General features: G+C 41.2%; 1 protein-coding gene across 1 annotated transcript; it reads right to left on the minus strand.

The window, feature by feature from the left end:
- Window positions 1–3674: 3674 nt before the first annotated feature.
- LOC121879858 (cell adhesion molecule 1-like) lies at window positions 3675–98233 on the minus strand. The gene is made up of 6 exons (XM_042386644.1): window positions 98017–98233; window positions 27823–27958; window positions 14669–14802; window positions 11981–12105; window positions 8223–8329; window positions 3675–6179 (listed from the first exon to the last, which is right to left on the minus strand). Exons 1-6 carry the CDS (start codon window positions 98164–98166, stop codon window positions 6091–6093), a joined length of 741 nt encoding a protein of 246 aa, XP_042242578.1. The 5' UTR covers window positions 98167–98233; the 3' UTR covers window positions 3675–6090.
- Between the last annotated feature and the right edge of the window lie 45946 nt (window positions 98234–144179).

Below are 144179 nucleotides of genomic sequence, written 5' to 3' on the forward strand. Positions count from 1 at the left end.
ACAGGTATATGGACTTCAACCCGTGTTATAACCTGTAAGTATTTACCCTTTTCCGAATTTCCGGGTAGGATGACTCCAAATATCAATCTAGGTCACTCCAAATATATTTCAAACTACTTTTAAATTACAGTATATGAAAACGCTTCGGCAGGATCACTGAGACGCGGAGCTGCTCAGGCCAACATTGTAATGGTATCCAACTTGTCACTTATGGGTGGGCGGGTTGCCACTCTGTGAGGGTGACATGTTCCTTGTTTCATTCATTCATTTCACAAATCTTTATGTATTTGGTGTCTATTTGTACAATCATCATCGTTTTTGTTTAATCTCTGTTTTTACTGATACATTTACTTTGGGGCGTGACTGAGGGCGCCCTGGAAGGTTATTGTTATTATAATAAGGATGCACTTGTTGATAACTGCCACGCGTCAGGAGAGACACCGGTAAGTTTTCATTATCACTCAACAGTGTCTGGAACTTACAGTAAACCTCGCAAAGACACTCAACTGGAAACTACACCGAGCACCAGTGTTGTTATCCAGCACACAACCTCACCTCTTCTGACACGTTTTCTTTGATCAAAACTCCAGAATGTTGACAAATATGCATGGGAAACTGCGCCACCATCCCTATGGTACTACAGAATGAGGTCGGATGTATTCGCTCACGCTGTTGGCCACCACTCGCTTGAAATTTTTTGGAATCTCTGTTCTTTATGAAAATGAATTGGGGTGACTTCTAAGGATGCACTTGGAATCGGAAGTTTTCATTATCACTGTGTCTCTTACATACTCAATGGAAACTAGTGTTGTTATACACAATCACCTCTTCTGACACGTTTTCTTTGATCAAAACTCCAGAATGTTGACAAATATGCATGGGAAACTGCGCCACCATCCCTATGGTACTACAGAATGAGGTCGGATGTATTCGCTCACGCTGTTGGCCACCACTCGCTTGAAATGAAAATGAATTGCGATATTTTTCAACTGTGATGGAATAAGAATTTCTTCTGTGTTCCATAAATTAATAAAATTTTCCCTTCATATATAATAATCTGCTGGCAAAAACTCGAGGAATCGGAAGTGTGAGAAATCATATCAAGTAGGTTTCTGCTCGTAAATTGAATGAAAATATCATCTTAAATTGAATTCCAGTCATCACAGAAGTGAATCTGGTTTTCGTCGGAACAAAATCAGAGAGAGAAGGTCACGCACGGTTCAGGACGTCATCAGCAAGAGGGAATATGATTGGTTCAGCTTCTGAAGGTCGCTCTCCAAGATTTGGCTTATCTCACTGACCAAGTAAAAGTAAACATTCAAGTGTGGTGATATAATTAATACTCTGCACTTAGGAACTATCGTGACGTCCTTTGAAATCAAGTCATGGTTGACTCTGAAGATGATACTCAAATGCAACATAAAATAACACAACTAAAAAGGCCGTGAACCATCAGGCGTTTTCTCTACCTTTGTAAACATATACCCACAGTCTGGTTCTTGTTGGAGTCACTTGTAGATTGTGTTTTAGCCACAATGTAACCCTCTCTTCCGTTCCTTCTTCTCTGCTTTCCTCTTCACATTCGCTTTTGATTAATTTAAGGGTAAAAAATCCCTCCGACTGTTCGTATTTCATACTTGTGACGCTTTTCCCTCACCCCGTCCATCACCTCCCCGACCACTCTTATTGTGAGTTATCTTTAAAATGACAAAAAGCAACAACGCACCTAATATTCTCCCTCATCCACCTCCCTCACACCACCACGTCTTCTCCCACACCCACCTCCCTCACACCACCACGTCTTCTCCCACACCCACCTCCCTCACACCACCACGTCTTCTCCCACACTCACCTCCCTCACACCACCACGTCTTCTCCCACACCCACCTCCCTCACACCACCACGTCTTCTCCCACACTCACCTCCCTCACACCACCACGTCTTCTCCCACACTCACCTCCCTCACACCACCACGTCTTCTCCCCACACACACACCACTTCTCCCACACTCACCTCCCCTCACACCACCACTCCCTCCCACCCACCTCCCTCACACCACCACGTCTTCTCCCACACTCACCTCCCTCACACCACCACGTCTTCTCCCACACTCACCTCCCTCACACCACCACGTCTTCTCCCACACTCACCTCCCTCACACCACCACGTCTTCTCACCACACACCCACCTCCCTCGTCTTCTCCCACACCACCACGTCTCTCTCCCACACCCACCTCCCTCACTCCACCACCACCGTCTTCTCCCACACTCACCTCCCTCACACCACCACGTCTTCTCCCACACTCACCTCCCTCACACCACCACGTCTTCTCCCACACCCACCTCCCTCACATCACCACGTCTTCTCCCACACTCACCTCCCTCACACCACCACGTCTTCTCCCACACTCACCTCCCTCACACCACCACGTCTTCTCCCACACTCACCGCCCTCCATTCTCTCAACACTTACTTATACGGTTGTTGTTGTCGTAAACTTTCTCCATTTTGCAAACACTTGAAAGACTTTGCTGTTGTTTTTTTTCTTACGAGTTCAGCGGCGCTTCTATCGTGTACATATGTGAGAGTTTGATGACAAAGTCTTTCAGTGAATTTTTCTTCTCTAAACGTTGTTGAGGCTCACCGAATTATCTACAGTATATCAATGTTTTATTATTATTTACCATTTAAGAGTATGTAAGAAATGTTAATGTCAAACATTTTAAGAATTGTTTCTCTTGATTGTTCTCTACAGAAAACTTTCGTGACAATTATTAAAAAAGTTATATTACTGTTTTCTAAAAAAAATTAAGAGCAGAAAAAAAAACGATAGATAATATTGCACATCAGAAGTTCAGCAGAAGGGAGGAAATAAAATGAACCAGTGACGCATTTTGAATCGCTTTTCACATAAAATACTCAGACAAATGTTCTACTTTCGAGATGTGGACCAACTTGGCACATTAGGACCACACAAATGGGACATAACAACGGCGAGTTGGCAATACAACTTGAACTAGCAGTGCTGATGCTGGGAAGGGAAGGTAGCAGCAGCGGCCAATACACTTGTGTGGCACGACACACTCACACCTACATTACCATCTGCTTGATATCTCCTTCAGAGAGGGCAAACAGAGGATCAGAGCGACACCAGAATATGAGTGCTTCTGCTGGTACGTGGGGGCCGTGAGTGTCTCAATGGATTCAAGTGTTTGTCCTGGACGAGAAGCTCTTACTAGAGTATATCAGAGGAGATTTAGTACGAGAACAAAAATCTTGCCTCCCTCTCGTACTCGTTATCGTCAGTCACTCGTGTTGACTCTGATGAGGCACAATAAGCCCTGGTAGCTCATTAGTGGATTAATATTATATAGTTTGTGTGTCTCATAGTTCAACGCCATGACCTTGTCTGCCGCCCTGGTTGTTTCCACCATACAGGGAATGACCACTAAAGGAAGCCTTAAGTGTGTTATCTTTGTGAGGTGCAAGAGCCATCAAAGTGCAAAAGTGCCAAAATACACTCTAGAGAAAAAGAGTTAATTGTACATGAGAGAGCGTAACGAGGAACGGAATAATGAAAAGCGAAGGGTAAAGAAAATCAGACAAATAAGGATGAATATCTAAATGGGGTTATGAAGAAGGGTTAAAATAAAAGGTGTCAATACAACAAAAACTGAAATATTACTGAAATATATTTCAAGTGAAGGACTCCAGGCATATACTGGCGTGAGGACAGTGCAGTGTGCCACCTAAGCGACAATTATGAACTAAATTACAAAAATACAAAGTACAACAGCCTTTTTTTTTAGTTCACGTCAGCATTCACAAAGCAAGCCATATGTACCAATAAGAAGTGAATTATTATCCCTTTCCTAGATGCACAAAGTAGGGAGAAACCCGGCAAATATGGCTCCGGAAAAATATCCATGACACAAATCATGTTACTACTTAACACCTATATGTCAACTGCCTCAGCATCTCTGGCACACACCTCCGCCACCACCACAAGTTCTGATATGTTTTTGTTTTGTTTTTGTTTTCTAAGCTGCGTCGTCGTGAGAGGAACCTTGGCGATATGCGCGACAGTCATAATAAGAATAATTGCATGGCCTGGAACATTGGATAGCCATCACCAAGTCACCGCCTTTGTTGACAACTTAACCTTTGATGATTGGATGTGTGGCTGTGACGTTTACTACTCCTCAGCCAATAATCATCGGTACTGTGATCACGTGAATGCTTCTAGGTGTAGCGGAGGCATGGACTGAAACACCACGCCTCAATAACTCAGACAATCTGTCTCTCAGCTACGATGTGTCATATACAATATTTATAACGACAATATTTATAAAAGCAAATTATGGTAAAAAAAAAGTAAAAAAAAAAGACTGCTGAGAGTTAGTGAGGATTGGCTGAGCGTCTTATGGCCAACAGGAAATAAATGACTGAAGTGAGTATATAAACTTCTACATAATCTGTAATCATTGGCATTATAACAACACATATCATGATAATTCATTTATAATATATTTATAGATTTATGTACATGCTTACATGACTTACTGATACACCATCATCATTGTAACAAGTCGACAATGATAAACAACTGGAAGATTGTATTGTTTCTCTGCACTAGCAATAAACTATAGCGGCCACTCAGAGCCGCGCCGCGCACCTGTGTAAAACAAACTTCCCCCCCAAAAAAATTTGACTTCAGGACTTTTCTAAGCTAATACAAAAGTTCATTTGTCACTTTTTTTGTATTTTTTTAATCCAAGTTTCTCATGAAACAGGAATAAGTGATACATGTTATCACAATGTTACCTTTAATAAAGTGGTCGATACTCACCACATCGACGACGGCTGAAATAAACACTCAAAATGGCACAGGCGAAAAAACTTTCAACCGTAGAAAGATTATTTTTGTTTTCACAATATAAAGGCGCATTTATTTATTAATGGCGAACGCGTTGAGTTGTAATGCACACATGGGAGACTCATCTCTGAGTTGTGTTCCTCGTGGCCATCATCACAATAAAAAGGAACTGTGAACAAGATTTTATAAATATAGTTAGTAACTTTAAAATTTTGTTCTCTCGCCTTACAAGGAAATATACAGTATATTAATTTCCACATATTCTTGACTGGCTTGTTCATAGTTAAGGAACTCCCATTTGTGTTACAAAATAAGTTGATGTGGGGAGGCAAATAGAGAAACGAATATACAAGTCAATAGTTGGAAACAGAGAGAGAGAGAGAGAGAGAGAGAGAGAGAGAGAGAGAGAGAGAGAGAGAGAGAGAGACATCCGTAGAAACTACAACAAAAAGCACATATACATGTATAAATGTTACATTTTCTCAAAATATAATTATGCAATTTGTATCCACACAACATGCGTACTCAAACATCAAGATCTGTTATAAACATTTTCCGAGCACTTCCACCACTCCTAAAGGGCGTGAGAGGGAGGGAGGGAGAGGGAGAGACAAGGGGAAGGTAAGGAAGTGTAAAGGGAGAGTGTCTGGAGAAGGGAAGGGGGAGGGTTACACTTGGCTGGGAGATAACTAGAGCCAAAGCGCCGACGTTCCGTAATATATAAAACTTAATGCTATAACCGATAAAATCTCTCCAATCTCGTTATATATCAAATGGCTAACTCGTATAGCGGTACCTCGCTAACATCAAGAGCCGAGCCAACCATCTTTTAAAATTGTAGGACAAGTTCCAGGCCACACCACCACCACCACTACTACTAATACACACACACACGCATAAACACAGCTGGCGTCCTGAGTGTCGGTCCACGCGTGAGTTGAGCAGGTTCTGATGAGACTTAGTAGTTCAACAGGACTCCAGGCGTGTCCGCACTGTCTTCCCTTCTCTTCATGTTTCTAATTTTGCCCGACCAGGCTGTGTGTACAACCTGACTAGTGACCTCTTGTTTTTCTTCTTTCTTTTTATTTTGTTTTATTATTTTTTGTTTTAGTTTGGCCTGACCTTGTGAGCGCTGCCCTCTTTTGGTGACCCGAGACTAGGCTTAGCGAGGTCACACTGCTACTAGCGGGTACTTTCCAAGGTGAGGAGGTGGTTTACAAGTTAATGAGCAGGTGAAAGGCCGTGGCCAGGAACGCGAAGAGGCAGGAGGCCCAGGAGTAGGGGATGCTGCACTCACTCCCACCTGCAGGTATAAAAAAGTGAGACTTAGATGAGTGATGCAGAAGAAGTAGCTGTAAAAAGAATTCATTCATAAGCATCACCCCTTCGCCACCGCCCCCCCCCCCACACACACCCACCCTCCCTCCTCATACACACACAGACACCCACCCTCCCCATACACACACCATTAATCATTAAGAATACGAAAAGTACTTGACCATCAAAGAAGATACAGAAATAGCCTCTGAAATGTTCTACTTAATGAACAGACAACTACAGTATGAAATAGAAAGAAAATAAGTGACAACGATGGTGAACTGAAGTATAATCTTTCTCGGCCGTAATAGCATAAAAAAAACAAAAAACAATGAGCAACATAGGAGTAATAAGAGATTTATGTGGGTGTAATGGGAAGAATGAACTCTAAAGCTAGTCATTATTCTGGAAATTTTTAAGTCAGTGGCATAAATGGGATTATACAGGCTGATAAATTTTAACTGACGAGTGAAGGGGTGTAATGCCAAGAAAAACAAAATACATTCTATCTCAAATGGTCAAACAGAATCTACAGAGGTTCGCTGAGGAAAAGTGTCAGGAAATTTTCTACTTAGTAAAATACAAGACATTTGATATCACCAAGACAATAAAATTAAACGAACATAATCCCTCACAGTAAGTCTAAATACCGTAAATAACATTCACATAGAAAGACAAGTGTACAGAATGTTAATATTTCAAGGAAGACTAAATAAATGAGAGAGAGAGAGAGAGAGAGAGAGAGAGAGAGAGAGAGAGTAGGTAGGTATGGCCTCAAAAACTAAACAAATACATATTAAGACCAGCCGCCAGAAGAATATCCTGCAAATGAAAATAAACACAATAATATTTTTGCGATACTAACAACATAAGGATAATATTTGACATGTAATAGAGGTGGAAGATCTACTGTAGTGGAAGAGAGATGTTCAACTTTACTTCTATGGGATAATTACCAAGAGTAAGGTCGTCTTGATGGGCACATAATGAGCTTTAGTAAATATTAATTGAATATCTTACTAGTTATAAATGTTTATAATGATGGCCACAAATAAAGGTTCAGTTCCTCGATAAAGAGTATTATGAACTGAACCATTTAATTATTCGTTGATTTAGTCCTGTTATTTCAAATTCAACAGCAATAAATTAGAAATGTATTAAAATTGTTACAATAATTATTCTTCATATATGTAGTACATTAATTTCAGATTCTATACAGGTATAAGGTTTATAATAATAATAGTGTACAGTATAAAGCCACACACTCCTTTTACTACTGCTTCCTATGTCTTACCGTGTCCACCTGCATCTGACGTTACAATAATGGCAAAATTTAGCTTAATGTCACTAATGGTGGTCGGAAATGTGTGTAAGTTTATGTGATAACAAGCACAAAGTCTCAGAGTTTTGATGATGATATCGACAATCGGTAGAAAAATGTTGGAGCTTCTATTCACAGTTGGGGAATTTATGTGCATCCTTCCTTAAGTGAAGTCCTGAGGTGAATACAAGGCATTATAAATTCTCACTCTGGGATTACTGCAGCTGACACACACACACACACACACACACACACACACACACACACACACACACACACACACACACACACTTCACGAGAGAAACATGCATTGAAATGTATCTCGAATATGACTGACGATAAGCTTGGTGCTTCGAGTCGTTTGCTTAATAATCTGAATGGTTTCGGTGAAGATAACAGTGGACCACGCATGAACCAGTGGACCACGAGTGGACCTAAAATAACTTCCAAGGAGGACTTTGATTGCCTCCTGAAGCGAGAACGATAACTGTCAAGAGTGACCCAGAAGATTACTCAGCAGGTAAAGTGAGGCAAGGCGAGGTAAAGTAAGACAAGGCGAGGTAAAGAGAGGCAAGGCGAGGCAAGGCGGTACAAAGAGAAGTAAAGTAAGGCAAGGTGAAGTAAGGCGAGATAACTGGACAAGAAAATTATTGGGAGTGACAATAAGCAACACAGCAGACACTATACACAGAAGGCTGCTGGACTCACCCGTGTAGACACCTTTACTCTCCAGGGCGGGGCCGGTCTGCTGTTCCTGGCCCTCCACCGACTCCTCCGAGCTCTGCCAGTACACGGCGGCGATGGTGGCGGTGCACCTGTCAGTAAAACACGGGATTAGTGGCTCTATAGTGTCTGTGAGGAACACCTGGTCAAATGTAATGCAACTTGGATGATTAGTTTACAGGTAAATCTGCTCGAGATTAAGTGATCATACAGAGGTCAGTGTACATGGTTCTGTGACCTTAGCCACTGAGCCTGAACCCATGAACCCATGATTCATGACCCTAAACCACATATCCTTAACCCATGACACACCCATGACATTGACCCGAACCATAGTCTTTCACCCATGACACTGAACCATAAATCCTTGACCCATGAACCTGAACCATAGTTTTTGGCCCATGACTTCTCTTAAGAATCTCAGCAGGTTGGTCAGCCATACAGGTACTCTTGTCTTATGTCAGCAACAGACTATTGGCTTAGACAGATATATCAATATAACCCCACCTGGACATTAATAGTGCTCTCTGAACCACCTGGGCACTGACACGGTATACAAAATTCGTCAGCTTTTGAAAGAGAGACTTTTCATCTGGTCAGTTTTCCCTCCCTCCCTCAGTCCCTCTCCCCCCCCCCCTCCCCAGGCCAATACTGTACCTAGACGCACCCAACAACACCCTATTTTCTCTATCTCCTCACCCTGGAAAAGCAAACAAAGGTAAACTAACAAAATCTCCAAACAATTCTGCAGAAGTAGTTGGTGTACTCTGAGAACAACAGTTGAAAGTAAAGCTGAAACGGACGCACTCACGTAGGAACAGTCCACAGGAAAAAAAAAATCGGGTAACGACAGCCAATAAAAAATGTAGTAGAAGTGTACAAAGTTAGTTTACAAATGTTGTGGTTGTTGTATTCACATAATAGTCAACAATACTATACCAGGTGTACCCAGATAAGTCAACAAACACCATAATTACTGTACTCACATAACAATTAACAAACATTGTAATTACTGTACTCACATAACAATTAACAAACATTGTAATTACTGTACTCACATAACAATTAACAAACATTGTAATTACTGTACTCAAATAACAATTAACAAACACTGTAGTAGTCAGACTCGGGTAACAACAAGGCAGAGTGTGTGAGTGGAGGGGCTGGGGGTGTAAACTTGGGTCCCGTGAACTATGGTGTTATGGAGCCATTCTGGGCGCCGTAAACCCCAGGGGCACAGCGCCACGGTAAAAATCTTGACAATTTACAGCGAGTTGAGAGTTTAATGCGGGCGGTGCGGGGTGAGCGGCGGCGCGCGCTACCCATCACGCCGCTCGACCGAGAAATTGCCACTATAAAAATGACACTAACGCAATATTGGCAGGTAAACCCCGCCTGACGCAGCGCTGCCTGTACCCGCCCACTTGTGCCACCCACTGTACGGTGTTCCATCCATTGTACTGTGTGCCATCCACACTATGTTGTACTTCGTTACCCACTGTATACTGTGTATCACCCACTGTACACTGTGTACCACCCACTATGTACTGTGTTTCACCCTCTGTGCACTGTGTGCCACCGTATGTGCACTGTGTGTCACAATGTGCACTGTAAGCCACCCACTGTGTATTGTGTCATCACTGTACCGAGTGCCATCCATTGTATACTGTGTGCTACCCACTGTGTAACCCCCTGTACTGTGTGCCACCCATGATATTATTTTCTTCACCCATGGAATGTTTCAAAGGAACCTGATAGAGTCAAATAGATAGACAGATCTATATCACTCTTAATAAAACAGACTGATAACGACCCCCACGATGGTGTGGTATAAGTAATGGTGTAAAAGGACGAACCTGTAGACATTATCAATCAATCATAAACCTCACTCTAGGATGAGATCAATTCACTGCTGAAAGATACATTAGTGTCTCAGTATGTTTATCACACTTACTCCATACAGTAATTCTAATGTTAATGTTATCTCTTCATGTCACTTCGTATAAATAAAGCTGTGTGTATAGCAGACTTGATGAACTACATTTACAGTAATGCCTGCATCGTTTTTCACGCCTAAAATGAATAAACTCATAACATGACATGACTGCCTCTTTTAATTCAGTCCAGAAGGGTTCAAAGCCGGATTCAGTTGCTTTCCAGCCCCAGAGTTCTAGACTGGAAATGGATTTAGCACGAAAGCTTGTGACCAAAATGGACTGCCTGAAACCCTGTTTCCTGAATCCTAATTGAGGAAACTGGACACTGAGTCACATCCACTCAAGGACTTTGACTTCATATCTCCAAGTGTCGTAGCAAGAGAATGAGCTGGAGTATATTTGAAGTATGAGCCACGCCCATAACTTATCCAATGTTCGGCAGAGTGGCCTACAGCTAATACAACATCTGTATCTACTGAGCGGATGCTGGCCTTTATCAGTCAATACTCTGCACAGAGATTAAGATGAAGAAATGTGCGGGTGTCAGCCTCTTCATGTGTGCATGGCTGGTTATTTAACTCACTTTTACCTGAGATAAATATAGTATCCTCTTTGGTACTGATGAGGGTGTTTTTCGGGATCGACATCGGAAACACATTCTGCTAAATACTGAAAAAATAAAAAACTCGTCCTTGTTCTGATCACACCTTTACATCTACACTTGGTGCATTTTGTGATGGAGGACATAATACATCTGTAAGATTGTTAACTATGTCTGACTGAGCCTCGGTAGAGCTGACCCATGTCAGATAGTGAAGGATGGCAAGCAATGTACAAGCGTGAAAATGAATTGCAGTTTGTTTTTAAAGATGCCAACAGTTGTTTGTTTGCTATTTTTGTTGTTCTATGTTCAATAAGACAATATTGTTCTTTGTATCACTGACAGCCCTATTTTGTTCACTTGTCAGCCTTTCTGCAACATAGGCTAAAAAGAGTTTTACTCCCACCTGCTCAGCTGGGTATACCTTACTTACTGTTTGCTTGTCCGTAAGTATTTGGTAACAAGTGAATAGAAGTCATCTCTATCATCAAGAAATGGGTTACATCTCTTCCATGGTTTCTACCGAGGCGGTGACATCTTTAACAAAAGCCTTTTGGATGTTTGGGGACTGTTCATGATGTCTGGTAGACTTGTTTGCACTGTCTGCAATATAGCCGTCTTCATATTCAGACATCAGGCGTGATATCTCAGGTCTAGCAACCATCCATCTTTCAAGGGCCTCAGGATTTTCCGTTAATCCCACTGCCCCACCATCACCCTTGATGAGGTCATTCACCTGCTCATGGCACTGTACGTAGATTGACTATGTCTATTATATGCACTGGTAACCATCTAGCATAACTTGTGGTCAAGGCTAATAAGTCTCATGGCTAACTGTAGAGGACACTGGCCATACATCAGCAAGTTTCTTTCCTTTATAAATCGAATAAACTGTAAAAGTATTAGTTTGTCTTTAACAACACAACATATATATCTTTTCTCACTCTTGGTCTTCTTTATTTTTTTCTATTCTTTTATTCTCCTATGATATCAGTTGACAATAATATCGAAATTCTTAATCCTTAATGCCCATGGGTAAGATAATTCTCTTATTCTCTGGGTCATACCCCATTGATACCCATTTGACCATAAAATACTTACACTTTACACTTACACCCCTGTGCCACTACCACCTTCTAAGTGAATTACACCCACAGGAGGACAACACCCAAACCCACAAATACGGTGATCTGTGTTGGACTTACTTCAGACGAATCTCTCCTGAGTTGAAATGTCGGGCGCCCACAACGAATTTCAGCCCCAGGCGCGAAGTTTCAAGTCCGTCTGTATCGTTGACAGGTGTGTATTCCACCAGATTCCCTGTCTCGGCCTGTAAGAGGGAGAGTTAGGTAACTAGTGGGAAAGTACACGTAAACAATAATATTGTATCACAATTCATCCTATTTCATTACATTATGTGTGTGTGTGTGTGTGTGTGTGTGTGTGTGTGTGTGTGTGTGTGTGCGTGTGTGGACGACAGGCAGTGGAGGAAGGAGTGAAATGTCTGGATTACTTCAGATGAGAAATGATGATCAGAATTTTATAACGAAACCTTCCATCATCATCACAACAACTGGAGAAAAAAAAATAATGTATACTGAAAGACAAATATATAAAGCGGAAATAGTGGAAGTTCATGCAGGTGTTAGGCCTCACATTCCCTAACATTTGTGAAGTTGTCCATGAGAAAACGAGGAGGACTTTTGTAAGGGGTGAGCATTTGGGAGGAGGAGGAGCAGAGGCAGGGACGAGTAAAAAAAAAATACTTTATGTTCTGAGAAAAGTTGATTCTAGCCACACCTTCATACACTCATCTACACATCAGGTGGGTGTACTCTAACTACACTTTCCCACTCCTCCTCAATCCTCCATTCCATACCCACACATCAGCTTGGGGTGTACTGTATCTCTACATCTCCTGCGGTTCCCCAATATAGTGTGGTGTGAGGTGAGTCTGTGTGGGTGATGTTGATCGCATTTTACGGTCGACAACCTTCGTCTGAGGACCGAGATGCCGCTCAAAAATTGTGGTTATATTTCTGGAAGCAGCGGGTAATGATCCGATCAGTCATGTGGCCAAGTGCTGTCTTACTCCAAGATGATGCTTCTTCTTTTATGGTGTTAAAGGACGGTAAGTCTTCCTACTTGGCCAAAGCTGCCATATATCTTCACATGGAAATTACCGAAATTACCTTTGTTTTGTCTGTAAGTTTAGTTGGTCGTTTGATCTTTAGGTAAACAGTCTCTCAAGTGTTTCAAGTTCACGTTTTAAAACATCTTTATTAAAGGATAGAGGATAATCCCCGATCAGACATTTAGAGCATTGTTAAGGAAATGTCAAGAGAGGAAAGCTAAATTGAACTCTCCTTAAAAAGAAAAATCATCATTGTACGTGTCGTTAAAAGGGAAATCACAGTTAGAATTAGCTGCCAAAAAACAAAATGGATTTTCATTGTTCTCACCCTCTTCCTGACTCTGCTCTGTGCTTGACCAATTGTGTCATCAAGTTCGATTGGTCAAAGGTCAAGATTTAGGTCATCTATACCGTTACAAAAACTAACCATACCGAAAATTAAGCATCGTACTGACATGTGTTTTGTGTTGAAATGTTCAGTAGGTGGGGCTTCATGACCTACCCTCCGCGTCTTAACATCCATCTTCGTCATCACTTCCTCACCGAAATCACAATACCTCTGAGAAGGATCAACGCTCAAGGTACCAAGTCCTCAGATTCCTGCAAGTCTCCTGGATTAGGTGGAGGTCGGTCAAAGGTCAGAGTCATAAGGCCACTCGGAAGGCTTTAGGATATTGCCTTCAAACTTTTAGATTAAAAATGAAGCCTTTTAACTGAAGCCTCCCAGAGGAATATTGGCAGCTTCCATCATCGAGTCTAGCTGCTCTGAAGACTTTCCTACACTCCCGGGCTGCTATCCTTACCTTACCTTCAGTGTTTATCTTCTGTGTTGTATTGAGTGTACGAGAGGTGAGGGCAGGGCAGGGCAGGGCAGGGCAAATGATGTTGTTTGTTAGTATCCTCCCTCCTTCTCTCCCTCGGTCTCTATATCCTCCCTCCTCCTCTCTCACTCCCAGTTCCTCGTATCTTCACCTCTCACCCTCTCTCCTCCCCACCACTCCTACTCCCCATTTTCTTTCATGTCTCTTACCTCCCACCTCATTCTCCCTCCTCTCTCTCTTGCATTTTCTTCCTTCTCCTTTTCCTCCCACATTTACCCGTCACCCCCTCCCGCTTTTCTTACTTTCCTATCCTCTGCCATCTCTATCCTTCCCTTTTCCACCTCCTGCTCCCCCCCACCCTCCCACTCTAACACACACACACACACAGTTTGCTGAAGACAAGGGGAAAGGTGTGTGTGTGTGTGTGTGTGTGTGTGTGTGTGTGTGTGTGTGTACAAGACAGGAAGTCGTCATCTAAACATATCCCAAGACTATGTTCAGCTGTTTGCAAGGATTACGTAACATCCAAGATTGTTTACATCCATGAGGTCGCGTCCATTATTTGCTATGAGAGATGTCGTCACGTCTATTTACATGACGTATCAGTGACATGTATTAGTGTCACTTTCTTTTATCTCATGTCAGTGCCGCCACACGCAGGGGTGTTTGTAGAGATGACGTCACGATCATTTTCAGTTCATGATAGATGACGTCACTGTGCTATAAAGTGCTATCATGTTGGGTTCATCCGTAATTCATCCAATGGACTATCGTAAACCCTCCCTACCCCAGTGACCTGTTGTTGACACTGACCCCCTGGTGACCTGTGATGATAAATGAGGTACCTTGAGGTGACCTGTAGTGAAGATGACGTACCTAGAGGTGACCTGTAGTGAAAATGAGGTACCTTGAGGTGACCTGTAGTGAAGATAACGTACCTGTTTGTCGTTGATGTACCACATGAGGGAGGCAGCTGGGCGTGAGCGGGCTGAGGTACAGTTGACATGTACTTCGTCTCCCACATGGTACTTGGACTGACCCCCGGTAATGGTGGGCACCTCGTCGGGCAGATCTGTGGGAAGAGATGAGGCAGGGAGGTGGTTAGTATGAGTGGTGCTGGTGATTAGGGTGAGTGGTGGTGGTGCTGGTAGTGATTGTGGTTAATGTGAGTATGGTGGTGGTGCTGGTAGTGATTGTGGTTAGTGTGAGTATGGTGGTGGTGCTGGTAGTGACTGGTTAATGTGAGTGGTGGTGCTGATAGTGATATTGGTTTAGTTAATATAGGTTAGGTTAGGTTAGGTTACATACACACACACACACACACAGTTACCCTTAATTATCCTTCCCTATAACTCACATAATAACCTCTTAATTCCATCATGGTCATACCTAACTCCCTACTTGTGGTGACGACCCTCTGTTATGTGAGAGTAATTCCTGTATTTTCCCTGTATGACCTGTAATTACTGTAACTATCCCCTGAAATAAATATGTTTTAGTGTTGCTATATTTAGTATATAATTAATTACTCCCAATCGTTTTAAGTTTAGTTTCTAAATCGTAGGTCAAAACTGCTTTCAATATCTTAATAAATTTTGCATACAAAGCGGTTATTTCTGATACTTTTAATACCAAACCTCTGAAAACCGGACTTCTAAATACCGGATACTCTGAATTATGGACTTCTTTATCCTGTATTTCAGTAGTTGTTTTAGCGGACCGATGTTGACCAGGGAAAGAGAGAGAGAGAGAGAATCAAAGTGTCCTCAACGAAATCTCTGAGGTCACTTTACCCGAGTAAGATGTTCAGTGGATTACCCTGTAAGCCATTAAGACTGGCTTAATTCTTTAACAAGGTAGACCGAGAATACAATATAAATCATCACTAGTTTTCTGACGGGTCTATGTAATACAGGAAAGTAAAATTGAAAAAAAGAAAAAAAGATTAACGAATAAAAATAAGCAGGGTGTGGACCCGGCGCGCGGGGGCACTACATTAAGGCAGGAGCAGCACTGCACCGAGCCTTGAGTCCCCAGCCTTAAAGAGCTTCAGGGAGCGTTTGAACACCAATAGACACAGTTAGGTGTAGCGAGTGAATACACCCAGCCCAATACACCCGGGCCGTTCATGCATTCATTGAGAATGGGCTCTTGATGGCGGATCCTCGTCTGCATATTTGATGAGGCTGTATTGATTGTATTGTGCTGGAAATCGTTTTCATTCACGCTGCACCTCTTGTAAACTGTAGCTATGCGTTTATCCGTCTACAGCGAGACCAATGCACACAGTAGAGCAGTTTACGGCGCAGGGGATAAATTTATGCAGAATCACTGGGAGGGAGAACGAAGGAGTATAGATCCTTGGGTTGTTTTAACAAAGAGCGAGAATTTCCTGTTGACAGTTAGACAACTTCGGAATGGCCATTCAAATTGCCTAGATTTACAGGTTGGTGTTGGGTGGTGGTGTGTGAGGTCGTATTGCCTCCGTGAGAGAGTTTTCACTTCATGTGCATCTCGAATGTTCTCCACTGTTTACTTTACCGAGTTAACGTAACGTAACGTAACGTAACATAACGTAATGCAACGTAGCCTACCCTCAGGTTAGGAATAGGGTGTCTAAACTTCAGTTAAACCTTAACAAGTTCCTTAACAGTGGTTACTAAGACTTTAATAAGGTAAATTTTAGTTAATATTCAAATCCGTATATAGTGATAGAGGACCATGCCTTGGCTAATACTGATACCCCGTAGTGTAGGTTCAGAGCTGGCCAGTCGGGTGTTCCTGGGTTATATCTGTCAATACTCCATATAAATCTGTAATTGTTTTTGTTTTCTTTAATTTCACGTCTTTTTTTCCCCATATTTTCAGTACTAAATCGGACACACATCCTTAAAATACCAACAAAATATCCATAATTCTTCACAATCTTGGTAAAACCGGAAGGTGGAGGTTTGTCTTAACGTTTAAAGTCCCTTGTTCAGTAATTGTTCAGCATCACAAAACCTCCCAAATAGTTTAACTCCTCAAGGCTACGCGGGAAGAATTATTACCTTGATTGTATTATTATTTCTTTTCTATATCAGAATAATATAGTTTAATTATTTATTTATATATTTATTTATTCATATTTTATTTTGTTTGGTATGGTTTTTTTTATTGTTAAGTGGTGTATTTGTGTCCATTTAACCCATCTACTTATAAGTGGTGTATGTATCCGCTTTCTATTGTATCGTGGGAGAACTTGATGGGGAGTCTTCAGTATGTACTCCACACTATTGTCAGAGATCAAAAAAATCGAGAGAGTCTTTATTACGCGAAACATAATATTTATTACTATATCTAAGAAATTAAATAAAATGAAAAAATTAAAGAAAGAGGAGGCAAAAACCACAAGATGTGATAAACAAAAGGAACTAGACTACAAGAAATAGAAAATTAAAATAAATCCATATAATATAAATACAATATAAATAAAATACGAATTTAGTTTTTTATCCCTTTCTATGTGAATTAGAAGCATTGAGTGGCAGAAAAGCTTGTTAGGATAACTTGTTTCACAATATAAATCCTGACGGGTAGAAGCAAAAGCACACGTGAGTATTAGCTTCGACCATTACGGGGACTCTACCACTTCAATCAAGTCGCATGTGGTGAGAGTCAATTATCCCTGATTTGAAAGCCGGATCTCAGACCAAAGGACACACCAACTCCCGGTGTTGTTGTCATCGTCATCATTTAACTCCTATCAGTAAAACATGAAAAAAAAAGTTACCCTTTCAACAAGTCACTCCAGTTTTCTCTGTTATGAATTATGAGTTTGTTGCTAGATACTCACATACGTCAAAGGGACTCACAACTCCTAAAATAGAATATAACAAAACCAATTATAAGGTCATATGCCTTTTCATTGACCATCAAACAGCGTTATGTGATCACAAGAGGAACAAAATGAAGAGCCGCTGCTTGAGAGATGTTGATGTGAGGACCATTGATAGACTCGTTTCGTAAAGGAGTGTTTATGTAAGCAGGAGACTGGTGAATGCTAGCCTGGAGTAATGTATTAATGTGTGTATCATTCTATGCAACCCATGAACATATTGGACACACAAGCTAACGTTCTACATCTCGTTCAACCAATGGAAGTATTTGATGAGACAACTGAACATGAGCTAAGAAGAACCAAACATAAATCCTCAAAGAAAATCCAGCTGACATTAATTAAAATGCAATAGGAGTATTTTAACCTTTGCCATAGAGCGCGATCTTTCCATCCAATACTGACAAGGGACTCATTCGGCAGTAAATTGGCATAGCTGGACAAGTGTGTGTGTGTGTGTGTGTGTGTGTGTGTGTGTCCGAGTTATTGCAAGATTAGTGTCCGCAGCTACTATCGGGGGTGTCATCAGCATCACCAGCAGCCTACAGAATGACGACAGGGGCGGCAGCATCGATAAAGTCTGCAGGAGAGGGAGGCGGTGGCATTGACACCTTCGGCAGCAGCTGTAGCAATCTCGACAATGGGCACCTTAGATTACCTCCTGAAGCATTAAAAGAATATGAAGACCAACAACAATATCACTAAAAGGCGCTCCAGGGGTACAACAAATGATAACACTAGTGACAATAACATAAATAACAACAACGGTAATGGTGACAGCTTCTGCACGCGCACACGCGCACACACACACACACACACACACACACACACACTAAGAGATATGACGTCACTGGGGATTTACTGGACGCTATGATAAATGTCATCATGAGAGGTCCTGAGGATGACCCCTTACGGCCATTGTCAGTAGCAGCGACTAGCCATTATAAATACGAATATTGTTTACAAACCTAACTATCATTGTGGTACATATCCAGAAATACAACAATAACAAACTTGATTTAAATGTCACATGTGCTGCTGCGTTTTAACAATAGGGTCTTTCAGTGAGTATTGTAGATTTTTAATTAAAGGTTAAAAGATACATCTCTCTGGTTCTCAGAAAAGCAAGTTAATATACACGAAGAGAACGTGAATAGTTGCAGCGGCAGAAATGAGAAGGAAATGCGAAAAACAGCTGCTGTAAGCCGAATAACAGTATATTTATAGGTAATTCATTAAACTACTACTTATTACTTTGCTGTCACTCGGAATCGAGTAAGACGATCATCCAGCTATAAGACAATGATATGAGTTATTTAGGATGTTAGCTGTGAGGTAACTAGAGAGGCCAATACGAGACAGGCAGGGTCGTCCACAGATGTTGCACATGTGGAGGGCTACATCCAGTGCGGGAGGGGCGGCGGCAGTGTCTTGCCGGCGCTGGCGCCTGTCTGCCTCGGTATGCAGTCGGGCTAACTCGAAATTATCGACACTTTTTTGTGTGCTGGTCCTCCAAGCGTTACGGTGTGGAGTGATCGTCTCCCAGGTGAGGGGGTCGATTTGGCACTTTTTCAGGTTTGTCTTGAGACTATCCTTATACCTTTTGTGTTGCCCGCAACATTGCCATTTGGTGACATCGGTTACCACAGTGGGTCTAGGAACACATTTCCGCAACTGAACAAATGATATACGGACGTAATAACATCTACCAACATTGGGTATATCAAGTAAAACTAATGGATGAATAAGGTGCGTGATCATCATCTGTTCTAACACTACTGACAGCGTATCCAAATTTTCTCTTTTTCCAAGCACCGATTTACTCTATGGTGATAGTGTTTACTTGGCGAGAAACGTTCGGGAGGGAAAACATCATTACAGTTCTTGCCAACAGTGTGTAACAGAGACGTGACCGACCGCCCAAGCTGTTAACGAGCCGATCAGTAGCGTAGAGGATACAAGTAAAGTAAACGTGCCGAAACAGTCAACACTTATAACTACCAAATTTGGTCCGGCCTGGAGGAGGGGAGGAAGTGTGGCCCTGCGGGTGGGCTCTGGATGGCCCGAGGGGTAAGGTTGGGTGTTTTCAGGTTCATATGTCCATCTTTACTTTGTCTATATTTTATCACTCAATAAATGTCTACTATTTCCTCTATAGTTCTCAGTATGTAATAAATGATAATAAAGACACACACACACACACACACACACACACATATATATATATATATATATATATATATATATATATATATATATATATATATATATATATATATATATATATATATATATATATATATATATAGTATATATAACAGTAATCCTATACTAACTGACTCACTAATAACCAAGGATAAAAATAATAGGATACCAGAGCGCTTGTGCAAACACCTTAAGTTACTCTTGATGTTTTTTATTTTCTAATTGTACACCTTCGAATTTATAGAAAATGTTTCATTGTCGTCCGTGTCTCCAATAGAGTCAATATAAATAAATAAATAAATAAATATATATATATATATATATATATATATATATATATATATATATATATATATATATATATATATATATATATATATATATATATATATATATATATATATATTAGTTTTATTATTATTATTACTGTTCGTAATATTTCACACCCATATTGTTACTTTTAGGTAATATAGTAACTAAAACATTACACTGTTAAGTATTAATGATAATAAAACTACAAAAAATAACCGGTCATCTGTCCTCATTTTCCGGGAGTGAATTTGCAGTTCAGATTTGTTTGTGTTGAATAATATAATTGACAGTTAATATTTATCTGAATTTGATTATATTTTTAGGGTTTATTCGTTTTGTGTTCTGAATTGGATTATCTATATGGCGTTGTTAATAACATAATATATGAATAATTTTTGTATATGTAATTCTCATCATTTTATGTTTTGTTTGCAAGAGTTAATATTTTACTAGGATTTTTTTTTAGTTTTTAAGTCGAATTCGCGCTGAAAAAAATAATTGCCATTATTTTATACCACTGTAATTTACTGAATAATAAATAGACGCCCTGATCATTAAGAATAATATAATTCTACAACACAATTTATTCATATACGTTATACTGAGTTACATTTGGAGAAAAAGATCCATCACGCGCAAGACCATCAACCAGTCAGACCAGGGAGTCAGCAACGGGCTGCTGATTCATCGTAGCCAAAACATTCATTTACTGCCAACACACCTTAAAGGTTCTCCAAGATTAAAATATTTCCTTAAACCTCGGAGTTCAGTTCACCCGAGCAGCTGCTGTAAATCATGTGCAGTCCTCTACACCTCCCTGCCTCACACAGATCACCTCAATCCTGTGCTATTTTACCTTGACTGAATTTCGTCTTAAAACAGAGTTCTGTCTCTCATAATTTTTAGGTTCTTAGAATAATGCTCGCGCGTAAAGACCTTTGTTGTGGGATATGCCTCAAGTGGTCATTATCTGCACGCATCTTGTACGTCGTTTGTTTTACTGGGTTACCATATCGCTCTTGACGACTTAATTCCTTTTTGGTTGTGGGTTTTGTTTTACACGTTTCAGTTCACTGTTAATACAGGTCATTGGAGAACAGGTGAACGTCACTGGAATGATAAATTGTACCAAACATTTATGATTACAATGCATTAAAATCATTAAGCGAGAGTAAATATTTTAACTTCATTAAAATGATGAACATATTGTGAAAAATATGAAAAAAAAGATTCAACTTAAATGCCACATTGTGAAAGCTCAAAATCGACTTTTAAAAAGCTGTGATGTTTAGCGTAAGTGTAAGTTAACGAGCACTGTGTTATGGTGGTGGCAGGAAACACGCATGTGGGTGTGGCCCTGTAGCGAGTGCTTGAGTACCTGGTCTCGTACCCTACTGTACCTGGTCCCGCACCCTACTGTACCTGGTCCCGTACCCTACTGTACCTGGTCCCGTACCCTACTGTACCTGGTCCCGTACCCTACTGTACCTGGCACCACACCAACTGTACTTGGTCCCGCACTACTGTACTTGGCCTAGTACTTGCTCCTCCCGCTTTGTAATTGCCGTTACTGTCTGTAAAATCGTGTACACACAGACAAACACACACATATATGCACGAATATAAGAGCACGAACATGTATGTACGTATTGCATTGGTATAAATATATGATTTCAGATGTTTGTTTACACCAGTTGTCTTAAAACGAAAGAGGAGGTTTTGATTCCATTACCTCAGACAATGGCTGCCACTTCCCCCTTCTCTGGGAACAGTCGACTCGAGACACAACCAAACAGGAACTTGTCCATAAAACTGAGCAATATTTTCTCTGTTTCCTCGTTCTAGACTTTGAGACCCTCGGACAAAGGCGGCCACGTATTTTTGACCCAAAGTTTCGTCTCTGATCTTGAGGTAAAAGATAAAGTTCCACAAACTGCTATTGATAAGTTCTTGTCGTTTTATAAGTTCTGTTTTCTTTTGTTTTTGTTAGCATAAGAGGAAGTGGGAGAGGGTGATGATGTATGAATGGACATGTATTTTACACACTTCACACACACACACACACACACACACACACATTCAAATATTCGCCATGAAAAATTAAGTTCTGTGTATAAAAAGTTTATTTCTGGATTAATGGGAGAAAACAATCTCTTCGACAGTTAGGAATGTACTTAAACTAACGTAACGTAACGTAACGTAACGTAACCTAACCTAACCTAACCCTCCCAAATACGACCACATGAAGATTAAGCTCCCCCCTGTTTATATTACCTGACAATTAACCACCCTAATATTATTTTGAAGTGTTCGGTTAGATTAGATTTGGTTTAGTTTGTTTTATTGTGATTATGGTTAGGTTAGGTTTGGTTGAAACTGAATTAAGTTGTATTTTAAACGAGGCTATTAATGTTATATCATGTTTGAGACAGATACTAACATCATTGTTATCATCAGCTGATTATATTATTATCATCGTTGTTAGTAGTAGACATCATTACTCTTATTGCCTTTATTATACTATTAATAGATATAAGTAAAAGTAAACTGTTTCATTATTTTTTATTTTTTATACTTAATCATTACTTCTGTTTAAGTATATTTAATCATTATATGTGTTTTACCATACTAATCAGCACATCTGTTTAGTATACTTAATCTTTATTTTTGTTTAGTATAGTATTTCATCAGTAATCATTATTTTAGTATACATAATTATTAAATTTGTTTTAATTACCATACACTATACATTTGACTGATTAACTAATTCAATACGTTTTTAAAATTAAGATATTTTTCCCAAGAATCAATGACAGGTAAATTATCCAGGTTCCAGCTTATTGACCACAGAGATGCACCTGTAACGAGATGTTGAAGAAAATCTAGATTGTTGAGATTTGCGTCCGAAAAACAGTATATTTCTTGGAATTGGAAATAAATGTGTTTAGTTATTTTAATACATTTATTGTAACGAAAAAAATAAATACAAATACAGGAGGCAAGTAATTAATGTTGGAAGATTAATGTTTTTTTTTTCAGGACTCAAGAGAACAAGAAATTATTCAAATTTCTTACTTTTTGCTCCCAGGACTTTAATCAAGCTGATGAAGAGTACAAGAACAAAATTTATACGTTATGGCTGATATCAAAACACTTTCTTCATGGGATTAGAAATTAATGTGTTAGTACACTATGGTATTAAATGTGTTTTATCGAACAATTTTATCTTTTAATTTACGACCAAAAGAAGATAAGATTTCATTCACGTATTTTATATTTTTTTCCCACCAAACAATAGCTGTTACACTAATGGGCTATCATTTCATCCAAGTATTTCAGGGGTAATATGAGCACTTAATTTGGGAAAAGGGAATCTACGCTCCCGATATATAAAAAAAATAACATACACCCAAAAAAGTTATATAGGTTTATGAAGCTGTTATTTTTGCCTGTTATTTAAGCGGTAATTATCTGGTTCAAACTTTTTATTTTATTTTTACGCCTCAAAATCCAAACAATTAATAGTGAAAGAATTACATGGGTGAGGTGAGGCGAGGCGGGTGAGAGTCATGCACTTGGGTATGTTGACTGTTATTAGTCATGGTGCTTCTCAATTGTGTTTTGTTTTTTCATTTTACTTAAGGAGGAAAAAATTTCAAGTTGATGAGGAAACTCCACAAAAGAAGGATCAGTGGTCAGGATCAGAGTTAAGTTCTCTTACAGTCACGGACAATGATCTGAGACCAACTGTGTTAAGTCTTACGTTGAACTGTTATCCGTCCAGATAGCTGCAGGTTCTGTTGCCCTCACTGATGGCCAGCCTCGCAGCATGACACTCCTGTAGCGTTTATTTACTGAACAGCAATCATTGGACACAGTGAGAATGGGTCCCATAGGCCTGACAACCCATTAAGGACAGTGTGCAGCAACTGAATATTAGTTTTTATTTCGGTACACAAGGAGGTACTACTGACAGTTGGGTGGATAGGGGCAGCCGCTATCACGAACAAGAAACGAATAACTATATCCACTCGGCCACCGCATCCGTCTGTACATGGTGAACAGTAATTGTAGGCCATCACTCGGAGAAAAAACTCCTTTGTTGACTTTAATCTTTAATACTTGGCTCTGCTCCGTACAGTACCTGAAGACATCCCACAGTTCAGAAGCATTGAACACTTTAGAAAGATTACAGACTATGAATGCATATTTCAAAGTGGATTTCTCATATATAGAAACTCTCAAAGACCAACATCTACGACATTAAGGTTGTTTTAAGTGTAATAGTAGTAATAAGTTAAATTTGAAGGTTCCGTGGGTGGGCGGTACGAGCAACAGCCCTCAGTGTGGTGCTCAGTTGTAATAAAGGGAGAGTAAAGGCACATCTTTATCAGACTAGTGAATGTAATTATCGCTGCTAAAAGCAAGTGAGGTGATGATCTATGATTCAATTACCTGCATTTTAATATTATGAAGTAACTCACTTTGCAAGGAAAGGCTGCAAGTGGAGGAAAACATATAGTACTTATTTGGAAATTGGTTATCAGACACTGGTTATATTAACACACACACGCTCCATTTCCTCGCCGAAAATTACATCATAAAGCTATAACATTTAATGAAACTAAAACCTTTTAGTAACATACAATTACACATCATATATTAAGGAATATAAAAATTATATACTGTAAGTTTACATTTGGGGAGGCGACCGGGTGGATGCAACACACACAGTCTGTTCTAACAGTAGTTGTTCAGCCTCCAGTCCACCCAGCTGTAAATGGGTACCTAACTTTACAACTGAGGAAGTGAAGGAGGTCGAGTGCAGTGCCGGCCATGCTGCCTCCTTGTGTATTGAAGGTTTAAGATACAGTATATTTTCTCTCACTCGTCAGAATTTCACGAAGGACCCACTAGGAAAGGGGAAGACTACAGACGTTTTACAGTGACACGTTTTACAGTGACACGTCTTTCTCATATGAATAACCATTAACTTTCAATACAATTCATGACGATAAAATTTCATGAAGAGTGCGCAAAGATTACTGTCCATTATTAATTTCCCCAAGTGCACGGTGTTAATTATTCTCCAAGGTTAATCCATCACAGGCTACATTAGAGACCTCGTTTCTAAATATTAATCCCAAGTCTTGACCGATTCTGTATTATTTCTACAATAAGCAATATTGTACATTACTCACACAATATCATGTTAATTCATTTACGATTCTTTATAAATACGACGATTGTCCTAAACACCTCTTAACTTTGTTTCTAAACCCATATAGTCCTGTATAAACACCTCTTACACTCATATCCAGGCGAAAATTATACTTTATGTTATTTTAATGTATATTTATGTAAATTCAAATGATTTTTTTTATATAAATAATTCAAGAAATTTTTTATAAGACGCGTAGGTTAGGTTAGGTTCTGAATGTATCTATTTCAGAGTCCTCATGATTTAATAAGTACATTAAAATAATCACAGTCCACACATTTGGCAATGACTCTTCCCTCACTTCACTGTCGCCCTTGTGTTCCTTAACTTCGTTCACCTCACACAAAGAAACTCAAGAGAAATTAGAATCTTGATTTTTTCCTAAGTACAAGTTGATGGAGTGAATGGTGACGTGGGGAGAGGTGACTCAATAATCGTGTCAGGATATGATGATATATTATGTAAGGTATTGATAAATAAGATGACCTAATTATGTTTGTGATTTAAGAATTTTCACACACACACACACACACACACACACACACACACACACACACACACACACACACACACACACACACACACACTAGTAAAAAACGTATGAACAAAGAAACACATACACAAATAAACAAACACAGACAAAAACACACATACACATACACAGGCTTCACTAATTACAGTCTAGTGAGAATTTTCGACTAAACTTGCCTTGAGTGGTTAAGCAAGTAATTACGTCAGTTCCTCGGTCCTATCAACAAGGTCATTATGCAGTTAACTTTTTACGCAACTCTTAGTCCCTTTGACCCGTCCCTGCTAAGTTTTTAATGCAATTTCTTTTAGTTTTGAAAAGTCGTTTTAAACGTAAGATGATTAAGATATTTCACCCACACAAGACGACCAATGGCAGGTGTCTTGTAGGAAGCCTTGACGCATAATAATGATACTAATAATAATAATAATACTAATAATAATAATAATAATAATACTAATAATACTAATACTAATAATAATAATAACAACAACAACAACACCTCACACAACAGGGCCACTACACATATGACGCACCAACACATATTATACACAAGTCCCTAATACTTCACCTCGCGAGGCTCCTATAAGACGCTTAAAACCCAAAATATAATAACTAAAATATGCTAATTCATAAGTGTGAAGTATATGGTTTGTTAGCTGATATTACCAGACGTTCGAATAAATTATATATTTTCAGTGAAAGTATTCCAATTAATCAATTTTAGAATGAAATGAAGAGACTTTAAAATACGCATTTCTGCGTATGTGTGTCTGAACCCACGACTTACCACCTGCAGCGTCATCACGGCTCAGGTAGAAACGTCATAAGTGATAGGAGCAAATTGTAGGACCATTACGACACACACACACACACACACACACACACACACACACACACACACACACACACACACACACACACACACACCAAGATTATGTAAATGGACGGCCAGATTGTTCTGTCACCAGCGCTGCTTAGGCCTAAAGCAGATAAGAGGTGACAAGGACCGGACACTATAACCAATCAATTTGGGTTTATGAGCTTAGTAAGGCGTACCCGCTAAGACCACCGCCTCCCTCCACACATTCAAATACACTTATGATAATTTTCTCCCAGTGACGGTAGAATCGACACTGTAGTTTTGATAAAATTGCCCTCGTTAAGCAAGCCAGTTGTGGGATAGTGGTGGTGGTGAGGCTGCATCTGCTGTCTGGCGGAATATGAGTGTTTTTCCTAAGTGTTACTTGTCAGTTGTTGAAGGGAAACTTAACATTCACTAAGTTTTTTTTGCATTCTGTTCTTGCAAAATAGTTCACCACAAGTCTGGTTTAAGGGGGGGGGGGAGGATGTCTGAGTCTGTCTGTCTTTATGTAATTGTAATATTTTCTCTCCGTATTAGTTGATCATGATAGGAACTCTGACTGACCACCCACAGGCCAGTCTTACTCACCTGTCACAATTAACCAAAAGACCTTGTTGTAATTTTTAAACTATATGTATAACATTAAATATGTTAAAGTCCTTTTCATTATTCAATCAGTAGAACTATGGTTTTCCTGAAGATTTTTCTCTTTTATATACACGTGTGTAATGTTGTGGTCTTTGTTTCTTCAATAAATTCATCATTATGCGTTTCTTTTTTGTGTGTTTATGTTCCGCAGTGAGTGTATCCACGAGCGCCCACACTGACAATACCACTACAGTGTCACCTAATACTAACCAACCAAACGCTACAATAGGTTTCAATAATCCTCTTTATCTACTGCCTGCATACATATAGTGTTGGCACACACACACACACACACACACACACACACACACACACACACACACACACACACACACACACACACACACACACACACACACACACACACACACACACACACACACACACACACACACACACACACACACACACACACACTGATACAGTAAGACTTACCAACAACGAGCATCTCTCCGGTGAGGTACTCGGTGTGGAAGGACGGGGAGTCGGCCGACACCTCACACTTGTACTTGCCGGAGGAGCGGAGGCTGACCGTCCTGAGGGTGACCTTACGCGCATCGCTCAGTGCCGTCTGTAAGAGACACAACCATGGTTAATATTATATTGATAAATGTGGTAAAATAATTATATTACTGCTAGCATAATATTAATATCCATCATAATAGTAAACAATGAAATAATAGCAGAAAAAAAAGAAATAATAATAATAATAATAATAATAATAATAATAATAATAAAAATAAAAATAAAATTGACAATATTAAACAGCTAACATGTTCATTATATATTATCAAGACAAGCATGACAACGTAGACATTAGAAGACCCCATAGGTGTAGTAATACGTGTTGAAGGTGACCAACACGGTAAGGTACAACACAGTAGGTCAATACAACCAACATTATAGAGAATACAACACAGTATGGTCTGCCGCGAGATCTTGAATCCTTAAAAGTGATCACCGTAGACTGTAATGACGTACACCCTCCCACCTTTCACCTGCTATAGTCATCGTTGACAATCCTCGTCTCCAAGAGTTGAGAAGTTAGGAAGTACAATGTTTGCTCAGTATCGTCAAGGTTGCATCTTCGACGCTACGGTCCTCTTCGTCTTGGTAGTACATGACATCCGTGAACATAACCAGGCCATTCCACAGCAGCTTTCATACATGAGTCATAAATTGACAAAAATAAAGAGACCTTCCCTGAATCATAGTCAAAGTCTTGTTTGAACATTCATATCTTGTAGGTGTACGGAATGATTGCTATCCATCTTGTTTTATGGAGTGTTTCTTGCTTCCGAAAGACGATCCTTTTGGATGGCTTCACTCCAAGGACGATCAAAGCTAACTTACCACACTCCCAAGTTGTTCAGTCTTGGCATCAATACCTTGGTGTGAGGAGACAGCAAATTCAGAAGGAAGGCTTTGACCTCTTCACTTTCTTCCGTCAGCAATGTACTGGAAAGTGAGGGGTGTGGAATGGTGCCTTTTTCGTCTTGGACCAATTCACTTTGATGCTTCAGAACATCGTCCACTCGGGGGACGTGTCCTTGCCAAACAGTTTCCCTCGCACGCTATTGACGACCAACTCAGTAAGTGGCCGCAACATGCCAAGTACAGCAAATCCTTTTTGAGTTGCTGCTCAAGCCGTATCAATGCTTCCTGGATCCTACTTGTGTTGGAGGACGATGTGTGTGTCTGCCTGGATTATACACGACTTCGGTAATAAAGAATTACTCATTAAGAAGTATAGGTTGTGATATGTTTTTGTCCCCGTTATGGTGAAAGTATTGTATTACATTTAGCAAGTAGCTTTGGCACAGATTTATCGCGCACAGGAATAAGAGATGACCACTAGACTAAATTATGTCTGCCTGCTACTCGACTTAACGCACTTGGTTGAATAATGGTTTTGGAGCAATATGTTCAAAGAGTTACTCTGGAGAGTTGATTTGTGTAATACAAGACTTTTCATTAGAGCGTTATACTGACCCAATAAGGCTCCACACCCGACCTGACGTTGTAGTGGTCAACCATCACTTTGGTGTAATTCTTGTCAACAATAAAGAGGGTTCTATTTTTTTTAGTCAGGGATTAATTATTAGTAACATGAAGGGTAACCATTAGTGGTGGGCGGGCGTTAAAGAAGAATATGGTCACCTTTGTGTTTTAGTTGGCAATGTAGAGTACGTGGTGATGAAGCCCTGTGTGTTCACGTAGTAATAAACACTGTACGTGGTGATGAAGCCCTGTGTGTTCACGTAGTAATAAACACTGTACGTGGTGATGAAGCCCTGTGTGTTCACGTAGTAATAAACACTGTACGTGGAGATGAAGTCCTGTGTGTTCACGTAGTAATAAACACTGTACGTGGAGATGAAGTCCTGTGTGTTCACGTAGTAATAAACACAGTACGTGGAGGTGAAGCCCTGTGTGTTCACGTAGTAATAAACACAGTACGTGGTGATGAAGCCCTGTGTGTTCACGTAGTAATAAACACAGTACACACGAGTAATAAACACAGTACGTGGAGGTGAAGCCCTGTGTGTTCACGTAGTAATAAACACTGTACGTGGAGATGAAGTCCTGTGTGTTCACGTAGTAATAAACACTGTACGTGGAGATGAAGCCCTGTGTGTTCACGTAGTAATAAACACTGTACGTGGAGATGAAGTCCTGTGTGTTCACGTAGTAATAAACACTGTACGTGGTGATGAAGCCCTGTGTGTTCACGTAGTAATAAACACTGTACGTGGTGATGAAGCCCTGTGTGTTCACGTAGTAATAAACACTGTACGTGGAGGTGAAGCCCTGTGTGTTCACGTAGTAATAAACACAGTACGTGGAGATGAAGCCCTGTGTGTTCACGTAGTAATAAACACTGTACGCCCTGTGTGTTCACGTAGTAATAAACACTGTACGTGGTGATGAAGCCCTGTGTGTTCACGTAGTAATAAACACTGTACGTGGTGATGAAGCCCTGTGTGTTCACGTAGTAATAAACAGTACGTGGTGATGAACACAGTACGTGGTGATGAAGCCCTGTGTGTTCACGTAGTAATAAACACAGTACGTGGTGATGAAGCCCTGTGTGTTCACGTAGTAATAAACAGTACGTGGAGATGAAGCCTTGTGTGTTCACGTAGTAATAAACACAGTACGTGGTGATGAAGCCCTGTGTGTTCGTAGTAATAAAGTACCCTGTGTGTTCACGTAGTAATAAACACAGTACGTGGTGATGAAGCCCTGTGTGTTCACGTAGTAATAAACACAGCCCTGTGTGTTCACGTAGTAATAAACACTGTACGTGGTGATGAAGCCTGTGTGTTCACGTAATTAAACACAGTACGTGGTGATGAAGCCCTGTGTGTTCACGTAGTAATAAACACAGTACGTGGAGGTGAAGCCCTGTGTGTTCACGTAGTAATAAACACAGTACGTGGTGATGAAGCCCTGTGTGTTCACGTAGTAATAAACACTGTACGTGGTGATGAAGCCCTGTGTGTTCACGTAGTAATAAACACAGTACGTGGAGGTGAAGCCCTGTGTGTTCACGTAGTAATAAACACAGTACGTGGAGATGAAGCCCTGTGTGTCCAGGCAAAAGTGAACACTCTCCCTCTCACATTATTTCTGGCTTTGTGCACAAGATAACACTGGTCAGGAACTTTCTTTCCCTGCTCGGTGGGGGACACAAGTTCGCCTTCCTCTCAGCATATGTAATTGTACCGAGACTCTCAATTATGGTTTATTATTGTAAAAAAAAAAAAGAGACAAAAGAAAAATACAGAATCGACCATTACTAACTTGAACTAATGACTCAGTGGACTTTACAGTTTTGTAGTTTGCTGAATTTATATTATGGTAAATGATGTAAATTTATGAGAAATTTCATTTTTTTTACGAGCCAAACACTAGACATTGTGTTTGTGTTTTTTTATTCAATAAGTTTTAGGAGATATTTATGATTTTTTTATCTCTTTTAATTTTTGTCCATTTTATAGACACTAAAACAATAAAGAATAAAAATATGACGTTTACCTTCAATTAGGGAATAAGTAAACAACGTAAATGTCAATCTTTAGTCAACACGATTTCTTTTCGGGGCTTTAAAAGTAGAGCGAGTTGGGAGAAAAAATATCAGAGTTTATTGTTATCTTTATGGGACTTTTTGTCGAGAGAGAGAGAGAGAGAGAGAGAGAGAGAGAGAGAGAGAGAGAGAGAGAGAGAGAGAGAGAGAGATTGTTCTGTTTACCATTATTAAATAAAAAACAACAACGAAATAATTCACAAGATCTCTATAGGTTTTTTGTTCTGCACGGGGACAGATTCGACAGGGAGACTTAACCAGACAGATCTGCTTTAATCAACGAAACACAGTATCAAGAGTGAGATTACGATATTGTATTCCAGTTATTCATTTGTTTGGTATCCGGTTAAGTGTTGTTATAAAGTCTTCTATCTACTTCACAAATTTAATCCTAGAGAAAAAAAAAAATGATGTACCAGTCCTATTCCACCTTGCGTGTGATAGGTGGCAACAGGTTCAAGTGTCTGATGTCGTAATGTTGTGAGCCGAGTTGTATATGTTTGTTAGACCAGAATAAACATTTACCGTACGATTGACGAACTCCCCATAGCCTTGATTTTTCCTTTTTTTTCGTATTTTCTTTTTCACATCGGCACAATCGTCTAGCCTTCCCCAATCGAATATTTAGGTATCTTTTTTTTTAGCGAGTTTGCACGCCGGGCGCCTATTATGTATCGGCCGTGATGTATTAAGAACCTGTAATACACAATAAGTTAATGCTGATGCTGCAGGTTGTCGTCGTAGTCGCTGTCAGAATATCAATATTTATGTTCCGCCTTCCTCGATATTTGCCGTAAAGAAAACAAAAATTAGCGTTGAAATGAAAACTACTCTTATAAATCCACAATACTTAGCCCGGTATATCCCTCAGGCTCAAGTATGGGAAGAAAACTTGTCTGACTCATCTTAACATTCGTACATGTCCCAGTCCTATTTTTTCCTCTGTCAAGTCTCAGATACCAACCATCATTGACATATGTTTTTCCACATACTCTCCTGAAAGAAGTTATTCATGTGTGTATTTTTTCCTCATTCTACCCTGACGAAGGTAATCACGCGTGCCTGATCTCGTCGTCCCGTGCAGAAGGCGGCATCCTGCTGCGACACAGTAACCCACGAGAAGCTCCCCTCCTTGTCTCTCTAGCAAGCGGGGATCAACTATGTCTTATAACAAGATATAGACATTCAAGGTCATTTAAAATTCCTAGGTTACAGGTTCATCAACATCGCTTACAGTTACCTGTATGTGACAACAGGTAACAATACTTTGCTAAAGTAACATTTTACCGAGGGCAATTACCCTAGGGAGTTGAGGTAAACATTAGCGAGAAAGACGTATGTTTATTTACGATTTCATTGAAAGCTTAACAAAATTACATCTACTTTTATTGTAATCAAAGTCGTATCCAATAACAGTATTGTTATATTGGTAATCATAACAGTAGTTGCAAAATTAGTATAAGAGATGCGGTGGTTGAATGCTCGCCTCCTATCGTAAGGGTCACTGGCTTTATCCCAGGACACCCACAGTTCTCCAAGCTGTAAATATTTACCTAAATTTATAGTTGGGGAAGTGAAGGCGGTAGAGTGCAGTGCCGGCGTTTAATGTGCCGTATCTTCACTGCTCCTGTCGGCTCGTCAGGTTTATGTAACCTCTTTTCACTTTCAAAATATCATGTTTTCATTGTCTTGGAGGAAATGAAAGAACAGCATGGAAGGAAATATTAATTTAAAGAAAAAACTCCGAAATGTTATCTATCGACGAATATTTCACTGAGGATTCCTTCTGTTAGGTGTTGAGAGTGGCCATCCCTCGCGTGTACTGGTACAATAACTGAACACAATGAAACTAGAAACAGAAGGGAGTAGCGAGGTAATAGCGGACGTAGATAATGTGCCACAAAGAGAACACGAGGAGCACTACAGAGGCTGAGGTGACTAGTGGCGGCCATCTCTCTCTCTCTCTCTCTCTCTCTCTCTCTCTCTCTCTCTCTCTCAATCACCAGGGTCTGGAAATCCTCCTGTGTAATTACCAACAGTTTTTGCAATTAGTTATTTTTCTATAGTTTAGCTGCGAGGTGATCAGCAATAATCATCAGTACTTCAAAATAGAATTGTTGATAAATAATTTGTTTGCTTCATAGCAGGGAGTGAGTTTATTAAGTGTGCACTTTTGACATAGGAAAAATATGTACGTGACTGTTGTTTACCTGTACAAGATGACCGGATTTAACAGCTTTTAGTAGTTAATTATGAACCCTTCGCACCTGTACTGTGTCTGTATTTTGTCTTTGAACTAAAAATATGAAGTAAAGAAGGAAATAGATTTTATTTTTCCTTATTTCTTTCTCAAAAGTTCTTCAGCTCCTCAATAATGACATGATCCAATAACATTCATTAATCCAGAGAAACTTTGTATTTCTTAATAATTCTCAAACCATTGTGCCTATATATGGATTTCGTCTTGGAACTGATAAGATGAAACAAAAGAATAATGGGAGAGTAAATACATATATTATACTCCTATTTCACTTTTTTCTAAAGTTCTTTTCACACTATAATATTACCGGTATGTAATATAACCGACAGATGCTTACTCGAGTCTTTCTCAACGACTCTAAGACAAAAACAAAAGTCTAAAAAAAGTACGTGATACTTTTCCTTTATCAGATGAACTTAATGTATCACGTAGACTAACAATGTCGTACTGTAATAACTGAGTCTTTGATCTAGGGTCAAGATGGTGTCGAGGTTACACTTAAACTCAGCGTTAATAATGGAGGAACCTACAGCTGGCCAATTGGCCCATACTGGGCAGTCCCGTTTACAACCAACCCCTATCGCTCTTATCCAGCTATCCAGAGTATTCGATGATGTTCGGTAACTTGTTCCATTCATCCACTACTCTATTTCCAAACTAATGTTCACCTATCTTCCCGCCCAAATCTAAATTTGTCTAATTTAAAACCATTGCTACGAGTTCGCTCCTGGTTGGATAGATTGAGTACTTTTGTTATATCACCTTTGTTCAGCCCTGACTTCCATTTATACACCTCGATCATATCGCCCCTCACTCTACGTCTCTCGAGGAAATGCAAATTAAGATAATTTAACGTGTCTCTGTACTCAAGGTTCCTAATGCCCGGGATTAGTCTTGTCATTCTCCTCTGAATTCTTTCTAGGGATTCTATATCCATTCTGCAGTACGGTGACCAGAACTGAACTGTGTAATCTAAGTGAGGTCTCACAAGCGCAAGATATAGTTTTAGGATAACCTCGCTGGTCTTACGACAGAAAATAAACTTGACTTACGAACTTTTGAGAATTCGGAACCAACACGTCCAGATTCACATAAATTAAATGAACAAAATGAAAAATAAAAGAGTCATTTTAGAAGAGATTCACCCAGGAAAGGTATTGTTTGTAGAGGCAAGAGAATGCCATCCAAGGCTGACCCATTAAAACCCCAGAGTGTGGCCGCTATTAATTAAGGGGATGAGGACCCTTTAATGAGAGGTGAAGGGGGGAGAGGGGGGTGAGGGAGGAAGTAATTATGGAAGAGTTCACCTCACACCTTTTGTTAGGCCTTAGAGACAGAAAATGCTTCGCTCTCTTTTTGTTGGTGTATCCGACACCCCCTCCCCTCTCTTTCTCTCTCTCCCTTTCTGTTTGTCTTTCCACTTGTCCCTCATTTACCTTTTCTCTGGCTCTTTATCTTTCTCTTTCTATCTCTCGCTCTCTATGTCTGTCTCTCAACTTGTCGCCCTTTCTTGTTTATCTCTACGTCTGTCTCTTATTCTCTGTCTTAACTGTTTCCTTTGCTTCTCTCTCTTTTCCTTTTCTATGATATGTGCAAATTCAAGGGTTCATCCAACGAAAGAGATAAATAAGGAAATAAGAACTTACTCAGAGATAGAAAGAGAGAGAGAGAGAGAGAGAGAGTAGATGGAGGTAATTCTTCGCTAATTTGCATTGAGTCCGAAGCCCATGTAATGAGGCGGTCATCCATCATCCAGGAAACCGTTTACACAGAGCATTTTGTTCACCTGTGTGTTCATGAGTCCTCTGGAATTACCCTGTTGTTCACCTGTGTTCACCTGCTTGGGAACGGACCCCGATGTTCACCTGTATGCTTACTGAACGTCCAGGAGAACGTTACTGTGAGAGGAGATTGCAGGTATAATTACATGGCACACTAACAACATCTGGTTATCAAAACTGCGGCGATTACCTACATAATTTCACAAGTACTGCAGTTACGTGTAGTTTATTACCCTGCCTGCAACTGCGAGTAGGATATTGTTCTCGGTTTTGTCTGTCTGTCTGTCTCAAAAATAACTAACAAGTTTACAAATTTACATCACATTCGGTATATTTAAGCAACACGTAACAAGGTCCACTAAGATTTTAATATCCAGTGAAAATAGCGGTAATGATTCGGGGGTTAAGGAAAACGATGACACGAGACAGTTTCCAGGGATGACTACATTAATTTACGGTACCTATTTCACCAGTTCGATTTTCATGCTGCCATGGTAACGATACGCTGACTGAGTTTATTTCTCCTTCAATGATGAGGTGAGGGGCTGGAGACGGTGCACAACTAGTCCCAGGCAACCCACAACTCCCTACCAAATTTCAGCCCCCGGTCTTCAAAACCATGGAAATGCACAGGAACACAGAATGTATTTTTTTATAATAATAATAATAACATTTACATTATTATTATTATTAGTAGTAGTATTATTATTATTGATGTTGTTTTTGTTGGTGGTGGTGATTTAAGGATAATGAAGCCCACAATCCATGTGAAATAGTGTTAACGTAAGACACACACAAGAGGAGGCCAGTGGGAAGGCAGGAGGTAGCCTGAGGGAGGGTAGCCACACCAGAGAGAGGTGCATCTTGGTGCCAACCACGTAATTATGGAGACTTGTCTGTATCTGAGTTTCTAAAAGAAGAAGAAGAAGAAGAACAAGGAGAAGAAGAAGAGAAAAAAAAACTCACTTAAAGGGTCGCTCACAAGGTAAATGATCTTGGTCGAGCTCCATTACCTATGACGCTTATTGCTTGTTGAGTATTAATAGTTAGTGAGAATGGTTAGGTTGCTGCTTCTTCCCTATAGGAGAGTCACTTTTATTACCAAACAATAACAGTCTCCTTCCTCATGTTGGTGTATTTAGTGAACCTTACTTATACATTTGACGTTCTAAAAAAAAAAAAATCATTAATTAAAATTTTATCTTATGCCTCTGTCCTTGTATGATATTAAGTGGATGCTTTTATTACTATGTGTTCTATAAGAGAGAATTATTATATTATAGTGCATCTTAAACAGCCACCATACACCATGACTTATCTACCATACACCATAACTTATCTACCAAACACCATAACTTATCTACCATACACCATAACTTATCTACCATACACCATAACTTATCAACCATACACCATAACTTATCTACCATACACCATAACTTACCTACCATACACCAAAACTTATCTACCATACACCATAACTTATCTACCGTACACCATGACTTATCAACCATACACCATAACTTATCTACCATACACCATAACTTACCTACCATACACCATAACTTATCAACCATACACCATAACTTATCAACCATACACCATGACTTATCTACCATACACCATGACTTACCTACCATACACCATAACTTATCAACCATACACCATGACTTATCTACCATACCATTATTACCTACCATCACTCTCCCTCACTACCAAATATAAACAACTTAATCTATATACCACACCTTTATTTTCCTAGTGCTTATAAAGGTTAAAGTGAGATAGTGTTATAATGTATGTATGTATGTATGTATGTATGAATGTATGTATGTATGGATGGATGTATGTATGTATGTATAAACACGTGTATGTGTGTGTGTGTGTGTGTGTGTGTAGATGGAGGTCACAGGATGATGATCGTCTACAATACCGTAATCATTAGTTCATTTACCAAAAACACATTAACTGGGTCCTGGATTTAAAGGCTAATAGCCCCATCTAATTTAAGAACGTTTCTAATTGGTTTAACTAATTCACCATATATAAACATATCATGATCGAAATTACATTAAACCTCTCAAATAAGCAACATAACGGAGGATTGCAATAAAGGAGGAGGAGGAGGAGGAGGAGGAAGGGGAAGAAGGAGGAGGGGAGAGGAACGCTGTGTAAACAAAGGATATACTGTGTAAACCAGGGAGACACTATATAAAACAGGTTTACACAGTGCCTACATGGTTTACAATATATCTTGCTGTAGAAATAAGCTGTTATAGTTCTCCTCCTCCACGCTGGTTGTCGTGTTTACAGGAACCATATATGACTGTTGTAAAAACCCCATCTCTTTTTGGGTGATATATGGCCATCTCCTCTGAATTATTGATGGTGGTGGTGGTAGTGGTGATGGTGGTCGTAGTAGTGTTGGTAATGGTAGTAGTGGTCGTGATATGGTTGGTGGTGATGAGTGATGGGTGGCGGGAGGTAGTGGTGATGATGGTAGTGGTGAAAGGATGGTGGTGGTGGTGAAAGGATGGTGGTAGTGATAGGTGGTGGTGGTGGTGGTAGGTGTAAGGAAGACTGGTGTGGAGAGAGAGAGAGAGAGAGAGAGAGAGAGAGAGAGAGAGAGAGATATTACCCCATAAAACGAGTCCTAGAGATGAACTATAGCTCACTGAAGAAATAAAAAAAATCCTACCGGGAAAAAAATATAGGAAATAAATCTTCCGTCATCGTCATCCATATATCAGTTTCTTCTTCACTAATTTATTTTTTCTCCTGACCTTAGTTGACTTCTCATCGTTATGTAAAGAGGTCAATCAATTGTCTGTATCGCCAGGCCTATATAAGATACTGCTGGTTAAAACTTCATGAACAATTTTTGACGACAAAGATGTTTTAAATTTACTGAAAAAAATACAAAAAAAACGAGACAGAAAAATGATAACAAAATTAAAGATGAACTAGATAATCTTAAAAGGAATTCTATAAGATTAAAATAAACTCTATAAGCTTAATAGAACTCGATAAGCTTAGAAGGAACTCGGTAATCGTAAAACGTTACTGGAGGTTTCAACGTTCTAAGTATTATAGCTTACATTTTCTTATGTTATCTTGGCTGTCAACACAACCTGATCCCTTCCTGGAGAAACAAATCCACGTGTGTGTGTGTGTGTGTATGAGTGTGAGTGTGTGTGTGTGTGTGTGTGTGTGTGTGTGTGTGTGTGTGTATGCGTGTGTGTGTGTGTATGCGTGTGAGTGCGTGTGAGTGTGTGTGTGTGTGTGTGTGAAAAAACAAAGTCTTCTCAGCTTGGATTACAACTATTTATCCAGACAATGTAAACAGTCAACGTTGTAAGGTAAACGACGTGAGTATTATGGTAATGTATAGAGTAGTGGAAAGGTTGACGAGGGACCATTGTTTATGAGGTGTGAGAGAGTGAAAAACAACATATCGCCCTGAATACCTGAGGCGGGCTGGGTAGAGGTGAAGAGATGGCCGCGGTAAAAGGAAGGCATCGTGTGTGGTAGTTTTTTCCTCCTTCTCCTCCTCCTCCTCCTCCTCCTTCTCCTCGTCATGAATAAAGGAGGGGGAAGGAGGAAGCACTCATCACCGTACTCGCCTCGTGAATAAAATATGACCAAGAGACATAAGGACGAACATTAGGCGGCAAATAAGGAGCAATAGGCCCCTTCTTCCTCAAATGGCCAGGGTGGGAGGTAGGTAGGTAGGTAGGTAGGTCTAGCAGGGAAGTAGAGCACCTTCAACTTTATAAACACCTGACAGCCGCTTTATAGAGCCTGCCAGCTGGTATATCCACAGCGACACCCAACAGATGGAGACAGATGGCAAGGGAGGGGACAGTCTTGTATTCATTTGTCAAGGAAGCTATTGCGACCTACACCGCAGATACTTTGTTTGGTGTGACTGAGGACCGTTTTTATTTGACCGCCGGTAATGTTGGGTCTCTCTTCCTTAGTACAGCATCTATTTAATAATTTACTTATCTCTATCTTCATCTATTATTTCGTATTTTAATTATTATTGAATTCTTTTATTAACTGGTGTGGTTAATACTTTGGTTACGTACTTTTAAGAATAATATAATGTAATACTGTAACTTCCTTCACTTGTGATTGTTAAGGAGTATAACATATTACGTATGATAAGAGGATTATCTGATGTATTACTATTATTTATTATCAACATACTGTATAGAAAAGCTCATCAAATGTTACTAAAAATGTCGTTGCATATCTAATAAAATACTTCAGGTGTCATAACATAACACAATGGGGTGACGTGTTTTATTTATCTGAAAGGTACACCAACGCGTGAAAAGTTGTCAACGTGTGTGTGTGTGTGAGAGAAAATCTTAAATCTTCGGCTGGCGAAATATTTGCAGGAAATTCTGCATGATTCTCCCCACTCTGAATGCAAAGAAAGGCAACGCAAAACAAAGCGAGATATATATATATATATATATATATATATATATATATATATATATATATATATATATATATATAAACTCTCTTGGGAAGAGCTCCTTCTTCTTTACTATTAATATTCATCAGTGCATCAGAGGGAAGGTTATCTATCATGGCGACCATCAGCGGCGGAGACTTACCCATTGTGTCAGAATTGGCTCATAAAGTTCCACAAAGACAAAACTCCTCTCGTTTCCTTGCCAGGCGACAGGAAATTGAAAATGCAAACTCCATCTCAAACGGGGAAATATATGATTCCATAAAACAAGAGCCGTAAAAGAGCCCGCTGGGGTTTCATGGGTTGAGAGAAATTGGATTTACTCAACGGCGATACCCGAGACCTCTTGACCTGGTGTGCTAGTGTACGATGATCATCCTCGGCACAAGACACCGACAGAAAAACGTGATAGTAATCTCCTTCCTCTCTATTATAAACCTAATATATCTTATATTACATATAAATCACAATATCCTAAGTTATATCTAAATAATAATTATAGAGAGTTACGTGATTTAGACCAAAAATATTTTCAATACTTTCAGTTTGTGTGTTGGGGAGGGAGAGGGGGAGGAGGTTGTGATGACAGCAGAGGTATTTGATGACAACAGTATATTGGAAGTGGTCTAATCCCCCCGCTGGCTGGACACGACCACCAAGACAACTTATAGAGACGATTGGGAAAGTCTTACTGATGGGGTTTATCTGATCCCACACAACTGTTTACGTCCAGTCTTTTGTGATATAGTAACGTTTTATTATTTTTTCTTGTCCACACTAGTAAATGGCTACCGATAATTAATATGGAGTACTTACGGACATGAACATCCCAGGCACACTATTATTGGCAACAAATTAGAATACCTAATATACTCGATTTCCTTCTCTATTAATTAGACGTCTCGACTCAACCAGTTAAATATAGGAAGATAATTTGCTTGACGATGTTAAGGTTATTTATTTAGTGGTTAGTTGGCAGAGTGGCCACCAGGCGGCTGATGGGACGACATTGAAAGCTGACAACGACACTTTCTTTCTTTCTATTCCTTGTTCTGAGAGAGAGAGAGAGAGAGAGAGAGAGAGAGATGATGAACAGATTGATTTACTGATAGAATGTAAGAGAAACAGAGTGACTGACAGAAAAAAGAAACCGACCAAAACAGATACAGATTGAGTGACAAATTGAGACACAGGCAGACAAAATTTCCATCCACCCAACACAAAATAACATATCTAAACAAAAGAAAATAACCAAGAACAAAATAAAAAAAAGGTAATATTCCCAGATAATGTCCCTCCCTCCCTCCTCCCCCCCCTCCCTAACCCGGGTAGTTGGTCCCTGTGTGACAGCCGTGAATTAATCTCCTAACGTCAACACAATAATATTAAACAAAACACATTAATCTCCTCAATTAGTGTAGTAATCATGGAAACGCACACAGAGATCAAAGAATACTGAAAAAAATGATCTCAATGGCAACAGTGTCCCTCTGGTGAAACATTACACATTATTTCTCTCTGGTACCAATGTTTGTCTGTCTGTGTCTGTCTACACTGTTTGTCTGTCTACGCTGTCTGTCTGTCTGTCTGACCGTCTGGCTACACTCTGTCTGTCTGTCTGTCTGTCTGTTTGTGGCTACAATGTCTTCTTCCCATGCTACATTGACTCTCTCTCTCTCTCTCTGATTACACTGTCTCTTTGGCTACAGTATACGGATTATCTGTACAGGGGGTATTTCTAATATTACTATCACTCCAAAAACAGTCGCCCAGTTACACTTTCTCTCTAGTCTAGTCTGGCAACACTGTCCAGTTTACAGTCGCTGGCAACACTGTCTCTCAGGTTTACAGTCGCTGGCAACACTCTCTCCGGTTTACAAACTCTGGCAACACTGTCTCTCAGGTATACAGTCGCTGGCAACACTGTCTCTCAGGTTTACAGTCGCTGGCAACACTGTCTCAGGTTTACAGTCGCTAGCAACACTGTCTCAGGTTTACAGTCGCTGGCTGTCTCAGGTTTACAGTCGCTGCACTGTCTCAGGTTTGTCGCCGGCAGCACTGTCTCAGGTTTACAGTCGCTGGCAACACTGTCTCAGGTTTTCGCTGGCAACATTGTCTCAGGTTTACTGGCAACACTGTCTCAGGTTTACAGTCGCTGGCACACTGTCTCAGGTTTACAGTCGCTGGCAACACTGTCTCAGCACTGTCTCTTTACAGTCGCTGGCAACACTGTCTCAGGTTTACAGTCGCTGGCAACACTGTCTCAGGTTTACAGTCGCTGGCAACACTGTCTCAGGTTTACAGTCGCTGGCAACACTGTCCAGTTTACAGTCGCTGGCAACACTGTCTCTCAGGTTTACAGTCGCTGGCAACACTCTCTCCGGTTTACAAACTCTGGCAACACTGTCTCTCAGGTATACAGTCGCTGGCAACACTGTCTCTCAGGTTTACAGTCGCTGGCAACACTGTCTCAGGTTTACAGTCGCTAGCAACACTGTCTCAGGTTTACAGTCGCTGGCAACACTGTCTCAGGTTTACAGTCGCTGGCAACACTGTCTCAGGTTTACAGTCGCTGGCAACACTGTCTCAGGTTTACAGTCGCTGGCAACACTGGTGTCGTCCAGGACATACAGTAGCCAGGTCGCTGTTTTTGTTTGTGTTAAGAAGTTCAACTTGGTACACGGAGTCTACAACTGGCTCTAACTTGTGATTACCTCTTATATTTCCCAAGAAAGAAAGAACAAAGAAGAGGAGGAAAAGTCGGTGGTACAGTACATCTTGGTGACAGGGACTGAGAACCTACATATTATACACTTGCTCTATGTTGGGGGCTGCCGATCCTTCATACAGATATGCAAACATATTTCCGAAGCTCACGTCTGTCCTGTCACTATGACGCCGAAGGAGGAGGCGGAAGGAACCACATTACCCTGATCATGGCCGACATTGAGGAGGATTTCCAAAGCACAATGTGTGTGTGTTTAAGCCTTCAGAAGCTGGGACTTGGCACCGAGAGGAGTGATGTGTAGATTACAAGTATACACCGAGGTTCTCTGAGAGAAGTCTGCTGAAACTGACAACTTTCGACTTCCTGAATACTTGAGAGAAATCTTAATCCATCCCATCATAGGAATGGGTTATTATTTAAAGTGTGTTGGCAGGTCCGATTGTCTGGTGTTATAATATACTTGGGCAGAGCAGCGTGACGATAATCCTATGGCAAACTTACACCAAGTCCAGGAATTAACGTCCCCAGTTAGCAGTGCAACGGACGAGAACCAATCGCGGCGTTTCCCCCGACTCATAACGACCAATTACTTACTGGAGGAGGATCTCCGGGACAGGCGGAGAGGCTCACATGACAACCTCCAGCAAGACGCACCTCCATTCGATCAATACGCTCAGTATAGACTCGAGTGCAACCGTAGTGAGTCACACTTATCATCCTGGGAATGGCCACTAATTGTACAAAGCAGCGTCAACACTACTCCTGAAAATGATCTTATCTGAGCTCGTTACTTCTATTACTCAGGTAGAATAAAGATTAGAATCTCTGATGTAAACAAATCCAGACTGCTTCCTTAGACAATGTTTTCCTTCTTTTTCTAACCTGGTTTTCAGTCTCGGGGTCACTGAAGAGCTAGAGACTCTCCTCTACCCGGGCAATGCCGCCAAAAAACACCCTCATGATTCCGAGGGAGAGAGAGAGTTGATGAAAAAGGTTGACAGTGGTGCTGATGAAACACGGCGCCCCCCTGAGTTCACCAGCCCATCAGCGTGCCTGCCAGAATCGACTCAGAGGAGAGGCGACGAGGATTCTGATTGGCTTCCAATTGTTCCTAACGCGAGTGGTGGAATGGAGAAACCTGCAGTAATGGAGAATTTCCTGTTGCTGAGAGTCGAACACAGATGCTGACAAAGTAAACATATGATGGTCGACCTCGCTCCCAGCCCTCCGGGGTGTTACACGTTCTTTATTCTCTGCTATTATTTTTTCTTTTCGGTGGTTATATATATTCCGTCTTTTTTCTTTGTCCAATTTCCACACCGATACAATTTTTATATATATATATTTTTTTTATCGCCGCTTCAATTTTTTTCGGCCTCATTTCTCTATATTTTCTTTGGATGTTTGTCCACCTCTTTCTCCTGTCTCTGCCTCTCTTCCCTTATCTATCTTCTCTTCACATTCTCTTCTCCTCTGGGAAAATTACAATTGAAAGTTTCGTTTGCCAAACCTTTTACGTCACTCAAAACAGCTTTTAAAGCATTCCTAGTTAATACGGATATAGAATTAAAATTTTTGCACACATAGACACACACACACACAGACACACACACATACACACACAAACACACAAAAGTCTTGCTCACGGCAAAAGACCTGACGGGACCCAACATCGACGCCCACCACAACTTGCACACGTGGAGGTGAGGAAGGGCCACTTACCAGAGGTGGGAGGTGCACCAGGTGGAGGCCGTCTACCACAAGTACCCAAATTTTGCAGCCTTTATTTTAGGTTTGGCTTATTTGGATTGGGACCTACTAGGATTGGGACTCATTAAGATTAGGGCCCATTAGGGATGAAGCCCAATAAAATTTGGAGTTATTTGAACTTGGGGCTATTTGAACTTGGGGCCATTTGAATTTGGGGCCATTTGAATTTGGGGCCATTTGAATTTGGGTCCATTAGGAATGAGGCCCGGTGCGATTGGACCCTATTAAGATTAGTGCCCATCGTAATTGGTTTCCATTATGATTGGTTCTCATTACTAGTGGAACCCATTAAGAATATGGGGTCCACTTGGATCAACACAAGGGTACACATGAGCATTGGTCTACAGACGCCCTGGACAGCATCAACAAACATAAACAGTCTCTCGTGTGCCATGCATTAACAGGAGATGAGGAGTACGCTCGCCACCGTGTTGACATTAGGGAGTGAGTGAGCTACACACACCTGGTAGAGAGTTCCTCCCTCCCTCTCTCAGTCTTTTCCTCCCTCCGTCCGTTCTTCCCTCCCTCCGTCCTTCCCTCCCTCCGTCCTTCCCTCCCTCCGTCCTTCCTTCCCTCCCTCCCTCCCTCCCTTTTTTGACAGTTTTTCGGGGTTATTAATACAAATTAACAAATAACTCCTGTTAATATACAGCATATAGTCCTATTAGTACTGAGCCATTAGTAGCGAGGCATTATTACCACTGAGGTTTATTAGAACTAGAGGTAGCTAAAACCGAGAGAGCACCTCCTTAACCAACGAAGTAATGACCACATATTTACTCAAACAAGCTAACATCACAACACTACACTACATCATATTCTGAAGTTGACAGAGGATATAATAACTCGCGTCACACTGCTAGGAGAAACAATAACAGGTCAGTTATTGTCAGATTTTTTTGTTGGCTAAATTCACAGAAGCAAGGAACAGTATACGCCAGTTAGTCAGAATTGATGGAGAAATTCATAAAAACAAGATAAATTAAAGTCAGAGTTGATCGATACAACCATAAAATCAGAGAAATAAGGTACTATCAATTATTCGTTTATTTTTAGAGAAACATAGAAAGACTTAGGAGAACTTTGAATTTTGCAATGACCAGGCAATACCGTCGGGGTTAGATTAAGTTAGTTTTAAGATAGGTTACATTGGTTAGGCAAAGTTATATTGTTAGGCTAAGTTATGTCATGCACTAAGGTTAATTTAGGTTAGATATAAGTTCGAGTTGAGTTAGGGATGATTTTTAGGTTAGGTTAGATTAGGTTAAGTTAGGCTAGGTTACGATACATGAGGTTGGAGAAGGTCAGCAATAAGGTTACATTAGAATATTACCTTTAAGTTAGGTTAAATATAAGGTTAGACGAAGCTAAAGTGGGTTAGGTTAGGTTTGGCGGAATGTCCTCCTACAACCAGCTTGAACACATTAAGAGTCAGGGCGAGAAATGTGGCGCTATAACATCCGAATGAATTGTCTTAATACTAGAACCACATCCCACAACAGCGTCAATCAGGGGTTATTCTACACATCACGATTATCCAACACTGACTTCATGCACGCGATACGACCGGTAGCTGTTACCCGAAGCTGTGTTGGCATTATGCTCACATCTGGGTTTCATTAGACATATTTTGGACGTCTTGTACTGTACGTGTTGCTCGCTATGGGGCCCAATTATTCTCTACTGTATTCTACCTATATAATCATCTCTGTGAGGCCTTTTAGTTGTTTTAGATTCTATAAATATTAAGTTTATTAAGAGGTCCTCCTGATTTTGGACGAAATAAATAAAAGTAATGCTTATTGCAGGGCCCTCCTTGTTTTGTTCGCCGTATACATAATGCTTATTGCGGGGCCCTTCTTGTTTTGTTCGCCGTATACATAATGCTTATTGCAGGGCCCTCCTTGTTTTGCTCACCGGATACATAATGCTTATTGCAGGGCCCTCCTTGTTTTGCTCGCCGGATACATGATGCTTATTGCAGGGCCCTCCTTGTTTTGCTCGCCGGATACATGATGCTTATTGCAGGGCCCTCTCTGGATGTAGTGGTCGTGGCCCGGTGTTAAGTGACCGTCGGCCTCCAGGTGAGGTTTAATTAATTCTACTGGAGTAAATTATTCAGCGCAAGCTGTTCAATTACGGAAGGGGGCAATTTGTTCACTGTAATATTGGATCCGGTAATTAACCTGAGCTACAGGTATTGCGTGATGCTTACGGATATGCAGAATGTTACGGCGGACTTGAAAATGTAATCTTGATTTATTGGGTGGTGGGACCAGCGTTATTACTTGTTTTCACCAGCGGTAATGAGCTGAAGGGCCGTCAGCAACGAGCCACGGTGTAATAACACTCATGTCTTCTGTTGTTTTTGACACACACACACACACACACACACACACACACTAAAGTATATATACTGTATGTGTGTGTGTTAATAAAAACATACAGTAGATCGTAACTTGACAGCACATAAGGAAACTCAACAATACTCGAAGGAATAATATCTATACAAGAACTCCCTGTCTTGTGAACACCTCTTCCCTTCACTCAATAAGACCCACAGGTCGCCAGTCTTGCTTGAATCTGATGAAATACTTTAACCAACAAAATTTGATAATAAATGAATAAAATAACATTCAAATTATGCCACTGTGATATTGTACTGTAAAAGAACAACAGTGAAAACCTTAATAAGTGACTGGGAACAGCACAAGAGGTCGTAAGTGCGATGATTGGTTAAATGAGCCCCAGTCCTGAAGGCCACACACATAACCTAATATCAATCACGAAGACTTCAGGTTGATTACTGGACATACTGTATATAGCATGCAACCCAAGTCCTAATAGTTTCTCCAGTTGTATTGGCACCAATCCTAATGGCTAGTGGGTCTTAATCCTATTCATTTAGGTAAAGATAGGACAGACGTGGACCTAATAGGATCCTGGGGAGGGATTAGGGGGGAAGGCAGACATAAGACATGCAAAGGTAAATAAAAAAAACTTCTCTCCACTGACCAAATGAATAACTACACACCACAAATTCTCTTCTTTCGTTCCCTGGGGTTCTCTCCACGTAAAAGAAGAGACTTGATTTCATTAACATCACATGAAAAGCCCCCGATTCAGGTTTGCCGAGCCTTTGTTCCCTGAGGAATCTATTAATCTTGTCTTTGTCGGCGAGGATAGTCGAGAGTGTCAGCGTCACGTCTTCTGAGGTACTGAATGGTTATATTCTTTCCCTGTTAGAGTTTGTGCTTTGTCATTATGCTGCATTACTCTGTGTGTGTGTGTGTGTGTGTGTGTGTGTGTGTGTGTGTACCTTTACTTCTGCTTCATCATTTATCTATCTTCATGTATCTTTTTTTTACCAGCGTCTCTCTCTCTCTCCATTTCACCCAAATAGTAGTATCTAGAGTTCAATTATCACACATGAATGATTGAAACGTGTCCCAAAATACTATACTTAAGCCCAGCCCACAACAGCCGCCGTCACTAGGATGAGGCTTTCGACAACGTGCCCAAACACTCCCCCCTCTGGAGCCCTCAGAAAAATATTTACACTAATTAGCTCCAGCTTAAAAATACATACCGAGGCTAATTTGGCCGAGCTTTGGGAAATAAAAGTCCAATTGCATCAGGCAGCTGCCACACTAGGCCGGACCAATTAGGCTATTGTGTTGCCGTAAGCCTCGTTTTCTACGGTAATCCCGGCAACCTCGTGCTCTATGGTGTTAGTGAAAGTCTCGTTTGTATGGTGTTACTGGAACCCTTGCATGTTCCATGATGTTTTAATCATTCATAGATCACAATGCTTCATTCATGCATCACATTGCTTCATTCATACATCATAATGCTTCATTTATACATAACAATTCGTCATTCATAGACTATAATTCTTTGTTCATACATGCTAACGCTTCACTCATACATTTCTATCACTTTTCACGCATTTATGTAACTTTATTCACACAACTATGTTATTTCATTCATACATCTATGCTTCTTCATTCATTGTACTATTTGTATCATTCATACACCTCTGTACCTGTATTATCTACAAAATTTCTTTACTCACATAACTACTTTGCTTGAGTGGCGTAGCTAGAAGGGGGCCTGGTGATTATCGCCCCTCACCAAGCCTCAGAAATGATAGTAGCGGAAAATTTAACTCCGCGTCGGAAAATTTTATGTGTGAACTAAAGGTTTATCAACCCTGTGAAGGCGGGTGGTGTCAAAATTGCTGGATCGTCGCCCTTACCGCATTCAGTGGTTAAATGTGTCCGTCTGTCTGTCTGTCTGTCTGTCTGTCTGTCTGTCTGTCGTCTGCTTAAACATAAAGTCCAATTACAATGAAAGTATTAATTTAAGTGTGAAAAAGCCCTTGCAACATTCATCTTGCAGATCAACCTCAACTTTACGACCAATTAAGGTCACATGTCAAGGTCAAAACCATTGTTAGGTATTGTACAAATAATAGCATTGAGATTATAGTAATGGTGTCATTGAAATTATTATCATAAGCATTAGAGATAATGGCTATAATGATATTAACGAAACACTACTTCAACTACTAAATACTACTACTACTAAATTTCCACTAGCCATTTGCCATCTTGAGAAGGGACGGGGTATTGTAAACTGAATGTGTACTTACGTGTGAATCAGTGAGTTAGCCAGTTCCTCAGTCTACCCAGAGAAAGTTTTGGACATACTAACCACGATGCCCACCCCCTTAAGGCCATAACTCCTGTAATAGTGATCCAGTGACTCCAGGCTAGTTGAAGTAAGAGTAGGTCGAAGGATTTTATTTACACTGTTTTTGTAGGCTCTCTCTACCAATCTCTCACATCACCTCTTCTTCTCCCTCCTCCCTCCATCTTCCAGCCCTTATCAAGAGCCTGACCCTATCCATCCATTTCACTTGCCCTCCTGTTCCCGCTAACCTTACTCTCCTCCTGCCCCCTTCCTCCTCCTTCATAGCCGTCATCCCTCTGCCTTCCACCTCCCTCGACTATAACCCCTGCCCTCTCCCTGTCACTCCCTGTTCCTCCCTTGCCCTCTCCCTACTCCTCCTCCCCCTGCCCCACGTCCAGAGGCTACATGAAGCAGGGTTGGTCAGCGTTAATTAAAAACCCTCGCTGAGTTATATCCTTAATCGTGGCACTAGAGGCGCTGGCAACACCACGGCCATGCTGAATATAAAACAACATCCGGGTCACAGTACAGCTCTGGTAAATATTACGTCCAGGTCCTCTTGTGGCCACTGGTGATATAACGTCCAGGTCACGTTATGGCTCCCTAGTGTAACGTCCAGGTCACATTATGGATCCCTGGTGTAACGTCCAGGTCACATTATGGCTCCCTGGTGTAACGTCCAGGTCACAATACTGTTCTGTTAATATAACATCCGGGTTACATTATTACTGTTGTAATATTAAGCCCAGTTCACATTACGGTTCGGGGTAACATTACGCCCGGGTTACAATACGGCTCAGGTAAAGAGTTGTTCTTCATTTCAAGTCACACGAACCTGAAGTATTAAGTAAACACGCGATATTTTTTTAACTCAGTGGAGGTCCCGGGGGAGTAATCCACGCTTATGGCCACTATTCTAAGAGCTGCCTTACATAGGGCCATTAACTAAGGGCCACTCATCTAGGGGCATTAACTAAGGGCCACTCATCAGGGGTTATTAACTCAAGGTTACTTATCAGGGGCGATTATTTTTTGAGTAATTTACCAAGAGACAGTAAATCACGGTTTGTTACCAGTGTAGTGGTGAAGTGGATACATCGCTCGCTTCCTGTTCTAGGGGTTGCTGGTTCTCGCCCCCATTCGACCCAGCTGTGAGCTTTACTATACAGTTTGGGAAGTTGTGGCGGTTGAGTGCAGTGTTGAGTTAGCATGTTAGTTTGTTGTATTCGCACTGGCCTATGAGAATCACCTTTATTTGTGAAGTGCCACAAAATCAGGGTTAGGTTAGGTTAGGTCAGGGTTAATAACAGATGGCGACTGAATCAGGGTAACTAGACTTAACGATACTTACTAAAGGCCACTTATTAACTGAGACAAGACCTAGAACTTATGACCTGGCTTATTACACGTGATATACCATGTGACCTGTACCATAAACTGAAACAATTACCAGCTTGACCTGGGACCTGTAGTTTGACCTCTAATATGACCATAGGATCAAATGACATGGGACTTGTAGCATGACCCGGAACAAGAAGCTACTTAAAATGACTTGGGACCTGCAATATGACCCAGAACATCAAGTAACTTGCCTTAGTATCTACAATATAAACCGAAAAAAAACGGCTCGACACAGGAACATCAAATAAAATAGTAAAACAAAAACGATGACAAACGTGACGAACACCTGAGTGAGTTAAAAGTAAATAGTCCCTGATAATCTTACTCCTGACATCAATGACACAAGTTTGTACAATCAAACTCCATTACTCAAAGGGGCAATGATGCTAACTACTCATTAAGGTCTATACTCTAAAGGCCATGCCGGGTTCACCTTGAGACAGGTAATAAAGGGTGACTAAATAAGGGGGGGGGGTGACGGACACTCGAGGAAGCAGCCAAGGGTTACATGGGAACTCATTAAGCCAAGTGAGAGGAGGGTGCTTGTGTGGCACACCTGGGGCGATAAATAGGTGAGTGGTCGAGGGTTTTAAACTAAGGAGTGATAAACTTTCCACTGAGACCAGAGAGTAAAATGAAAATACCGTGTATATGTAAAGCAGTATTGTCTATTAACGTTATACTGAAATCTTACTGTAGAAGAATATAAAGCACAGAAAAAGCTATACCACTATATATAGAACTCTCGTTTTACTCCTACAGTGAGACTTCAGTGTTATGATTTATGTGGTGTTCCGTAACCTCTTCAGCTATTCAGTGATACATAACCACTGAGGGGATGATGTTCTCGAATATGTGTATGTACATTTTTTTCCAAGGAAGACCACGAGTGAAGTAGTCCCCTGTAGATACTCTGTGGTAGTACTACACGACCTTTGACGCTTATGTTAGACAGAGAGCACGACTATGTAAACACTAAACTCTCCATATATGTCTTTCTTGTAGTTTAAATGATGAAAAAGTAGAGAATAAGATAAAGAGATATATTTTACTCATCCATTTTCCGGAGTCTATTTACAACAGAAGATTTCTTTATAGTAGAGAGTCATTCACGAGTCAAACTTCATACAATAACATTCACATATAAATTCTAAGAAAATGATTTTACAATATTGTGTCGGGTTCATAAAAGACTTTCAAAAGAGGCGGTAAAACTATCAAACTAGTATTTTGTTGTGAATTAATAAACTAATATCATGGTAAAAAAAATAAGATACGGTTGTGTTGTTAAAAAAAGACATCCTGAATAATGAAGTAGACGACCCTGTAATTCACTTGAAACATGCAAAGGAAAATGAGATTAATTAAAAAAAAAAACATCAATGACAGTCTTTCACAATAAATGTTTTAACCAAAATTATAATAAACAAAAATAATGTGTTAACCTTATCTATGGGACGTATTGTTGACATGACGTATAACTAATAACAGATTTAAAATATTCCAAAATTTCTGCAATTAACTCCAGTACAATATGACAGCTTTACATTAGGTTATAACTAAAAGAATAAATAAACGAAACATATCGGCTGGAATATTAACACTACTGTCTGTTACCACTCAGTTAACACAGGAGTTATTCTTATTGCACTTATAATTATTTCCACCTTGAGTTACGATTTGTTTACTTATTTATACTTCACTTAAAACTGGTAACGATGAGGGTAACTTCTGAAGATTTTAGTGAAAGTATCTGATGTGTAACATAATGTACAGCATTAATTAAAGTACCTGCTTTATCCATAGAGGAAATACCTGCTATTAAGAAAGTGCCTGCTATCATCCATTAAGAAAGTACCTTCTGTCATCCATAAATTACGGAAACTCATACTGCACAAGTCTACCACACTTAGCTTACCACATTGACACATCGAGCAAGACAAATCGCCGAATATATCACTGACGTTAAAAAATCAATTCTCAATTCAGACTTAAAAAAAAAAGGGGCCGCCAGCCTAGCGACAGGGTAGTAATGAAACGTGAAGAGTCGTCACCGTAGAGTTTTTAAGACTCTGACACACAAAAGGTTGATACTGTTTATTCTGGTCATTTTTGCCTTTTTAGGAGCAGATGCTATGCTTGCTTAGCCCCCATCACGTCTAAAGCCTGGAACATAAATACACATAAGCTGGCAGAATTTTAAGGCATGCGCTATCGGGGGGTTTTAACCTCTGTGTTGGCCAGGAGTAAAGCTCCTTCTCCCGCGCTAACCATCTCTGATAAGCGTTGCATGAAATCCCTCTTTTAAGGTCGTAAAATATATACGAGGCACAAATTGTTGTAATGGCTCCACTATGCTGCAAGTTAAGGAAAAGTTTAGTATTTTGATGCCGGATCTCTCTGCTGTACCTTAAGATAATATATATATATATATATATATATATATATATATATATATATATATATATATATATATATATATATATATATATATATATATATATATATATATATATATATATATATATATATATATGTGTGTGTGTGTGTGTGTGTGTGAAAAGGGTAGAATTCTTCACCAGGTTATATAAGTCTCCCAGTGATTTACAGAGGAAGTTATGTTAGATGATGAGATACTAGATTTGTTGGTGTTGTACTTCACGGGTGAAAATCACTTACAATTAGACTGCCATTGATATAATCTGATAATTGTTATTTACTATTATTATTTTTACCATTATTACTGTCCTTCTTTCTATATAATTATACAAGTCTTGGTACAGCATGTTACAGAATACAATACACACTCTCTCTCTCTCTCTCTCTCTCTCTCTCTCTCTCTCTCTCTGCAGATTGACAAATCGGTTCAGCCAGTCATCAGCGTTGCTCCTCCTTCCCTAACGATCAGTCAATCCCTCCTATACACCCCCATTAGCTGCGTGGGATCTGATCAAGTGATTGGTAGTCGAACCATTATAGATGCAAAGAAGTGAATCTCATTTCTCTTCTTCTGTCTTGAACACTCGTGAGAGACGGAGATTACATGGCTGGGGAGGAGGCCTTTATTATACCACACACACACACACACACACACACACACACACACACACACACACACACACACGTTAGTGTATACGTGGGTGCGTGCAAGCGGCGTTTTGTATTTATTTATATATTTGCCTTATGTCTAGCTCCCCACTTTGTTCATTTTTCCGGTCTGTCTGTTGGAATTCATGGCTCTCTCTCTCTCTCTCTCTCTCTCTCTCTCTCTCTCTCTCTCTCTCTCTCTCTCTCCTGCTTATATCCCGTCTTTCTACCTCTCTATCCCTGCTGTACGTCATTCTGTCAGAACACAACCTTAAGGGGTAATCGCTTTCAATCTCTTATCTCAGCTTCATGGTGGTCAAGATAGGTCAGAGGTCAAGGTCACGGGTTCGTAGATCACCTGGTCGGCTTTAATCTATTAGGCTTCAGCGGTCACCTGAAACTAAGGTCCTTAATTGAAAAAAAAATCTTCATCAAGTACAGCATTACCTGGCCATTAGCGCACTAGGAATACATTTATTATTATTATTATTATTATTATTATTATTATTATTATTATTATTATTATTAATATTATTAGGGAGAAATGCCCGTAAAAGGTGTTGATGATGATTTTCTTTATATCATAAAACAGAAGAGAGAATTATAATGACGATAAAAGGGAATAATCGAAAGAATAATCTGCAAAACCAAGATATTTCTGTGTCACAAAGTGTATTCTGAGCCTTTGTGATCTGTGGTCAAAGCCACTAAAGCGGGACTCTGACATTGACCTTCTGCTCTGACCTTCACTCAATTTCATTAACATTTCCGTCAGTGTTACTTCTTCCTTATATATACATCCTCGTGTGATGAGGATGGCCGGCCCAAGGGCCACCTCGGCGTGAATTTGTTTAAGGTGTAGAAGCTGTCGCCAACACAACAACCTCACCCTAAGTTAACGAGTTGCACGACCCAGTGTCAAGGAATAGTCCGAGAAAGACCAGACAACTCGCCAGCTGCACTGGCTAACCAATACCCCGGAACACGATCCGCAAAACGATTAACATCCAGGTCCCCAATTACTGCTGGGTAGACAGAGGCAAATGGCGTAAAGAAACTTGCCCATAGTTTCACCCTGCCCGGGGATCGAACCCGGGTCCGCTTCGCTTGCGAGAGGAGCATGCTGACCAATACATACATACATACATACATACATACATACATACACCGCATCGTCACTAATACTCATCCCAACATTACTGTAACTCTCGTCGTCCTCAGGGAAATTCCCAACCCACGTTATCGCTCCCCAAGTCTCTCTCTCTCACACATCCTCATCTTATGCTTTATTTTTCCTCCTCTCATTCCCTTTCTCTCACTCCTCCAGAGACCAAAAAACCTACAAGAAAACATTTATAAATTTTAAGGAACCATTAATCCAACAGGAATCCTACTACAACTACTATATCTCTGTCTATTACCTGGACGGACGGGGAAAACCACTGGACGGGAATCAGACGGAACATGAAATGCCGTTTACATATCTGAGTTGCTATTACCCAAGAGATGTTACCAATAACGTAAGGCTCGCCCACCACAGTACCTGACACGTGTTCTGTCAAGGTTAGGGTAGACATATGTAATGGATACGGTTGAATTTGGTGGATTCTAATGGTAGCAGATTAATGGTTGGTTGTTTTTGTTACTATGTGTTTAAATTGGATGATTTCATATTACGTGTTTGTACAGGAAGATTGTTTGAAACGATGGTGTCTGCTGTTGTTGTTTCTAATGTATTTTAGGTGTTTCTATGTTATTATATGAATAGTATGGTGAATATATACTTTACAGAGGAATGTGTTTGTTTTCTGAAATTACAATAAAATATATATTACTCTAAAAGTTTATCATGCCATGACATAAATGGACATCCACAAAAAAAAATAAAGAGTGAAATGATGAACAAAGTTACAGTAATCAAGAACAAATTGATCAAAACGCGAATAACTATGAAAAAGTCAACAGAACGTAAAACATATACATCAGGTAGGACGTATGGGGAAAGATTTATCTCATATAAGTCCATCATAAGCCTCAGCCGGAACGTTCTTAGCTGTAATCAGACGTAATACATTCCTTATCCGTAATGACCGCCAGAGAATATTGCCTCTCACGTGATCATAAGACGAAAACGAGCAGTGTAACCTACACCATGTACAAAGGTAACTTCTCGTAACACTCAGTTGGTGTGAGCTGAAGCGTGTATAAAGTCACCCGTATTGTCAGGTAAACTTGTTGTTAGTAAATATGTTATATCTTTTATACTGTGTTTGACTAGTTGAGGTGGACATGTGACAGTGAGTCTTCTGAAGGTCATTCTTACTGAGAAAGTGAGTCATTGTATTCAAGGAAAGTTTGCCTCATACACAATGTATAAGAGACAAAATAATATGTGTATTTGTATGATATGAGGTGGGGATATATCCTTCAATTTAAGAACTGTAGGTTGATGGTAACATATGATATGGCCGAGAGTTGCATATTTAAGAAGTACAAGGTAGTGAAGGAGGTTAATAATGAGGAGCTTCAACACCGAAAGAAGAAGAAAGTCTGGCGAGGAGAGACTGATGCCACAACTTCATCGAAATCTTTGCAACTATCAAGACCAAAAGTCGAGGTACTGAGGCAGGAATAGCAAACAGTTCTATTAGAAAAAAAAAGTTGAACGAGCCTAGAATTGGAATTGTCGCAAAGAGAATCCTCATTCTTGTGATGTTTAATTTTGTTGATTGAAGAGAGAACGGATCGTTTTTGAGGTTTGGATCACCCAGGAAGGTTGTTAAAGCACAGCTGATTTCCAAGACGAAGGAGCAACTGGAGAGAGACAGCGGTGAATAGGGAAGTTTTGGTTTTCTAAGGGTGGGAGGTTGGATACCGTCTGGTCCATAGGCTTTATTAAGATCTAAGATGTAGATGGTGGCATTAGATGGGGGTGAATTCTGGGCTGTGGTGGCAGGTGTGTGATCAGGTAGAATGAGAGGAGTTATAGTGTAAGAGGATTATGCTTTGGACTGGAGGAAATATAATCGTAGTCTATATTTAACATAGCTCCTAGTTATGGTGCATGTGTCGTAGCGTTGTTGATGATGATTCTAGTGTCTGTAGGAAGCATCTTTGAGCTGAGTTACCCTTGGATAAGAAGCTTGAAGCAGGGAGAGGACCCGGGTATATTTTGTAAGTGTGAAATAGTGTCAACAAAAGCGGATAGATCCATATTAATGTTCCGGGGGCACTGGGACTAAAATTCACTTAAAACAATCCAATCAGAACTACCGTAGTGTAAGATAGCGTGTCTTGGAAGGGGATGACTTGAGAGGGGACAAAGAAAACATCAGAAACTAAATCTATTGGAGAGGACACAGAGATGAGGGTTTCAGTGGGTTATGAGAAAAATGTGTAGTGTTGGGTCAATGTCTATCTATGTGAGGCCCTTCATGATGGAGAATGTGTCTGCATCGATTCCGTCTGTGTCTATTAGGGAAAAGTGGATGAGCCAAGAAAAACCATGGAAAAAGACATACCAATGATGACAATTTCAGTTGGGTGGATCAGTGAGTGTTATGTGTTTGATATACTGAGTATCTGGGGTTTATATGAGTCTGAGGGAGTACAGTTGACCTGATATACTAGAAGGCTTCGCTAGTGTACTGGAGGAAAACATGTCGTGACTGTAGGGACACACAGGTGTAACGTTGGAGCTTGAGTGTTCTAGCAGAACCCCCGCAGTTACTGGCACTCGCTAGCGATCATGACCCAAGATTGGATGATGTCAGCCAGGGGAATGGCCTCTGATCCTACCACGGTATCACCTTCGGCCCCTTACCTTGTACACACTCACATCGCCGACACTCGACCAGTAAAGTTAGCTTCCTATCTCTATCAATGGCCCTGAAGGGTAGGGCAGCATGCAGTGGCTCATGGCATTACCCATTAGGTATCTGAAGATGAAAGCTGTAGGTCGAAACAGACTCTAGGAAGCAGGTAATACTGGTGCATGACAGTGGGTGTCAGACTGGAGCTTTCCTGGAAGCAGGCGATGGATGGTGATGACAAGAGCGAGCCTCCAAGGCCTCGACCTCCTCGTGCTGATGCTTCCATGTTATTTGTCCCGTACACGAGTATACTGTATACTGTGCACCAACACGGGAGAAAACTTGGTTAATATAAAAGACCACACAAGAAATAAAGTACACAAATTAACTCTCATAGGTGTCTTCATTTTTTCATCTCTTTTTTTTCTCTCTCTCTCTCTCTCTCTCTCTCTCTCTCTCTCTCTCTCTCTCTCTCTCTCTCTCTCTCTCCTCTCTCTTTCTCTCTCTCTCTCCTCTCTATATCTCCTTGCTGTTTCTATTGACGTGACAATAGGCACTCCTTCCTTATATGACCGTCACCTGGGTTGGTATTATCAGTCAGAAGAATTTGTTTCACCGTTTTGTTAAACTCAGCCTGACTTAAAACTCCGGCAATTGGTTGTGTATTTGGGATGGAATCTGAAAAAGAATGTGACCAATTCAAGTTGGGGCTCATGGATTACATACATACATACATATACCTACATACCTACATAAACACATGCATTCATACATAAATATAAATGCACACACACCCACACATGCCTAGTCACAAGTCCATAAGAACACTTTGAGCAAACACACATGCATTATATGTGGCTGCGTGGTTTTGTGCATATATATATAAACACAAAATGGTCTCTCACTATATATTTAGAGGTTAACAGAGAAAAATAAAGTCCTATCTCATTTTTGCCTATATAATTTCATAGAGCAATTTATTCGTTTGCTCTATTATTATTATTATTATTATTATTATTATTATTATTAATATTATTATTATTATTATTTTATTGAGATAGTTTATCATTATACAAGTTTACTTATTTATAGTATCAAATATTTACGCTGCTTGCCTATTTACTTGCGTGTCTCATCCATCCATCCATCCATCCATCCATCCACCCATCCACCCACCCATCCATCCATCCATCCATCTATCCATCCATCTATCCATCAAACTAAATATATGTCTTATCTATCTGACTATCTATCTGTCCCAGCTTTTCTGTTCCATTCAGTATCCTTCTGTCACACGCGGCTGCCATTAACACGTGTCTCTATATTCATCTCATGCATCTTTCTCTGAAGCTGCCCACCTACCTGTTCCTGCAGCTGCCCACCAACCTATTTCTACAGCTGCTCATCCACCTCCCCCTACAGCTGTCCACCCACCTCCCCCTACAGCTGTCCACCCACCTCCCCCTACAGCTGTCTCATTAGTCATCTGTGACCGGAGACAATAGGGAGAGATTTTCGTCCGTCTTGTCATAGATAGATATAGATAGATAGATAGATATAGATAGATATAGATAGATATAGATAGATATAGATAGATAGATAGATATAGATAGATATAGATAGATATAGATAGATATAGATATATAGATAGATATAGATAGCTATAGATAGATAGATAGATATATATAGATAGATCTGACTTGATTTCAATATAAACTGCGTCATTGTTCCCTCGGTCGAGTGTGGCTGACTAAACCTGATTGTTTATAGGGGGAAGGTATTTGTTTAGAGATTAATTAAAGAAGCGAGGAAAAAGGGGAGGAATCAAGGAGAGAAAAGAGGAGAGAGGAAGAGAAGAGGGGAGTAAAGAAATAAGAAGATGAGAAGAACAAAACAGAGAGGGAAAACAGAGTGGGGAAAATTGGGAATGGATGGAAGAGGGGAAGAGATAAGAGCCGACAGGTATGAAAGACGAGGAGGGGAATTGAGAGGGGAAGAGGAAGAGAGGAAGGTAATGGTTATAGGGAGGGAATGGGAAGAGGAGAGAGGAATGAGATAGAGAGGGCGAGAGATATTAAAGAAAATAAATGGGAGAACATGTGAGGGTAATTGGGGTAAAGGGGGAGAAGGAAAAGAGGAGGGGAAGTGATAAGAAGGAGAGAAGAGAGAAGAATATTGAGAGACAGCAAATGGGCAATAAGGAAAGGTGTGGAAGCAGAGTAAAAGGAGCGAGGCAGAAAAAAATCGGAATGAACAGATGGGAAGAGAAGAAGGATGAGAAAAAATGGGGAGGAAGAGAGAACAGAGAAGAAAAATGAACAAGAGGAAAAATAATGAGAAAGGACCTAAGGTGGCGTGGAAGAGGTGTGTGTGTGTGTGTATGTGTGTGTGTGTGTGTGTGTGTGTGTGTGTGTTATATAAACCTACCCTAAGCCGTGATAGCCCATATGTGGTCCAGGGCAGCTCAGGGATTGTCAATACGGTGCTGGTGGTGATGGTGCTACCCGTCGGGGGCTACCTGCTCCTGCTAGTAGTACCTGCCGCTGCTAGTAGTACCTGCTCCTTATAGTACCTGCCCCTGTTAGTAGTACCTCCTCCTCATAGTACCTGCCCCTGCTAGTACCTGCCCATGTTAGTAGCACCTAATCCTGCTAGTAGTACCTGCCCCTGCTAATACCTGCCCTTGCTAGTAATACCTGCTTCTGCTAGCAGCACCTTCTCCTCCGATAGTACCTGCCCCTGCTAGTACCTATTCTTGTTAGTAGTACCTGCTCCTGCTAGTAGTACCTACTCCTCTTATAGTACCTGCTCCTGCTAGTAATTGCGCCTGCTAGTAGTACATCTCCCATGTCCCTGTTAGTATTGTACCTCCCCCTGCTTCTACTTGCTTTTGATAGTACCTGCTCCTACTAGCACCTGCTCCTAATAGACCCTTCTCCTGCTAGTATGTGGCCCTGCTACTACCTACATTTGCTAGCACCTGTTCCTGCTCGTACCTGCTTCTGCTTGTTCCTGCCGTGTTTTCCTTCCTACTCCTGCTGGTATGTTTCCCTGCTACTGTTTCCTTCTTCTTGCTGATCAATCTATTTTTCCTCTCACCACATGCTACTGCCTGCTTTTCCTGCTGTTCAGATCCCTCTTTAACTCTTATGTGTATATAGCTTCCTAACTAGTCATCACCATATCAACAACTATCGATTAACCAACAATTTCTTGCTGTCAATCGGATTTCATTTGCTGCTGACTTTTCACCTGTCACCTGTCTAATAGATGGCTTTTGCACGCGCTTTATCTTGAACTGTCTGTCACTTGGCCTTTATCCAGACAACGCTTAAACTTCTCTGTCAGTTTTTTTCTCTATCAAACTTTAACCTGTCCATCAGCTGACGTTTATTTGTAAGATATTTCCACTCTATTTAGTATTATCCATACGTAACTTCAGGCCCATTCATCAAGAGACCTCTACTGTTATATCTGGAAGAGTCTATTTGAACCCCCGTCAATAGACACAACTGTTGTGAATGGTTATTTTTTATGGAGAAATTTAATAGAGTTGTGTTGCTCAGTAGCCCATTATTATAGTAAAAATAAATCAATATAGCCAAGGAGAAATAAACCCAATGGCAAGATGTCAAGTAATCAATATCCCGGGGCAGAACTCGGTCCCCACATACATACAAGATCAAAACAGCGGCACTTAATGTAATGTCACCGAGTCAAAGGCCATGTTTGTTATCTGCCCTTCTGTGTCTCGCCTGACATTATGCGACTTTTTTCTATGTTTACCTATTATCAAGGTAAAATATTAGTAAAAATGGAAGTACTTTGAAAATTCGTGACGACTGAATGATTTACATAATTTCTTGGTGTTAAGATTAAGTTTTAACTATTTATCAGACTTTAGCTTTTATTGTTCTCTGATTATAAAGATATTCCTTCTTTTTTAACAATAAATAAAAAATAAATAAATAAAAAATCAATATTGTGAAAAAATTACTTAGAATTGATAAAAAAAAATCTTATAACCTGGCGACCTATTAATAAAATACAGTTCCTTCTCAATCCCTCTCCCCCTAAAAAAAAAATAATAAAAAACAAGAAAAAATACCGATTCAATTCCAATTAATTTCGAGAGAGTGACTGAATCTTCATTAACAGTCAGTGCGTACTTACAGTTTATTTTCTTTCAGCAAAAAAGTATAGAGTGAGAACTTTCATTAAATTGTATAGTGCGTCAGATTTTCTCTTAAGAAGACATTTATTGAACATGTTTTTTGTTTTTATTGTTCTCGTGCACCGGAGATGGGATGAAAGGCATTGTAATCGGTGGGTGTGTCTGGAAGCGGTGGGAGCGAGAGTATTGTAATCGGTGAAGTACGTTAAGGCAATGTGCGTGTGTGTGTGTGTGTGTGTGTGTGTGTGTGTGTGTGTGCGAGCCAGGGCTGGTTTGATGAAAATGACCCGGAAATAAATGTACTCGTCGATGATACACGTGCTGCTTTAACAAACTAGCAGAACAACCCTCAGTCTCGGACCTCCCTCAAGAAGAAAGCGCCGGCCCAGCATGAACTTCGCAATTTAAAGAACGAATGGTTTAAAAATAAAGCATTTGAAACGCAAAAGAACTTGCAGATCAACACACGACGCGTGAATTTTTCAATTCCACCAAAACATTTTATGGGCCAATCACTTATGGTGCAGCCCAACTCTGCTCATCCGACTGTAACTCCCTAATTAAAGAAGAAAAAGGCATCCTTCAGCGTTGGAAAGAGCACTACCATTCTCTGCTCAATCGAAACACCGATGTGGATGTCCTGACTACCCAGCAGGTCCCTCAGCATCCAGAGCTAACCCACCTCAGCTATCCTCCATCCCTGGATGAGGTAGCTATTGACATCAAACAAATGAAGAATAACAAAGTCTCAGGGCCTGATGGAATTCCAGCCGAGGTGTAAAAAGCAGGAGTAAATCTGCCCAAGGCCTTCGACTCGGTCAACAGGGAAACCCTCTGGTGGACCCTCGGCAGGAACAAAGGTGTTGGCCGCTTCCATCACTGAAGTTCAGTATTCAGACGACTTCACCCTTGTCGCTCACACTGAACGTGACCTACAGGAGATCCTGAACACCTATGCAGATGCGAATGCACACTTCGGCCTTGAGGTGAATGTACGTAAGAATCAGATTCTCTTTCAGTCTGCCCCTGGTTCAACCACACCTCCACCATCCATCCAACTTAACGGTACTACCCTCTCTAATGTTATCTACTTTCAGTATCTCGGCTCCCACCTGCCCACCACCATCGATGAAGAGATTCAACATCGGATCAGATGTGCATCTCAAGCCTTTGACAGACTCCGTACCCGTGTCTTCAGCTGTATGGAGCTGAAATTATCTACTAAGTTGCACGTATATCGAGCAGTGGACCTCCCCACCCTGCTATATGGCAGCGAAACATGGGTCACATACAGGAGGCACCTCAAGGCACTTGAAAACTTTCACCAACGTAGTCTACGTTCCATCCTCCGAGTTCGCTGGGAAGACAAGAGAACAAATGCCCGTATTCTCGTTGACACCAACTGTAGGGGCATCGAGGCTACCCTTATCTATGAGCGACTACGTTGAACTGGTCATGTTACCAGCAAGGACGAAAGTAGATTGCCAAAGCAGCTACTTTACAGTCATTTAACGAATAGTAAACGTAACGCTGGCGAGCTACCGAAAAGGTATAAGGAGAGTCTTAAGACAAACCTGAAAAAGTGCCAAATCGACCCCCTCACCTGGGAGACGATTACTCCACACCGGAACGCTTAGAGGAGCAACACACGAGAAGGTGTCAATACTTTCGAGTTTGACCGACTGCATACCGAGGCAGATAAGCGCCAGCGCAGGAAAGATGCTGCCACCTCCCCTCCCGTACGAGATGTAGCCCTCCACACGTGCAACATTTGTGGACGGCTCTGCCGGTCCCGCATTAGCATTTCGAGTCACCTCAGAACAAAGTAGATGTAGAGCGAGTGAGTGAGTGAGTGGGTGGGTGAGTGAGTGACGAGGCTTCAGCACTGTTCTTATATTCTTATAGTCTATTCTGATATCTCATTACTCTGTTGGTTCACACAATGTAATTATTTAAAAAAAAAAAAACGATAACCCAATCAGATCCATCCTCGACATAAATTATCTGAACATCATGCTGTCATACATCACGGCATCACATCATGTCAAGTTCCATATCATCTCACCATCACAACACCACAGCATCTGAAAGTATCGTCAAATCCCATTATCACCTCATCACAACATCAAATTATCCCAAATATCTAAATACAAAAACGAAGAAAAAGGTAAAGACCCAAACCCTATTCAGAAACGAAAAACAGGTAAATGAAAAAAAAAGACTGCTTAAATCGTCAATAGCAAACCGGCGAGAAAATTGTCAACAAAATTCTATATCCTCCGTTTGTTGATGCAATTGAATACTAAATCAAAGAGCAGCGGGGATAATTGCACAGCCTGGCGACAGCATTGTGAATAATCCAGGTCTGCAGGGTCGGGGGGAGGGGGGGGGGGAGCCGGAAGTTGACGAGGTTAGCTGTCTGTTCACTGCTTTAGTACGTGATGGTAAAGGAAATACAAAAACAAAGAAGAGACGGAGAGAATAAGAAATATATGAGAGAGAGAGAGTGTGTCTTTATCGTCCATTTACCCCAAGGCTCTCCACCACAAGTTCACCTGAGGACTTGCTGAAACCAGACTTTCTCAAAAGGCGTCTGTCTCTCTCTGTCTCTTTTTATCAGATCTCGCCTTCTTCTCACCTTCTCTCTTGACCTCTCCGTCTTCTCTTGTCACTACGACTATTCAGACAAAACATCCCGGTCGTACCCCTCCCACCCTCCACACACACACACGTGCGCAAATCGTCTTATTTAGTCACATGAAAGGTGGGTTCACATTATCACGAAATATCTCAATAATTCTGTGTTGTTGTGCTTCTGGTTACATGAGTAAACCACCGCAGGACAGTGAACACATTTCATGACTTACTGACTGATTTACCGGGCCAGGGATTGAGAGACTTCTTATAAGGGCTGTCAGGTACACGAATAATGCCGCACTAATGCAGATATTCTCAGTTCTGGTTACAAGGTCAAACAACTATCATATATTATTAATGAATTACACAATAGTAATGCTTATTATTCCAGCTATTATTAAAACTATATACGAAACGTTATTCTATTATCCGGTATATATTTTTTTTTCTTTGTTGTCATCTGTCGTCTCGTGCCTGCCGCCATGCTCTGCTGTAGTGTTACCCAGGCAATAAACTAGGGGCAAAACACACTAACACAACCAATGACCAGTGCTTGCTCACCCTTGCTGTACAATAGTTCCCAGAAACCTGAGAATATTTCGTTCCATGCCTAAAGGGACACAAGTTCTGGCATCAAATATCTTAATTATATTGTCCATATTTTTAGCAGTATTTTTTTTTCTTCATAGTTCCCAGGAGGCTGACGAATTTCGTTCAAGCTTTTAATCTCACTCCAATTTCGCCATCAATCTTGCCACCCTTCAGAGTCGAGTTCACAGGTGCACAAAATCGTTTGCTTTAACCTACTGGTATAAACATGTATATATTCGAAAGCTGTCTTTTGAGTTATGTGAATTTTCAAATTTATATAAGGATGGAGAGAAAGAGGGAAAATGAGTGAAGTAGGGAGAATACAGGCAGTAATGGCGTGCTTTTAACCCAGTTTGCAATTGGAAACCAAGAGGGTGTGTTAGGTGAGGGGGTTGGAAGCCAAAGTTTCCCCCCCCCCCCCTACCTCACTTCTCTAATATCAATTCTCGGGTTTTCACGACCTACACATTTCTGTTATTGATGCTTATTTTGGCTGTGCTGTCTATTTTAGGTTCACGTTTTTTCTTCAATATTTCAATGTTATTTTTTAATTATTTATTACCTCTTCTGTTATTGTTAGTAATAGTTTATTATTATTATTATTATTATTATTATTATTATTATTATTATTATTATTATTATTATTATTATTATTAATAATATTATTATTATTATACAGGTATACTGTGTGGCAGACAACAGGGATTTTCTGATATCAAAGTTGCGAAATAGTAAAAGGATATAGTGCTTGCTCCTTCTCCTGTACCAGACTCCTGCAGGAGGTGAAGGAGAAAGAGGAGTCGTCACCTGCTCCTTCACCTGTGCTAGACCCGGGAGGAGGTGAGCGACGATCATTCCAGCAGGTACCCGAGTCAGGTAACGTAAGCTCTCCCGTCTTGACATGCAAGGCCTCGGAGTGATGTAACACAGCACGGTATGCTACAGCAGTTAATCCCTTCCTCCTTAAATGTGTGGAAAAATACTTAGAGAAGAGGAGATCGAATGTCATTTGTTTACTGGAAGGAAGAGTTAGAAAGCAGGAAGTTAGTTAACTTCAGTATGAAAACGTTCTGAATTCACATTTCTTAAGAAGTAATTATACATAAATAAACTCCAAATGAAGCACAAATGTGTACATACTCAAGGTCCACAAAGAATTATGTATAATGACATATATACAGTACAGTACAGTACAGTACGGTACCTAACTAAACCTGACCAATCCTGACCAAACTTATACCGTATAACATAACCAAAGAATAAAGCCATGTTTTATCTTCACCTTATCCAGACGTAGTTTTAAGCACAACCTAGCACAACAACGTTTTATCTGCCGCAGAGAGAGCCATGTATTGTACTGTATAGTGTCAGCGAGGGAGAGGGTGCTGGTGTCACATCTCAGGCTTGTGTTAGGAGGATCTGTTAACTCACTACCTGCTCTATCATTCTTTCGCCTGGAGACAAAAGTGTATCTCTGGTGTCGTTTAGGGAGAAGACAACTAGATATGATGTTTTGAAAGGAGTGGCGTTTGGGGGTCATGTACAGTCACTCCCAAAGGTATCTTTACAGAAGGGTCCGATAAATTTCAGAATGAACACTGCGACTCCTGTTGTTTCGGTAGGGTTATCAAAATCCTTCGTCGGTTGTGTCATATTGTCTCACATACAATCATAGAGATACCTTTTGGAGTTACTGTACATTTAGTTGATATATTTTGATGACTTGTGATCACTACAACAAAAGCACTGGGAGTAGATGCCAACCCTCGTCTGTTTAACTATGACAACAACGGCGACGAAGCCAACAGGTGACACCAGATTTTTGTTTCCTCTTCACAAATAGACCCACTGAAATAACTGAAATTCAGCCATGCGGTTTATTCATCCTCTAAGCATTATACAGCCAAGTGTTTGAACCACGCGTCGCAAACACTGAAGAATTTATCTCAATTAAATTCTATACAATAATATCTTAACAACCTGAGTGTACTCTAGTTTACTTCTGCCCAAGTTATATAATAAAGATGGAAGCCAACACGAGAGTTCACGACGGCTTTAGTAAGAGTTGGCTAAGAGAGTTTCTGGCTTACTTCGTGAACAGAAATGCATCTAAACCCTGAGAAGATTACAGATTAGAGGAAACAAAAACAAGAGGACATTAAAGGTGGAGACGCAGAAGAGGCAGACGTCTTGTGTTGTCTGCCATCTTCTCACCCTCCTTGACCAACGTCTTCAGGCTGGTGAGTTTATGTAGTTTATTGTTATTACTTAATATTATATTAGTATAAATGAGATGCTCACAATATGTGATAAAATATAGTTTTACTAGACATACACAAACATAAACTGTGTGTGTGTGTGTGTGTGTGTGTGTGTGTGTGTGTGTGTGTGTCAGCCTCCTGCATAATAACGACGGTCACTTGTGTAAAGGTAAATCCCTGGAGGAATAACACACACAAGTGAGAAGCTCCATCACCCCGCTGACAGGCCTCGACCATTGGTTTGTCTCGCCCCCTGACTACGCTAGGCAAGAGGGCGCAGAGTTACCACCCTCCCCACCTCCTGTTAACAGTAGCCTCCGCCGTTGGTAAGGTTCTCTCTTGGGGGAATAACAGAGGGTAAGGGAGAGTGAGACCAGCCCCTGCCTCCTACGTGTTAACACCGGAGGGGTGAGGGTCATGGAGCAAGAATTAAAATCTCGTTTTTGCATCCTTGATAACTTTAACTTGTTATTTATATACGAAAACGGGGAGAAACATGTTGAATGTATAATTGTTTTCCTTAAAATAAAATAAAATTAAGATTTGCATTCAGACATCAGCTTAGTCTAAGGATAAGAGTTAATCAGATTATTTTTTTGTTACGAGTTAAAATCCAGGAGGAGAGTAAAGGAGAGTAGGAACACCCTGGGAACACTACAGTAAAGCTTCACGTCAACACTACATTGTTCTACACGTCAACACTACAAATGTTCTACACGTCAACACTACAAATATTTCCTCTTACAACGAGATCTGCATTCTGATATCAACATAATATGAAGAGAGAAGATAAATTACCTGAAAGGATTAGACACGTCAGCTTATTTCAACTGATGATCAACCACCCTGACGCTAACCTAACGTAATTTAACCCCCACAAGATAGCGTTACGATGGTTAATGTTCCGAGGAAATAATTTGAGATGTTTACTCTTCAGGTGATCCAAGGAGAAGTAATCGGTTTGTTTATAAGGCAAAAGACAGGCATAAGAGTAGAGCAGAGAAACAATCGAGAGTGGTCCGGGTTAGAGGGATTCATGGCAGGTCACACTACTATGTCTGGGGAGGTCTGTCTGCGTGTCTGTGTATACATTAAGCGTAGACGTGATGTTATTCGATAGCCTCCGCCCCCACCTCCCCAACCTCCCAAGGGCAGCCCGGACGAGGTGCGACGGAGGGCAAAAGAAGTGGGAGAAGGGAAAGTGTCAAGGGAGGGAGAGAGAAGGAGGAGAACAGAGGGATGGAGAGAGAGAGATACGGGGATTGTTTAAGGTGAGAGAGAGAGAGATGAATTGGGGGAGAGAAAGAGGGTAAGGGGAAGGTAAATGAGGGATATGTGAGGGTTAGTCAGAGGAGACATAGGAAATATTGAGAGAGATCACAGTAGAGAGGCGATCAAGGTTACACGGGACAAAGAAAAAACCTTGTATATTTGTTCATTAGTATATACACACACACATATTGTACATATATACTAACACCATGATGAACTCGTATTAATAATGTTGCAGTTGTCAAACAGTGAAATATATTTGCACATTAAAACTTTGTTGTATCGAATGATAATTGGACAACCCAGCAGCCAGATGTGTGCCTCGTGTTTGTTCTTTAGGTCAGGTCATTGTTTTCCACCACAGCTGGTCAAGGGCCATTAAGTGTAGTAATGGTGACTCAAAAATACACCCTTTATTTTATTTTCTGTCTTGGTGTTTTTCAGTCTGAGTTCCCTCAGCTGTTCCACATTCATATGTGCTCCAGTATAGTTAGATGTTTATCATCATATACAGACTTCGGATGCATCGCGGGCAGTGTATGTTTCTGTAGGTTATGTAAACAACACATCCAGGAATACGAGGCCATACTCCACCATGTCAGTTCTCTAATACTGTTTCACATTCTCTTCATCAAATATTTGGGAATAAGTCAATCACACCAAGAGTACTGTAAGATCAACTGCATTACATAAATTACCTCAATTGTCCCCCATGATATCTGAGCTTCCGTCAGTTTTATCAACATCTCTGATATTGTCTGAAATTTAAACCTAACAGCCCATGTGTATGTGTGTGTGTGTGTGTGTGTGTGTGTGTGTGTGTGTCTGTGTGTGTCTGTGTGTGTCTGTGTGTGTGTCTGACTCCATCTATCACATCAACAGCTTGAGTAATGTTTGGGATACAGTTCCTATGAGAAACAAACAAAACCTCCTTCAGATACAATCCATTGCAGCAGCAGCCGTGAAGGAAGGCAATATCTCAGTATTCCCAGTATATCAAAACACTGCTTGAGATAATACATCAGGCCATCTGCCCTCATAGTGCTGGGGATTGGATTCATCACATAAAAAAACTATGATTACATCCGTAATTTTAGTATATTAAAAACTTAACAACAAGAGATGGAAGTGAGATGCAGTACAGCCTTGAGCGTCACTGACTAGGCAGGCTGCCACCAGGACATCTAGATCATGGAAGTTATAGCCACGCTTTCCCACACGACCTACCACCCTCTCTCATGCCAGCGTACACACACACACACACACACACACACACACACACACACACACTCTTACTCGAGAACTTAGCTCATATCCGTAGTGCTCCCCCGCCGCCCGTGGCCAAGGGTAAACCCCACCCACTGACCCACGACCCCCAGTAACACCGTCAGAAGTCAGGATTCTCAAAGTGGTTCAATCTTCACCTGAGTATCTGATAACAACAAATAAAGCCTCACTTAACCTATGGGACAAAGATGATCGTTTGTACAGGAATTCAATCTTATACCAAGACTTTTATACAGTGATAAGTGACACGTTCCCTCATCTCTAACATCATGGAATAAATCATTGAACGATTGTTTCCTGAATCATCTGAAAGACTTTATTAAGTTAATATACACGTCAATACAGGTATCTCTCTCACCTGCCCTTATGCTGTTGCCTCAAATGAGAAAAACAAAGGTAAATAATAATAATAATATGATCAGTATGGTAATAATATGGTATAAGTAAGCTGTCTTTTATACTACTAATTACGACAACTAGTTTTATAGACACGTGTTAAGGTACAGACGGATGGGTGTAAGTTGTTCCAAAGTTTGCATATATATATGACTCATCTTGTTGTATGGTTCACTCTTAGTATACAGTATGTTTCGCTACTACCTACTGCATGATTCACTGTTTCTGCATGGTTCACTGTTACTGTATGATTCACTGTTATCGACTGTATGATTAACTATTACTTCCTGCACGATTCACTGCAACGTACTGTACAATCATCTAAACCTCTGGGTGTGTCTGTGAACTTGGACACAGAGCCAATTCCTGTGTGATATAATTTGCATAGTGATGATAAAAGACATTTGAACCTATATGGCTAAACAAGTCTTCCCCTGGACAAGACTGTGACCCCCAACACCATCATTAACCTTTGGTATTCTGTGCTTTATACCTGGTGACGAGACATGAAGGTGACGTTTTAATGAAATATATTTATTGACAGAAAAGTTAGTTTTAGACCAGGTTGTGACCTTTCAACTTCCTTTGACCTGGACTGTTGTTACGGACACTTTCATTCATGTCGATATAAAAGTTATTAACGGGCCAATATTTTGACCCATTTACTTTGTGTAGTGACCTTAGTCTTCAACATATGTATTTGAATATGGTGATGCACTCTGCCTCGCCACACTACACACTCGTATAAAGTTTCCTAAAATAATAATTGTGATGACGCAAGAGTTATATCCCGGATAATATTATGACTTTTGGCCTTTTAAGTGACTTTGACCTTGAGATATGAACACCGTCTCACAAATATAAATCATCCTGCAAAATATAACATTAATATTGATGAAGCTGCCTCAGACACGCGCTCCAGAGGTATACTCGTACACACGGACGGACAGACTGAACAAAAATATCAGAAAGGAGGAAAATAAATCTACTAAATAATACAGAACTGAAAGATAAACATTTATGAAACAGAGTTATTGGCGGCCTGCGTTACAGTTTTTCATTTGTTTGTAAAGTATTGGCAACATGACTCATCCACCTACCTAGATAATTAACTGAAATTGAAATTGAAAATGAATGATCCTATCCCCCAAACCTGTACAATACTACAGTTATTTCCATTGTTCATATATATTATACAATATACTGGGTAGGTCTGTAACATGCAAACACAGGTAAAATAGCCCCAGTCCTCTCCTAATGGGCTATCCGGTAAAGGAAAATGTCTATAAACATCAATAATATTATGAACAAGATGAACCAAACTGAACAACGAGTATCAGTGTTGGGATGTTCTTCCAATGTAGGTTGGTGGGAAACACAACAGAAATTGACAGCCACTTCCGGTGTGAGGGAGGTGACGTATCTCATCCCACCACAGGCTGTATCCTCCACCACCATCACCACCACCACAGTTTGTATTCCCCACCACCATCACCACCACCACACGTTATCTCCACAACCACCACCACACGTTGCATCCAGTACCACCACCACCACCACCACACGTTGCATTCACCACCACCACCACCACACGTTACATCCACCACCACCACCACACGTTATCTATACCACCACTACCACCACACACATCCAAACAAGGAGTAGCAGTAAGTTATTGAGAGAGTGTGTGTGTGTGTGTGTGTGTGTGTGTGTGTAATAGGAGTATGTCAGGCACACACACGCATTCCTAAACGTAATCACACACACACATTTGGGCACTCACACTCTCTCTTACACACACACACACACACACACACACACACACACACACACACACACACACACACACACATAACACATACTCACACACCTCTTACATACAAACCAACACACTCCCACACACACCTCCTCCACGCACACAACAAACAGAGAGAGAGAGAGAGAGAGAGAGAGAGAATTCACATCATTATTGGAAAATATATACAGGACAAGGAGGAGAAGGGTGGGGAGGAAGAGGGTGAGGAGATGTGGCAAGGACACAGGAGAAGTGACAGAATCAGGGAGGAGGAGGAGGAGGAGGAGGAGGAAGGGTTGGAGACAGTTAGAAAAAATGTAAACAAATAGAGATTGTGAGGGTAGTGAAGCGTGGTTGGCCAGGAGATAGAGAGGGGTGCAGCCGCCAGGAGGATTTGCAATGTTTACAGTATTTCTGGGGCTGACATCATATGGTGCCATGTTGGAGTGAGACCCAGAAGAGTCTAGTCTAGAAATAAGTACTAAGTTATAAGTAACTATACATATGTAGGCTTCTAAAACATGGGCCAACTTGACACGTACTTGTAAGGAACACTTAGGATATTTAATTCATAATGCCATAATGCTCTATAATGGCGGCGTTAAGGCAGTCAGTAATTTTACTCGTGTATTTTGTATAAGATGTTACGTTTATTCCTACTGTTTGTGTTTTAAATATGTGTATTAATCTACCTATGTGGTCAAGCAGCGAGCGATAATGTTCTCGGGTAGGTGTCGCCATCTATTGGTTAAGTACAAAACTATTATGGTGGTCCGCCAAGTATCGCCACACTGGCTAGTCTTCCTGATCAGATTTGGATCAGTCGAAGCTTTTGTTTATGGTTCGCCTCTTTCAGTATGGTTACCGGCTGTGGGTTCATCTCCTCCTCCTCCTCCTCCATTGTAATGAGTACATTGTTATTTGTACTTAGAAGAATGAGTTTGTGTGTGGGAAAATAATCGCCTCTGTGGTACTGTGTGGAGATGAGACCTGAAGTGGCGTGAATTTATACTACCACTCACAGTGTATGTATGTATGTATGTATGTATGTATGTATGTATGTATGGTGATACTGAGATTGTGCAGTATATACAAGTGCATATATACGTATTGCTTATTCCAATGCCCATCTACGCAGTTTTCATTAAAAATACATACATACATACATACATACATACATACATACATAACAGAGGACTCATCCTATTCCCACCAACTAACGTACAATATATGAACACATCTTCATACCAAAGCTAAACACACAACACAATAATCTCAAGACTCCAATGAACGCTTAAGTAATCCACACTCATAACACCTCCCTCCCCCCCATAACACCCCCTCCCCCCCATAACACCCCCTCCCCCATAACACCACTCCCCCAAAAAGAAAAAAGAACAAGATGGGAAGAACAAAAAATACAAGGAAAAAACCCACCACAAAATAATAATCTTTATATTTTATTCCTGGTTTTTGGGACAATACAGTTCAGGAAAAAAAATAAAAGAAAATAGTAGAGAAAAAACCTGGCAAAGCTTTCATGTTCTCATGGTATGTGTGAAAACTAAAATGGTCCGTTTCCCCCCAAAAGCTAATTCTTCCCCGACCGAGAGAAACTCAATTGGATTTCGTCTTTTTTTATTTTTTTTTCGATTTTTTATAGTATACACTGAAGGTTGTACGAGATACGGTTATGTAGTTGATATTTCTTCACCTAATGAAGAACCTATTTCAATATAGATCGTAGCCTTTGTATTTGAAACTTGTGTCTGGGTTGTATTTTGTATTTTCTGAACCCTGGAGAATACGCAGATATCGCTCTAAAATTCTGGGGTTTAATAACATAAACCAATTTCAATACAAATCTGTTTCTGTTATGACTGTAGTTTTGTTTACTGACTTCCACTGTCTGTTATCTGGGTTTATTTTTTTTTTTGTATCTTAAAGCCAGTTATTAACAATGTCTTTATTTTTTGTTATATTTATTTATTCATTTATATGAGCTGTTTCTCTTTTGACAGTTCCTTAGATAGAAATACGTGTCCCTTAGGTGAGTGTTCCTCCGTGTGTGTGTGTGTGTGTGTGTGTGTGTGTGTGTTACTAAATACACAATGAACACATACAATATTATATACATCCGATACAAATGTGTAAATCTGCTCCAAGATAAAGAGAACAGCCAAAATCTTAAACAAACACACACACACACACACACACACCTTCCCTACCCCTTCCACCCCTACCCCTGCCCCTTAAACCCTTTGACCACTATCCTACCCCTCCCTCCACTGGCACCTACACCCTCCCCCCCGTTTAAAAATAGATGAAACTCGCCACTTTAACAGAAGAGCGACCATTATTTCATCACCATTATATGACAAAATATGTGAGGCAACAGAGGAGAGGCATCACAGTAGCCAGCGCTGCCATAACAAGCTGGGGAAACAACAGGGGAAAATATATAAAAAATGTCCCCCACAACACGACGCAGATAATGAAGGAATTCCCCTGACACTTCCACCACCACTTTGGGGGGAAGGAGGGGGATTTTCCCTACCACTCTCACTTACCCCTCCCCCCCTTTCTCTCTCTTTCTCTCTTCCTTTTTTTCATCACATTCTCTATTTATCTCTCATTTATCTTTCTCTCAGTCTCTCTGTCTCTAATCCCTCCTTCCTCCTCCTCTCCCTACCTCCTCCTCCTTTCTCTCCCACCCCCTCCAGTTTTTCCCTAGCACCACTAACTGCAAATATCATTCTTTCCCTACCTCCTTCCTTCCTTCCTTCCTTCCTTTAGTCCCGTACTTCTTCTAACACCCATCCAATACTCTCCCTTTTCCCTTTCTCTCCGTACTCCCTTTGATTATTCCTCTTTCTCTTTAAAGATCCTCTCTCTATCCATCCTCTCTCTCTCTTTCTCTCCCAGGAGCCACCTTCTCTCTCACTCTCCCCTAGCATTCTTCTCTCCTTTCCTCTGTCATAGCCCTCCTGTTCCTCCCCCTCTCTCAATACCCTCCCCTCTCAGCACCATTTCTCTCTCTCCATCCTTCTCACAGTATCCTTCACTTCCTCCATTCCTCCCCTTCCTACTATCTTCTCTACCTTTACCCCTCATCTTCCCCCTTCTCTCCAATGTAGGAAGGATGGGAAGGGACTTATGTGAGTAAAGAAGGATTCATGAAAAAGGGAAAGGAAACTATGAAGAAGGGGTAAATCCCATGGAAGAGAGAGATGGAAAAAAAATGCACGGACAAATTTTGACTTGCTTAGATATGAAGACATAAAGAACGCATAAAAACATAGATAAGGAAGGAAGGAAGGAAGGAAGGAAGTTTATTCATTGATAACTCAATGTTTTCTACAAGAGAATAAAGGAAGGTTTTATTCTTAAGAGGAAAAAATATACTAAGTAGATTATATAGCAACAAGTTCTCAGGTGAATTGGATAATGCTGCAGGATCTAGAATTACGGCCTCTTGGAATATTTTGTTAAGTGAGGGATTTGTTAGATAACAGATAATAATAGGGAATTTTCCGAGGCTTCTAAATTTTATGGGTAATATTAAAAGGAAAAACAAATCTCGATAATATAAACAAGAAATTGTGAATAATAAAATAATGGAATTTAGAGTAATGATAAAAGAAGGCATAAGGGAAGAATAAAGATTTTAATAAGGAAATAAGGAAGGGGATTTGTCTCCTTTGATATAGAAACGTTGTCTTAGTTATTAACAAGGCAGGTAATGTAAGGGGGTACCTGCTGAGGCCGGCTGCTTTACCGTGTCGGCCTCTTTTCAATTTAAGATTTTTTCACCCTAACAACAAAGATTTTTTTTTATTATGGAACGAAGACAATTTATTTTAGAACTTTAGGATATAAAGTTTTCTTGGCTACAAGTTTCTTTTTTTAATACTTTGGTGGTTATATTTCTTAAAGTAAGACTAATAATAATAATAATAATAATAATAATAATAATAATAATAATAATAATAATAATAATAATAATAATAATAATAATAATAATAATAATAATAAAGAATAGCAAACTCTATTAAGAATAAATACAAGAACCACAATAAGAATAATGCAAAAAAAGTAAATTAAGAACTATTTAATTATTTCTCCCATTTTCTACTTATTTTTTTTTACTGAAAGAAAGTTTTCCCCTTAAGTTAAAAGGTAAAATTGTACAAGAAAAATATAAGATAAAAATGAAAATCCAGTATTAATCAAGAGAAAGTTTTTGTTCTAAAGTGATTTTTTTTGTGCGGTGTGTGGAGGGGCGAGGGGGGAGGGGGAGGGGGAGGGGGTGGGTGATGAATATAAACTTTTGTGATGAAGAGAAAGTTTATTGGACGTTAAGATGGTAGTTTTGGTCTGGCTGTAACTAATTCGACATCTTATCGTAGTTTAGACACCAACAATTCGATATCATATGTTAGTTTAGACACCAAAACAATTCGACCGTGATAGTTTAGACACCAACAGTTGGATGTCGGAAACTTGTTTAATTAATACAAACAGAAAAAAAAATCAGAAAGATCTTAAAAAACAAAACATCCCATCAGCAGGTACTAAGGGAGGTCAAGAACAAAAACCCTTTATTATACTCTTAAAAAAAATGTCCCCTTTAGGCAAGTCTAACATTCATGATAAAATCCCATACACCCCTTAATGACTATCCTACTTCCCTTTAAGGTCAAATACAAAACCCATTGTTGATCCACATTACCACCTTCACCATGCAAGTATATACAACAATAACAATCCATCCTTGACAACACTCACAAGGGAAAGATTGACTCGGAACCTTGAAACCTCTGATGAAGTGTTTCCATTTATATTCTCTATGGCAAGAAAATATGTGTGAGAAATGTAAGATGTATTATGTGGTGTATAGACGCCACTTGTTAAATACTACTACTACTACTACTACTACTACTACTCCTACTACTAATAATAATAATAATAATAATAATAATAATAATAATCATAATAATAATCAAAAGGTAAATTATAAATTTTGACAGGAAATTGGTTAATGAACTGTCGCCTCGTACACCTCAGGGTTGATGAGCTGTGTGTGTGTGTGTGTGTGTGTGTGTGTGTGTGTGTGTGTGTGTGTGTGAGAGAGAGAGAGAGAGAGAGAGAGAGAGAGAGAGAGAGGAGAAGGGTACCACCAACGGGGTAAAGTAATTGACAATTTCATCCTATTTCCCCAGCTTGGTAATAACACCCAAGGAGGTAGTGGAGTCTCTCTCTCTCTCTCTCTCTCTCTCTCTGTGCATTTTTATTTATATCAATAATGTAATTTTTACACTTAATTTACCTCTGTCAATTCTCTATTCTATCTAATCTCCCCCTCTCTCTCTCTGTTTCATACTACCCAGCATAAGTAAATAAAAGCACTTCGGCTTTTTGGTGATGTAACCAGGCCTGAGAGTCAGGCTGTACCACTCGGCGTGCCTCCAGCCCTCCACTCACCGCTACCAACCACCCACCCATCTGTAATAATTCCACCCACACACACACACACACACACACTACACTGTGCATGTTAGAAACACACAAATTCGCAATGTTTCTTATAATTATCGATAATATACAATCGACTCAGAGATGCAGGCTCAGTGGAAGTGAAACATTAAAAACAAGAGTAGGAGTTAAATATGAGAGAGAGAGAGAGAGAGAGAGAGAGAGAGAGAGAGAGAGAGAGAGAGAGAGAGAGAGAGAGGTGCACACTCTAAAGGCCACAGCAGTAAATGAGAAAACAGTCTTTCGGGGTAGATATTTCTTCGTTAGAGTAACATATGTGTTCATCTTGCGGTGACGGCCGGGAGTGTGCACACATATATCACACTCTGGGACGCTATACGCTGCGCTGTACTGTGGAGTCCTCTGCTCTCCGTGTTTTATGATAAGGTGTTGGAAATTAAGACCGACTATATGCAGCGAATATCCACGTGGCTGCATCAGGGTCCGTTCCACACGTTCTTGGTCTAGTTCTGCGAGTGAGATAACATCATACTGGGGTGTAGATATGTACTAGCTGTCTTTGAATGAGTAACACTGACTCGTAGGTATATGAGGGCTCAATATTACTGTCTCTTGTTTGAAAATATAAACAGATAACATGAATGTCCCAATTATGTTCTATAGAGTGTGATGGTAGACGACTGTATCTATATTTTGTATTTTCAGTTCGTTGGGAGGAGTTAATAAACACATCTAGAACTGTTAAAACTCCCACTATTGTTTACATGTCTATTCGAACATTTAAAAACATAACTCTGTATACATATGCCACAGACTGGTTGGTTTAGTTGGTTTTACGGAGTTAAAGGTCACGAAAAGCCTACAAATTAATTCTTTCCCACTTCAGTTCTCATATTCTAGACAAAAGGCTACCGGCGGCCCCTCACACACACACACACTGACGTATATATATACTTCGATTTCTTACAATATTACATTATGAGACGAATGAGAAAGACGTTATTACCCTTACTTGTGAGTATCAGGGAATCTTGTGTTTTGTTTAATTAAGTTGGTGTATTGACAAAGTATCTCTGGAGTGATTTTTTTGTATTAATTGTTGGTGTATTAGGTAATAGTTTATTGAGTGTTTATTTACGTTATATTGTTTGTGTTTTACAGGAGTATAAAATATACAATTGGGTCAGGTTGTCTCGATATGTTTAAATTTACTTCAGTGTCATCTAATATACCACTATTGTTGAAATGAATACCATATTTATATATTACTAAAGCCTATGGAGTAGATACAAATATATGGAGTATTAACGCATTTTCTTATGTACATTCTGTGTATGGCATTTCCATAGGGGTTAACCTAGATTTCACCGTATAAGTGAAAGCCAGAGTAAATACACACACACACACACACACACACACACACACACACACACACACACACACACACACACACACAGACTTGTATGCACATAGGAGTCAATAAAATGAAATTCCCCTCCCTGCCATGTTTCGCGTGTGAGGTGCCTATCTGGCGGGGCCTGGGGCGGTGAACAGCCATTCCTTGTTATTGAATGATTCCTGATTACAGAGCGTAGGGGGATCAGGGCCTGGGCCAGCCTTCCTTCACTACGGAGAGACTATTTCCCAGTTTTTTTTCCTGCTCGTTGTACTGTGGGTTGAGTATGGGTATATAACAGAGAGACACACACACACACACACACACACACACACACACACACACACACGTACGTTATCAATTCTCACACAAGTCAATATTTTTTCATATCTTTCGTGTTGATTTTTGTTTACTGTTTTTTTTTTCTTAATGTTTTTCGGTGTATTATAAACAGAGGTGAAGAGAAACTGTGTACTAGACGTGTACTATAAGAGTTTACTATAGTGTATACAGGAAGAACATATTGAAAACAATATATATATCCTGAAGGTTTACCAGAACAATATACGGGAGATGTACTGAACAAAAGTAACCTTACTATTGTAGATTAAATAGAAACGGAAATGTCCTGGAATACAATACAGTAGTGTATTTGAGGTCTACTGAAAGAAAGTACCTAAGCTATAGTGGAATAATATACTGGTGTAATGTACTGGAAGGTATATCGAAATATTTTGCTAGATATATACTTTAAAAACGTACTGGAGGTGAACTAGACCATAAGGTTCACTACACGCCGCTCGTCAACTTGTGTCGTGGTGTTGACATAACTCAGCCAATACCTGTCTTTCAAAGGGAAGCGTTCTCGATGTACTTCATAACTTAGGATCCAATATCGAGTTTCAGATATTGGTTATCAGTTATGCCCCTCTTACGGCAAAGATTGGTGTACGGTTAATCACAAACCCACAAACTGTATGTTTGTCTCTCTATGTATGGAAGTTCGTGTGTTTGTTTGTCCGGTTCTCTCTCTTATTATATTTCTCAATACATTTATAACTTAAAAACTTAACCTAACCTTACCTAACCTTAAACAACCATACATAACCTAAACAAACCTTACACAGCCACACCCCACCCCACCCCACCCCACCACACCACACCACACCCCACCCCACCCCACACCACCCCACCCCACCCCACACCCCACACCACACACCACCCCACACACCACACACCACCCACACACCCCACACACCACACACCACCCCACACCACACCACCACACCACACCACCCCACCCCACCCCACACCACACCCCACCCCACCCCACCCCACCCCACCCCACCCCACACCACACCACACCCCCACCCCACCCCACCCCACCCCCACCCCACCCCACCCCACCCCACCCCACCCCACACCACCCCACACCCCCACCCCACCCCACCCCACCCCACCCCCACACCACACCACACCACCCCACCCCACCCCATCCCACCCCACCCCACACCACACCACACCACACACCCCACCCCACACCACCCCACCCCACACCACACCACACACCCCACACCACACCACCCCACCCCACCCCACACCCCACCCCACCCCACCCCACCCCACACCACACCAAATGAAGAAATAAAGACACAAAAACATCCTCTAACAAACCAAACATAAACAAATTGCAGCCACAGAGCACAAACTGGACAGAACAAAACGTCAACATCAAATTATTCAGACACAAACAACTAGTAATTCATCAGTGGACAGAACAAAGGAAAAAAGTGCTAAGTCCTAAGCTTTTTTTTTCAATTATAACAGAGAACAGTTCCTAAACATCCTCACACAGGTAAGAACAGGTAGTCCATCATTGAAAACGGTGAACTCATTAAGCCTCAAACACGTGTACATAATTATATACCCCGATTATGATTAATGACGAAAGGGAAGGTAGGCAGTAAGGTTTAACATAATGATGATGATTCTATACTGTAATAATAATAATAATAATAATAATAATAATAATAATAATAATAATAATAATAATAATAATAATAATAATAATATCATCACTGGATTTCTGATAAAAAAAAATTGAAACTAAAAAAATCGTTCCCACAAATAAGAGAAGGTATGACAGTACACAAGTAACACATCATTGACTACTGTACAACCTGTTACCTTTTATTTCACCTTAAAAAAAGAAAAAAAGGAATAATGATATGGAAACGTTGCCTGTGATAACCTTCTTAAATGACACGTAAGATACAGCCGGAGTCCTGCACCACATGATGAAAATCTACCAAAATAAAACAGATTCATTTTTAAACGAGCGTGTGATCCATATGGTTAACTTTAATATACTGTATATATCTAAGTGAGAGAGAGAGAGAGAGAGAGAGAGAGAGAGAGAGAGAGAGAGAGAGAGAGAGAGAGAGAGAGAGCAATCACACAGTAACAAGATTACTAACAAAACAGTTTCAGTAACAATCTCATTAGCAGGAAGCAACGTGTCCACTATAGCAGAATAAACAGTAGAGGGGGCGGGCAGTGTGGACCCAGTGTCACTTCTGGTATTGACTCGCAGCTGCACCAGAATGATAAAACAAACGCTACCCACCTGGAATATGACCGTTTCTGTTCTATATTTCGGCAAATTTTATAAAGAAAACAAAATGTATCCATCAAGGATTTACTGCTGCGCTGATTAATATGTTACAATTTTTAAAAATTCTCTTTGACGCTTGACTTTAGTTTTTGATACGTTGGCTTACTTTTCTATTCCCCATAGTTAAAATAAAGGATCAAAATAATGTTTCTCTGTGACGGAAATTATTCAGGCGAGATGATGGGGTTGTTCAGGGATGGAACTGAGGTCGCCACTCACACACATTGTATTATTTAACGCTCTGAAAATTCAGGTAGGTGACTGGCCGGCAGGTGAGTGGTGGCGACGACTGAAAACTACCACATCCCTGTCTGTGTGGATGAGTGGATGACCAGTAGAGCACGCAACTTCATGATGTACCACCCACATCTCTGGTTTACAATGTGGGTGAATATAGTGGGCGTGGGACACAACAGTGCTGGATCAAAGGTCACTGAGAAGGTCTCCTGTGGTCCTACATTGATTTATAGCTCAGAATAAAGCGAAATTTTCTAGAATTGTTTCTCGATAATATTCCTAAACCCATGACTATTCTCTTGGATCCGGGCTTTTCTTTCCTGAGACATTAGTGAAGTGAAAGTGGGTCCCATAGGCATGACTGCCCGTTAAAGACAGTGTGGACACAGCATACTTTATACTAAGCAGCATGGCCGGTACTGCTCTCGACCGCATTCACTTCCCCAAGTATCAAACGTAGGCATTGTACCTATTTACAGCTGGGTGAACTGGGAGCGCTCGAGAATCGAACTACCGACCCTTGGAACAGGAGGCAAGCGTTACTCTCCTCATTAGTGAAGTAAGTGACAAGAAAGAATTGGAAAATACAAAACAGACTATTTGTCATTCAGTTTACAGTATACCGAAATGTAGAACTCATTCTCAAGACTCCTTATTTAGGCAATTTCTGACAATAATAAACAAACAGCCGTGTATTCCTAAATACCACCATAGTCGACGGGGATACATCAGGAGCGAGACACTATATGATTAGAACCATCAGTCACACGATACACCGGCCTCCACCGTCTCGCCAACCAGGGTAAACCCAAGTACACTCTTGTCGACCTGCCGTCCGACACGGGAAGTCTGTCCGACGGTGTCAGTCAGGCTTGCCGGATGAGTTATATACCAGCAACCATCATTCGTTGTTTGACCACGGTGTTGCGAGCAATGGCTCCAGTTTCGTGAGCAACGAAAGCTGCCTTGTAGAGTGTGGTGAGGTTTGTGCGATAAAGAAGAGTGAAGAAAAGAACATTGTGATGCAAACAGTAGTTAATGAAGAGGCGCTCCAAGGAAGTTTTAATCACATATTTAATGAACTTTCAAAAGAAATTGAAGACAATTTTCAAAATTATGTCAGAATGCCAGCAACGGCTTTTTTCTTTCTTCTTGAAAAAGTAAAACAGCTAATTGAGAGACATGATACTAGATTCAGAGAGAGTATTTCGGCAGGAGCACATCTCGAGGCTACTTTTCGGTATCCATCAACTGGATGCTCCCATGCAAGTTTACAATATTCCACACACATTTCTAAACGAAGTCTGAATGCATTCATTCCTGAGACATGCAAAGATATCTACGAAGTAAAAGCAATGTAACTGTTTACAAAATAGCCTATTATTCGTGTGCGTGATAAAAACAGTCATTTGGTAATATCTATATAACACTGTTTACAAAATAGCCATCCGGCACGTGCCTAAGAACTTGGTGGGTGTGTTTGTAGACACAAGCGGTGCATGTCTCACCTTGAACAAGGCTCGTTCTTTGGAACACTATTGATCCCTGTCACCCACACACTTCTCCACCCCACACACCTCCACCTTCCTCTACTGTTATGTTATCTTCTATATTCTCTGCTCATTGTTCTTCGTATTACCGCGTGCCAGAAACGCTCACAAGGTGATCGTCTGTCTAGGGCACTATCCAATGTTTTGACGTCACTATGAAAGGCAATCTGTTAAAGCGGCCAAAACGACCTCACTTCCTGTTGCAGTAAACCAAAGGGCAAGCGACCTAAACACTGAATATATCAAGAGGAAACTACAGAGGTCATCAAATTAATTCATTGTTTGGTCCGTAACGTAGATGTCAGAGCCTTGCAGATTACTATAACAACAATGAAATTCTGAACCGTAACCGAAGGCTTAAGCAATCATGAGGTGTGTGTGCCGTGTCCCAGCTCGTCAGGGAGGCGGCGTTATAATTCCTTAATTATGCTAAATCATGTAACACGACCTGGAATTACAGCCTCAGAGACATTCCGAGACACAGGGGCATATTCACCACACATGAGGGCCGACTCACGTAGGTCCTACATTTGCATACATCTCCAACTGAACTACTGTATTATTTTATAGCAACATGTAACAAACTCGTAATTTTCCCCGGATTAATTTACACAAATTCAAAAATGTTTATGACATTGTTTGTCCACTGGTGTTTGTTGCCATTTTGTTTTGCGATCAACGAAAGATTTTCCGAAACAGAATGTAAGAGTTTGTATTTATTATCAACAGTGATGGGGTGTGTGCTAGCCTCAGGGTCCTGCTGCTGGTGGTCAGGACCACTGAAACACCGGGGTCAAATTCTCAGGGCCGGAGGAGAGGAGATGAATCTAAAAATAACATTCCCGCCACTTAATCCACTTTTTATTTCTTGAACTCAGATCCTTAATCAGCATGTCCGAAAATACCTATCAATAAATCATGTCCAACATTTTTTGGTGCCCAAATCAGTTTTTGTCTTTCAATTGTAGTGCCCCAAGCTCCCTCTCTCGTGGCCCCTCAGCCCTCTCTCTCGTAGGCTCTCAGCCCTCTCTCTCGTGACCCCTAAACCCTCTCTCGTAGGCTCTCAGCCCCTCTCTCGTGGGCCCTCAGCCCCCTCTCTCGTGGCCCCTCAGCCCTCTCTCTCGTAGGCTCTCAGCCCCCTCTCTCGTGGCCCCTAAACCCTCTCTCTCGTGGCCCCTAAACCCTCTCTCTCGTGGGCCCTCATCTCCCTCTCTCGTGGGTCCTTAGTCACCTCTCCCGAGGGGTAATGGGGGTATGTTATCTTGTTAATGAATCACAGTTGACAGCGAGTCTGTCCATGTACTGAATATCTGGGTGCTAAGTCCTGGGTACCAATTCTTGCCCGGGGCTCGTGTCGCTTCCGGTGGCCCTGCTGGTGTCAGGAGACACCCAGGAACTCACCACCCACGGGCAGCACCCAGGAACTCACCACCCACGGGCAGCACCCAGGAACTCACCACCCACGGGCAGCACCCAAAAACTCACCATCCTTGCGCGTGGTTGCAGCAATAGTGTGGGGAGCTTCATATACCAACCACAGTCTTGTCTATATTGAAGACTAGGTAGTGGACAGCAGAATATATACAAGTAGCTTTAATGTAATTTTGGATGGGAACTGTTCTCAGTAGAAACAACATCAACAAACAAATGGCTAATTGTAGTAATAGTAACGTAGATATTACCTGAATGGGTCCAAGACAACCAACCTAAGGCGGGACGAGGTGATGTGTGTAATGATTAACAAGCTTATAACAGGTATAGAGCAGCAGTACATTGGGGCAGGTGTGTAGACCAAGGAGTGTGTAGCAGAAGTTGATCATGGTTGTAAAGCTATGGCAGGTGAGTAGCGGTGGTTGATCAGAAGTGTGAAGCAGGAGTAAACCAGGTATGTAAGACAGGTGTGAAGCAGGGATTAACCAGGTGAGTAGCACGAGTTTACCAGGTGTGTAGTAGGAGAGTGAGGCACTTATGCAGGAGAGTAGACGAGATGTGTGTCAGGTGTGTAGCAGGAATGGACCAAGTGTGTGAGGCAGGTGTGGATCAGGTGTGTGAGGCAGGTGTGTAGCAGGTGTGGATGGGGGTGCTGGCTATGACACTTCACCCCCGGGTTCACGACACCATCCGTCCTCAGAAAACTTGAACCGCAGGAAAAATGGGACCAGTGCCGTGTGTGTGTGTGTTAATTGTAGGCATTTAGTTTGAATGTCTAGTATTATGGTGGTGGTGGGTGGGGGGGTAGGGGAGGGGGGGTGCTGGTGGGGGCGGTGGGAGTAGTGATGGTGGTAGCGTGGATGGTGGTGGTGGTGGTGATGGTGATAGTGATGGTGCTGGTAGTGATGGTAGCGTTGGTGTTACGTTGGTGTTAGTGATGATGCTGATGGTGTTAGTGATGATGATGATGGTGTTAGTAGTAATGTTGATGGTGGTAGTAGATCTGAGGCTCAACTAACTTAACACGGCTAGGGTAGCTACTTATGTATTAGGATATTTAATATTAAGGTAATAAAATGGTGGCGAAGGTGTGGCTATTGGGGGAGGCTGGAGGCCATAAAAAAATTAAAGTAGTATTAGTAGTAGTAGTAGTAGATTGGCTATTAATATTATTCTCTTCTTTGCTGTTGCTGTTATTTCATATTTATTGACAATATTCGATTTCCTTTTATAATTTTGCTTTCCTTTTCTTCTTTGTCCTCTTGTTTTATTCTCTACTTCCTTTCATCTTTTCTTTATTCTACTCTTCTTCTACTTCTTCCTCTTCTTTTTCTCAATATCCTCTTCTTTCCATCTTCCTATTATCTTCCTGCTTAGTTATTACACTTTCTACATATTATATATCTCTTCTTTTTCTTTTTTCAGCTTTTGGTTTTTTACATTAATTTATTACCATTATATCTTTTCTTATTTTCCTAACTTTTTACTTCAAAATTTTCTTGCCAGTTATTATGTTTTCTCTTTTATTTCTCCTTTTAGCATGACCTTCTCTTTGGTGGTCATTTTTCGATATTATTTCTTTCTTCTTTTCAAACTTTTTATCTTTTTCTTCTTCTGTAAAATATCATTCGTGTCTATATTTCTAATTTTTTTTATATTTTTTTTTACCTTTTTTTATTTTGGAGTTTTATGTATTTGTTTCTGCACATTTTTACGTTTATTTTTTTCTGCCTTTTAAAACTTATTTCTTGTCATCTCACATTAATTTTTTCAACTTTTTCTTTTTCTTTTTATACATTCATCTTATTACGCTTACTGTATATCTCGTTTCTATGGTTTTATAACTTGTTCTTTTCTTAAAATTTCACCATTTCGGTTTTTTTTAATGTTTCATCTCTTTGCAAAATCTCGTCTACGTTTATTTTTCCACTGTTTTTGTTTTGTTTCAATTTGCTTTGTAATTGTTTAGTCCTTTCACGGCTGTTATTGTTTGTGTGTTTGTTTCAGATACCACAACTGTTACGGTTATTTGCATTTTTATTTTATTTTATTTTATTTTTTAAATTTGTGTCAAATACTGTATGTGTCCGATTTTTCAAGAAATAGAATTTTTCTGTACTGGAAATAATGATGACTAATTTACTATATATATTTTTCCATTTCATCGTTTATTTTCATTCCACTACACAAGGGGTGGCCAAAACGTCTATCGGGATCTACCAGTAAATCGCAAAGCAATTTCTGGTAGATCGGGGGATGGGTAGGAGTGGCGTAACCAATCAACAGGGATCCTTACAGCTACAGTACACGACCCATCCGATATTACAAAAAAAAAAAAAAAAAAAACGAATTTTGTCATCTCCATTCTTTATAGCAACATTTATGACATGTTTTTCCTTTACAATTAACAGTCGTTTAGCAAGGGAGGACACTTTTAAATAATTTGGGGAATAATTAATTAATATTGTCACAGAAAATGATACCGGTAACCAACACCTACAATCCTATAGATTCAGACCTTGCTACACACAGCTTGCTGACGCCATGCAGTGCAAATCGCCACCTCAGTAAAGTAAGTTCTTCCCCATACCGTTCTTAGATGTATGGTTATGTTTTTATTTCCTCGTTTTCATCATAACATCGTCTTCTTCTGCTGCTCTTCCGTTTTCCTTCGTTTTCATCTTGTTTCCTTGTCTTTGTTTAAACTTTTTTACCTTAGTGTATCTTAATTTTCTCTCCCTTTCTTTCAATCCAAATAGACATTTTTCCCGTCTCTTTATTTTATGCAGGGACCGAATGGATTTAGCGCTCGCCTCCTGTGCTTAGGGTAGCAAGTCCGCGCCCAGAACATCCTCAGTTCACCCAGCTGTAAATGTCTACCTAACATTGTAGGTGGGGAAAGTGAAGGCAGTCAATTATAATGCCCGGCGTCTCTGCCTTCTTGTACTGTATCCACACTGCCCTTAACAGGATATCAGGCCTGCGAGACACTCTTCACTTTCACTTCTCAGTTGTTCTTTCTTTACGCTTGATAGACTTCCACTTCTCCCTCATCTTCTCCCACATTTATCACCTTCTACCTCTGGTTTATCTTCCCTAGATCCTTTTATTATTCTTTATTTCCACCCCTTCCTCTTTTTGTTCCTTCTTTCATTTTTCCGTCTTGAGTTCCTTCTCTTTTAAAATCTCCTTTTGATTACCCATAATTTTTTCCTCCTATCCATTACCTTCTCTATTTCTTCCCTTAATCTCTCCTCTTTTGTTCCCTTTATTTGTTCTTCTCATTTGTGGGTGGAAGTTACATTCTCCATCCCATTCTCTCCTCCACCTCCTCCTTCTTTTGTTTCTTCTTTTACCTTCTTCCTCCTCCTCCTCTATTTAATCCTATTCCTGACCTTTCCCGCCTCGTCTCTTCCTCTTTCGCCTTTTCTTTCCTTCTCTTCCTTCTTTTTCCTCTCCACCAGCTGAGCGAGTGGTGGGTGGTAGGAAGCTAGTGGCAAGAGGCAGGCGGCGGGTGGCAAAAGGTGGGTGGTGGGTGGGTGGTGGTGTGGGAGGGTGGGGTGGTGGGTGGTGGCAGAGGAGGGTGGGGGTGGTGGCAAGAGGAGGGTGGTGGTAAGGGGAGGGGGCGGCGGGTGGTCGTCCTGCAGATATATGACGGCTTCTATCTCAGGTTTTCACACTCGCCTTCCTCCACCTCCTGCTCTTCCTCTCTCCTTCTTCCCCCCTCCTCCTCCTCCATTGCCCTCCAACCTTCGTTCTTCCTTCTTCCACTACTTCCTCTTCTTCATTCCCCTACTTCTTCCTCTTCACCTTACTTACATTCCCTAATATTATACTCTGATCATTTTTTCTCCCCTCTCCCTCTTTCTCCTCTCTTCTTCCCCTTCCCTTTTCAAGCCATCCTCCTCCATCCCCTATAGGCTCCCACCCCTCCGTCTCCCCCGGCTATCTCTTCCTCCTCTTCCTCCTTCTCCTCCCTTCTACTCTTTAATCCTCTTTATTCAAGGCGTGGAAGCCAAGTGTTATTCTCTATTTCCCAATTCCATTTTCATTCCCCTCCTCTTTCTCCATCTCTTTCTTTACAAAAATCTGGGATTATACTTTACATTCCTCCCCATTATTAACTTCTTCTCTGTCTCTGCTTTCTCTTAATAATCTTCCACCTCCTCCCCCCTTATTCCTCTTTCTATGACTCCTCCTCCTCCTCCTTCTTCTTTGTTTTCTTCATCTTCTTATTGAACACGTCGAGCAAATCGTTAATATTTTTCTCTTTCGCCTCTACTTCTCTGCGGTTCATTTATGTACTTGTTTCACCACTACACATTCTTTATACCAGTCTCCATACACACTGCTTTGTATTTCCAATTGATCTATTTGTTGTCCAAGGCTTAGGAGGACGGAGTGTGAGAGGGATTGTGTGGGACTGGGGAGGGGATTGGGGGAGTAAGAAGGATTGTGTGAGGAGGGAATATGGAGACGGGGAGTGAAGGGGATTGTGGGGGGAGAGGGTATGTGAGGGAAGATGGAGGCGACATTAAGCGTTATGGGAGTAGAGGGGAAGGGGAGGGGTTGTGAAAAGGGAGGAGGGTGTGAGATGGATTGTGTGTGTGTGTGTGTGTGTGTGTGTGTGTGTGTGTGATTGGTGGATTCACAGTCACAGAAACAACACAAAACCATAATTCCTCTTTAGTTACATCGTCACAGGAAAAAATAGGCTGACCTATTAAACTTTAGATGAATGGGGACAAAAGTGAAATAATTGTTTACTCACCGACAACACATTTTTCTATTACCAAAAAATATAAGAGAATAAATGAGGAGAGGCTTCCCTATTTTTAAATATTTGTTGCTTGCTTTTATTTTTCAGGAGAGTTTGAAGTGAATTCCAAGAAGAAATTCTTAACAATATTCAAGATTTTCTTTCATTTCGAAAAAAAATAAAAGGAATTTAAATTAATGAAATAACGAGATGTAAGTTCTACTACGAAATTAAGGGTCTCACTTCTTCTTGGTATTCATTATTATTATACACCTGATGCATTCGCTGGTACACACGTCGGGGTCCTGCTGCCACAAGATTCGTTTTAAGATGCTTTATTATTATTATTATTATTATTATTATTATTATTATTATTATTATTATTATTATTACTGTTCCCATCATAATCACTACTAATACTAAAACTTTTTCACCACGTATGAGTTTACTTGCCGTTCAGGCGTTGGTCTGTTATAACCTTTATTATTCAGCGTTAGTACAGGACTAAATTGGAGCACCCGGAGAAACCTTGCCAAGTTTGGAAGGGTCACACACTGCATACCCGTCTCACATCTAGAGTGTATTTGTCCTTCCATCCTCTTTCCTCTGCAATCAAAATATCATCGACTCTTGTCTCTATATTCCTCGCCCTCAACTCTCTTCGCCTCCCTGCACCACCCTTACTCAGTCAAGCAGCCACCCACTGACACTACCCCTCCCTCCCTCCCTCCCTTTCTTCCGGATGTAACGAGTGGTGTGACAGGTGGTGTGACAGGTGGTGACGGGTGGTGTGACAGGTGGTGACGGGTGGTGTGACAGGTGGTAACGGGTGGTGTGACAGGTGGTGACGGTTGGTGTGACAGATGGTGTGACAGGTGATGTGACATGATAATCATCTTTCTTCTTTTCATCTACCACAGATCGCCCTCTTCCTCCTCCCCTTCTTCCTCCTCCCCTTCTTCCTCCTCCTCTTATTATTATTCGCCTTCCTCCTCCTCCTCCTCCCACCCCGTCTCTCAACCTTCTCTTCTTCTCTAACAAAAATCATCGCCCCCCTTTCCTCTACTCGTAATATTACCCAGACTCCATCCCTTATGTTGGTTCTCTCCTCAACCATTAATCATTTCCCTGTGATGATTTACTGTATTGTCTGGTCATTAGAGTTCGTGGATTATTTCAATTCTCGAATATGATCTTTTATTTGAATACCACTCCCTTGTTCTTCCAGGTGATGTTGTTGTTTTTGTTCAGTTGTTATTCCCTCCTAATAAGAACGTAATGTAAGTCCCCTCTTACAAGTGCATCACGTCTCTCGTTTGTTCAGTGTATTTCCTTCAACGATAAATACAATGCTTTACAATGACGGTTAATCCTTCCTTCCCTCCTTAACAACACCAGTCACCCTTAACAAAGAATATCATCTCCCTCTTTAATATTATGTTCCACTGTCCCCTACAGCCTCCTCTTCCTTTCCACCATCCCTCCCTGGCACCTATTGTCACACTTCCTCGCGGGGGGAAGTGTCGTTACTCACACCTTTTACTAGTAAGATGAGCCTTTCTTTCTTCTATAGTGGTGACCCATTCTTTTCTTCCCCTAGAAACCTTTTTGCCCCGCTGTAGTGTTCTTTATCTCCCCCATTTCCCTAGAAACCTTTGCCGCCTGTAGCGTTTCATACTCGTTTTTTTTCCTCGGTTAAATCTTGTTGTTTTGGCTTCTAAAAACGTCTATTATCATCTTTTTTTTCTCCTGACGGAAGCCCAACCCATTTTCTCCCAGAGTACAGCCCTTTTCCTCAGTGGCCAACCCTTTCCCCAGAGTACAACCCTTCCCCCCCCCCCAAAGTTCACCCCTGCAATCAGTTCAGTCCTTTCCCCAGTATTCAACTCTTTCCTCCAGAGAATTGAGTTACCATTTCCCAACTAATAAAGTGACTCATTTCTTAAGTAACACGCTATGTTTTTTCTTTACCAAGTTTTTTTTTCATCTCATAGCAAAAACTTCTTCTCCTATTTTCCAATTTAGCAAGATTTATCTTAATTTTGCCTATCTTAATTTTTATTCCATGGACATTATTCCCAATCTCATTTTTCCTACGTTTTTATCTTCATCTTTCTCTTAATTATCACTTGTTGTTAAGTCCATTTTGTCTTGTTTTGTGTAATATTTTCTTTTATTGTATATTTATATTATTTCTTAGTATTCTATTCCTAGTTTCCTCTTATTCATTATATTTTAACATGTGAGTTTTATCATCATGCTGTGTGTCTTTACGCTTGTTATACTCAATCATCATTCACAGTCGTCTTCTCATTCATTATTCACTGTTATGTTTGTTTTTATCCTGTTCTCATCGTCGTTTCTCTCTATCTCATTATCTTATTATTTACACGCCTCCGTTCCCCTGCCTCTTCTCAGTTGTTGAATCATGTCAACAACTTTTATTTGGTTGGAAAAATCTTATCTACTCTTACAGTTAGTCGTCTCTTGTTTGTCTCTCTCTTTCTCCATTTGTCTACCCAGTTTGTACATCTCTTGTTGTCTTTTATTTATCTTTCCATTCTCCCCCCCCTCCCCCTTCTCTTGATTTTTTCTTTCACTTTTCCTCTCTCGTTCGTTCACCTCATATACATGCGCCTTCTCTTCTTATGTATTTTTTCTCTCCTTCCCCGTCCCTCTTTGTCTCATTCCACTCTCTTCCTCTCACACTCCTTCCCTCTCTCTCCCTCTCCCCAATCATTCCTTAAAGCCCTCCCCCCCCTCTCTCTCTCTCTCTCATTGTTTCCTCACCTACTATCTTCCTCTCACTCTTATCCCACTGCTCCCCCTCCTCTCCTTTCCCTTCCTCTCATCACCCTATCAATCTCTCTTTCCCAAGACGTTCACTGCCGTGGTACTGTCCTCTCTTTCTCACTCCATCCTCCTACCTCCTTTCTTCCCTCCCTCACTCATTTGATCCTTCACTCATTTCCCCCTTCCTCTTTTCCTCTCCCTCTCTTCTTCCTTCAGTCCTTCCCTCCTTCATTCCCTCCCTCCCTCTTTCCCCCTCCTTCATTACGCTCCCCCTTCCTTCCTTCCTTGTTTTCCTCCATCACTAAACCTGTGTTCTCACTCTTCCGGATACACAAGATTTACTTTTTGAAATCCGATCATTGTTCTATTTTCCTTTTTTCTTAATATTTTTCAGCAACTACGAATTTGCTCTTCTCTTGTGTTTCCGAGTTAAATTAATCCTTACTTCACGTCTTTTAGTTTTTATTTTCGAGTTTTCTTCATTTTTCTCACTTTCCATTTTCCTCATTTTTATATTTCATTTTTCCTTGTCCTCAATTCTCTCTTTTTTCATTTATCTTCTTTTCTCGTTTCCCATTTTACCCATTTTTCCTTTTCCTGATCTCTCTCTCTCTCTCTCTCTCATCTTCTTCTTCCACCTACTTCCCCTTCTCATCCATTAACCATCTACTTACATTCCATTTATCTTTCTCATTTTCATTAATTCCCTCTATCTTTCCTTCATCCTCCTCTCTGTTCCATTTATCTCACTTTCTCCATCGTAACTCACATTTCTCATAGTTTCTCCCTTCCCTCATTTATTCTTTCCCCTTCCATCTTCTTCCTGTTTATTCTCACTTCCTTCCCCTTCTTATCTCATTATGTCTTCCTATACTCTCAATTTACCCTCCTTGGCTCCTCCTCTCTTCTCCTTTTTCTCGCTTCACTTCTTTCATTTCTCTTCCTACCTCCTTCGTCTCCTTCTAAACCAATGTTCACCGTGAAACTCTCTCTCTCTCTCTCTCTCCAACAACAGATAGAGAGGATAGAGCCGGGAGGAGGGGAAGGACAAGTAGGGCAAGAGGGGAGAGGAAGAGGAAGAAGGAAAAGAGAAGAGGGAGAGGGAGAACTCTAGCACATCAGCTGATAGAAGAGGGAGAGGCCGGAGGGAGGGAAAGATAGAAGGGAAACAACGAGAGAGAGAGAGAGAGAGAGAGAGAGAGAGAGAGAGAGAGAGAGAGAGAGAGAGAGAGAGACTCTCACTCACTCCGGTACAACAGTGAACCTGTCAGCTTAACTCACCCCACGGATAAATGAACTAACTTCATATGGAGTTTTTTTTTCTGCTGCCCCTTACAGAGGTTAAGTGAACTCGGAAGTGTTATTAATCTCGAGGTGTCATACACAAGTCGTCTGTTATCACGGTAGATATATGTGTGTGTGTGTGTGTGTGTGTGTGTGTGTGTGTGTGTGTGTGTGTGCGTGTGTGTATGTGTCACTGGGTTAATTAAGGATAGCTTAGTGTTATGTGTAGACTAGACTATTAAACAGTAGTGCAAGAAAGTTTACTGTGCACGCTGAGACTCCTCGGAAAAATCGATAGTAAATATTACAGAGAGAGAGAGAGAGAGAGAGAGAGAGAGAGACGGGGAGAGAGGGTCGGGTCAGCGGCAGTATCACCAGCACCAGACAATGACAAAGACACGATGATCAGAAACTGACATTGAGACAGCCACAGACAGCCCTGGCAACACAGGGTGTGTGTGTGGGAGGGGGGAGGAGGAGAGGAAGGAAGGAAGTAAATGGAAGTGGTGAAGAATAATCCTCTTAGGCTTTATACACAAATAACATTCTCTGGGTTATTTGCGATGTAAAGTCGTATATGTCACGTGGGTTCGAGTTCTTCATACTGATACTTAACCCAACCTAAAGTTTTTTATAAATTTAGAAAAAAATCTTGTTTACCCAGTAAGTGAAGTTTTTCGTCCTGTTTGAACCAGTTACTGAAGCCTTTTGTTCCATGGTTAACAAGTCTGTGTGTTTTTTTTCAACCAATTTGCGCGGGTTCTTGCCGGATTCATTGCAATCAGTTTGTTTTTCGTTTTTATTCTGGTTCAACTTGTCATTGAGGATTTCACTCAAACCTCAATCAGTCAATGTGACTAATTGTTCTAACTTAGTCAACTAGTCAATCATACAGTCAACTAGCCAGTCAGCTAAATTATCATAAATTTACACAGCCAATCAGTTAATCAACCAGCCAACCTATTCCCTAATTAACCAGTCAGTCAGCTAATTAGCTAATTAGTCACCAGTCACAGATTCAACTAACAAGACAGTCTTCCACCCAAAACAAGATAAACTAACAATTGTAAACTAACTTATACCATTCCACACATGACATTTAAACCAAAGAGGTAATAAAACCTTTCAGAGTGAGGTAGTAGAAAACGACATGAATCCTTGGAACCCTTTATTAAAGAGAATCCAACGGCTCCGAACCCGGCATAAAAAACCTTTAAATGAATCCCCAGAACAGCCATGTAAGAAAACCCATGAATTCCTCAGAACCTTCATTACTTTGTTCTTCTGGGGTTAATTTTGTGGTGTTGGATCCTCCATTAAGTTAAGTAAGTGTTCCAGTCCACAGCTTTTGTAGGTTTTAAGACTCATGGGTCCTTCCGTTTATAGTGTCGATGATGGTGGTGGACGAGGCTATCAAGAGCGGCTATATATTTCTTCTAAAGGTCTATAAAATACTATAAAATATTCAAGAGTGAGGGTTAATGGGGGGAGGGGAAGGAAGAGGTAGTAGCCTGATCGTAGTTGACAAAGAAACAGAGACATCATTTCGCTCATAATTCTCGGGTGAAAATCCCTACTTCAGCTTTGTTTACTTATTGAGGCAGCGTAAGGCCGGATGGGATGGAGTGGTACCGATCTCTCTCTCTCTCCTCTGACGTACCACTATAAGGGGGGAGGGAGGGAGGGAGGAAGGGACGGAGAGAAGGAGGTAAATTGCTTTATCTCGTGATATCCTCCCTCCCCCCTTATAGATAAGTACCGCCACAACAATTTTTACAACCTTTTAAGAATACATCTACCACAACACCAGTAAGATGATATAATAACAATTCACAACGATTATAACCACCATCACAACAACCACAGCGTATAACTACCATCATAATATTATAATATCACTATAATAATAGCCACATCAAGACATACCATACCTATCACAACCACCATGAAATAACAACCCCGTGACGACACACACAACCACAGGAACGAGAGCACTTAATATTAAATACCATTATTCATGGCAGCTCTCGTCACGTTAACAATAAACCGCGAGGAAAAAAATAGAGACTGAGCAATAAACGTGTAGGTTATGTCGCACGGGGAGCCAGCCACCATCCCACTCACTCTGTCGCCCGCTAGTGTGGGTCACAATGGTTCAAGGAGCAGCTAAGATTCATCCCTAAATGAGTCGAGAGATGTAAGAGAATAACATGAAATACTTATATCCAGTGTTATGTAATGAATGATATAGAGAGTTAAGTAAATATATTTTTGTTTCTCATAAGGTGTTGATGATGCGTGTGTGGGTTTATTTGTATTCACCTATGATATCTTTTCTTAAACTCATGGAAATATCAAAAGTATTGTTGTTAATTAATGTATATCTGCACCCTCCACAATGAACGTCTTTAGTCATTGTGTTCAGGAAGACCTATACTGAGATCTTGAACAGAATACAAATGTTCAGGTGTGACGGATGACTGACTTCATAATTGCACAAATGTCGACGCTTACAATAAGTTAAGGTGGATGTTTGTTCTCAGCGTGTCCTTAGAGAGTGTGTTATTCCTTTTCTTTATATACACGTACTGGCTATTTAACATTATGGCGGAAATATTGCGAAATGAAAATTCTTGATACCAAAGTCGAATTAAACCAAGTCAACCTACTTCGAGTCGAAAATTCGTCCTTCGCCGCGCATGGCATCATCTGGTCCGCGACCCGGGGGATGCCTGGCCTGGGGTCTTGGGGTGGGGTGGGACCTCAGTTACCAGCTGGCCGTCGTGGTGTGAGGGTCTGTGACAATGCTTGATAAATGGGCCGTATGTGGATGCATAGCAAATTACAGACTATATGATAAAAGTTAGAGATTTCATCGATTTCCAAAGGATGAAAAACAGAGAAAACGGTGGATTTTATTGTGCATGCAGCTGAGCATTAGTAGGTTTAAATTTGAATTTCCTAAAGTCTAACTTTCAGCTAGATGTGGAGAGACAAGTACTCTATTTGTTGCTTGAAACTGTTATGTAGCCTTGTCAGCTGTAATATATCTAGTGGCCATATTGATAAATTGAAAACCTCTACACATATATACTTGTATTAACTGATTTACTGTAATAGCTTGGGGGAGAGAGAATGATGATAATTATTATCAATATTTTTTTAAATTTTATTTAACTATTTTATTTAATCTTTGTATTCCTTCTCCCCCCCCCCAGTTAATAGCTAGCTCCTTGCCTATGCTTACTTAATTACTTTTACACTGATACTGGCAAGAAAATCATAAGACTATAAATAATATTGATAAAGAAAGAAAGAAGAGGAATAATAATAATAATAATAATAATAATAATAATAATAATTAAAAAAAAATAATTATAAGAATAGGAATATCATAAGATTAATGCTTACATGAGAAGTTCAAGTGGCTAACTGAAATTTAATATAGTGTGCTGGGAGATGAGAAAATCTGGACGTATGGCAAGAATATCTTCTAATACAGTAGGGGGGGGGGGTCTCACCAGGGATTATACAAGTCCTCCCTTACTACCGTTTTCTTCCACTACGGCCAATGACGTAACATAATAAGCTCCGCCTCCTGTGCAGGGGTTGACTTGGTATAATAATACTTTGCTCGATACAACATAACAGGACTTATTCACACTTGATGGACACGGGACTACACATAGGAAGTCTTGTCCGGATACTGTCACAAAATAAAAACAAGATAAATATGTGATTACGTTATTAGGTTATGTTAAATTGACTTATATTAAGCTAGGTTAGGTTAAGTTATATAATGTAAGAATATTTTTTTTTAGGTTTAGTTAATCTAGGTTAGGTTAGGTTACACACACACACACACACACACACACACACACACACACACACACACACACACCGCCTCCAGCATTAATCTCACAAAACATCCAATTTATTTATTTATTTATTTTTCGTTTTTGCTCGGTAAAGGTCAGAGTCAAGATCAAATATAGACTTTCCCTTCATTCGCCATCATTCATTCAACTCTTCCTTCATTCACACTTGATGCGGTAACAAACGTTTTCCTTTGGTTAGGTTAGGTTTGTTTTAGTTCATTGTGTTTGCTGGGCGTTCTCTAGGCAGCTTTAGTTATAGGTACCAGAGTAATATATAACAAAAGGCAGGAGATATGATTCTGTGTGTATAAATACGAAAGATAAACATAATATATATACATACAAGTCGAAATAACAAAACTATGCGGTAAGGGACATGGGATAATACCCAAAATGTAAGTCGAAATAGCAAAAAAAAAAAAAAATATTCGTAAATAAAAAAGTTCTTATAATTAACGATGTAATCCCTGTTTTATAAGTCCATACAAAATACACAAACTTTACAAGGGATTAAAAATAACAGAAAATTCCATTATGTATCCAGGGTGAAGGAACTGCTCTCACCAGAAGGTCGATCACTACAACAACATAAAACAGGTACTCACGTCCACAGCGATGCCCGGGAGGTCAAAAATCTGCATCTTGGGCGTGTCAGCAGGGATGTAGCGGAAGAACTCATCCTCGCCGCGGTACCACTTGACGGAGTAGAGAGTGTCACCTTCCTCGTCGAAGTTACACTCCAGTTCCACCGACATTCCCGCCACCTGGTGTGAGGGGACTTTTACTGACTCTATCCTGATAGCGTCCACAGTGCTGGTGGTGCATCCTGTGGGGGAGGAGACGAAGGTGTTAGCTCTTGCGGTCGTGGTGAGGGAGGTGGTGAGGGTGATGGTGAGAATGATGGTGAGGATGGTTATGAGAGTGGTGATAGTATTGGTGGTGGTGAGGGTGGTGATGGGTGTGGTGGTGATGGGTGTGGTGGTGAGGGTAGTGGCGGTGGTGGTAGGGGAGACGGAGGTATGGAGAATGGATGAGTGTGTGGGAAGAGAGATGGAGAGAGAGAAAATCAGGAAATGTAGGAATAGGGGACGAGAGAAGAAGTGGGAGAGTGATATGTGAGGTGGTGATGTATTTAAGGTGCGGCAGTGTGGGTGATGGTGTGAAGGCGTGAGCAAGTAACAGCTAGGTGGAGTACGAGGCAGGTAGTGGTAGAGTCGTAGTGGTGGTGATAAAAAAGGTGGTGGTAGAGTGATGATGTAGAGGGCGACTTGTCCATACGAAGAAATACTGAAGCAAGAATGGATATATATCAGGTGAATATTACCAGCATTATGACCAGGTATAGAAGCTTTATATACGCTAGGAGAGTTAAGTGGAGAGGGATCAAGAGGGAGGAGGCACGTCTCTTGCTGATAACAGGAGGCTTAGAAAGACTGAAGCCGTAATACTGGTAAAACAAAATCTCACCCCACACACATCTCACCCATTCCTCACCTCTCCTGAAAACCCCACCTCCCCCATACCTCTCACTTATTCCCAACCCCTCACCTGCCCCCGAAACACCCCTCACCCCCCACATCCCCTAAAGCAAAGAGGGTCAATGACAGGTGAAGGTTTTAGATGTGCTATGTGAGTATATAAGTGATGAAAACATAGCCAACGCAATGCACAATAGAGATCAATGCAACGTAGTATTAAGAGACGTAGCAAATGCATTCGACAAGGTCTGGCGCTTAGAGCTCAAATGCAAGATAGTCAACCAAGAACTCCCCCAACAACTTCACTTCTTTTCTTTGTAACTTCCTTGATAACAGAGAGGCAAAAATTATCATTGGCAACCACATAGGCCCAAGCATCAAGCCATACAGCGGAGTACCACAGGGGAGTAACCTCTTGCCAACACTCTACACAATATACACGTAGGACAAGCCACCACCTACCCACGGAGAATACATAGCCTATGCCGATGACGTCACCCAAATCATCCGACATCCAGGCAAAACCAAACAGATGATGGCACGAAACACAGCCCACGCCATCGAGCAAATGAAAAATTATGAAAAAAAGTGGAAAATCCAAACTAATACTCAGAAACTAAAGATCATTCACATTGCCAAAACAAATCCAGCACCAATTACAATCAACAACGAACATATACAATACTCCAACGAAGGCAAAATACTGGGACTCACAATAACAAGAACAGGCATAACAAAACACGTAACACAATGCAAAACGCTTGCCCAATCATAACTCACAAAACTACGAAGATTCAGCGAAATGAACACCAACATTCAACTACACCTATTCAAAACACTTGTCCGCCCCCACCTGGAGTATCCACCAATACCACTCAGCACGATCAGCAGAACTAGCCAACTTAAACTTCAACAGTACAAAACAAAGCTTCCGTAGAGCATCAAAACAACTCCCCCCCTACACCACCAAAATACAAGAACTTCATGAACTATACAATATCGATCCACTGAACACACGTACACACAGCCAAGCTCAGAGAGTTTGGAGCAAACTTGAAGAGTTGGAGAACCCAATCTTCTCCCAGTTAAAAGAAACCACAAAAACACACAGCTGGTGGCCCACGAGCCTCCCTGTTAACACAGAAGAACCAGACCCACTTTATACATATATATGAACAAATAACATCACCATTTAACAAACATAAATCAACACACATTACACAAATGAATGTCTAGCGAGCTTAGCTTAACCACCCCCACCCCCCCAGTCTCCCTTGAGCGAGCGGACGCGTGCTGTGTATGGCCAACACCCCAACCAATCACCTCGACTCAGCTAGGTGGACAGCCCACCTGCTATTACTCCCTACTACTTCACTTCCCGTTTCTATTCTTTCCTTCTCTCTTTCCTCTCCTCTCTCATGGCAAAGTTATCATCATCTTAATGTCTTTATGATGTTGTGTCAAGACGAATGAGCCGCAGACCTCCCTGGATCAGCCGTGGTCGGCGGGGGGAGTGATACATTAACCTGTTTGTCACGATCCCCAGCCAATAAAAAAAAAAAAGATGAAGTTTGGGAGAGTGAAAGAAGTGAAGTGATCGAGTAATTTACCCAACAGGAAGACACTTTACGTTCTTATCAGGTGGAAACAGCAATTATCTTAGGACAAAAATAGTTCAAGAGAGATAGGATGAGAAAGGGGAGAGAAGTGAGTTTGATGTCTTTATTTTCATGTTCCAGAATTGTTGATAATATACAAAAATATGGCATATTAGATAAGGAGAAGAATCCTGTAGTAATCCTCAACACTGTGCCAATGCTCGCCAATAGCAAATAGTTATTAAAGCTGGGACAGTTATGACATCCTTGCGTAGTGTGAATGTTTTACGCAAGCAGTATAGTGGAGGACATCATCAAATATTTTCCACTGGAATAAGGGACCATGAAAAGGTAGTACCCTTGTTGTGGGTGGTCATGACGTTGGGGAGTTCTCAAGTTTCTCTCTCATATAAATAGAATCTGTTAAAGTATGTCGAATATATAATTGATGTCCACAGCATTCTGTAAAGGGGTTGAAAAACGACTGGAATCACGGACAACTCTCACGGGAGTACTTGTCGCCGACTGCGAATATTTATGACGTACAGACATATTCAAGTGCGTACTCCCTGTTGAGTCGTCCTTATAATTAAACCTTTGGATGACTTCGCGAGAAGGTACGTACGGTATCACGCACCCTGGCGTGTTCGTGTTCGTGGCCTATTTTTCGTTAACACGCGATAATTTAGAAATGGTGTAATGATATTCTGTTCATTCGGCAAGAATATTCCCACCACTCCCCTTGCCGTGTATTCCACAAGAGCTCGGATAAGTTCGATAATGATTACAATCCAATTAAAACTGACGATTTGGCTGCCATTTTTTTCATGAGATTCCACAAATTACATCAAGTTAACAACGCACCTTTTGAGCTTAATGAGCTCGTTAGTGCGGACATATTGCGAGTTTGAACATATACAAACGGCGTCTTACCATTATCATATAGACAGCATCTACGACTTGAATCACGAAACACTCAAGTGTGTCCTTGAGTAAAGGATTTTCATGACGTATTCAAGTCTCAGCCTCGAGTAAATGGCTCCTACTCTCAGCTCCGCCTCAGTTCAGAGCACTCAGCTCAGCCCGTGTGTATTGATGTCGTCTGCTGAAGTGGTCCATTTGGCTCTTCTCCAAACGTCTACATCGAGGAGGAGGAGGAGGAGGAGGAGGGGTACGAGGATGACACACAAGCCTCTGAACAGTGAGTGAAGTGGGTATCCTGAAGACCACTCGATAACTGAATAACCAGCAAGCTGATACAGGAGGCTATAGGGCTGACTTATATGGCTGACGTCTCAAGAGCTGAATGGTGACTGATAAACATTACCAGTTTGATTGAGGCAAAGTCTGACATTTGGTATCATCTTCTGACTTTGTGAAGGTTGTAGTCAGCATTACTAGCTGACACCTCTTAGTGAAAATGGGTTAATAACAGTTACCAGTACTTGACAATTTGTTATTAAGGACTGACATTTGATATTACCGGCTGGCGATCATCTGACACCCGGCACCGGTGACTGATGTGTAAGCCTGGGGAAGCCTCCATCAGGTGGAAAGTGTATTACGTGTGTGCGTGTGTGTGTGTGTGTTAATCAACTTACACACACACGTATGGTTAGGTTAGGTTCAGATCTCTATTTTCTGACATCCAATTTTTTTCTCGCTCACATTCTCCCTATGTCTCACCTTCCTTCGCCCTCTCCTCTCCCTTATAAACTCTTCTCTTCTCCCTTATCTTACCTTTACACTCTCCTCAGCTTTACTCTTCTTCATTTATGGTCTTTCTCCCCCATTTCCTCCTCTTCCTCGCACCCTTTATAGCTCTCTTTCTTCCCCTTCTCTTCCTCCTCTCCTCTCTACGCTCTTACATTATTTACCTTTTCCCTTCTTACCTTCTCCATCCTTCTTTATTCACTCACACTCCATCACTCTTCATCTACTTATTATTATTTATTTTCTTATAATCTAAACATTCTTTGCTCTCCCTCACCAGACCTTACTCTCCCTCACTACACCTTACTCTCCCTCACCACATCTTACTCTCCCTCAGCACATCTAACTCTTCCTCACCCCATCTTACTCTCCCTCACTACATCTTACTCTCCCTCACCACATCTTACTCTCCCTCACTACATCTTACTCTCCCTCACTACACCTTACTCTCCCTCACCACATCTTACTCTCCCTCACTACACCTTACTCTCCCTCACCACATCTTACTCTCCCTCACTACACCTTACTCTCCCTCACCACATTTTACTCTCCCTCACTACACCTTACTCTCCCTCACCACACCTTACTCTCCCTCACCACACCTTACTCTCCCTCACTACACCTTACTCTCCCTCATTACATCGTACTCTCCCTCACCACATCTTACTCTCCCTCACTACATATTACTCTCCCTCACCATACGAATACGCTTAAATCATATCATAACACCATACAGTCACTTATGATGCCGTACACCATATATATATAGTGTCTGAGATTGTAAACTAACACCCAACTCACGACAACAACAGAGTTAGAATCATCGTTTTGATTCAGTACTTGTTAATGAACTAGTGTAAATACGTTTTTTTTTACACTAGTTGTTAATGAACAAGTGTAAATACTTTTTTTTACACTAATTGTTAATGAACTAGTGTAAATACATTTTTTACACTAGTTGTTAATGAACTAGTGTAAATACTCATCTCGTTAAGTTCTTGAAGACTTGAGTTGATGGAACGTATTAATAATATCACTGTTGGGGAATCACACAAACACTCTTTAATATACGTTCTTTATGGCGCCAACAAAGAGGGGTGACTCATGTAAACAGTGGACGTTACCCATCTTGTGTTGTCAACTGATCGATCACTACTATACGAGCCTCTAACCTTGTGTCATCACGTGTTAGTGTCTGGGTAGAATGAGTCATAGTCTCACCCTATTTTTTTTAAGCTGGGATGTCTTGTTTAATCTGGACTCTCCTGTTTAAACTGGGGTGTCGCGCTTAAGCTGTGATGTCGTGTTTAAGCTGGGATACCTTGTTTAAGCTCAAATGTTCTGTTTAAGCAGGGTGGGATGCCCTGTTTAAGATGGGATGTCCTGTTTAAGCTAAAATTTCATTGAAGCAGCTGGTATCTGTGCTGACATCTGAGTTACTTTTCCAGACTATTATGGCTTAATAGTCCTGTTGTCCCTCACAGTACTTAGCTCTCCCTCACTTTACTTTAATCTCCCTCGGTTTGTTTTATTTCCCATTTCATATAAATTTACCTTCATCCTTCACATCCTTCTCTTCCCCTCCTCTTGGTCTCTCTCTCTCTCTCTCTCTCTCTCTCTCTCTCTCTCTCTCTCTCTCTCTCTCTCTCTCTCTCAATTTGCCATGTCACTGAAAATGACGATATGTTTCAAGGGGTATATATATCACCCCCCCCCTTTCTACAAAACCCAACAAGCACACGGGTTCCGGCGTCAGCATCACCATTCACCCGTTATTGCAATTAAGCTTTGAGGTTGTTAAGCTGAAGTACCATTCGGAGCTCCGGTGGCAAATGTCGATTAAGAGTGACTAACTTAATTAAAACCATTCATTATTTTCCTCTGGATGTGATTTCAGGGGTTAATATGCCTGAGCTCTGTCCACTTGACGTCGAGAGATGAAAAAAATTATGACAAAAAAAAAGTTGAAAAGTTGATAAGAGAATGACGTTTCTAGTGGTAGTAGGTGGTGGTGGTGGTGGTAGGAGGTGGTGGTGGTAGGTGGTGGTGGTAATGGTGTTGGAAGGTGGATGGGAGGTTGAGAAGAAAAGGGAGAGCAGGCGGTAGGTGGAGGTGGAGGGGGGTGGAGAATCGTCATAGAAATTCAATTGCAGGAAACGATTTTTCCAGTTTCATTCCTGACGCTTCTGTCAGGCAGGGAAGGACGCAGGCAGTCAGACAGAGGGGAAGTGAGCCACCTAACCAAGCGGACAATAAGCCAATTAGACAGAAGAGACGGAAAGAAACCAACTACCCAGCCAACCACCTAACCACCCAGCCAACCAACCAGACACAAAACCACCGAGCCACCTAATCACCCAGCTAAGCAGATAACCACTTAACCACCCAGCGACCTAACCACCCAGCCACCTAACCTACCACCCAGCCACCTAACCACCCAGCCAGTCAACCACCTAACCACCGAATCAGCCACTTAACCACCCAGCTAACGAACCCGCCACCCTAACCACCCACAAACAAGCCACCTAATCTACCACCCAGCCAACCACCATCCACCTAACTACCCATTCAACCAGACATCAATAATCAGGGCCACATCGGCGTCCTTCTCGTCATCTTCATCGTATTGCAAGAGACAGTGCTACACCGTCCCCCCTACCCCATACCCCCAACTTCCTCTACCCACCCCACTAGTACCCCCTCGGCTGGAAAACACCCAATGGTTTGTCGTCGCATCCTGTCAGGTTTCATTGAAATATCGAGGATCTATATCCAAGTATTCAAATATTCAACAATAGTAGAATAATTGCGATATTCCAGGAGTCAAGAGCAGCAGCAGGGGGAGGGGGAGGGAGAGGGGGAAAGGGGGAGAGGGTGGGGGGAGGAGAATATAAAAAGAAGCTGTCAGGGTGGAGGGGAACCTTTATTGGAAAAAAGGCCTATGGTAGTGACGGAAGATTGTGGTGGTGGACATGCAAGAAATAAGGGGCTACTGAAGCAACACATAACCTACATTGGTTTGACTTGACCTAGTTTATATTGACTTGCTTTAGCTTCCTGGTTCGATCTTTTGAAAGAGACAATCACCAGTAACCTTTTACCGTAATTAAAGTTGTAACGACAGGTAGAAGGGAGAGGTGTGTGTGAGGGAATAATGGTATTTATAGAGGAAGTACGACGACCTCTCTCTCTCTCTCTCTCTCTCTCTCTCTCTCTCTCTCTCCGAGTCTTATCGCCTTTTCTTCTCACTTTTTCTTTCTCTCTCTCTCTAAGTTTTATTCAATACAAACCATCGGCAGAAATGTGCATATTCATAATTATATTCAAGAAGAAATAAAAGATTTTTTTTTTCATTGAAAGGTTGAAAATTATATTTGGAGGTGAGATTTGGAATTCAATAAGACCATCCCTAATAGAGAGTAATGAAATAAATCCATATATAAATAAAGTAAGAAAGAAAGTATTAGCCTCTGTCACATATAAAGAGTAACAATAATACACATGTTGTCCATCGTCAGTTAATTCATTACGCCAACATAAAGTGATATTGATTTTTGGTCATAAACTATGAAAGGGAGTCAATTGTTTTGTGTTGACATTTAACAATTTGAACGAATTATAAGAAGCAAGATAAAGAAGAAGGAAGAAGAAGACGAAGAAGAAGTGTAATAACAGAGAAAAAGGATGATACGGAATAAGAGAGAGAGACAAAGAGACAGCGAGAGAGAGAAGCTGGCTGCGCCTCTTCGTCGTCGTGGGTCCTAAAAAAGAATTTGGCGTCATCTCTCAACAAGGTTAGCGCCGCCCGTCACACCCCACTTACTTCCTCGTCTTTAAAGAACCTCGGCTCTCAAGAAGGGATTTACCAAGCTTGGGAACTTTTTTTATTTATTTAATGTTATCTTTCTTTATTACTTTCCTTTATTATAGATTATCGTAGGGAAGGTGACACTACACGCAGGAGATAGGTAACTCACCCACACGTCCATATAACTTGTTTCAAAAGCTCCAAATTCCTTTATGTGGATCATTATAATTTTTGGGAAAAGGTTTGAAAGAAGCAGAGATATAAAAAAAACATTACTTAGTTATGTATTCAGGTTTCTCTAAAAGTCAACAGATGTTTTTTTGCAAAATAGGAATAATTTTTTTAAGTTCTTATAACTAAATGGAAATTAGTGCGAACATTGTCAAATATGTCCACTTTTGTTCTTGACGTTGTTTAATATCATAACATAGCCAAATTACAAACACACACACACATTACTACATATTTTCATTTACTAATATATAAAATATTTCTATTAAGTTCTGCCGCAGTTATTTTCACAGCTACTTCATAATTCACAGTTAAATTATTGCTCACACCTCCAACGGCTCCAAAGCTGATAGACACTAACCTTTACGCCCGTCAGTCACACAACTCTATCGTGAAGTTAATATATCGGTACAGAGTCAGACCTAGTTATTATTATTATTATTATTATTATTATTATTATTATTATTATTATTATTATTATTATCGTAATGACTAGACCTGGATAAAGTTGTGTTTTATGTAAATATTTTACAAAATGCAAAAAAAATTTGGTTTTGTTCATATTGTTATGTTGAATGTATACCGCAGAAAAGCCGCCAGCATCTGGGGGGATCCACTAATCTACAGGTACAGTACACTGATACCTTCACCAGTGTGGTCTCAGTTACACAATCTACAGGTACAGTACACTGATACCTTCACCAGTGTGGTCTCAGTTACACAATCTACAGGTACAGTACACTGATACCTTCACCAGTGTGGTCTCAGGTACACAATCTACAGGTACAGTACACTGATACCTTAACCAGTGTGGTCTCAGGTACACAATCTACAGGTACAGTACACTGATACCTTCACCAGTGTGGTCTCAGTTACACAATCTACAGGTACAGTACACTGATACCTTAACCAGTGTGGTCTCAGGTACACAATCTACAGGTACAGTACACTGATACCTTCATAAACTGTATTTTACATCTGTACTCATTTGTTTCCTTTGCCATGACAACACATTAAGCAAAGTTCTATACTCTTGTCTGAGGGTTGGGAACCATAGCCCTCTGCATCAAACGTTTTCAGGCTGCCATTGCCAATTATTCCAGATTTTGTAGTTCTTAGGGGGATTACTGTAGGGATTTAAATTTAATTCATCCATTTTGGTGACTTTTCCTCCCTCATCTCTCTTACACTAATCTGTTACCTATTATTATCATTTATCCTCCTTATCGATAATTATACGTTAAAATTATGGTCTTTTGTCATTATTCATAAATATTATCAGTATTTTTGTTATTATAGACATTATAAATAGTTCTTCATTTGTTTTTCTGTCAGTTTCACTAACTCTTACCTTTTCCCTCTTCTCTTCCTCTTCTCTTCCCACCCGTTCCTCTTTCTCTCCTCCATTGTGCTTTCTTCTCCTCCCTTCCCACTTCTCCCCCCTTTTTCATCTTCCCTTCCAACTCATTCCCTTTACTCCTTTCTCCTCCTCCCCTCCCATCCATTCCCCTTTCTCCTCCTCCCCTCCCATCCATTCCTCTTTCTCCTCCTTCCCTCCTACTCCTTCCCCTCCCTCCCCTGAAAGAGGTGATAGTATCTTCTCTCGCAACCATTCCCACGTCTCATTCTTCCGTCACGTCTGTAGCAACTGAATATTAGTCACGACTTCATCCTCCACCTCCTGGTCTTCTCTCTCTCTCACTTTGCTTAGGAATGTTTTGCTATTTCTCATTGCTGTTTCTGAGAGAGAGAGAGAGAGAGAGAGAGAGAGAGAGAGAGAGAGAGAGAGAGAGGTGCATAAGGAGACACACATATATACGTAAACATGTCGAGAAAAGATACAAAGAAAAGATAAACAAAGGGAGATTGTTATTATCTGTTTCTCTCTCTCTCTCTCTCTCTCTTCTCCTCCTCTTCGCCATCAAAAGCAAAACATAAGGAAAGAAGATTCCTTGCTATTTGCCTCTTCTTCCCTCCGCCTCCCTCCCCGACCTCTACCTCCCTGCCCTCCACTAACATGGTAAATTAAGAAATATATGAGACTCCTTCCTCCACACACTTTCACCCACTCTCCGCCCTCCACCGGCGAGAGTAAGAGAAAGGGCTTCTGCTTCACCACCTACAACACACTTTCTCCCACTCTCCTCCTCCCACACCTTCTCTACCACTCTCTTCTCACCAACAAGAGTAAGAGAAACATCTTGTCGACACCAAATATCTCTCTCCCTCACTGAAAAGATAAAAAAGAAAATACCCCTCTCTCCAACACTCCCACTCTCACTCTCCACCACACCCACACTCCCACTCTCCACCATACGCGCACAGTCACTCCCACTCTCCACCACACCCACACTCCCACTCTCCACCACAACCACACATTCCTCTCACTACAACAACACACTCACTCTCACTCTCCACTCCCACTCTCCACCATACGCGCACAGTCACTCCCACTCTCCACCACACCCACACTCCCACTCTCCACCACAACCACTCGCACTCTCCACCACATCCACACTCCCACTCTCCACAACAACCACTCACCCCCCTGCCCTCTCTCACACGCCAAAGACAAGAGAAAAGGTATCCGCCTCTCACTTAACCGATTCCTTTTTCTCTCTTTTCTCGAGGGAACTAAAGAGAAAAAAATAAGTTTAGTGGTGATAGCACTCGGGGCGCAGTAAGCTCGCCTTGTACGAGCACACGTCCCTAAGTTCTGCTCAGAATCTATAACAGGACCCAAGATGGACACTCGCAGACACAAATTTCGGAAAACTATCCTTTTAAGAGAGCGGCTTTACGCTACTAGTGGCATTAACGGGCTCCCTGGGTGCTGCTAGTAATTAGTAGTGGTGCTTAGTGGTGGTGGTGGTGGTTGGGGTAGTGGTGGTGGTGGTGGTGGTTCTGGTTGGAGGTAGTGGTGTTGGTGGTCATGGTGGTGGTTGGATTTAGTGGTGGTGGTGGTTGGGGTAGTAGTAGTGGTGGTGGTGGTGGTGATTGGGGTAGAAGTGGTGGTGGTGGTGGTGGTGGTGGTTCTGATTGAGGTAGTGGTGCTGGTGGTGGTCTAGTAGTGGTGGTGGTGGTGGTGGTGGTTCTGCTGGAGGTAGTGGTGCAGGTCATGGTGGTGGCAGGTGGTGGTGGTTGGGGTAGTAGTAGTAGTGGTGGTGGTGGTGGTTCTGGTTGGAGGTAGTGGTGGTGGTGGTGGTGGGGTAGTAGTGGTAGTAGTGGTGGTGGTGGTTCTTGGAGGTAGTGGTGGTGGTGGTGGTTGGGTAGTAGTGGTAGTGGTAGTGGTGGTGGTGATGGTTCTGGTTGGAGGTAGTGGTGCTGGTGGTGGTTGGATTTAGTGGTGGTGGTGGTGGTGGTGGTTGGGGTAATGGTTGTGTTAGTAATTTAACAGGATATCATGTAGGTGAGTGGTGGTGGTTAGTGGTGGTCGGGACAGTGGTTGTTTTTTATGGTAGCGGACAGTGATGGTATTGGTGGTTTATGGTGTTGGCGGTGATAATGTTGGTAATGGTGTTGGTAGTGTGGTGATAGTAGTGCTTGTTTTTGGAGTTGGTGATAAGTGCTTGTCGGCGGATGGTGATAGTAGTGCTTGTCGGCGGATGGTGATAGTAGTGCTTTGTTGGCGGATGGTGATTATGCTTGAGGGTGATAGTTACGGTGGGGCTGAATAAGCTTTGTATTTGCAGTTTTCTAGGGTGGTAGATAGTCACACACACACACACACACACACACACACACACACACACACACACACACACACACACACACACACACACACACACACACACACACACACACACACACACACACCTTCAAATTTTAATCTCACATAATAGGGGAGGTTAAAGTAATCCAACCTAAGCTAATCCAACCTAACCTAACCTAACCTAACCTTTTTAACTTTGGCTATTCCACCTCTTTCCTCCCCTCTCTCACTTCCTCCATCCTTCCTCTCTTATCCCCCTTTACTTACTCACCAATATTTCGGTGTTTATACGAGGACTGTTCTCTTCTAGGCACAGGAAGAGACGAGTAGAGAATTTATTGACCCGGGCGGAAACTTTATTTTACTTACCCATTTCTTTAAAACTTTGGACACAGTAGGTGATAGTGTGTGTGTGTGTGTGTGTGTGTGTGTAATCTATTCTCCAATTAGTTTTCAAATAAAGTGAGTCTTCAATTCTTTTACAATATCAGATCTCTTTCTCACTCAAAAACTTTGTCACTCATAAGTTGTGTCTCATTCACCTCACAACTTTAACGTCTCACTCACGTTTCTCACTCACACACTCACCTGTCTTCCTCTCATCCATTCTTACAGAGAGAGACCTCGTAAACTACCTCACCTGAGTTTGTTCCCAGTTCTCCACCTCTTCCTTGTTAAATGTTTTTCTCCCTTACTTTCTGTTTTTCTCTCTCACCTGTTCCACAAACTTTCCCCACCATCCACTCTGAGCTCTCTCTCTCTCTCTCTCTCTCTCTCTCTCTCTCTCTCTCTCTTATTTATGACCGGAAAAGGTTAAGAAAATTTCAGCTATCCCAAACTTCTCCGTTTCTGGCGTCGTCTTCACAACATTTCGTTCTCCGTGCTTCTCTGATCCTCTCTCCCCCTCTCTTCCTTCTCCTTAATGTTTGCCAATGATGAATCTTCCTCCCGCTGCTCTTCCTAATGCTTTATTTTTTACTCATCTTCCTTTTCCTCTCACAGCTTTAGTGTTTGGCCAGAGTGAAGAATATTTCTTCTACTTCTTCTCCTCCTCCTGCTGCTGCTGCTTCATGTTTGACTATAATGAATCTTCCTCCTACCTCCTCTTATCTCGGCATCAATGTTTGCTCATGGTGAATCTTCCTTCTTCCCTTCTTCCTTCTCCTCCTCCTCCTCCTCTTTCTGTCAGGTTCGTAGGTCTTATCCCTTTATCCAGGCTGTAGTGGCCGTTTCTGGCGTATAACATTAGGTCTCGTATCATTAGAGCCCAGAGAAATGCATTCTTGATCTGAGGGAGATTCTTCCTGTGCAGCATTATCATCATTGCCAACTGTATCTCTTTTCCTTTTTTGTTTTCCTTCAGATCATTATTTGACTTACTTCTCCTCCCCCCCCCCCTACCTCCTCCTCCTCCTCTTCTTGCTCCTCCAGCATGTAGGTCGTTAATTAATCCTCTCTGAATTTACCTTTATTATCACTACTCTCCTTTACGTCCATTGATCTCCTCTCCTTCTCCCATATTCTCTCCCAGGACACACACACTCTCTCTCTTTCTTTCCCTCTTCTGTTTTTTTATTTACCTATGTCGCCTCCAACCCCTCCCCCCTCTCTCTACTCCTAATCCTTCTTTTTCTCTTCCCATATTTCCTGTTTTTTCCTGTTTCCTTCTCGTTCTATCTCTCCTAGTTCTTATATTCTCTCTCTTGCCTCTTTAAACAAAACTTCTTCCTTCGTCCCGCCGTGTATTGTCCTCTGTTCTCTCTTTCTTACTGCCTCTTCTCCGTTCTACTCCTTCTCTCATCTTCCTGTTCATGTCCTCATCCCCATCTCCCCCTCTTCCCAGGGAATCTCCGCTGCACGCCGAGTAAGTCTTCAGCGTTGCAGTGTTTCTATGACTATGTAACGCTGGTCTTTGCGAGCGGGGGATAATTATATGTAAACATGGCCTCCTCGGAGACACTGAATTATTACGCGAGCCTCTCTGCCAACTGCTGCTGCTACTGCTGCTTCTGCTGTCTTCTTACCACTTTCTGTTGGTGCAGGTGAGGGTAAAACTACTGCTGCATTGCTGTTGCTACTACTTTTCCTGCCTTTGCTATCTGCGGTGCTGTGCCAACATTATAAGAAAGGTAAAAGTACTGCTGTAACAGGTACGCTGCGGACGAATGGCTACATCTCTCACCTCCTGCCCTGAGGGTTGTTGATTTGCATCTAAGGCAGCCCCACTCGATCCAGCTGTGAATATGCACCTGAGTTTAGTTGGCGAGGAAAAGGCGGCCTAGTGCAGTGCCGGCCACATTCTGTACCCACTAGCGGCAGTGTGCTGTATCCACACTGCCTCTACTAGGCTGTCAGACGTATAGGACCACTTTCACTTTTCATTGTGTCTTACGGATGTCATCTTACCGTTTACTCCGAATAGTGGCAACACAGTGTTGTAAATCTGCGGCTATTGATGTTGCTGTTATACAACTACTATTGCTACTGGTGTTGTTCCTGCTGTTGCTACTATTACTACTGCTGTTGCTACTGCTGTTAAGGCAAATAATGCTGTTGTTGCGGCTGTTATTACCATTCTTAGGTTGGTGTTACAACTGCTGATGCCACTGTCACTGCTGTTGCTCTACAGACACTGATGCTTCTGCTGCTCGACCTCAACACAGCAACACTGACAGAACAGAGAAGGTAACACTGCTGGCCTCTGACTCCCAGCAGCTGCCTCACTCTTTCTTTCTTATTCTTTTATCTCTGTCTCCCTCTGTCTCCCTCTGTCCCTCTGCCATCTCCATCTAGCTTTTTCTTCCGATGCTTGTCAGTCTGGATTTCTATCTGTCCATCGTCCTGTACATCTGTCTGAGCTGCTGTCTGTCTGTTTCCATCTCTGTCACGTCCGAGTATTTTATTTTCACAAACACCGTGCACAGGATGTCGCTCCCAAGTAAACACATTTTACTGAGGCTGCTTTTGTCATATCATCTTCTTCCCCTCCAGCCCTCACCCCTCCAGCCCCCATCCCTTACCTCGTCCCGTCTAGCCCCTATCCCTCATCTCGTCTCCTTCAGCCCTTATCTCTCACCTCGTCCCGTCTAGCCCCTATCACTCCCTCTCCAACCTCTACCTCTCCACTCCTTTCCCAGACCTCCCTCCTATTCTCTCTCCTATGCTTCCCATCATCGGACCTCTCCTCAACTCTCCCCTCTCCCCTATCCCCCACTTTTCCCTTTTTATCCTCCCATTCCTTCCCACTTTCCCCTTCAAATCACGAACCATTCTCTCTCTTACTATTGGCAGGTATTCTCCCTATTACCCTCCAAGCTCCCCTCCTCTCCCTACTCCCATCACAGCCCTACATCTTCCCTCTTTCCCCCCTCAGATCTCTCTAACCTCCCCTCTCACCCCCACCAACCACCACATCATCCAAACTTCACTCCCCCTCCTCCAACAAACCTCCTCATCCCTCTCCTCTATCCTTTCAATCCCTCGTCTTTTCCCTCTTTTCCCTCTCCCCACCTCTCCCTCAGTGTCTTTCCCCTCTAGACCACCAAATCTCTCCCTGTAGGTCTTTATCGCCCATCCCACCTTCTCCTCAACCTCCCTATCTCTGATCCTCCCATCTCCCCCCTCCCCTTCTCTCCCTCTCCAGCCTCCACCCTCCCTTTCTCCCCCTGCAGTTCCTCATCTCCTTCCACCCCCCCACAGACCTCCTGTCCCCTCACACAGTCTCCCCTCTCCCTCTTTGCCGTCCCTCATGCCCATCTCCCCTCCTCTCTCCCTCTTTGCCGTCCCACATGCCCACCTCCCCTCTCCTCTCCCCACAGGGATTCCGCCGTCTATTGACATGTGAAGTTTAGCGTCCCCGGGAGTGTGGGTTATAAAACAAGCTTCCCGAGAGGGTGCTGGCTAATGTGGTTACGGCCGGGGGGCACATCCCCTGGTGACGGGCACGAAACCCTCATCTCCCCCACACAAAACATCGACTCCTCCTAACACCAACGTAGAATAGACATCCAAAATTCTCAACCGCTTTACAATACCCAAAGGACACTCTGTACACGACATAGTTCTGTGGGAAAACTTTTTAACCTACCCCCCGAAAAAAGTAAATAAAACGCACCCTGAACACCGAAAACTCAATAAAGGTGACTTGTAAGAGGCGCCACCAAAACATCTCGCGTTATTTCCTCATGTATAAACTTGTCTACATAATATACTATACAAGACCGATAGTGGGGAAAGCCTACTACTCACTTCACACCTCAACGCAACAATTCACGAATATCGACTCCTATGCAAAGATGTGTTAAGGTTCAGTATTCCGCGTCTCACTAGCACACCCTCCCACGAATTTACGGTATTGGATTGTGGACTCTACCGCATCCTACTATTAAGTTCAAAGTTCCTCAGCCTCCAGTGGTGTTGATCGTCCGTCACATCTGCTATATTGTTCTTGCTCCCACGCTCAGCCTACAGTGCAAATGTTGGTGTTATTACTGGGCTTGTATATAACCTTTATCATCCTCCTGCAAAATATTGAGTGTTATACCAGGCGTCGGTGTCCTAAATATTGAGTGTTATACCAGGCGTCGGTGTCCTAAATATGGAGTGTTATACCAGGCGTCGGTGTCCTAAATATTGAGTGTTATACCAGGCGTCGGTGTCCTAAATATTGAGTGTTATACCAGGCGTCGGTGTCCTAAATATTGTGTTATACCAGGCGTCGGTGTCCTAAATATTGTGTTATACCAGGCGTCGGTGTCCTAAATATGGAGTGTTAAAACAGGCGTCGGTGTCCTAAATATTGAGTGTTATAACAGACGCATATATCACCAGGTGTCCTAAATATATTATGTCCTTCCTGGTTTTTATCATCTGGCATTATTTTTAATGTCTCTCTTATTTTGGTGTTATTTTTCAGTGGGAATATTTAAAACACTGTGTTAAATATCATATGTGTTTTGCCTTGTATGAGAGAATTAGTAGCTGTACGTGTGGCCATGACCTAATGTTTAGCATTTTATTAAGTTCATAAAACAGTGAACCCGTCTACCTGCCACACTGCCGTGGCCTGCTAACATTTTACACACACACACACACACACACACACTACTATTTTGCTGTCACTCGGAATCGAGTTTGACGATCATCCAGCTATGATATAATGATATGAGTTATTAAGGATGTCACCTTCGTTGGTGAGTTCTGAGGTGACTAAAGAGGCCGTTACAGGACCGGCAGGATCGACCACAGATGTTGCACATGTGGAGGGATACATCTAGTGAGGGAGGGGCTGCGGCAGCGTCTTTCCGGGGTTGGAGCTTGTCTCCCTCGTTATGCAGTCGGACTAAATCCAAAGTATTGACACCTTTTTGTTGGTGATCCTCCAAGCGTTACGGTGTGGAGTAATCGTCTCCCAGGTGAGGGGGTCGATTTGGCACTTTTTCAGGTTTGTCTTAAGATTTTCCTAATGCCTTTTCAGTTGCCCGCCGGCATTACGTTTATTCTTCGTTAGGTGACTGTAAGGTAGCTGCTTTGGCAGTCTACTGTCATCCATGCGGGTAACATGGCCAGTCTTATATAGTTGTTCATGGATAATGGTAGTCTCGATGCTTCTACAGTTGGTGTCAGCAAGAATACTGGCATTTGTTCTCTTGTCTTCCCAGTGAACTCGGAGGATGGAACATAGACTACGTCGGTGAAAGTTTTCAAGTGCCTTGAGGTGCATCCTGTATGTGACCCAAGTCTCGCTGCCATATAGCAGGGTGGGGAGGACCATTGCTCGATATATGCGCGACTTTGTAGATAATTTCAGCTCCCTGCAGTTGAAGACACGGTTTCGGAATCTGCCAAAGGCTTGAGATGCACATCTGATCCGATGCGGAGTCTCTTCATCGATGTCCGAGGTATTGGACAGGTGGGAGCCGAGATACTGAAAATGGGTAACATTAGAGAGGGTAGTACCGTTAAGATGGATGGTGGAGTGTGGCTGAACCAGGGGCAGACTGAAAGGGAATCTGAATACTCTGGAGCTGTTTATTTTTAGTTGCCATACACTCGACCTCATCTCATGTATAAACTTTTCCTTCAACTGTCTATTTTCTCAGTTTCTTTCAGTTGCCATGTTTTATGATTTGCCACACAACATGCATAGTTTTTTCCCAATTTCTTTTCGTTGTCATACATACAGATATGCCACATAGGCCAACTCTCTCCCGTATTGGTGTACACTTTCCCTCAGACTGCTAAACACTCTCCCATATTACTTTCCCATTGTGTTGCGACTGACTTGTACTAAAAATGCCTTACAATATTTCCCAACACACCTTTCTACAGAACCAAAGTCATACAGTAACTTTTCTTGAATTGGCACATATACAGGACTTATAGACACTCCTTTGTATAGTGTATAAAACATATCACCGTGTTCTCTCTTCCTGTATACCTACACTTGGATCACCCTACACTCTCCTCTTCTAGAGCTTTTCTCCCCATTGAATTTGTTGGTGTATTTCCCGGTCGCTTTAACACATATACAAACTAGGATAGACAACAAATACTGTATACTCCTCTCCCTTGCTGTGTTGTATAGTGTCCCTTGAACTGTTGTTGCATTTTAACACAAGTTCCCACACTCCCCCATTTAGATTTACGTTCACTCTCACTTGCAACATGGCAATTTACCGTTCTCTTTCCTGGCTTGAACTTTGACTGCAAGTTACTCTCACTGGCAGAATAATTGAGAGTTATTTCTCTGCTATATTATTTACAGTTACAGTTGTTGTATTGTTGAGTATATGAAGGTTATCCTTCTAAGCTATGAGGTCTCAGTTTTCAGCAGCTAGTGGCTTCCCTCCTTAGCAAGATGTTATCCACTACGAATTGTTTTCCCGCCGTCGATACCCGATAAAATACTCATTAAAGTGTACTATGAGAGAACCCGATCCTGCACCCCGGTTGGTAAGCGAACCTGTGTCCCCTAGTTTGTAAGCGGAACACACTATCACTGAACTAACGAGACGTAATATTTACACGCACGCACATGCACACGCACACGCCCACGCCCACGCCCAAGCACACACACACACACACACACACACACACACAAATATATACAGGTATTTCAAAGACTTAAACTCTTCCGCACACACAAGTTTGAACAGAGTTTATCCTAAATCAATAGCAGGTACAGAGCTTAGCGAGAATGTTTCAGAAAGGTCCAGTGTTTACGAGGTAACTTTGGCAACCTGATGACACCCAAAATGTTTTAAAGATATCCAGGCCGCCCTCCTGCCTGGCCTCACGCGAGACCCCTCCATTAAGCTCTTCTATTCCACAATATAAATCATTTAATTGCAATAATTATCCGGGTCATGCTATTCACACGACACTTTTGTCAATAATGCGAGAGAACAAGGGATTAAAAAACAACTTTATTCATCTGACACGAGGTGAGGTGACGCGTGCACCACCTCGTGTAGTCTTAAGCTTTTCCTATTTGATATGATAAATACAAATATTCAACGGAACAACAGCAGGGCGAGCTGTAGCATGACTCTGCGTTGGGTCCACACACTATGCCCTGACATCACGCTATGTCGGGGTAATTCCTGCGTCACGTTAGATAGTCTCTCTCTCTCTCTCTCTCTCTCTCTCTCTCTCTCTCTCTCTCTCTCTCTCTCTCTCTCTCTCTCTCTCTCTCTCTCTCTCTCTCTCTCTCTCTCTCTCTCTCTCTCTCTCTCTCTCTCTCTCTCTCTCTCTCCTCAGGTTCATCGAGTTTCCTTCCTTCTCCTTCCGTTAACAGTTCTAGTGGTTCACTTTACTTCCTTTTCTCCTCCTTTCTTTAACCATCTCTGGGGATTATCTTCTCCCCTCTTCTACTCCTCCCTCTTCTAACTTCTCATTCTTCGTCAGTGATCTTTGCTGGACTCACATAATAAATAATATATAAAAATTTTCTTCATGTTTGTGTTCTTCTCCATTTATCTTCTTCTCTTCATGTCATCCTTTCGTATCGAGTTAATGATAATTCAGATAATTTTTTTTTTACACGAAATCTTCTTTAACATTTCCCATAGCTTGGTAAGTTTATTAAGAGACCAGGCCAAGTTTTCCTTAATATCGAAAGTTGTTGTAAATGTACTTTGTATACGCGGTCTTTATTCACCTTTCACGTATCTCCTTTTGCGGACTTCTCTCCTCTGAGTTCTTCAAGTTGTACCTCGTTATCTCTCTCCTTGAGTTAGTATTTGTATCGTGGGTGATTTTTTTCTGCTCCCTTTTGAATAGTTTGTATACAGGGGATCTGAGTCCTCGTAGTGGAAGGGAAGTACATAAGTGGAACACACACACACGATAGTAACAACAAATGAACGGCAACTAATGGGGAGGAGAGAGAGAGAGAGATATAAATAATTATTTTTGATTCAGCCATCTTGCATTGCATCGAGAGAAAAACATTATCAAAGAATGAGAAAAATAAAGTGTGTAATTATAAAACGTAATTATTCTCTTCGTTCACTACATTAATCTTTCTATCAAAAGTTCTGTGTATTCAGGTAATTATAATTTACCTTGACTGCAGTAACATTATAAGTGAGTGTTCTTCAATATCCAGTAATGACTTTTCTTATAATAAATTATTTGCTTTGAAAGTTTCTTACCTTTTATGTCAGTTTATCTTCAGAGTGAGTGAGTGTGTGTGAGTGTGTGTGTGTGTGTGTGTGTGAGTGTGTGTGTGTGTGTGTGTGTGTGTGTGTTTTTCTTATTCATAATTATTTTTATTTTTCTCTATGTTCCGATTTTCAGTTTATAAATAATTCAGTATTTTCTCCTTCTTTGAGTTGTTTTTCAGAAGGCAGTTAGTAACCCGTCTTACTGCGTTCGTTCTATAGACCATGTCTCAGGTTTGGCATCTCAGAGCTTCTTCTCACTTTACTTACTGTGGCTTCGTTGTTGAGGCGGCAGTGAGTGCCTCTCCCTAGGGAATTCATTATTTTTCGGCTTTTCTGAAGTTTGGCTTTACGATTTCCTTCCAATGAAATGCCAATTCTTGCAAAATATCCCGCAGTGAACTTTTCATTCAGATTCATAAGATTTCTTGAAACTACATTATTAAGTACACGGTTAATGGCATCTTTTTTCCCAGAAGTCTTCACTTTAAGCTTCTCTAAAGTTTTGCTTCGGTATTCTTAAAAAGACTCTCAGGACCTGTCATTGTTTTTGGGTGAGAGGCGAGTGTAACCACATTATCGGCTTATTCAGCGCCTCTCACGGAATTCCTCGATAAATCCTATTTCTCTCATGTCTTCATTTTTTCCCCCTTGGAGCTTCACCGTACTTCGTGTGTCAAGTGCGAGGCTTTTAGCAGAGCCAGAGCTTATCTAACCTGGGTAAAGAGGGGGTAGTGATGGGGTATGGGAGGGGAGAAGGAGTGTATAGGTTATTGGGAGAGAGAGGACAGTAGGAAGAGAGAGAGAGGGAGGAGTATGGAGCATGTAGGAGTGAGGAGGGTAATAATTGTGGAGAGAGGATGAGGAGGAGGAGGAGGATTGTAGTGGGGGTTGAGTGTATGAAGGAGGTTTGAAGGAGGTAGGGTGAGGGAGCTATGAAGGAGACGTGTGGAGGAGGGTCGTACATAATGAGGAGGAGGAGGAGGAGGGGAGGGGGCGGGGAGGAAGAGGAAGAGGGAAGGGAGATGAGAAAAAGAGGAGGGGATGGGGAGGAGGGGAAGGGTGGGAAGAGGAGGAGAAGGAGAAGGGGAGAGGAAAAGAAGGAGTATTGGAGGAGAGAGAAGGAGAATGGAGACGAAACAAGGAGAGTGGAGTATGGAGAGAGGGGAGTGTGGAGTAGGCTATGTAGTATGGAGGGGAAGTGTATATAGGATGAAGAAGGTGATAAAGAGGAAGAGAAGCAAATGAGAAATAAGGAGACGGAAACAACGGAAAAATAAACGATTAAATTGGAAGGAGGGAGAGGGAAGGGAGGACAGAATAGAATGGAAGAAAGAGGTAAGGAAGAAGAGATTGGGTGATAATTGAGAAGAAAGAGAGTACAGGGGAATATGGGACAGGAAAGATTGAAGAATGAAGGTTGTAAGGGAGAGGAGAAGAGAAAGGAGGTTGAGAGGAGAGGAGAGACGTGGAAGGAGGAGGAAGGTAGATGGGAAAGGAACGGCAGGAGAAAGGGAGGAGGAGGAGGAGGAGGAAAGATGCTACAATTGGAAGGATATTTGAGGAAGAAACGGGGGAAGAAGAGGGTAGAAGGGAGATGATGAGGTAATAAGGGAAAAAGATGGAAGGGGAGGAGGGATGGAAGACGGGGGGGGTGTGGGGGCCGTGTGTCAGGGAGAGAGGGAGGCTTATGTTAGCGAGGTATACATATAAATCGAATCATATCAGCCGGACAAACTAGCTTCACGCGGCGCCAGGAGACGTATTGAAAAGAAGGAGGGAGGGAGAGTACAATGAATAACGTGAGTACTTTATTGTTACCCTTGTACTCCCTTAGGATGAGAATAGTCATAAAAGCGTTTGACTTTTCTTCGTGCTGCTGGTTCCACCACTTACACACACTAAATTGTTCTCTGTGTGTATAACAGTTGTGAGATATAACTAACAATATCATTCCACTCATCTTATAATTTTAGTAATAAACATTATTATTATATATTATTTCCGAGATAAAAATAAACAAGGTTAACTATGTAATATAAAATGATATGCACACGGGCTTAATTGAAGTCAAGAATATGTCGACGTGATATAATGTGTACAGTTCAGTATAATAAACCCGCTGGTACCATGAACCTGGCCATAAGGCGTTCATGTTCGGTGAAGTAACACCTGGGGAAGACCAACACACTCTTGCTCATGTGACTGTAGAATAAACACGAAGAAAAAATCAGCAAGCTCGGACACACACACACACACACACACACACACACACAGTAAGTAAAACAACGAACCGACCAACCAACTTCCTAAGCTATATAACCTACCACCCTGCCAAGATGATGGGGTAAAACACTAATATATAGATATATATATAGATATATATATATATATATATAGATATAGATATATATATATATAGATATAGATATATATATATATATATATATATATATATATATATATATATATATATATATATATATAATAAAATAATGAACGAGAACTTTTTGTTTGAAGTAAATTTTGCAGGCAACAATTTACGACTGTCCCAGTGTATGTAATAAGAACGAAGGGGTGAGTAAGTTACCGGGGCGCCAGTTAGGTATGATTAGTGTGAGGTAATTTGGGTTGTATTAAACTGTAGCAGGGATCTTAATTGTCGCCTATTTGGGGTAGATTAATCCATGGAAATTTGGGTCATATTTTCTTGCCAGTAGTTAGATCTAATGACTGAGAATGCGTGTTTTTAAAAGATGCCTGCATTGCGTTAGTGAGAGAGAGAGTATTTTTAAATTGAAAAAGAAAGCACAGAATATTTTTCCGACATTTTCTGCCCTTCACAGTCTATAACAGGGATCAAGTTGCCAATAAAGGTGTTCAAATTCCCCAAATTGCCGCAATAGAGTCCGAGAGGTCGTAACTCTGAACAGTAAGGACGTAAAATATTGACCATCAAATAGATCTTCGACTTTTTAAGATTACTTGACAATTTTGGTTGAAGTTCTTTTTATTTTCTTCGAATTATCATCTTGACAGCACCCGAACGCATGTTGCGTTAGCGAACACACACACACACACACACACACACACACACGGCGCTTGGATTACTGCACGGACGAATATACAAACAGATGTACACAGACGAATTCACGACCAGATGGACACAAATTCACGAACGTTTGCACAACACAGACGAAAACACGAACAGATGCACGACAGGCGTTCCTCAGTCCCCTTCCCATGACGGCGGAGTGCGTGAAATACTGGCGCTCATTTACAGTCTGTTCTCTCTGTTTCCTCCTGCTGGGACACACACAGTGATGTATTACTCCGCCACCTCCAGTATAACGTATTAAACAATATGAAATGGTAGATTGTTATTTGAATTATCTCTCGCTGTGGCATTTATTCCATCCCCTTAATGCACAAGTTTATGGTAAATGCGACTGGTTAATTGATCAATTACTTTTACTTTTTTGTTACGGGATTAGCTCACCAAGGCACAGGTCATTGACCCACATCAGGACCTGGGGTGAACAAATAATAATAATAATAATAATAATAATAATAATAATAATAATAATAATAATAATAATAATAATAATAATAATAATAATAATAATAATAATAAAATCAATAGTGAGAAACGATATACAGTATGTTGTGTTGTCAATAGTAAGAGAAACAATTGAGACCCTGCAATTGTGTGTAAATGAGGCAAAAAGTCAGATAAGCAACGTGGGTCCTGGTCACAATTTTTGTGATGCCATATAGCAGCAGGGTCTACCATTAGACAATACATTATGCTTCCAATATCTTCTCAGGCGGTAGTACCTCCCTATTTGGTAGCTGCCTACTACCTGGCCTGGAAGAATAACCTTTAACTCTCTATCCTCATTATAAACGCAAACAGCCGCTCTCAGCATTTGCAAAGGTGTACACAACAACAACAACAACAAAGCAACAACAACAACTAGACCAGTTAAAAGAGTCGTAAATGCTTCACATAGAAACTTTAGCTTTTACTTCCATTTTCAAGAAATTAAAGAAAAGGAAATCTTGATGTTTGTTTCTCTATTATTCATCCATTAATGTCACTCCTTGTTGAATAAACTATTGAATAGAGACTAAGAGTTCTTGAGTGTGGCGCCACATGAGATCCATGACACTAAGTTTTTGGTCTTTCCTTGGACACGACCACCACCTTGAAGCACCTGGCTGAGGTACACCCCCAGTACGACACGATGCGTCAACCTTCACTCGTCGACTCTTCATGAATTTTGTATCAGCTGTCAAGGGTGCCATCACGAGCCTCATGTTCGTGGAAGAGATTCTCACCAAGGTTTAAATCCACGCTGAATATTTAATAAGGAACACCCGTGGGTTGTGTCCCGTTGACATACCCCTGTCTGTGTGTGTGTGTCGGGGAGGGGGAAGAGGTAGGTTTGGGGGGTGGGATAAGGGGTCATGGTGGGAGTGAGGATGGATGGTGGTGTGTGGTGGACAGGTAAGAGGACAAAACACAACCCTGGGAGGACAATAATGGGCGTCAGGCGTCTGGTTTGTTCTTACCGGAGAGAGAGAGAGAGAGAGAGAGAAAGAGAGAGAGAGAGAGAGAGAGAGAGAGAGAGAACTTGATGATAATACTGTTCCCGTTAAACAATAGCTTTACTTTACTTAATACTGTACCAACATTAGAAGAGAGGAAGACCAAAATATTGTTATTACTCTCACTTGTACTCTTGGGGGATTAAAAGGAAAATGTAGTGTAAACATTAATGTCGACAACGAAGAAGATAGTGAAGCAAGACCAACACACTGCCCTCGGCACCTACAGGAAGGGAGTCACCACTACAACCTGTCAGCAATATATAGAGATTTAATTTGGTCTAGATACGAATAGAAAAATCTTAATCGCAATTCGAAAAACAACACAGCAAACTATATTTAGTTAGGGGAGGGGGGGTCGATGAATTTCAGAATGAACACTGCGACTCCTGTAGCCTCGGTAGGGTTGCCAGAAGCCTTCGTTTGTTGTGTCATATTTTTTCAGCCTAATTTTTTATTATTTTTTTTTTTGGAGTGACTGTACATGATTAACGTACAGTGACAGAATTGAAATCTGATAATTCCTTGAACTAAACAAATACAATACTGAAGTTCACAAGTAAATAAACAGTAATACCTTAGCTTACAGATGGATTCCCAATCATGCTGAAATGGTTCTTGTAATACAGTTCTAGCACGATACACACGTAATTAATTCTCAGAAATAAACCGTAAATTATAATTACTTTTATCATAATTTCTTTTTTACGGTTGAATTTTGTTATAAGAGTATTTGGACTTTGGTTGAGGTGAGGCCCAGTGATGTTGTATGTTATTATGTCCCAAGGATAAGTTCTATTGTTTTCCAAGAACTTTTTTACTTATGATTAAAAGTTTTCACACATTAATGTTTATGTCTTTTGTCTTTTGGTAATATTTCTTCACTATTATAAAAGTGGATGAATACAAAAAAATAAATCGATTTAACATATATTCAGCTATTACCACCCGGATGGTTATTTTGGAGATATGGATGAATTTGACTGAACGGGAGAGAATGTGTGTGGTAAAGTGGCCGTTTGACGTTTACAATACATAAGGTAAAGCTATACACTCTTCACTGTTGGGAAAACTAACAGTGAATCATTAATTTTTTTTGCAATTTTCCTTAATTTTATTTTTCATATTAGATTTCGCAAGATTTGTTTTAAAGTATATTTTCACACTAGAGTTAATAGTTTACATTTCTTTCCTTTCCCTTCTAATTCTCCTCCTCCTCCTTCCTTCTGCTGCTCCTCTTTGTCAATCTTCATCCTCCAACTTCATGTACTTTATCACTCCCAGGACGGCCAAGAAACTACAAAGACCAAGCATAAACATAATGTAGTAGAGGTTGGCCCATACAAGGGTGCCCTGAAGGGAGGCTGGCACCTAAAGGGTGTCCTGAAGGGAGGATGGCCCTAAAGGGTGCCCTGAAGGGAGGCTGGCACCTAAAGGGTGTCCTGAAGGGAGGATGGCCCTAAAGGGTGCCCTGAAGGGAGGCTGGCACCTAAAGGGTGTCCTGAAGGGAGGATGGCCCTAAAGGGTGCCCTGAAGGGAGGCTGGCACCTAAAGGGTGTCCTGAAGGGAGGATGGCCCTAAAGGGTGTCCTGAAGGGAGGCTGGCCCATACAAGGGTGTCCCGAAGGTGAGCACCATACAAGGGTGTCCTGAAGGGAGGCTGGCCCATACAAGGGGTTTCTTGAAGGAACTTTTAATATCTACCTCGGAGTTGTGGGACTATGATTTGCATAAGTATGGCCTAAGATCGATGAAATGGCACAGGGAGCGACTTTTTTTTTCTTCCCCGGTAAATCCCCTCCCCCCAAAATATCCTTTATGCTAAAAGTAGGGAGGTAAATCGGATTGACATTCTTCTCTTTTTTCTTTTGCCCCACTACCCTGAGAAACATTATTCAGGTAAAAAAGGGTTAAAGATGATGCTACTTTGCATGAATTACAGCCAAGGCTTATATTCTTCTTCTTCTTATCCTTTTATTCTTTATGGCTTATACGCCATTATTCTTCTTCTCTCTCTCCTTCCATCCCCCTCTCTCTCCTGTCTCTCTCCACAAACCATCGACCTTCAGTAGTGAGACTCGAGGAAAAAATAGTTCACCAACATGTAATACTCCGTATATTGCGTCTTGGGAGTGAATTTTACAAAAAGTAGTAGAACAAAAAATAAAAATAAAAATCAACATTCAATAGATGAGAAAACATACAATACGACGAACACACTTTTCATATTCTAAAATTCTGGTGAAATCACAAAGTGAATAACAAAGACCTTGGCATTCTCTGGTACTCTTCACATCTCTTCACAAGGAACATTGACCTGACTCGTTAAGTATGGCACTAGTCCCCCCCCCCCTCCTCCTCCTCCCCCACTCACAGATACAATAGACGTCTTTTCTCTATTGTACAACACAACCTTCACCAGCCTGTACTATACCACAACACCCAGGTACCTCACTCATTGACTCTATTCAACACCTGTACAGTAAAGTCTGCCTCTACCTTCTTTATAACATCAAGTAAACTTTAGTAAATAACCTTCACAAACTTGCCGTCCTTCCCGATTCATTTGTATCTGTCTAAGCAATTACCTAAATATTAGAACTGTTAACAAGGTATTTTGTTAATACATTAATGCATCGTAACTGTCTTTATAATTTAGATAGATTGAATAATTGATATATCTTTTTTGGGGGGTTTCAATTTTAAGTCGTCTATTCCCTGAAAATATTAGCAGAGCTGCAACAAGCACCTCTTCTTTAAACTTCTTGCACGTTGCACACTTAATTGCACCACATTCAGCAAGGCTCTCACAGAGGATCTCCGGTTCTTCTCTTCTTGACTAATTCTACTCCCATCATCTATTCTACTCTTCCATTTTCTACGCTTCTCCTCTCTAACTTTTCTTACTAACAAACACAAACACATTATATACCTCGTTACCAAAAGTCTGTTCCTCCGACATTTTGGTTATTGTTACAATAATGACTGCACGTTAGACACGGACAGACATAATAATTATGGTTGCCCCTCGTGTAACGAGGATGGCCGGCCCAAGGGCCACCTAGGCGTGAATTTGTTTAAGGTGTAGAAGCTGTCGCCAACACAGCAACCACACCCTGAGTTAACGAGCTGCATGACCCAGTGTCAAGGAATAGTCTGAGAAGACCGGACAACTTGCCAACTGCACTGGCTAACCATTACTCCGGAATACGATCCCCAAATCGATTAACATCCAGGTCCCAATTACTGCTGGGTAGACATACATACATACATACATACATACAAACATACATACATACAAACATACATACATACATACAAACATACATACATACATACATACATACATACATACAAATTAGATAGATAGATAAATATAACTTATTGACAGTTAAATAGATAGATAAATAAGTAAAGGTAGACAGGTGTTCACTACAGTCATCATACATGTATAGTATATAGACAGTGCTTAGGTGTTTTTGCCAACATTCACTCTCGAAGATAAATAATTCACTCATTCTACATGTTTCAGAACAGTATCGTCACTTCCCTGTCACTTCCCTGTTACTCGTCTCTTATACCTCTTAGGAAGTATACTCAAATAAATTCCTGCCTTGTTGTCCCACCATCTACGACAAGGAGCGAGGAAAGCTATTTTAATTCATTTAGTTATTATTTGTTCCATTCTCTACATAGTGACTCTCTCCCTCCAATTACCTGCTGTCACTCCCGCTCTTTACCATCTCATTAATGACCCTAAACCATTACTCAGGATGTATTAACCTCTCTTCTGACCTTCTCTTTTAGTTTAATTCTAATTTAGGTATTATTTGTATATTTCATATTTTGTCTCTCTCTACCGTGAACTTGACCCATTCCTCTCACTTTGTTATCTTCCTTTGGTAGTATATATCGCCATTCTTCATTTACACATTATCTCTGCAATATAGTTATTATTATTAGTAGTAGTGTATTATTATTACTAGTAGTAGTAGGTAATAAAATGGTGGCTATGGTGTAGCTATATGGGAGGTTGAAGGCCACGTTAAAAAGTAGTAGTAGTAACACTTTTGTTATTTCCCTCACGATCATTGTTGTTATTAATATTATTCGTATTACTGTTAATATTAATAATATTAATACTCTTACCATTCTATGAATATTTACCTCACAAGATCACGCAGACCATCATCAAAACTTTCCTTGTCTTGGCCAAGCAATAAGCACACCTTCACTAACAAGTCTACGGACTTGGCGCACCCACATTCAACTACCTTATACCCACTTATGAGAGAGCAAAAGAAAGCAGTCATACTCCCATCTACTCCACAACTGTATCTATAACATACACAATTATCAGCTATAATTGTAACTATAATACTACTCCCACAGTACGCATCCACTCGTCACTGTCATTATCTGCTCAGCCCTCACACCTACCTGTCACTGTCGCTATTAATTATGCGGACATTTCAAACCCCACCGCAATCAGCACTTCCCTATCACATTCTTCTTCATTAACCCTTTATGCTCCCTCCAGAAAGTGGCATTACTTCCCTCCTGATTTTCGCTACATAGTGTTGGAAAAACTGTGATGATCTTCTTCAACCTAAAACCAACATACTTGTAATCAACAAACATCCCGTATAAGCCATCTCTTATGCCTCTCACATTCTATTAAGCTTCCATCACAACTGCCTCTTCTCTCTCTCCATACCTCATCTTTACTCCTTCACTTGTTGTAAGCAGTGACGGCAGACTGTCTACATACGAGAACTTCAGCTGGACATTTACTCGGATGATATTTTACGAAGATTAGAGTTTCTGTCGATAATCCAACTGTTTCGTGAGTATAAACAAGTAGAGGGAGAGTCAAAAACGGCTCACGAGCCGATTATTGTCCACCTAACACAGCTAATTCTCTGTGCCGTGATGATCTCATTAGGGTCCTGGAATTTCCAAGTTAGATAATTTAACAATATTGTAAAATTATTCATGTGCCAGCAGTAAATGGGTCGCTTAATCAGCAACCATTGTGGTTGAAACACAGTACGCATTATGTTTCAGTGAGATAGTTCAGAGTACGCGCTTAACTGAGTTGTTCAGGCGCAGTAATACATGCTAACATAAACACAGACCTTCAAACATACTCCTTTCTTCACACACACACACACACACACACACACACACACACACACACCGCTCCATCCACACTTCTACTCTCCCCTCACTGTCTCTGTTTCACCTCTACACTTTTACCAAACCATTTTTCCTCTGCTCACTCCATTCCAACTTTTCTTCACCGTAGTTGTACTTCTTGCTCTACCTTCCTCCCATTTCCTCTTCCCAACAAATATTTTTTTCAACATTTATTTGGTTTTACCTTCTCTCTCTTACTATCAGTTTGCAGGTGTACTTTCGTTTTATCTTCCATACGAAGATTATACACATTTACTTCTGTTTTGCCTTTCCCTCGTTTTCTCTCTTTCTCACCATCATTTTCGATATTTTCTCATCATTTTTACATAGGTTTTGTTTTTTTTCCATCCACCTCTCATGAATTATTATTCTCGTCCAACAATGTGAAAGTTTCCGTACACGAGAGCCAGTAACAGCAGGAGGAGGTACGGTACTTATCGTTATCTCTAGTTGCGGTGAGTTTTGTGAGTTTTGTTAATACGTGAAGATTAGTCATCTCAGCTTATTTCATCTCAAGATTAACCTTCCTAACGCTAACCAAACCTAACATATTTTATTCTAACCTAACCTAACCTAATATAATATAATTAAATCTAACCTAACCAAACCGCACCAAACCCAATGTAGCATAACCTATTCTATCATCTTGTGCACTTCAGGACCGACACTTCAGAATTCATCGTTTCATCTCAATTGCTCACCTTTCATCATTCTATACAAAATATATAATCATTCAGGAAAACAATACTGAAACAAAGCCATTTATAATATTTATCAATAATTATTCGAACGTTTATGTGTGATTCAGTTTATTTAATTAATTCTCAATACCTGAAATTCCCCCAAGACAAAGATTTATGCGTAACTATTGCCAACTTCAGGGTCTGGCGCCACCCAGCCTACGGCGCTCCACTGCTGACATATTAATCACTTTCCACTTGAACCTCTATCACCTCCAGTCAACAGACGTCAGCCAAGTGTCAGCTGGAGCGATTTACAGTCCCAGTAATTTTACCGTCGACAACGCATCAGAGGAAGCCATTAACAGCCAGGAATACTGTGGGTGTGCAGGTCGCCTTGCCCCTACGAATATCAGTTTCTTTATTTTTCAGCTCAAGTTACATTGTTCACTCCGCCAGTTCCTCTATCACTGCTGGGACATGGGGAGCAAGTTCTTCTTCTCTGACTATCTTTTTTTTATTATTGTGAAAATATATCAAAAAGAACAATACTGCGCCGGAGGAGTATTTAAGACTACACAGACAATAACATGAGCGTTCAAACCCTTCTACGGCATTAATGAGAGAAGACTTACAGTGTTGTGGCCTTTGAAAAGGTATGACGTCTAAGTCAACCACCAGAGTGATCAGTTCAAGTGAGTTACAGTACTAGCTGGGCCCAGCCTCCATCTGGTCCCGGCGGAGCTAGACGGTGGTACAAGTTCGCCAGGCCACCGCCAGAGGGCCTATTACCAATATTTTGAAAGTTACATGAAGTGTTTTTACTGTTTTCTTTAATAATGTATTTATTTATGTAATTCTTCTCAGGGTTTGTATGAATTTATACTCAATAGCAGAGTTACAGTTGCCATGACGATGTTGTTTGCAACTGTTGTGTATTCTTTTCTATGTGTTTGACTGTTGTTTATAGTGTGTGTGTGTGTGTGTGTGTGTGTGTGTGTGTTCTACTATACACGGCCTAGTAACATAAATATATTGAAAACGTACAAAATGGAACACAGAGGAAAAAAAAAAAACATCAGTTGACTGCCCCGTGGAAACAAAAAGTCAGACGATTAAACATCAAACAAAACAAAACTGTACATGGAAAATATCTCTCGTCCCTCAGGTCTCAGATGTTGCCTATATAAAAAAAACAACTGGCTTCCAATTTTTTCCCGAAAGACCGCGACATATTTTCCCCACTACTTTAACATGAAAGTTCGTAACTCTATTACTTAATTTTTATGTGATTTATTTTATCTTAGAATTAAAATAAACTAATTTATATCATTATTAAATCATTTCGTTTAAATTACTGTACGTGAACTAAATATTAACTTGAATGAGGGTTGAGTGAAGGAAGTGAGGTGTTGCAGGTGTCAGGTAAGGATGTGTGAGGTAGGGATGTGTCAGGTAAGAACGTGTGAGGTAGGGATGTGTCAGGTAAGAACGTGTGAGGTAGGGATGTGTCAGGTAAGAACGTGTGAGGTGGGATGTATCAGGTAGGGATGTGTCAGGTAAGAACGTGTGAGGTGGGATGTGTCAGGTAGGGATGTGTCAGGTGGGAACGTGTGAGGTGGGATGTGTCAGGTAGGGATGTGTCAGGTAAGAACGTGTGAGGTGGGATGTTTGGTGTGTTCTCCTGCCCCTATCTGTGGGTGGGAGTGTGGAGGTGGGCGTGTCAGGGGTCAGGTGTGTCAGGGGTTGGGTGTGTGGGTTGGGCGTGTGGGGTGTGGGCGTGTGGGGGTGTGGGCGTGTGGGGGGTGTGGGCGTGTGGGGGTGTGGGCGTGTGGGGGTGTGGGCGTGTGTGGGGGTGTGGGCGTGTGGGGGGGTGGGCGTGTGGGGTTGGGCGTGTGGGGGGTTGGGCGTGTGGGGGTTGGGCGTGTGGGGGGTTGGGCGTGTGGGGGTTGGGCGTGTGGGGTTGGGCGTGTGTTGGGCGTGTGGGGGTTGGGCGTGTGGGGGTTGGGCGTGTGGGGGTGGGCGTGTGGGGGGTGGGCGTGTGGGGGTGGGCGTGTGGGGGTGGGCGTGTGGGGGGGTGGGCGTGTGGGGATGGGCGTGTGGGGGGTGGGCGTTTAGGGGGCAGGTGTGTGGGGCTTGGGCGTGTAGGGAGTCGGCGTGTGGGGTGTGGGCGTGTGGGGGTGGGCGTGTGGGGGGTGGGCGTGTGGGGGTGGGCGGGCGTGTGGGGGTCGGCGTGTTGGGGAGGGGTGGCTGGGTTAACAAGGCTCTGGGACTCTTGGAAGCCGTGAAGTGTGTGTGTGTGTTGACTCCTCCTCAACCCCCCCTCCCCATGGTCATACATCTTGATAACCAAAAGTTTTGTGGCCGAGAATAATGTGGGCTTAATAGAATTACTCCGTCCCATCACTCACAATTTTCCCTTAATTAATTGTAAGTTTATGGTCCTTGGTGAACAGTCGTCTCTTACCACACCAAACGTCATATTTTTTTTTATTCTGTTTATACGAGAAAAAAAAATGCCGAGTAAATATCTCCTCTTAATTTGTCTTAACCCAAGAATTTCTCAACTAAGAATAGGAAACTTAATAATGTGTCACCCTTAGCCACCCTTAAAGTATTTTATTCCTAAATTATATAAGTTTGTGAAGTGCAGTTGGAATAATCGACGTCTGGGAAGACTTGACGAAGTTAGAGAAACGAAGACTTTGAGGAAATTCCGGATGAAAAGGTGTAAGTAGTGGCAGCAGGAAGAAGGAGAAGTGGAGGGAAGGTGAAGTGGAGGGAAGGTGAAGTGGAGGGAAGGTGAAGTGGAGGGAAGGTGAAGTGGAGGGAAGGTGAAGTGGAGGGAAGGTGAAGTGGAGGGAAGGTGAAGTGGAAGAGTAGAGAAGTCGGGGGAAGAAGAGGAGGCAGCAGGAAGAAGGATAAGTTGAAGCGAAGAGAATTCGAGGACAAGAGAAATGGGGAGAAGGATAAAGTGGGGGAAAGAGAGATGGAGGGAAGAATAAGTGGAGGCATGAGGCGGCAGGGAAGAAAAGGAAATGAAATGGAAGCAGTGGAGAAATGGAGGGAAGGAGAGGAGGGAAAAGAGAATACCTAAAAAATTATGCGAGAAGGGAGGAATAAGAGAGAAAGTGAGAGATGCAGAGAGACGAAATAACCAAAGATAAAAAGAGAATGAGAGAAGGAAGACAAAGGAAAAAAAATCACTTACAGAAAATGGACATTCTAATTGGGAGGAAGAATGGCGAGACGTTAAGAATACCACAATAAAACTCCAAACACAAGGCAGTAAATACCAATGGGGAGAAAGTCGAATAAAACTAGGAAGAAAAAAATAAAGAAATTTGAGATGTGAATATTGGAAACGTAATTGGAAAAGATGACGAAAGGAGAGAAAGGGGTCAAGTCAGAAAATGTGATAACAATATCTTATTTATAAAGAAAACAAAGAAAAGTAGGTGAGGGAGAGAGAGACAAGAGGGGAGAAGTAAGCAAAATAAGCAAGGGAACCGAGGGAAGGGGAAGAGAGAAGGGTGAAGAAGAACAAAGAGAAGTAGGTGAAGAGTGAAGAAGAAGGAGGAGGATGAGAAGGAGGGAGAGAACAAAAGAGAGAGACTAATAATCTCAAGAATATTTTAAGAGACGTTTATTATCATCGCTGTTAAGACAAAAAACATCGCCAACTTCGTAAATTTTCACATCTTGCTAAAAATCTTCCTCCCTCCAACCCCCGTAAAAAAGATATACTGTAAAACAACTATCTCCCTCAATGAGATATCTAAACAAACATCTGACCGACTTTACCACATCTTCCATAGTTTCCCCTGAATGGTAAACAGCAAAAAATGACAGAAAAACTTAATCAGGTCAGTCGATTTAATCCTGTATCAACACTCATTAAATAACTAACCCTCTAACCTATAATAACAACGTCACTATTATTTTAGATTATGATCCAAATAACACGGGGGCTGATAACCAATTACCAGTATTTTTTTTTTTGGTCTCTCTCTCGAGGTAACATTGTTGATGGGAAAGCTTAGTATTTGGTGGCAGGGAAATCAATTGAAGCAAGCAAGCAAGCAAGCATTATTCAAGTAAACTGGAATAAGAAAGATTCCGAAAACAAATTATATTTTTGTCATATTTTTATGAGTGTTCTTGTCATTATCATCAACATTATATACACCGTCACGACTGCAACTATTATCATCATCATTATAACCGTCAGCATTACCAGAAGATTTATAAAAATTCTACGATAACAGCCTTCACCTTTTGTCTACTGAACTATCTTACTTGGCCTTCAGCTAAATGCCAGAGAATAGCATAAAATAGTTATGTCCAGCATGTCAGTTATATGCAATATTCATAATGCTTTACAAGTCATCCTGCTGAAATATAGACAATAGCATTTCCCTGCAAATGTCATGGCGGTAATCAATTCGCTTAACTGCAGTAACTGACCTAAATAAATCAATGGAACTTGGTGAAAGAAAAACGTATTTTCAATTTCAAGAAGTGTGTTGTTCAGGACTGCACCATCTGTAAACTTCACCATGTGTGTCTATATGTCAGAAGCCTCAAGGAACACCTAGTATCAGTGTTATGTATTTGATTTAATTCCTCATTATCATACAATTTACGTTTCGTGTAGTGGTCCGTATACTTGCATTACAAGCAAGTAGTCGATCCTGGGCAGTGTGAACCTATGGGCACGTTTCATGGCACCATTTGCCCCACTCTACCCAACGGTGATGAGGGACCTGGGTGTTAATTAATCGATTAGCAGATCTCATTTCAGTGTACTCGGCAAGCTGTCCAGTCAAGCACCTCGATAACTCAGAGTGTAGATGGCGACAGTTCTACACCTTAAGGCTTAAAGCTTAGGCAAATTCCCGTCTAGGTTGCCTGAGGAGTTGATAAACCTCTCACACGAGACAGTTGAGACACCCATTATATCGCCGTCTCCCCCAGCTAACAAGTGCAGCTGCTGGTGGTCGGTGCCCTCGGGCCTCTTCCTGGTGCTACGCTACAAAATTTCATATTCACACGTCATCTTCTATCTCTTTATATAAGAAATAAAAATCAAAACTTTGCAAACGCTGATGCGACGAAGCTTCTGAATTTTTCATTAACTTGTCCGCATAAGATGAATGTTTCATGTAGTCCACCTCACATTTTCTTCCCTCACACGGTTGCTTGAAAGATTTAGTCATGTTTAGTCTGTCTCTAGCTTCTGCTCTACCACATTCTCTCACCGCTTGTTTTCTTTCACTGTTCATCCTTCACCTTTTCTCTCACCGCTTCACTGTTCATCCTTCACCTTTTCTCTCACCGCTTCACTATTCACTCACTTTCATCCTGCTGTCTAATTACTGAGACAGAAGACTTTCTCTTATTGGTATTTCTTAATTCTTTTGCTCATCCATTCTCTCTCAACACTCTTTCACTTTCACTCTTCATTCGTTATCCTTGATCTCTTTATATCCTTCACCACCTTTATCCTACTTTATATAATTCCACTTCCTGCAGATCTCACCCAGCTGCCTACCTCCTCCTCCTCCTCCTCCTCCTCCTTCCACGTAAAGTCCTTTCCTTGGACTTTCTGCAGAATCCCTCTGATTTTTATTCTCGTCCTGTGCAATTCTCTTCCACTCTCTCTCCTCCCCCAAATCACGGTGGTGCTAGTCCTCCTTCCACACAATACCTTTTCTTTTTCCCTTCCAAATCACTCTGTCCCTTGCCATAACTCTTGGTGTCCCCCCCTTCCCTCTTCTTGCCCCTCTCCTCTCGTTCTCCCATCACATCTTTCCTCTCACCTCTCTCCTTCCTCCTTGGGCTAGAGATCGCCCCCCCCCCATCACCCATCTTATTTTTCATATCTATCCATCCCAGAGTTTTACCTTACCACTCGTCCTACCCTTCCCAGCGGGTCCACCCTACCCATTCCATCTCAGAGGCCCCTTTTCCACCTTACATCTCACTTATTCAAGATCCACATTCCACTTCTCATCTCATCCCAGAGCCCCATCCTACCTCTCATACTACACGTCACTGACCATCGACCTCCTCCCATCCATTTCATCTGCCTATTAGTTGGCCCATCCTTCCCGAAACCCCCGGTCCTCCCACTTCTATTACTAGTCCCAGTTCTTAACCAAATTCTCCCACTATTCCAACCCTCCACCTACCCATTCCCCACCCCTCCACCTACCCATTACCCTTGTCCCATCTTTCAACCTACTCATTTCACCCATACCCAGCCTACCCACCCCACTGCTCCCATTCTTCACTTTACCCATTCCACCTAGCCCACATCCCAGGCCTCTCCGAGAAGAATGAAAGAAGGGAATGGTGGGCGAAAACTTGGTCCAGGTCGTCTCATCTCCAGCCGTCCGCCCTAATTACTCGGATGCCTCGCATAGTCCATATCTCAACTTCCTCTCTCCTCCTCGTCTTCTTCCTCCCTACCCCATCTATCCGTTTTTCTTTTATGTCTCTCTCATTCAATTTTTTTTATCTCCCCCTTTCATGGCCAAACAGTAGCCCTATTGGTGATTTCTTCTTCCTATTCATAAAGTTCTTTTTAACAATTCTCTCTCTCTCTCTCTCTAACTCTCTCCCATCTTCCTTTTACGATCACAAAGTGAAAATGAAGTCGACGATTTCTTTCTCTCTTCGATTTTTCCATCGTTCTCTCGCTCTCTCTCCCTCCCTCTCTCCCTCACTCTCCATTTCCTACATAAGCTCACACAGCAAACACAATCGCCCACTTAACCTGAAATATTTTGTCTTCATATTAGGAGGATTACTGAAGAGTTTCCGTGCGTTTCTTTCCCCTTGAGAGAGATGTGTGCGCGTGTGTGTGTGTGTGTGTGTGTGTGTGTGTGTGTGTATGTGTGTGTGTGTGTGTGTATTCCTTCTGATGTTTTTTATAACTTTTTCTGTGTATTCTTTAAATGGGAAATGGGTATTCTTCCCTCCCTCCTCCACCCACCACTGTATCACCACACCCCTCCTCCCTACTCCAACCACCCAGTCCTGACTCCACTTTCCAAGGGCGGATCCAGGGCGGTCCTGGGGGTCCAGATCCCCTCCTTTTCATCAGAAATTTCCAATACTTCTTCTTTAATGCAATATTGTACTCAGGCGTTTTTGTATAGTACAAAGTAATTACTATTGACCTCAGAATATCTTCTAATATCAAGAGCACATGGCTTCTAAATGGCCCCAAAATGACCAAGATATTTGCCAGATTTCAAAAAATTTTCTGGGGGGTTCTCGATTTGCTGGCCATGTTCCCCCCACCCACAGCTTCTTGGACCTCCCCTCCTATTAATATTCCTGGATCCGCCCCTACTTTCCTCCACCCGAAGTGCTGCCTTACCTTCTTTATCCTTATATCCACCTGCTCCCCCCCTCGAGGAGAATACAGAAACCATGCAGAAAATTCCCATTACGTTGGCCGCCCTGTTATGATCATCACCGCCCCATTAAACCCAGAACGTGAAGTATTTTTCCAGCTTCTTCCCTCCCATAAAGTCTGTTCCTGTCTCTTTATTTTCCCTCCTTATCTCTCTGGCACATCTTCATCGCTCCATTCTCCTCCTTCTCTCCTCTCTTTCTTTTCTCCTTTATTAGTGATATCTATTACTCTATTATTTTTTTCTCCCTCGATATTTTTTAAATGTAATTGGTGTTTATTCTTGCATGATTTTTTTGTTTTGTTTTGATTCTGTTTTTTATGTTTTATCTCTCGTTGTTCTTCTGTACATTCATTATTCTCTCTCTTTATGCGTCGTCTTCTTATTTATCTGTGTTTATTGTTCTTATAAACCTCATTGTCGCCTTCAGTTTGTATTTGATGATTTGAGATTATTTTCTTACATTTCTTGATAAAATACACACACACACACACACACACACACACACACACACACACACACACACACACACACACACACACACACACACACACACACACACACACACACACCTCCACCCTCCATCTTCATCAGTCTTCCCTCTCTCTTCCTCTCCTCCATCCCATTTCCCCCCCCTCCTTTTTTCTTCATCACTGTCTTCCTCCACTCCCCCCTCTCTCTTTCTCCTCCTCCCCCTCCTTCATTCATCCTCTCCTCTATCTATTTCTACCTTTCATTTTCTATGTTCTAACTTCTTTTACCATTTTATTTCTCTCCTATCTCATCTTCTTCTATCTCACCATTCTCTTCCACTCTTCTTCTCCTCCTATTTCCCATTTACACCTTTCCATTTTTCCCTCTCTTCTTCCGTTTCTCCAGTTCACATTTCCTCCTCCACCTCATGTCTTCCGCCATCAAATTCTCTCCCTCTCTCTCCTTTCTCTCTCCATTCTATCTCTTGATTCCTCCAATTACTTCTCTCATTGTTTTCCCCTTCCCCCCCCTTTCTGCCTGTGTGTTGTTTCCGTTTCTTCCTCCGTTTTCACCCTTTCTTCCCCCTTTTGCTATAATTCCTCCTAAGATTGCTCCTTTTCTCATCCTATCTTTATTTAATTTACATTCCTTTTACTCCCTACCCTCTCTCTCTCTATCCTGCTCGTATTTAGAGAGAGAGAGAGAATGACACAAACTGCAAAACGGAACTATTGTATCTTGATTGATTTGCCTTATTTCCTCTTTTCTTTACCATGTTATCTTCTCTACCGCCGGATATAAAGACGAATAGCAATTTCATGTAAGAGACGAGCAATCATGTAGCGTGATGGAGTGACTCTGTTTACACTGCCAACAAGATTACCTTTTACAATCTTATATACTGGTAGATCTTTTGATGGGAATATTCTTTTGTATTTCTTCTCTTCTCTAGACACACACACACACACACACACACACACACACACACACACACACTGTTAACATTACCGTGAACGCAACGAACAATCGGTGCACTATTGCGTTGAGGGATTTAGAGACCATCAGTTATCAACGCCTTGGTAGTTCCTCTCCATTCCATAAGATCACGTACAGAGAAATTTACATCAGATGAATGTGACCCCAACTTCACCTAACCTAACCTGACCTGACCTGACCTAACCTAACCTAACCTAACCTGACCTAACCTACTCTGTTGATCCTATATGGTGCGAGGATTTGTTCCAATGCATCATCGACACATTGATACTCGATCGAGCATTAATACATCGTGGTCTTCTGGACGTCGACGCGTTTAGGATCTTCGTAAGTGAGAGTCACGACATCAAGAAGAAATCGACATAAGAGAAACCGGATGTCCTTGACGCGACCATAGAAACCACTTTTGAGAGGCGACTTGAGGATGTAAGCACACTTGAATATGTCGACTTGAGGATGTTAACACACTTGAGTATGTCGACTTGAGGATGTTAACACACTTGAGTATGTCGACTTGAGGATGTAAGCACACTTGAGTATGTCGACTTGAGGATGTAAACACACTTGAGTATGTCGACTTGAGAGTCTCGACGCACTTGAGCGAGTCATCTTAGTTCATGATAATTCATGAGAATTCGCGTCAGAATTGTTTAATAATTTTTTGGCGGTCCTTTGTGTTAAAAATTCGAGGTGGAAAAAGAGAAGATAAGAGAGAAGAGAGAAAGGAATAACGAAAAGAGAAGAAATATGAGGAAGGATAGAAAGAAAAGGGAAGGGAGAAGAAAGACAAAGAGAGAGAGAGATGAAAAGTAGAAGAGAACAATAGAGAGAAAGAAAAAAAAGAGAAGAGAGTAAGTAGCAAGGATAGAAGTAGAAAAGAGGAAGTAGAAGGGACAGACAGAGAAGGAAAATGTAAAAAAAGGAAAAAAGAGATAAAGTGATAAAACAAGAGAGGACAAATATGCAAAAGAAGTGAGACAAAGGAAGAGAGAAATAAAGAGATAGAGTCGATAAAAAAGTGAAGAAGAGGAAGAGGAGGATGAGGAGTAAGAGGAAGAGGAGGAAGAGGAGGAGGACGAGCAGGGGGAGGAGGAGGAAGCTTGATCTCTCTGTGGAACGGGTGAGACATTCCACACTAATGACATTTTTTTTTCTTTCTGTATCTCTCTCTCTCTCTCTCTCTCTCTCTCTCTCTCTCTCTCTCTCTCTCTCTCAGAATTATCCTACTACACCTCATCGTTTTCACCATAATTACCATTCGTCAATATCATTATCACCATCATCATCATACTCTTCATCAATTATTCATCCCCACTCATTCATCATCATCATTACACTACTGTTCCCAAGTGACAATTCATATTTACCAACAAAGGAAATATTTGTAAGCTAATAAATATCTCATAAACCCCCCTTCCCTCCCCGCCACCAGTTAATACCATCACCATATTTCTTTCCTCTGGTCATAATTATCAACACCTCATTATCAGTGTGTCTCTGGAGCTGTCGTTACTCCCTTACCAACCCCTCTCTTCCCTTCTCCACCTGTCTCACCCAACATCAGCATCAACCTCCCTTTCATTATTTCAGGTTTATCCTCCCCTTTCCCCTCGTCTCTCTTTCATTATCCTTCCCTCATCTTCTATCATTATCACCATAAGTTTACTAAATAATCCGGTTACGAGTTGCTCATGTATATTACACAACATGAAATATATAAGCCGTGAATAATACCGGTCGTAACAAGGGAAACTAGGGTGCCATTACGGTGTTGATGGTGGTGCAAACTGCCCAGGCATTTACTTCCTATCTGTTGATGATCCATTTATTCTTTTGTGTGTGTGTGTTTTTACTTCTCTCGTCTCTCCCTCAGTCCGTATTCTTCACTGTCTTTTTCTCTCTCTCTCTCTCTCTCTCTCTCTCTCTCTCTCGCTCTCTCTCTCTCTCTCTCTCTCTCTCTGGAAGCAAGTAACAACCTTCCCCTCTAGAGCAATAAGTTATCTGGCAGGTATTCACAGCACTCAAGAAGCAGTGGTTTGATCTGTACCGCAGCTCACAGATTCCTTGTACTCTTAACTAGGCTCAGGAATATTGTCATGCCGAACGTAATTTATTTTTTTCTCACAGAACCTTCATAAAAGCGGAAAAAATCATCTTGTTACTTTAAGGTCATTCAAAGTTTATGGCGTATTCAGAACTTTTTTCGTGTGTGTGTGTGTGTGTGTGTGTGTGTGTGTGTGTGTGAAAAAATTCCCTTGAAAAGCAAACCCTTACATCGGGAAGAGAAATCTGAAGTAATGAAGTATACAAAAAAAATACAAACCCAAAAACAATGAAAGAATATACAAATAAAAATTTAGAGGCCAAACAAACAAACAAACAAACACAGAGAGGACACAGAAACACAAACAGAGATAAACAATACCATAACACTTATTCAATTTCCCTCCTGGGTAAACAAAGGCGATTAATAGGTTCAATGAATTCTGGTTAACTAGTCTCCTTAAGTTTTCTGCCCAACTTTTTAAATTATAATGAACTTGTAAGCGAACATCCGAACAGAGCCTATAACGGCATCAACCAAGACAAAGGCAACTATTCTCAACAAAAACTTAAGCACACAATCTACTCAGTATTAGAAATTGTAAAAGTTTAAAATCTATAAATCCGACCACGAAAAACAGATATGAACAACCTCCAACAATATCTAAGACTGGAAAATAATATCACTTGAACGATATAAAAAAAAGATAAAATACAGAATCTTTTTTACGTCAAATTCGTATTAGTACAAAACGTCTATGATTTTCTATAAACATATCGTCTATAAGAATTTTAAGCCCAGAATATATCCTCAACTTCAAATTCAATATAGCACAAAACGTGTAAACGCGACACTACAAAACATTTAGGTGCGACGACTTGGTAAGTTTGAATTTAGTGACTATTAATGCTGGGACAAACAGCTCCAAAGTTTGTATATTACGCAGCGGAGACGACCTTCATCTCGAGTGACAAGTTGTAATAGCTGTTTGAAGAGCCGTGTACCGTGTTGGAGCCCGTGTTGCTCCTTCATAATGGTACAGTGTTGTATTGCTCCAGTGTTGTAGTGTTGTATGTCTCAATGCAACATTAATACCACATATCAGGGTTCTAATCTTAGCATGTCTTATCGCTGTAATATCTTCGTTTTGTAACTGATTTGTACTGCTTCACTGTATCGCTGCTGTGGTGTTATAATGTTTCAGTACTGTAACATTTGAGTACCGTAGTGCTGTTGTCTGTCAAGATAAACAGTAGCACAATACCAAAAACATTTCAGTATTGTCGGGTTATAATGCATTTGTGTCTCAATTATACAATTTCTCAGTGTTTTGGTTGTACTAAATGCCAGTACAGTAAATCAGTGCTGTAACTATTCAACCTGACGATGCTGTACAATAATACCACCTGCACAATGTTAAAAAAGACTAATTAGTAAATATTACGTTTTTTATCCTTTAGTGTAAGTATAATTATGTCACAATAAATTAATGCCTGAATATATATACCATTGAGTTATGTTTCTGAAGCTGCGGTGTCACTACTGTAAGTCTTTGTTATTATTGCAGTACCCGAGTGTCGCACCTTACTGGCGTCTGACAGTCAGCAGCGTACAGTACGTATGTCTGAATGATTATTAACTAACATCAGATATATCGGTTAAGGCTACATTATTGTGTTGACACAGTGTGAATATTAACACAGTCACAAGTTCAATGGACGTTGTAGATAGGTATGAGTGTTGGCGGTAGAAGTGTTGGCTGTTGTTGTGCATCAGATGTCTGACTATTTTTGACTATGTTGTGCTTCAGTGTCAGTCTTCGGTTACAAAATCATGTAACGCAAACCACATGATAACGTCTGATCCTGTGTAAGGTACAAGATCTTATTTTTGTAATGTAACGTCCGAGTCTTACTGTATCGTAGAGCTTTCCGGATATTGCAGGAGAGTAATTCTTAGTGAGATGTGGGGCAATAAAGTACTAGTGTCGCAGCAAAGTACAGTGTGAACATTATTACTTTGCTGCATTACGTCACAGGTTTAGGCTAACGATGAATGTTGTATTATGACCCCGTGTGTGTAGGTGTTGTGGTGTGACAATGACCTACTATTAACATCAGATAACTTCTTGTGTAATGGTGTATTAACAAGTGGAAGTAAATCAAGGCCACAACACGAGAGGACTCCATCCATCAGTGGAGCGTCGGTAAATGACAAGAAACCACCTGATTATACCCACAGTACACTAGTTCCTGTGAGGTGTGAACACGACAGTTGGTGAGGTATTGTTTCTGTCTCTTGGTTTGGGGAACTCGTGCCTCACCCCTCACACTGCTGCCTCACCCCTCACACTGTTGCCTCATTCCTCACACTAATGCCTCGCCCCCACACTACTGGTACTGCCTCACTTCACCCCTCACACTTCGGGTACTATCCACCCCCCCCCCCACCCACAAACTCAACATCAGCTCAAGTTTCTATACAACGCCATAATCAGAATAATGATACGACAGCGTTCATGATAATCTCCTCAACGCTACACGTGTGGGCGTGTCGTGACCTGTGAGGGAAGGTGTAGCACGAAAGAAGTAATAAAGAAGAAAGAAATGATAAATTTTGGCATACACTTTTTTTTTGTCAGTGTTATAATAAACTGCTTTTCTGGATAAAGTGTTCATAGTATAATTAATTACTGCGCCTTAACAATTACGGTCTTTCAGCCTACGCTATCCTGTGTCAGATGTGAAACTTCATTGGACAAAAACAACACGCACCATTATTTTGACGTTGAGTATGTACAGTATGTCCTACGTGGTAGTCGGCTGTTAAGATCCACACTCATTGTCGAGTTTAACATTATGCATTAGATTGTTGTTTGTACAAAGCCTGTTATATCTTTGCTTAAGTCTGTGTCCTTCGCTGCAACAAAAGACAAAAGAGCTCATGTATTGTCTGGATAAGGATATTGTGCCATTGTTATCATGTTCTCCCTAATGCAACAGTTCACACATCATGCACTAGATGTAAGCACAAGTGGAAAATAATATTAGAGAAACAATTATTGCATCATGTCTTATCACTGATTAAAAATGTCTCTTGTACGTATACCTCTTGCTGACTCCTCCTCCTCTTTCCACAGTACCGCCCTGCAGTGGTTCTGATGGCGTCGAGCATCTCACACAGCGCCTCAGAATTCAAGGGTAGTGTCCAATCAGGAATGTCTACACTTCTCTTGTCCCCACACCTCTTCCTTGCCGCTTCCTCGCCGCTCCTTTACACTTCAACCTATCCTATCCTATCCTATCCTTCCTCGACCCAATCCTTCTCCAAGGCTTCCCATTCTAAAATCTCTCCTCGTACCTCTAGCTCACCACTTCTTAACACCTCAACACCACGTCTTCCAACCCCCCCCATCTTCTTTTACCATTTACTCCTCCAAGGTACCCTCCCCCTTCCGCTATACTTCCCTAATCTCCATCTTCCAAGGTCCACCCCTTTCCTCTCTAAAATATATATCTGGTAGGAGGAGATAGTGAGACTACGGTAGCGTCGCGCCTCAACATTCACACGGTGTCTCCAATCAGGTTACGTTGGGTGCACCGCCGCGTCTAGAGATTGCACTAACGAGGTTGTGGAGCTCCTCACCCACCTCACGTCCCCCGCTAGCTCGGGGCGGACCGGCATTGCCCACTCGTTTGGACACGCTTGCCAGGTAATTGCTGAGGTTTTGGAGAGCGTTTTTTCTTCTTCTCCAAGCTTCTGGTTTAGACACGCTTCGCAGGTAATTGCTGACGTTTTTCCGGAGGGTTACCGGGTAGCTCAGACACGCCGCTCAGCTGATAACAAGGGAAGTTTTCGAGAATTTGTCCCGTTGTTTGGGGAGTGTGTGCGGCGGCGAGTCTTGAGTTGTTGATGTTCACGTTGAATTAAACACTTATTTCCTTTTACTTGTCTTAGAGGAACGGTGAAGGTATTTTATAGCTTAAAGACGACAACAGATGATAAAAAAGAGAGTTTGTCTCATTCCGTGTATTGTCTGGCAGTAAATGTTTAGTTCTTCATGATGTTTACGTTGATATAAATCATTGATTTTCTCTCTGATCCTGCAATAAAGAACAGAATGGCGTTTTAA

Source organism: Homarus americanus, unplaced genomic scaffold (genome assembly GCF_018991925.1).
Source record: "Homarus americanus isolate GMGI-L3 unplaced genomic scaffold, GMGI_Hamer_2.0 scaffold51826, whole genome shotgun sequence".
In the NCBI taxonomy this organism is placed as follows: Eukaryota; Metazoa; Arthropoda; class Malacostraca; order Decapoda; family Nephropidae; genus Homarus; species Homarus americanus.

Bases quoted from the DNA above. Each gene is read 5' to 3' on its own strand.
- LOC121879858 (XM_042386644.1), bottom strand. From the start codon at position 98,166: ATGTCGGTGGAACTGGAGTGTAACTTCGACGAGGAAGGTGACACTCTC. The intron at 27,959-98,016 runs GTGAGTACCTGT...TGTCTCTTACAG, and splicing joins TCCCGGGCATCGCTGTGGAC to ACGGCACTGAGCGATGCGCG. The intron at 8,330-11,980 runs GTAAGTCCAACA...TTTTACTGACAG, and splicing joins TCAGGAGAGATTCGTCTGAA to GTGCACCGCCACCATCGCCG.